At 47.9% G+C, this 116,296-nt stretch overlaps 2 protein-coding genes across 2 annotated transcripts; both read left to right on the top strand.

Annotated features, from left to right (window-relative positions):
• Positions 1 to 12,753: 12,753 nt before the first annotated feature.
• Positions 12,754 to 115,677, top strand: LOC142312846 (uncharacterized). Its single transcript, XM_075351833.1, has 11 exons — positions 12,754 to 12,864; positions 18,191 to 18,370; positions 18,453 to 18,576; positions 18,660 to 18,757; positions 26,606 to 26,696; positions 33,013 to 34,180; positions 37,930 to 38,014; positions 95,712 to 95,781; positions 95,865 to 95,962; positions 102,785 to 102,875; positions 113,535 to 115,677. The coding sequence occupies exons 1-11, from the start codon at positions 12,754 to 12,756 to the stop codon at positions 115,040 to 115,042; spliced, it is 3,624 nt and encodes a 1,207-aa protein (XP_075207948.1). The 3' UTR covers positions 115,043 to 115,677.
• On the top strand, positions 53,526 to 55,327 carry LOC142311950 (oocyte zinc finger protein XlCOF29-like). Its single transcript, XM_075350819.1, has 3 exons — positions 53,526 to 53,970; positions 54,188 to 54,332; positions 55,098 to 55,327. The coding sequence occupies exons 2-3, from the start codon at positions 54,255 to 54,257 to the stop codon at positions 55,320 to 55,322; spliced, it is 303 nt and encodes a 100-aa protein (XP_075206934.1). The 5' UTR covers positions 53,526 to 53,970; positions 54,188 to 54,254; the 3' UTR covers positions 55,323 to 55,327.
• Positions 115,678 to 116,296: the final 619 nt, after the last annotated feature.

The raw sequence follows: 116,296 nt of genomic DNA on the forward strand, positions 1-116,296 counted from the left end.
ACTTCCTGATCCCCTCTTTAAAGGACGGTCTCCCTGTACCTGAGTGGGGGTCTACCTAGGTTGGGACGGGTGGACCTCCGGGGTCCGGTATCAGTGGGACTGGGCAGTGGGGTAGAGGGAACAACCGGTTCCTCCTCCCTGTTATCGTGTAGGGCAGGCGGAGGCATAGGGGAGCTGGGCGCAGGTTCATCCCTGGGCACTGGCGCTGGTTCTGGCTCACGGTTGACCGCTTCCACCACTTCTTCATCCACAGGTTGTGGGAACAGTATCACTGGAAGAATCACCGCGCCGTTCTGTGTAGGCCAGTCTGCTGGGAAGTCACCCATCACAGTGTGGATCACCTCTTCTGCCTTCTCTGCTGGTGGAGGGACTGGTACTTCAGCCATCGCCCTTAATGCTGGTGGGCACCTTTTCAGATGGTCCCGGGAAACTGTGGCCAAAGTGCCCCCCTGGTCACGACTGATTTGGTAGGCTTTCCCATCTTCCCATCCGGTGGGCTGTATGACGTACGGGTTCTGTTCCCATTGATCATCCAGCTTGTGGGTTCTCCTTTTCCGCTTCAGTACGACATCTCCGGGCTGAAAAGGGTCAGCAGAGGCCTTTTGATTAAAGCGCTGCTCCTGCAGTTCCCGACTCCGACCTAAGTTCTTCTCGACATATTCTTGAATCTGCCGGTATTGTGCTCTCCGCTGAGTTTCCCATTCAGCTGTCGAGGGGAGTGCTTCTGGGGCCTCCAACCCCATTTCCAGGTCCACCGGCAGGCGGCCGGGGCGAGCCCTCATCAGATATGCTGGGGTGCACTTTGTGGAGCTGGACGGGATATGGTTGTACATATCGACCAAGTCGGGTAGCTTTTCCGGCCACAGGTTCCGCTCTTCCAGCGGTAACGTCTTGAGGAGTCCCAGGACCAAGTGGTTCATCTTCTCACACATGCCGTTGGTCTGGGCATGGTAAGGGGTGGTCCGGATCTTCTTACAGCCGTACAACTGGCAGAACTCGTGGAACAACTCCGCTTCAAAAGCCGGGCCTTGGTCAGTAAGCACCTTTTCTGGATATCCATGTGGTCGGCAGAAATAAGCCTGGAACGCTCGAGCGGCAGTTCGACCAGTTAGGTCCTTGACGGGGACAACCACCATGAATCTTGAATAGTGGTCTACGATGGTCAACGCGTAGGCGTACCCACTTCGGCTGGGGGTGAGCTTGACATGGTCTAGGGCGACCAGTTCCAGCGGCTGATGTGTGATGATCGGGTGTAGGGGTGCCCTCTGGCTAGCCTCGTCCTTCCTCCTCAGCGTACAAGGACCACACTCTCGGCACCAGGCTTCCACCGACTCCCGCATCCCACTCCAGTAGAACCGCTCTCTCAACAGCATCTCCAGCTTCTTCCACCCGAAGTGTCCGGCACCATCATGGTATGCCCGCAAAACAGTAGCCACTTCGGCTTGGGGAATAATCAACTGGCAGATTTTCTCATGAGTTTTCGGGTTGATCAGCTCACGGTACAGCTTCCCTTGATGTAGATACAGCCGTTTCCGTTCCTTCCACAAGCGCTGGGCTTCAGCCGGGGCGGCAGGGTCCATCCCAACAGCACCTTGTTCCACCAGGGTCTTGACGAGGCGGACAGCCGGTGCCTGGTTTTGAGCTTCCTGCCACTCTTGACTGGGCCGTGGGTCCAGGTCCACCCGTTGTTGATGTACCTGTACCTTCACAGTTGGTGGCTGGTGAAATGCAGGCAACTCGATCTCCTCGAGGTCATCATCCTCGCACCCTTCTTCTGACAAATGGTGCATTCGGGAGAGTGCATCAGCATTAATGTTGACACGACCAGCTCGGTACTTGATGGTGAAGTCATAGTTGGCTAGCCGGGCCACCCACCGCTGCTCTAACGCGCCCAACTTGGCCGTGTCCAGGTGAGTCAACGGATTGTTGTCCGTGAAAGTGGTGAATTTTGCGGCAGCCAAGTAGTGGCGGAACCGCTCTGTGATAGCCCATACCAGTGCCAGGAGCTCGAGCTTGAAGGAGCTGTAGTTCTCAGGGTTCCTTTCAGTTGGCCGAAGCTTCCGGCTAGCATAAGCAATCACTTTCTCCTTCCCATCCTGGACCTGGGACAGGACTGCTCCTAATCCCACATTGCTGGCGTCCGTGTAGAGGATGAACGGGCAGCCATAGTCAGGATACGCTAGGACCTCTTCTCCGGTCAAAGCCGCTTTCAGCTGGCAGAAGGATTCCTCATGCTTTTCTTCCCACACCAGTGGGGCTCCGATGGGTCTACCACCTTTAGTCTATCCCACGAGGAGATCTTGCATGGGGGCAGCCATCTTCGTGTACCCTTCAATAAAGCGCCGGTAGTACCCCACCAAAACCAGAAACTGCCTTACTTCCCTCACTGTGGTTGGTCTCGGCCAGCTCTGGATGGCAGTGATCTTCTCAGGGTCGGGGGTGACACCTTCTGCACTTACCACATGCCCCAGGTACTGCACTCTGGGTTTCAGCAGGTGACACTTGGAGGGCTTCAATTTCATCCCGTATTTGGCAAGGGACGCGAACACCTCGGCCAGGTGCTCCAGATGGGCTTCATACGTCTGGGAGTACACAATCACATCATCCAAGTACAATAGGACGGTCTCGAAGTTTAGGTGTCCCAGACAGCACTCCATCAGCCGTTGGAAGGTTCCTGGGGCATTGCACAGCCCGAACGGCATACTATTGAATTCACAGAGCCCCATCGGGGTGGTGAAGGCAGTTTTCTCCCGGTCCTCCGGGGCCACAGCCACTTGCCAGTACCCACTGGTGAGATCAAGGGTGGAGAAGTAATTTGCAGTTCTCAGGGCGGCCAAAGACTCTTCAATACGGGGCAGTGGATAGGCATCTTTATGGGTTATCTGATTAATCTTCCGGTAGTCCACGCACATCCGCATGGTACCATCCTTCTTCTTGACCAGCACCAACGGAGCGGCCCAGGGACTACAGCTGTCCCGAATAACCCCTGCCTCCTTCATATTCCTCAACATATCTTTGGCACACTGGTAATGTGCAGGGGGAATAGGCCTGTACCTCTCTTTGATAGGGGGGTGTTCCCCAGTGGGGATATGGTGTTGGACCCCCTTGATCTGCCCAAAGTCTAGTGGATGTTTGCTGAAAACCTGTTCATACTCCCGTACCACCCTGTACACCCCTGCTTTGTGATGTGTAGGGGTATCATCAGTGCCCACGTGTAGCTGTTGGTGCCACTCATTTACCTCCTCTTGAGGCGGGGAAGTGCTGGTAGTAGGTGGGGAGACTGAGGGACTGGCTTCGTGAATGGTGTGGGGATCCAGGGTGAGTAACTTGGCAATGGTGGCATACCGGGGAAGCCTGACTTCTTCCTCCCCACAGTTCAGCACCCTCACGGGCACTCTCCCCTTCTTCACATCTACCACCCCTCGGGCGGCCATTACAGTGGGCCAGTGCTCGGAGGATATGGGCTCCATCATGGCAGGGTAGTCACGCCCCTGAGGCCCTACTGCTGCCCTACACCAAATCATCATCTCACTCCTAGGGGGCACAAGCAACAGAGCAACATCCAGTTTACATGCTGGCGGTACATCAAGGCTCGGATCTCACGCTGCACAGCTCTCTGTCAGCTCCCCGCCGCTGTGGCGGCCAGCTGCTGCAGTAGGGCCAACACATCACCCATACAGTGCTCCCCTTCTTCACATCTACCACCCCTCGGGCGGCCATTACAGTGGGCCAGTGCTCGGAGGATATGGGCTCCATCATGGCAGGGTAGTCACGCCCCTGAGGCCCTACTGCTGCCCTACACCAAATCATCATCTCACTCCTAGGGGGCACAAGCAACGGAGCAACATCCAGTTTACATGCTGGCGGTACATCAAGGCTCGGATCTCACGCTGCACAGCTCTCTGTCAGCTCCCCGCCGCTGTGGCGGCCAGCTGCTGCAGTAGGGCCAACACATCACCCATACAGTGCTCCATCACATTGGTTCCTAGCACTATCTTCGGGTTATGATCACTGGGTTCATTCATGATCACAATCATACCCTGGTGTTGCAGTTCAGCTTGCCCTACTGTCATAGCCACCTGTTTATACCCCACTCGGGTCAATGGGAGTCCATTGGCAGCAATTAGCGTTATACTAGTGTCTGGGGGTGCCAGTTCGTCTATCCCCCAATACCGCTGGTACAATGTGTATGGTATGGTGGTTACCTGTGATCCAGTGTCCAAGAGAGCCATCACCGGTATGCCATCCACAGCCACGGGAATGATGGGTCAGGCCCCGATATACCGGTCCCGCCAATCTGGGGGGCCACGGGGTTCTACTCCTGAGGATTGGCCCGGGGCCCCAGGGGTTGCTCGTTTAACGGGCACTGTCGGAAGTAATGCCCAGGCTTACGGCACTTGTAGCAGGTCGGAGGTCTGCTCCGCGGGTTGCCAGCACTTCTCCGCTGCATCCAGGGGACATCCTCAGGGCTGTCGGCAAGCTGTATCTGTGCTGAAGGCTGGGATCTGGTCAAAGGTTGGAGGGCAGCAAGAATCTTGGCGAGGTCTCCGTCCATGCGACGGACCTGTGCTGCCAGTTCCTCCATCGTGCTGCTCGGGGCTGCAGGGGTTGAAGAGGTTGGTAAGGTAGGAGCCACCACAACGGGGGCCGTCTCGATGGGCCACGGGGCTGGCTCCAGGACTTCCGAAGCTGGGGGCTGTAGTGCTTTAATGGCCCGTTCCTTTAATACAGCAAAGTCCACATCAGGGTGTTCTAGGGCCCACAGCCGGAGTTGCTTGCGATCCTCAGGGGATCTCATCCCCTGCACAAATTGCTCTACTAACATCTTGTTGCTGTCTGCCTCATTGATAGGATTCACCCGCTTTAGCGTGCGGAGGGTGGTTTGCAGACGTAAAGCATAGTCCCGAATGCTATCCACAGTCTGTTGCCGGCACTGGTAAAACTGCATACTCAGCTCAGCTTCCGTCCGTGTCTCAAAGGCAGTCTGTAGCTTCTCAAACATGGTGGCTACAGAGAGCCGGTCCCCCTCGGCCCAGGTCTCCGCCTCCTGCTCAGCCGCACCGGTTAACTGGCCCAGCACTACCGCCGCACGTTGCTTATCGGTCAGGGGGTACAGTTCTAGCAACGGGTTAAGCTTTTTCCGGAAGACCTGTAAGGCATCAGGTTTCCTGTCATACTGCGGTAGCCAGGTAGCTCCGGGCGCATAGGGCAAGGAGAACGGCATCACCTGAGCGAGCGCGGGGGCCGCGGCACCTCCCGCTAGTGCGGCCGGGACTTGGGCAGGCCCATTCCCATCCGCGGGTGCCACTGCGGCTGCGACCACCGCTCCTCCAGCGGCTCCGTCGGGCGCAGACATCTTGTTTCCGTCCCCCTTAGCTTCTTTCCGGCCCCTCCTCTATCGGGGCGGGGTTTTGGCCTTCGCGCCTCTGCTACTCGAGAAGACGCTCGAGCGGGAACTTTTTGCGCCAAAGATGGCGACTTCTGAAATTTTTCAGGCGGATACCTCCGGCGGTCACAAGTCGCACCTCTACCCAACGGCAGAGCGGTAAGATCCTGTTCGTGACGCCAAGTTGTCGCGGGCGGAGGAGGGGACGCCGCGCTCTCCCACTGCTCGGGTCCGGCTGGCACTGCGGCCTGCTGCCGCTGCTCGGTGTCTCGAGCGATGGGCCGGATCCCGAGGACTCGAGCGGCGCTCCTCGCCCGTGAGTGAAAGGGGGTTTTTGGGTGTGGGGATTGTTTATTGTCCGTGACGCCACCCACGGTTGTGGTGATTTGTTAACACCACCGCTGCTCTGTATGGGGATCCCGGGAAGGATGGTATGGAGCAGCCAGTTGTTGTGTTGCCCCTCCGTGGGTAGGGGTTGGTGATCCCAGGGCCCAGTGAGGATGTGGGTGATGCAGGGCTTGGTGGGCGCAGGGACGCGGGGGCAGCGCTGTGCCTTGCGGCACTGTGGTACTCACTCAGCCTGAGACGATGACACAGTTCTCGGTAAAACACACGGCTGGTAAGACGGTTCCCACGGACGGCTGCACTTGTTTTCCCCAGTAGGTGACGGTGATGGTCCCTTTTTCCTGCACCTAAAGTGATGATGGTTGCGATGGGTTCCCACCGGTAACCCGCTCCCCGGCTTGGATATGGGCCGGAGGAGCCCTACTTTGCCCGCAGGCGCTGGCCCTGAGAAACTGGTGCCCTGGCGGTGGCGGTGTCTCTCCGTTACGGTTGGACTGTTGCCTTCAATCGGGACTTGGTTGTTAGGAGACAGACGTCCCCTTCACTGACGGATTTGGCAAATTATGGCGACTCCTAGCCTTGCCGGGATCCGAAAGGCCCCTGCCCTGGTGCTGACTGTTCTTCGTATACTGCTCCAGACCGCCGGGCCACTACCCGTCCGCGGTCCTTCCAGCAACCTCCGAGCAGTCCTCCTGCAGACTATCACCGCCGTCTGCTGACCTTGCTGTCACTGTCCGGGGCACACACCCGGACCAACTTCAGGCTTTACTACTCTTTCTTTTCACTTGACTTCAGCTTCACTCTTTAGCTCCTCTACCACTTCACTGTTTACTCCTCCACTACCCTAGCTTAACTCTGTTCCTCACTCAAGCTCTGCCTGAGCTAAACTGCCTGTTCTTCCCGCCTCCAGGGCTGTGAACTCCTCGGTGGGCAGAGCCAACCGCCTGGCCCACCCCCTGGTGTGAACATCAGCCCCTGGAGGAAGGCAACAAGGATTTTGGGTTAGCTTAGATGTTCCTAACTGGGGTGTAGGGTGTGGTGGTGTTGTGACCTGTGACCCCTGGCTTGCCCAGGGCGTCACATTAGCGATGGTCATTATGACCACGCAGTTCAATTTTAGTTTTGGCAGACCACAGGTCATGTCTCTAAAAATTATTAAAGTCTTTGTTTCTGTGTGCATTTGCAAATATTAATCTGGCTTTTTAATGTTTCTGTTGGAGTAATGACTTCTTCCTGGCAGAGTGGCTTTTAAGCCAATGTTGATACAATACTCGTTTCAATGTGGATAATAACACAATCATCCTAGCTTCTACCAGCATCTTCACAAGGTCTTTTGCTTTTGTTCTTGGGTACGCAGAACCTGTCTCCTTCCTGAGCGGTATGCTGGCTGGACATTCCCATCTTGTTTTACTTCCATATAATTGTTTGTACAGATGGACAAGGGACCTTCAGGTATCTGGAAATTGCACCAAAGGATGAACCAGACTTGTGCAAGTCCACAATTCCATAGCTGAGATCTTGGCTGATTCCTTTTGTCTTTTCCCATGATACACAAAGAAACAGTGTGTTTCAGGTGTGCATTAAATTCATCTACAGGTGTGTCTGTAATTAACTCAGATGTTGCCAATAAACCTATCAGAAGCTTCCAAGGACATGACATTTTCATATGGGCTGTCTCATATTGTTTAAAGGCATAGTACTCTTAGGGGTACTTTGTACACTACGACATTGCAGGTGCGATGTCGGTGGGGTCAAATCGAAAGTGACGGAAATCCGGCGTCGCTGTCGACATCGGAGTGTGTAAATCGTTTTTGATACAATTTCGATGCTTTTGCGCTCGTTAATTGTATCATCGGTGTAGCGTCGGTCATTTCCATAATTTCGGAAGGACCGATGTTACGATGTTGTTCCTCGTTCCTGCGGCAGCACACATCGCTGTGTGTGAAGCTGCAGGAGCGAGGAACATCTCCTTACCTGCGTCCCGCGGCTCACGCCGGCTATGCGGAAGGAAGGAGGTGGGCGGGATGTTTACGTCCCACTCATCTCCGCCCCTCCGCTTCTATTGGCCGCCTGCCGTGTGACGTCGCTGTGACGCCGCACGACCCGCACTCTTAGGAAGGAGGCGGTTCGCCGGCCAGAGCGACGTCGCAGGGCAGGTAAGTGCATGTGAAGCTGCCATAGCGATAATGTTTTCTACGGCAGCTATCACAAGATATCGCATGTGCGACGGGGACTATCGCGCTCGGCATCGCAAGCATCGGCTTGCGATGTCATAGTGTGCAAAGTACCTAGTGTATGTAAACTTTTGACTTTGCAGAAAGTAATAAAAATGACTTAAAACGTTCTCTCTCTCATTATTCTGGCATTTGGCAAATACAAATAATTTTGGTTCTGAATTGACCTAAAACGGGAAAGTTTTATTCTGATTTCATGTCAGATAATGAGAAAAACCTGCATATGTGTCTTTTTAGATAGTGTATGTAAACATCTGGTTTCAACTGCATGTATGTAAGAGAATTTAAGAAATAGGCCTCATAGACAGTCTGCAAAAATGATGTAGGAGGGCCTTTTACACACCTTGGAAAAATTGAAGAGCGAAGGTTGCATGATGACCATGTTGATATGGTGCAGGGAAAAGATGAGGAGGACAAAACAAAGAGGAAACCATGAATAGGGATGAGTGAAACCGAACTGTAAAGATTGGCAAACCTTTCAAAGTTCTGTTTGCAAATCTTTCGCCAAACGATCCTCTGAACATTTTGTAACCCCATTGGATCCATTGGGAGGCCAAACCTGAGGGGGTGAAATCTTTAGGGGGTCAAAAAACTTCCAAAACAGCAAAAATATGTTTTACAATGCAGCCCAACTGTTTGGGCACAGCTATTAGTGTCATAGATTATTGAAATAAGAAGTATTGAGGAGGATGAGAGACAGGTGTAGAGCCATGCTCCCACACCCCTGCCAGAACAGAAAAGACACAACTTGGAGACCTATCTAATGCCTGCTTTACACGCTTCAATAAATCTTTCAATCCGTCGTTGGGGTCAAGTTGTAAGTGACGCACATCCGGCATCGTTCGTGACGTATTTGCGTGTGACACCTACGTGCGATCAAGATTGAACGCAAATACGGTGATCGCATACACGTCGTTTATTCCTCATACATTGGACGTTTTGTTGTATGAACCTAGGCAATTGTAACGTGTGACATCCCTCATACGATTTTGATGTCTGTGGCTATGTGCGCAGGTGTGCGCTCTGCACCGCAGCTTAAAAATGGTCCGCTTCAGAGCGCAGCTGAAAAGCTGCGTTCTGAAGCGCATCACAATGTCTGTCATTCACTAATCTCTGTCAGTCGCTCACTATCTCTGTCCCTCTCTCTCTGTCCATGTCAGTCTATCCCTCTTACCCCCCTCTCTCATACTCACCGATCCCCGGCGCGGCGATGCACGGCGTTCACACTGCTCCGGCGGCTTTTACTATTTTGAAAAAGCCGGCCGCCCATTAAACAATCTCGTATTCCCTGCTTACCCCGCCCACCGGCGCCTATGATTGGTTACAGTGAGACACGCCCCCCACGCTGAGTGACAGGTGTCACACTGCACCCAATCACAGCAGCCGGTGGGCGTGTCTATACTGTGCAGTGAAATAAATAATTAAATAATTTTAAAAAATGGCGTGCGGTCCCCCCCAATTTTAAAACCAGCCAGATAAAGCCATACGGCTGAAGGCTGGTATTCTCAGGATGGGGAGCCCCACGTTATGGGGAGCCCCCCAGACTAACAATAACAGCCAGCAGCCGCCCAGAATTGCCGCATACATTAGACGCGACAGTTCTGGGACTGTACCCGGCTCTTCCCGATTTGCCCTGGTGTGTTGGCAAATCGGGGTAATAAGGAGTTAAAGGCAGCCCATAGCTGCCAATAAGTCCTAGATTAATCATGTCAGGCGCCTCCCTGAGATACCTTCCATGATTAATCTGTAAGTGACAGTAAATAAACACACACACCCGGAAAAATCCTTTATTAGAAATAAAAAACACAAACATATACCCTGGTTAACCACTTTAATCAGCCCCAAAAAGCCCTCCATGTCCGGCGGAATCCAGGATGCTCCAGCGTCGCTTCCAGCTCTGCTGCATGAAGGTGACCGGAGCTGCAGCAGACACAGCCGCTCCTGTCACCTCCACACAGCAACTGAAGACAGCCGCGCGATCAGCTGAGCTGTCACTGAGGTTACCCGCTGTCACTGGATCCAGCGGTGGATGCAGCGGTGGCCGCGGGTAACCTCAGTGACAGCTCAGCTGATCGCGCTACTCACCGCCGCTCCGCTCACCTCCACGCAGCAACTGAGGATAAATAAATAAATAAATAAAGGATTTTTCCGGGTGTGTGTGTTTATTTACTGTCACTTACAGATTAATCATGGAAGGTATCTCAGGGAGACGCCTGACATGATTAATCTAGGATTTAGTGGCAGCAATGGGCTGCCATTAACTCCTTATTACCCCGATTTGCCAAAGCACCAGGGCAAATCGGGAAGAGCCGGGTACAGTCCCAGAACTGTCGCATATAATGTATGCGGCAATTCTGGGCGGCTGCTGACTGATATTGTTAGGCTGGGGGGCTCCCCATAACGTGGAGCTCCCCATCCTGAGAATACCAGCCTTCAGCTGTATGGCTTTATCTGGCTGGTTTTAAAATTGGGGGGACCGCACGCCGTTTTTTTTAATTATTTAATTATTTATTTCACTGCACAGTATAGACACGCCCACCGGCTGCTGTGATTGGGTGCAGTGTGACATCTGTCACTCAGCGTGGGGGGCGTGTCTCACTGTAACCAATCATAGGCGCCGGTGGGCAGGGTAAGCAGGGAATACGAGATTGTTTAATGGGCGGCCGGCTTTTTCAAAATAGTAAAAGCCGCCGGAGCAGTGTGAATGCCGTGCAGCGCCGGGGATCGGGGATCAGTGAGTATATGAGAGAGGGCTGCTCAATTCAGTTACTCAGGAGTTCAGCGGTCAATGGTGAGTCCTTCACAGGTGACCGCTAACCAGGGCGCGACACAGACAGAGCCGCAGCATGACAATGAAGTCGGGTGAAGTTCACCCGAGTTCATTCTGACAGTGCGGCTCTGTCTGTGTCTGCTGTCATCTGCCATTCAGCTCTGCTACATGGCTGTCTGTGTCTGCTGTCAGCGGCCATGTAGCAGAGCTGAATGGCAGATGACATAGTAAAAAACGCATCCCTACACATTACACACGCTTTGCAAGTCAATAAATAAAAAAAAAAAAGCCCAATGCATACGTCACAGAACACATGATCTAAAGGATCACACACAAAATTGATCAATTTAACATAGACTACGAACGCACGTGTGACAGCAAATGAACGACCTACGTGCAATCTCATTCAATCGCATATGCGACCTGGGCGTGTCACATCGCATACGAGGTCGCACACCTAATTGTAAGGTGTTAAGCTGGCTTTACAGCTTTGACATTTAAAAACATTTCAGGCAGACAGCAGGACAGTGGCATCAATTGCCTTCCCCCCATTTCTCCATACTGTCTTTGCTCAGCAGTCAGGTATGGTCTATGCAGCACACAGGATGTGGCTTGGCATTTCAATTTTTAAATGTGAGCACACAGCAACTGTGCCTTCTTCAGCAGCCCATCCAGGCCGGGATAGTGGCCTAGAAAATTGCTGTACAACCAGTGTGAAGACATGAGCCATGTAAGACAGGTGTGACGTTGGCCAGGCATAGGGCCGCCACCAGGTTCGCTCCATTATCGCACATGGTCTGTCATGTCTCCACCAGAGTCGACTTCTGCTTCAATCACCAGACCCCACTGTGTCACCACTGTGGGCGGCGCTGGGGACGGGGGAGCAGTCAATGGCTCTGCTGGGCGTAAGCTCTGCTCATCTATTAGGCTGGGTTTCACTGGAACCTGCAGTACCGCTGGTTGACTATGGTGGGGTGTGCCTTCCGGCTGAGTAGTTACCTTTCAGCTGGGGCCAATGGGAAGGCACCAAACCCCTCTTATGCTTTCTCCCTTCTGTTGGCAGGTGCCAGATATAGTTCTGCAATTCCCTGCTAGATTCTGGTTCCTTGCTGTTGTTTGTATTCCCATGTATTGACCTTAGCTGGACTACCTGAGTACTCTTCTGCCTGCCGTAACTGTACTTAGCTGCTAGCTCCGGATTTGACCCTTAGCTTGTTTGCCTGACCACTCTTTTGCCTGCCATTTCTGTACTTCGCTGCTAGTTCTGGTTTTGACCCTTAGCCTGATAACTGACTACTCTCCCGCCTGACGATTTTTGTCCCTGTTCTACCTTCTGGATTTGAGCCAACCTGGTTACTGCTCTTCTCAGGACCACAGTCTTCTGCGGGCAGCGATCAGCTGGGCCCTGTCGTAATTCCAAATCCCTGTATAGGGGTTAAAGAGTTTCGGGGGTCTGGGTTCCTGCTTTGTGGACAGTTGCCTCTATTCACCTGTTTCACCGGTCCTGAGTCTGTGGCTCCAGGCAGGCGTCACATGGTCTTCCCTGGCTCCAGGGTCAGTGGAGACAGTCATTGATCAAACTGGGCGTGGATAACAGTCCAAAACTCTGCAGCTGTTTGACTCCAATGCATATAAATTTCAGTATTTCCTGATTGCGTTCAGCCTTGGCTGTGCTGTACGGAGGTGGGGGGATTCTATCACCACTGTTGAAACATGTTACATTAAGGGAGAGGTTGAGGGTGCAGATGGAGGCTCTAGAGGAGGTGGAAAAAGCGGTGGATCCAGAGGTTTCTTCTGCAAGCCTTGTGGATTTCAAGACTTGGTAAGCAGCCCCTTCCTCTGCCTCCTCAGCCACCAGAGTACCTCAGTACCCAGTCAGCGGGATGTAATTCCCTTGGCCATGCTTGCTCGTTAAGGTGTCAGTGGTGAAATGCACCCTGAGAGATGAGTTTTTCCAGGAAAAGGTAATGTTGTCTGACGCAATGGTGTAGCACAGGCACAGCTTTATTAGAGAAGTAATGGCGACTGGGCAACTGGTACTAGGGACTGTAATGGCCATCAGCTTTTACAAACCCCCTGTAGCCACCAAGCGGAAAAGCAGCATTTACGTGGCCAACAGATTGGATATGGTGAACTTCAAGCTCTTAGCTTAGGCATGTGTGACGCCCTGGCCTATCAGGTCGTCACAGGGTATTGTGCAATCTGCCCTTCTGCACAGTATCCACTCCTCCTTAGTTATGGATCCTGGTCCTTTGGTGTTGCTAACAGCTTAGCCAGTCAAAATCCTAGAAACACTTTACACCGAACCCATCAGACGTACCATTGGGGGGCCTGAAGGGAATAGGGCCGCCCATATGGGGGTTGGTAAGGGGAAAGTGAAAAAGTGAAAGAGAAGTGAAACAGGAGTGGAAGGAGGAGGAGGTGAAAAGTGACTCAATGAAAGAGAGAGGTCACTGGCCTGGAGCAGGGCTCCTGTAGTTACTAAGTGGCAAACGTTGGTCTGGGCCTGGTAGGAGCTGGAACCCCGGTCGCAGGGGATTGTGTCAAGGGGCACGGACTGCCGAGGAGGGCAGCCGGCGGCCTTGAGCTTTCACCGGGCAGGGGCCAGGGCACGACGGGGTACTTGGACCCTAGGCCGGAAAGTAGCTTCACGCGTTCCGGTAATTCACCCGTCGGGGGTGAAGACTTCAATATTCATCCCCAACCCGCTCCAAAATTGGGGTACTAGCGCACCGATGGGATAAGACTTTCCCAATACAGTCCAAAGAAATCCTATGCGTGAACCCTGAGAGCAAGCTCACTCCGTTAGCCATACGGGTGAGCGGGACCTGAAGAGTTTCACACTTGAGGGTCCAAATTAAGACAAAGGTGCCAAGGAAAAGGCCACAGGCTAACAGCAACACCAAGGGCACGGATCCCAGCGTGCTCCCTCTAGGCTGCAGGGGTGCTCAGACTTTTGGTTTACAAGCTGTCGGTGTCCTTATTTCTGGACTGAGTGAGTACAATGAAAGCCCCTTTTCCTCCACCCAACGGCACCCCAATCACCATCTCCCCAATGGGCCCCGGGGCACCAACCCCCTACCCACGGAGAGGTTAAACACCTTGCTGCTATATCACCGCCACCAGGCTCCCCCACCAACAGCAGCGGTGGTACACCATGTTACCACGCACCGTGGGTGGCGTCACGAACTTTCCAAATCCCCCCTGTACATAGCTATCCCCTCCTTTTCTTTTAATTCGAGTGTCCACGCGGCTCCGGATCCGAGCGGCTCGGCCGCTGGCACGGGGCCGGTACACACGTGTAGGAGAAAATAATCTTTTTCCTGACCAGAACTGCAGGACCGAGGGCTGGCTGGCGTGCTAAGAGAGGGTGGAGTAGGTTTTACATGACAAACTGGTGGAATTCGAGGAAGGTGCAGGCAGAGATGTTATGGTGGATTACAAAACATGTGGTGTGTTCAGTCTGTGCTTAAAATCCACAGACATGTCCACTTTCGTAACAACTGATGTGCTTTCACTCACTCCAACTGTAGTTGGTAAACAAGTATAGGATCTGTGGGTGGAGACCTGGGTGAGAACAGTTACGAGGGTGACTGAGGAGAAAGAAGCATCAGATGCAGTTGATGGGGCACATGACCTGTGGTCTGGTCTGTGGATGCGCGCTAGGCCGCATATTAGCGCAGTAAGATACCCAGACTAACATAGATTGGTTGGTCATGTAACGGTTCATGCATGTAGTAGACAAATTATTTGAATTTCTGCCTCTACGGAGTCATTTTTTCACAAAGTTTGCAAAGAACATGAGTTGGGTCATCCACTCTGGTCGCAAAAAGTTACTCAGCTGCATGCCTCTGGGGTCACACAAAGTGGGATCTGCAACTTCAAGGTTATCCACTCTGTTGGCTTAAGGTACCGTCACACTTAGCGACGATCCAGCAATCCCACCAGCGATCTGACCTGGCAGGGATCGCTGCAGAGTCGCTACTTGGTCGCTGGTGAGCTGTCAAACAGGCAGATCTCCACAGCGATCAGAAATCAGCCACCAGCGACCCGTGTAACGACGCTGTGTTTGGTAACCATAGTACACATCGGGTTACTAAGCAAAGCGCTTAGCTTATAGTTACACGATGTGTACCTTGGCTATGTGTGCAGGGAGCCGACTTCTAGAAGCTGCGGACGCTGGTAACCAAGGTAAATATCGGGTAACCAAGCAAAGCCTTTGCTTGGTTACCCGATGTGTACCTTGGTTACCAGCGTCCGCACAAGCCGGCTCCCTGCACATTCAGATCGTTGCTCTCTCGCTGTCAAACACAGCGATGTGTGCTTCACAGCGGGAGAGCAACGACCAAAAATGGTCCAGGACATTCAGCAACGACCGGCGACCTCACAGCAGGGGCCAGGTCGTTGCTGGATGTCACACACAGCGACATCGCTAGCAAGATCGCTGTTGCGTCACAAAAAACGTGACTCAGAAGCAATGTCGCTAGCGATGTCGCTTAGTGAGACGTGGCCTTTACTCCTTGCCCTGACAGTCACCCTCTTCCTGACCTGACATCACAGTACAGTACACATGCACTGCAGGTATCTGAGTCTCATCATCATCACCTCTACCTCTGTGGGTTAACATCTGTTAATGAGGATCTGGATCCTGCTGTCATACTACTTCGTCCAGGCCCGGATCCAACTAAAGATTTTGGGCATTGATGCAGATGCTTTCCTTCTCTTGAGTCTGTGAATCTTTGGAGCAAACCTCTGATGCCCATGGGATAGAAAGTGTGAACAGCTCTGCAGACTGGCGCATGTGTAGTTCCCCACAGTCAGTTGGGCAGTTGGCGATTTGTGATGTGGAAGGAAACAATTGTAATTGGGGTGGCACCACTGAGCAATGAACTGTGTGTGACGATGAGGTGCAGGAAGAGGAGGAGAGGCCAGTTTATGCAGCACTTGCCATCGAATCCAACCCATGATGTTTCTGGCCCTCATTTACAAGTTAAAGCGATATGCGGCTGCCAAAGAAATGGAGTGGAGTAGCCTGTCCAGTAACGGCAGTTATTTTCCGTTCTCTAGATAGATAAGACAAGCCGGTGTTTGCATGCAATCTCCCCCACATACACCTCGAACACCCCACCTATTCTCCCTTCCAAAATGACCTCGTGATTTACCACTCATGTTTGTTGTACCCTTTCCCTTTGAAACAGATGTTTCTCAAGCCTAGGCCCACCCCTGTCAGGCATCTTACACAAAACTAAAATTCAATGTGTTGGCTGAGATGGCAATATTGGCATGTAGCACAGAAGTACCAATAGCTAGTTACATAGTTCATTATAAAAATTTTTAGCAGGCACTAAAAAGTACCAATACCTATTGAGATGGTTCACTGGCAAATTTTTAGCAGGCACTCACAAGTACCTAACCCTATCTTTATCATGAAATGCCGATTTGTTGCACAGACCTTTCCCTCCACTGCATGTCCCTATTCTACACTATCGCTCTCCTACCTATCTCAACTACCTATGATTAAACTCCTAGCTAAGCTAACGGTCTAGTACATGGGTCCCCAATTCCAATCCTCAAGGGCCGCCAACAGTGCATGTTTTCAGGGTTTCCTTAGTATTGCACATGTGATAATTTAATCACCTGCACAGTTGATGATTCCAAGACCCCTGCAATGCTAAGGAAATCCTGAAAACATGCACTGTTGGCGGCCCTTGAGGACTGGAGTTGGGGAACCCTGGTCTAGTAGCAGCACCTTTCCTAATCTTTAACAATCCTCACTAGTCAAATTTTCCAACGATTGTTGCTGCTAATTTGGCGTAGGTCTCCCTCGACTAGTAACAGAAAGATATCAATACTGGACATATGCCTCTGGGAGGGCATCTTAGTATTCTGGTTTCTGAGATCTGTAAAATACCCCATGGCTTATAAAAAAAAAAGGATAAACCCACTTTTATTAATTACTATGTTAAAAAGACTGGACTGACAATGCATATAAATACATAAAGCACAATGTGATCAATACACAGATACTATCCTATCCCTTACAGTGTCCCTAAACAAAAAAGCACCCTACCTGCCAGCGAAGGTTTAACTCCCTAAGATGGTAGTGCACCTGTTCCACAGCGGCTGCCGCTTACTGGCCCTGTATTGCCCTATTACTTCAATTATTAGCGAACAGTATAGAGGGGAACGTTTCTGGGAATAGATGCGGGTTGCCTCGCCGTGTGGAAAAACACATCCAAAATCCAATAACCAGAAAAGTTTGTTATTGTGTAGTTGGGTGTGGACACCTGCAGAAAAGAAAACCTCAGTATTTATGTAACGTGTGAACACGGCCTTACAGACACAAAGCGAGATGTCGTACAGTGAAGCCCCATAAAGAGGAGGAAGTTCTGGCTGCTACAACTATGAAGGAGCAAATATAACCCCGCAGCTCCCAACCGTCCCGGCTCCAGCGGACACAACTGGATTTGGGTCTGTGCCCTGCAGTCTCGGGCGGCGGCTGAATGTCCCTCACTGCCACCGACCCTCTGACAACTCCTCCTGCCCGGAGAAAGGAAAGGGAAATGTGAGCGGAGGGAATAATGCACCGAGCAGAGGTTATCCTCCTTCTATGCTCTGCTGACAGGACCTGTGATGATGCAGAGTCCTGCACACACTGAGGAGCTGATCATGTGACCCCTGACTCCTCCCCTCCATGTGACATCATCACAGGTCCTGGAAGCACAGAGCAGCCATATATCCAGTGTGTGGCTCTGCAGGAGGAGGGATGTGGAGATTCCCCATTACATTAACCCCCTCAGTGCTGCGCTCACACTCCAGGAGACAGAGCGTGTTCCCGTCTGTGCAGCTCTATCAGGATCTGTCTGTATGGGATTAGATTGGGTCACTTCCCTCCTGACGCCGCTCGCTGCTCTGTTACTGTACAGTCTCCATTATGGCCGTCGCCCGCTCCATGTTGTCACTATCAGGAGATATTAATGCTCTATCATTATCTGTTACTGACGGCCCCGGGTCTATGTTCTGTGATAAATCTGTGTGTGACTATAGTTGGATTATGTGTTATATCGGGGGCAGGACGGGGCCAGGACTGGATGTAGTGATCATGTGAAGCCGGTAACAGCTCCGGAGATTTCTTACATGGGATCTTTCTGATGTTACATCGTCATCTTCTCCCCATTCAGGTCCCTACAATATCGGATCCTCTCAGATCTTCTATATAAGAGAATTCTCCTGATTGACCCATCAAGGATGGATAAGGACAGGGACAAGATGGCGGAGAGGATATTACACCTCACCCTAGAGATCCTCTTCCGGCTTACTGGAGAGGTGAGAGATTCTGATGACGTCACATTACACCATTCTTACCTATGGGAATAACAGATGGACAGAACTGGAGAGGTGAGGACTCTGGAAATGTCTGTAGTGAGATTTATTAATGTGTCTCTCCATATCCAGGATTACACAGTAGTGAAGAAGACCCCTAGTGAGCGCTGTCAGGACCCTGTGTCTGAGGGATGGGGAAGACCCCTGAGCCCAATCACGCGGCCTCCACCTCACCCCCTGATACATGAGGACATCAATGACCAGAAGATCCTAGAACTCACCTACAAGATGATTGAGCTGCTGACTGGAGAGGTGACACTGCTGGGAATGCTGGGACATTATACAGTAACGCTATGAAGGGATCGGGGGATGACGGTATCATTGTATGTGTCAGGTTCCTATAAGGTGTCAGGATGTCACCATCTATTTCTCCATGGAGGAGTGGGAGTATTTAGAAGGACACAAAGATCTGTACAAGGACGTCATGATGGAGGATCCCGAGCCCCTCACATCACCAGGTAATAGACAGGACTAAATACACACGGCCTATAATTATCTGTATATAAAGAATGAATCCACTCCCTGTATGTGTTTCCTCCAGTTCTATCCAGTGAGAGGACAACACCAGAGAGATGTCCCCGTCCTCTTCTTCCACAGGACTGTAAACAAGAAACTCCAAAAGTTCCTCAGGATGATCAGGTAGATGGAGAGAAGGAGTCATGAAATGTCCCTATGATGTGTAGATGGCTGCTGTGAAGGTCTTGTGTGCAGTCTTGTTATTTCCACCAGTATTAGAGTATGTACGCACGTTGCGTTCTGCCGTGACAAATATTCCGCAGCGTTTTGTCGCTGCATGTGCATGCTGCATTTTGGATGCATTTTTAATGCAGAATGGATGCATTTTGGACATTGTGTTCCCACTCGGCTCTGCTACATCCCCATAGAGCCAAGTGGGAACGCACTGTCTGTCTAGCTGGCTGCTAGACAGAGCTGCGAGATCAGAATAAACTCGGATGAACTTCACCCGACTTCATTGTCATCGTGCAGCTCCTTCTGTGTGAAGGACTCACAGGTGACCGCAAATCCCCTGAGTGCAATCAGCTGTGCCATCACTCAGCTTACCTGCGGCCAGCTGGAGTCCTCAGCCCGATCACCGCAAATCACCTGAGTGAGGGCACCGCTGATCGCGGGTCTCACATCAGTCACTCGGGCGACTTGCTGTCACAGTTGGAAGACTCCAGCTATGGCTGCCCGCGGGTCACCTGAGTGCCTGAAGTGAGCCGTGCGATCAGCAATGCCGTCACTCAGGTTACCCGCGGCAACAGCTGTAGTCCTCCACCTGGCCGCGAGTAACCCGAGTTGCTGCGTGGAGCTGACAGAGAGCGGTTGTGCTCTATGGCCGCTCCTGTCAGCTTCTGATGTAGCAGAGCTGGATGCGTCGTGGGACCTCTGTGGATTATGTCTGACCTGGTGGGCTGTTTGGGGATTTTAATAAAGTGGTGAAAGAGGGTGATTTTTTTTGTCTTTTATTCCAAATAAAGGATTTTTTTGGTGTATGTGTTTATTTTCTTTAACTTACATGTTAATCATGGGGGGTATCTCGTAGACGCTTGCCATGATTAACCTAGGACTTATTGGCGGCTATGGGCTGCCATTAACTCCTTATTACCCCGACTGGCACCGCACCAGGGCAATTCGGGATGAGCCGGGTAGAGTGCCGGGACTGTCGCATCTAATGAATGCAGCAATTCCGGGCGGCTGCTGGCTGATATTGTTAGGCTGGGGAGCTCCCCATAACGTGGGGCTCCCCATCCTGAGAATACCAGCCTTCAGCCGTGTGGCTTTACCCTGGCTGGTATCAAAATTGGGGGGACCGCACGTCGTTTGGTTTTTTAATTATTTATTTATTTATTTATTTATTTTACTGCACGATATAGACTCGCCCACCAGCGGCTGTGATTGGTTGCTTTGAAACAGCTGTCACTCAGCATGGGGGCTCGTCTGAATACAACCAATCATAGGCGCCGGTGGGCGGGGGAAGCAGGGAATACGAGATGGAATAATGAGCGGCCAGAATTTTCAAAAGCAGGAGAAGCCGCCAGAGCAGTGTGACAGCTGTGCAGTGCCATGTCGGTGATTGGTGAGTATGAAAGAGAGAGGAAGAGACCGACAGAGAGAGAGACCGACAGAGAGAGAGACCGACAGAGAGAGAGATCGACATCGATTTCAATGGGTGGAAAATGCATCCGAAATGCACAAAAAGGACGCATGTGTTTACGCTGCAGTGCAAAGCGCAGCGTAAACGAATGAAAAACGCATCATGCGCACACAGCCTTATACACTGAATGGGCACTAATTAGAGACACTTTCCCTCTCCCATCTGACATTTAGTAGACACATGACCGCAGAGTGCAGCATAAATCGGAGAGATCAGTTTTCAGAATGGGAAGATTGAGCAATCTCCATTACTTCATATACTGTCACTGTCACAGCACGAGTATTTAAAAAATTACCAACATCATGTGGTTCTTACATGTAATGAGGTGAAAGGCCCTGTCACACGCAGAGATAAATCTTTGGCAGATCTGTGGTTGCAGTGAAATCATGGACATATTGTTCCATTTGTACACAGCCACAAACCTGGCACTAATTGTCCACAATTTCACTGCAACCACAGATCTGCCACAGATCTGCCACAGATCTACCACAGATTTATCTCTGTGTGTGACAAACCTGAAGAGTTTACTGAGAAAGGTGCGATCAATGAAAAATATCCAGTTATATTAGATCCCCGAATGTAAGCAGCGTATCATGGTAAATGTCAGCATTAGTTCTGAGGACATGTGGAGCCCAGTTATGTCCTGCAGCTGAATACTGCGCTAGAGATCAACTAATGTGTCCAAATGCAGTCACCATTCCTTACACAGATGGGATATAGCAGCAGAAGACCAGTTCCAGGGTCATTGCTGATTAATGGAAACAGAAAGTATAAAAACGTTATAAGGGAAAAGAGAGCGAAAATGATATCACTGAGCAATGAAAAACTTTAAGGGGTACCTTGCACACTACGACATTGCAAGCCGATGCTTGCGATGCCGAGTGCGATAGTCCCCGCCCCCATCGCAGCTGCGATATCATTGTGATAGCTGCCGTAGCGAACATTATCGCTACGGCAGCTTCACATGCACTCACCTGCCCTGCGACGTCGCTCTGGCCGGCGAACCGCCTCCTTATTAAGGGGCGGGTCGTGCGGCGTCACTGCGACGTCACACGACAGGCGGCAAATAGGGGCGGAGCAGAGCGGGACTTAAACATCCCGCCCACCTCCTTCTTTCAGCATAGTCGGCATGAGCTGCGGTTAGCAGGTAAGGTGATGTTCCTCGCTCCAACGGCTTCATACACAGCGATGTGTGCTGCCGCAGGAGCGAGGAACAACATCGTACCGTCGCAGCAGCGTAATTATGGAATTTCCCGACACTACACCGATGATACGATTACGACGATTTTGCGCTTGTTAATCGTATCATCTAGGATTTACACACTACGATGTCGAGAGCGACGCCGGAAGTGCGTCACTTTCGACATGACCCCACCGACATCGCACTTGCGATGTCGTAGTGTGCAAAGTGCCCCTAAATTTCGACTGATAATGGATGGGCCAGAATTTGTCACAAGCAACATAAATCCATGCGCCTTTTCTGTCTGGGGCTGGAATAAAGGTGTTGAGACTATTTTTTGGCGCCTTCTGGATCTTCTGATACCTGTGGATGGATGTTTGAACACTTAAGCGGGCTTTACACGCTACGAGATCGCTACAGCGATCTCGTTAGGGTCACGGATTTTGTGACGCACATCCGGCCGCTGTAGCGATGCCGTTGCGTGTGACACCTATGAGCGATTTTGCATCGTCGCAAAAATGTGCAAAATCGCTCATCGGCGACATGGGGGTCCATTCTCAAATATTATATATCTCAAAGTTGTTCCTCGTTCCTGCGGCAGCACACATCGCTCCGGGTGACACCGCTGGAACGAGGAAGCTCTCCTTACCTTTGGCTCCCGGCCAGAATGCGGAAGGAAGGAGGTGGGCGGGATGTTCGTCCCGCTCATCTCCGCTCCGTCGCTTCTATTGGGCGGCGGTTCAGTGACGGTGCATTGACGTTGCTGTGACGCTGAACGAACCGCCCCCCTAGAAAGGAGGCGGTTTGCCGGTCACAGCGACGTCGCAGGGAAGGTAAGTATGTGTGACGGGTCCGGGCAATGTTGTGCGTCATGGGCAGACATTTGCAAGTGTCGCACAAACGATGGGGGCGGGTACGCGCGATAGCGTACCCGCCACAATAGCGGCACATACAGATTCCAGCAGTTTTATTTTGTGGATTTGATCTCATCAGACAGAAAGAACCTAACTTTTTGTGAAACTGCAGTCAGTAAGCCACTCCTTATTGGATGGATTAATTGGATTTATATTGTTTCCTATGGAAATAATTGCTTCGGTTTTAGTCGGTTTCGGTTTTCATTGATTGTATTCAGCCGGATAATCAACGAAAACTGAGGTATCACTGCATTTTAATTTTCTTTTCCTAAAGTAGTTTGTGCTGGTCCTCCATTCTCCCTGACTCCTTTTCTATGTATATGAAGTGAAAGCTGCACACCAAATTCAGAGTAATATGAACAAGCATAACTGCTTGATGATACATAAAGAATGAAAAATTCAACAAGCCATATGAAAAATGGAAAAAAAAAATTTTGGTGATATTGCATAACTGCTGAGGATTATTTTGAAAAAAAGAGATATTTACCTAATGTATTGATCAATTCATTACTGCCCCATTACCACTTCACGGTAATCTCTTATTTATGGGGTCCCTAACAAAATGTTACCTCTATATGCGGTTAAGACCTGCTTGTGTGCATGGGTACCTAACCAAATGTTACCTGTATGTGCGTCTGAAACCTGCTGTGTATGGGAAGCAAGGGACCTGGCTATATAGGAAGTTGAATAATCATGGCTAAAGGGCGGGACTGGGTTCTCAGACAGAAAAAAAACTGCATAACAATCAAAATGACTGCTGGAACTCTATTGTAAATGTGAACAGGGTGCTAGCCAAAAAATACATAATCTATATGAAGTGAAACCTTCACACCAAATTCAGAGTAATATGAACAAGCATGTTAGGGACCCCATAAATAAGAGATTACCGTGAAGTGGTTATGGGGCAGTAATGAATTGATCAATACATTATCTAAATATCTCTTTTTTTTTCTAAATAATCCTCAGCAGTTATGCAATATCACAAAAATTTTTTTTTTCCATTTTTTCATATGGCTAGTTGTATTTTTCATTCTTTATGTATCATCAAGCAGTTATGCTTGTTCATATTACTCTGAATTTGGTGTGCAGCTTTCACTTCATATAGATTATGTATTTTTTGGCTAGCACCCTGTTCACATTTGCAATTGAGTTCCAGCAGTCATTCTGATTGTCCTTTTCTATGTAGTCCACTGCTCTATACTATGAGTCAGGGTTATTCTTAGCCGCTGTCCTTGTCCTCTTAGGATCCCCACAAACGCTTGTCTACATTTCTGGACCTCCAGCTCAGATCCACTAGAGTTGTTTTTTCTACTTCCTTACAGGATCTCTGATCTGCTCCTAAGTCCTGCCAGCTGTACTCCCAGTTCCTCAGTCACTTAGTGGTCAGTTTAGAAGCATGCTATCCTCTTCCTTCCTTGTCACACACCCTAGTTCGACCTTCTCTTTGCTTTTTTTTTTTCAGTTCTTCTCTCTACAACTCTCAATCTCAAACTGAACTCTATCAGCACCCAGGGGTCTATTTAGAGTCTAAACCTCTCCACTTTTTCCTGAGTTTTTTTTGCACACTTAATATCATGCCTCAAGTGCAACAATGAACAGTAGATGGTGCCACAACATCACTCTACAGAGCCCTACATAGGAAACATGCACCACAATTACATTCTAATGTATGCAAAGTAAACCACCTAGAAACGTCTCTCAAGACTCCTCCAGCAGGGCTGACCCTCTGTAACTCTCCCCTGCCCAGCTGCAGGGCTGACCCTCTGTAACTCTCCCCTGCCCAGCTGCAGGGCTGACCCTCTGTAACTCTCCCCTGCCCAGCTGCAGGGCTGACCCTCTGTAACTCTCCCCTGCCCAGCTGCAGGGCTGACCCTCTGTAAAGCGGGCTTTACACGCTACGATATTTCTAGCAATTGCTAGCGATATCGTACGCAAAAACACCCGCCCCCGTCGTCCATGCGATATCGTGTGATCGCTGCCGCAGCGAACATTATCGGTATGGCAGCATCACACACACTTACCTGGTCGGCGGCATTGCTGTGACTGCCGAACAATCCCTCCCTCAAGGGGGAGGTGCGTTCGGCGTCACGGCGACGTCACTAAACGGCCGGCCAATCAAAGCGGAGGGGCGCAGATGAGCGGGACGAACATCCCGCCCACCTCCTTCATTCTTCATTGTGGGCGGGACCCAGGTAAGGAGATGTTCATCGTTCCTGCGGTGTCACACACAGCGATGTGTGCTGCCGCAGGAACAAGGAACAACATCTATAAACAACCATTAACAATTTTTGGTTTTAGGACGACCTTTCCATGGTGAACGATTTTCACCACTTTGGAGGACGTTTAAGGTCGCTGGTAAGTGTTACACGCTGCGATACCGTTAATGACGCCGGATGTGCGTCACTAACGACGTGACCCTGACGATAAAACATTAACGATATCGTAGCGTGTAAAGCCCCCTTAACTCTCCTTTTCTCAGCTGCAGTGCTGATCCTCTGTAACTCTTCCCTGCCCAGCTACCGGGCTGACCCACTGTAACTCTCTCCTGTCCATCTGAAGGGCTTACCCTCTGTAACTCCTGCCCGTTGCAGGTCTGACCCTCTGTAACTCCTGCCCCGCTGCAGGGCTGACCCTCTGTAATTCTCCTCTGCCCACCTGCTGGGCTGACGCTCTGAAACTCTCCTCTGCCCAGTAGCAGGGCTGATCCTCTGTAACTCTCCTCTGCCCAGCTGCAGGATTGACCCTCTGTAACTCTTCCCTGCCCAGCTGCAGGGCTGAGCCTCTGTAACTCTCCCCTGCTCAGTTGCAGGACTGAACCTCTGTAACTTTACTTAAACGTGATTACAATATGCCGTAGTATTTACCATACGATAGCAGTACTTTCCATCAGAGTCCTGTAATAAGAGTATATCCTGCAGCATCACAAGTGAAGTTTTATGTCACACAACAATTCACTCCAGTGGGTGCCAGGATTTTCCATTTCTTTACACCAGGAACATGACATTACGTTTTCTTGCTTCCCGTGCCTTCACAGTCCTCATGCCTTAAGGCCCCGTTACACGCATCAATTTATCGTACGATGGCATGTGCGATCGAACCCGCCCCCATCGTTTGTGCGTCACGGGCGATTTGTTGCCCGTGTCGCACAAAGCCGGTCACCCCTGTCACACGTAATTACCTCCCGAATGACCTCGCTGTGGGTATGAACATCCTCTCCTGAAGGGGGAGGGACCCGAAATATAGTAGCGTGTAACGGGGCCTTTAGGGGTACTTTGCACACTACGACATCGCAGCTGCGATGTCGGTGGGGTCAAATCGAAAGTGACGCACATCCAGCATCGCTGTCGACATCGGAGTGTGTAAATCGTTTTTGATACGATTTAAGGAGCGCAAAAGCATCGAAATCATATGATCGGTGTAGCGTCGGTCATTTCCATAATTTTGGAAGGACCGATGTTACGATGTTGTTCCTGCGGTAGCACACATCGCTGTGTGTGAAGCCGCAGGAGCGAGGAACATCGCCTTACCTGCGTCCCGGCTGCAATGATGAAGGAAGGAGGTGGGCGGGATGTTTAGTCCCGCTCATCTCCGCCCCCCCTGCTTCTACTGGCCGCCTGCCGTGTGACGTCGCTGTGACGCCGCACGAACCGCCCCCTTAGGAAGGAGGCGGTTCGCCGGCCAGAGCGACGTCACAGGGCAGGTAAGTGCATGTGAAGCTGCCGTAGCGATAATTTTCGCTACAGCAGTTATCACAAGATATCGCAGCTGTGATCGGCTTGCGATATCATAGTGTGCAAAGTACCCCTTAGTCTTATAAAATATATCTGGGCCAAGATAGATGCGGTTGTTCAAAGAATGTCAGCTCTGCAAAAAATTATCCTGTTGGCAGTGACCAGTATTCCTGGGAAACACTCTCAACGCTTAGTGGAATCTGAGGTGATTAATTTCTGCAGTTCTGAAGACCAATGGAGGCCCAATGTGCTACTAGATGGGTGTCTCTAATACTGTGGCTATTCAGTGTATGATTTATGCTTGGAGGAGATGACAGGATAAAGCTGATCATAGACATTAGATGTTGTCTGGATCTTCTCACAATTTTTTGGTTATGGAGACTGCAAGTGGCAAAAAGGAACCAATTGAACAACCTATTGATATGTTGTTTGTTTTTTGTTGGTTTTAAAAATCATTATCCAAACAGCTCCATCTGTCTGTGACTTTTATAGTCTTTGTTTCAGGGTGAAGATCTGACCCATATTAATACTACAGAGACATATGTGAGGGGTAATGAGCGGTGTAAAGAGAAGATTCCTACAGATAACCACACAGGTGAGTAGGGACTACTAAATGTAGAGAAGTCACAGGTTCTACTCAGTCATGGCTTATAGAATAATTAGAAGTAGATGTTCATTTTTTCTTGGGTTGCGTGCACATGTAGTTTTTTTTCGGCCATGTGCACACGTTGAGTATTTATTGAGGTTTTTTTTACCTCAGTATTTGTAAGGCTAAACCAAGATTGGGTAAAAATACAAAAGAGGTTCCCGTGTTTCTATTATACTTTTCATCTAACTGTTCCACTCCAGTATTTTTCAGAAAAAAAACCCCAGAAGTATAAAACTGACCAAATACTCAGTGTGCACGTGGCCTAATGTGGATTTTCCACTTTAAAATTTAGAGGCTGATTCTTTAATGCTGGCACTGTGATTCTCATTCTTCTTAATGGAGGAGTGTGATAGGGTACGATATGCTGAATTCATTAAAGAGGTTGTCAGACCACAAAATTCACCCAAATTTTTTGAGCTAATCTGTGCTCTATTGTCATCTAAAACACCCCTATATTTTTGTTTTTGTGTTTCTAACTTTGAATTATCACTTTATTCCCTGGAGCCACTTTGTTTTCCTGCGGCTCAACCAAACATGACATCTTCCTGTGCTTGTTTGGCGAACTTTATAGTCAGAGCTGGCCCCTCCTGGCATTAGTGTCTGGCCCCTTCAACTACACACTCATTGCCTGTCAGTAATCTACCTCAGCACTGAACTCAACCACAAAAAGAGGAATTAAATGTTCCCACAAAAAATTCAGAAAAATTCACAGAAACAAAGGGCAACAGTGTTTACCTGCCCAGTGTGATATCCACTGGAGTGACCTGAGATAACCTCAAGAGGTCATCCCTCGTCACCGCAGGGGCTCACACAGCAGTGTATGAGCATCCGCTGGCATGATGAGTGGCACCAATGAACTCAGCTGAATTCAGGACATCACCACTCCTCACTGAGTTCCATGACCGCTTCGTTCTCACGCTAAGTATTGCGGACGTCCAGCAGCTGTGATGTGTGTTGACATCACGGGCTCTGCGCAAATTTCAGACCTCTTGCTGGCAGTGTCTTCTTGCCTCTTATTGGACAGCGGGGTGCCTCGCATTGTGATCGTCAAAGTGTTTCCGACTTCTGGCATCCCACAGCTGTGCACGGGGGGGGGAGACTATGGAATGTGTGGGAGGGGGCGGAGTCTAAACACACTGTACCTGTCCACTAACTTATGGTGCCTGTGCTGAGTTAAGCAGCAGAGCGGCAACATGACGACAGCTGTGATGCCCGTCAACAGGGCGGGGCATAAGCTCCTGCCTTGTTCACGGAACATCACAGGAAGTAGCAAAATCAAATCACATGACCGCTCTGAGCCAGGGGAGAGGTGCTGACAGCAGGTCAGGTAAGTAGTTGGTATCTACCTACATGCCCCTATATAGCCCAATAAACAAGAAAAATAAGCCGGATAACACCTTTAAGACATACTTGAAATTTAGTGAATTTTCACATCTTTTCAATTGTGGGTGCCTCTGTGCACCCTGCCAGAAATAGAACTTAAGTTAGGGAAAGACTGGAGCAACATTTCTGACAGGTGTAAGTTGTTGAACTACAGTGGAATAACTTTTGTTGGATTTACCTTCGTTAATGCTTCACCCACTTTGGTGGACTTGGCTAGGACTGGGGTGAAAATGCCAAAAATTGCTAAATTTTTGTGACACCTCAATGAGCAAAGTATTTGTGACTATTGTTTTGTGGCAGAAATCTGGCCTAAACACTTTGATGAATTGGCCCCTTAGTGCTTAAAAAAGGCTTTTTTCACTATTTGGTATGAAGTTTTCTCCCCTGTATCCACAACACATGTGTGAGCTTCTGCACATGCGATAACTCTTTATTCCCAGTACGGCCCATCGCAGGTTACTGTGCTCAGTGGATGTCTCTAAATATACTTTTGAAGATTGTTCATGTCGGTGACCTCTGATTCAGACAGCAGAAACATTAGTATTCTGTGAATAATCTAGAGATTGAGTTGACAGGTGGAGTGAGACAGAAGAGAGGTGCCACCAACAGAGCCAGAGCCAGTGAGGATTAATATGGGATATAGTGTAGTTGGTCTGGCATCTTTTCATGCTTTATTTGAATTACACAGTTTATTTCTAAATCCTTAATGCATTAGAAAGCAGCAAGCCAACACGATATTTGTCAAGGAAAATAAAATCTGAACTTGGTGTCAGTCAAAAACAATGTGCTTGTCAAAAGCCAATGGCTGTACTGAAGTTTTCTATTTCTTGTGTATTCATTTTTGTGAAAGGGGAACTAATAAAAAATTAAATAAAATTAACCAAAATCCAGATATCTACCTCAATAAGTTGTATTAGTGTCACAATTCTTTTTTTACTAGTCAAACATCACATACACTACGTACAAAAAATACTAAAATATACTCTAACCTTTTCAGGTGAACATAATGTCACAATTTCTATATATACGGTACATATATTATATGCCACACCAATACTAATGTATGGTAGTTACAAAATTGACCTGTACCTACCTAGCATTTGTCTTTTTTCAGAAGGGTAGAGAATTTTAAGAAATGGCAAATAATTTAAAATAAATCCAGATATTTAACTGTGCATGTCTGCTTTTGTCCACCCATATACTAGTTTATTTTGATACACCTCCATGCGACACTAATATAGCAGCATTTCGCAATTGCTGGCTTTTTGGACATTAACCTACCTAGCATGTTATCATATGATATTTTTGAGAAAGGAGAATAATTTAGGTTGAAGAGATGAACTTTTGTCAAATATAGTGTAGTAATAATTCATAGTAAAATAAATAGTGGCCATTGGAATGAACAGGGTAGTTTAAAAGAGAAACAAAAACTTGTTGGAGGAGGCTGAATAGCACCTCAAAGCTTTGGTCATGGTTGTACTGGCGGTGAGTTATTTTGTAATGTGAAGGCTTTGCAGGAGGAATAAAAAAAGTGGCTTTACAGGCAAGAAAATACTAGGAACTACAAAACTTCATAAACACAAAAAGCAATGAAGCAGAGGCAAAAATACCTCCATGGGGCAGAGTTCAATTATGGTACAAGATACGAGGGTGTAGAAATAGGGTAACAGCTTTATTAATGGACAGGATATAAAGATGCAATGCAAGTCTTGCATGGTGACAATAAAGGTGACAAACTCTACAGGTTCTAGCTGGGCCGCACCAACACTGTATTGCCTCAGCTATTACAGGCTCAAATACAGCAGGAAACTTTGATAAACAAGATAAGCTGGAAACTACACTAAGATCACAACTAACTGGCCATGTTCTGACAACCATGTTCTCGCTACCCATGCCTACGTTAAACCTTATTGACAGTGTACATCAGTAAAAGACTCATGGTACTGCTAAGGACGGCCAAGTCCTCTCCAAGTATCTCGGTACTCCGGTGCTCGGGTGGATTGTTGGTGCACACTCTCCTTCCAGGGCAGCGGGGAACTTCTACTCATTCATGGAACCGGAGAACTTGTCTCCTCCGGATGGCGTCTCTTTTCGTCTGTAGGATCGCTGACCTCAGGAGTTTCCCCATCAGTGGACACTAGGGCTCCTTCATGGTCCGGCTCGCAGTCTCTCTCGCAGCCCAGCACCTTGCCTGTCTCCCAACCGCCGTTCTCGGATAGTCTCTCAGGTATGTCTTCTCTCTCTCTGAAGACTCGACTTTTACTAATCCCACCCTAAGTTATTTTCCCTCTCTTTCTCAGCTTCCCACTCTTCTTGGGTAGGGTTAGTCCAACTGCACAGATCAGCTGATTAGTCCACAAAACATGGAAAACAGTGGGAGCACTATCTCTTATAATCATAGTGTGCTTAACCGTTCGTAGGGACATCACCCCTACAGCACCACCACCTACTCATTTCGGAAAAGCAAGCTGACCAGCTGTAAGAGCAAGGCTCAATCTATCCTTCAACATTCTCCTCGCACTTGTATTTTTGGTAGCCGGGATGCATCCACAAGTAGTAAGTGGTTGGTGTCTTCATTTGCATCATCCACAACTACAGTTTTTCACACTCTTACTTCTCTTTTTCTATCTTACCTGTGAGATATCCATCCCTAATTGTGTGACGCGCTGACACTGCAGGTAGTCACACATAGGCCCCCGCATAACACCTTCCATCACCTAGGTTACACACAGCCAACCAGAAAACTCTAGTCACCTCCCCCAGGGAAAGACAGGCACACCAGTGCGCGGGCCCAGATGGAAGGAAACGCCCACCTAGGGGTCTGGAGAGCCCGGGGCAGGAAAGTAGTAGTTGAGAGTAGAGTGTAGAGAGTTGAGAGTGGAGTGAAGTCCAGGCCTCTGCTATAGGCCTGAGGCTGAACTAACAGGTGTCAGGGTCGGAGCCCGGACACATTGGCAAGGTGGCAGACGGGGTGGGCTTGTAGCTAGCAGGAGACGGGAAGACGGCTCGGCAGATCCGAGGTGGACCGGGACAGGGTTGGAGCCCGCCGGTACCGACACCGGAGACCCGACCAAAAACAGTGCACAGAGGGGGTACTCTGACCCTGAAGCCAGGACCGGAACCAACGGCCTAGCTAATTAACCGATTGAGGGCAGGATTATAGGTCCTGTCCCAACCTAAGTCCCGAAAAGAGACAACCACCCACAGAGAGGGATAGGGCATCCGTCAGAGCCTGTAGATCCCACGGGTCAGCGTCAGCGGGCACGGCTCCCAACAGTATTATCGGGAGCGGACTCCCGAGTTCCAGACCGGGAAGTCCACAACACTACAGCACAGTGCAGAGGGAAGAGATACGGACCACCAGCCCGGGTGGGGGACCAGAATACAACCGGCCGCAGCGGCCGGCCACCATCACCTTGGTTAACCAAAGGACTTGTCTGACTTCTTTAAACGTGAGTGAGCTGAGACTCCCTGGTCTGACCAGGCGCACCGGTCCCTGCCATCACCGTCCCCTGCACCAAGTCACCGGGTCCCGGGGCCACCATCCCTACCCACGGAGGGGTTAACAACAAGCTGCCATCCCATCGCCCTGGGTGTCCCACAATAGCAGCGGTGGTGCCACATCTCACCAAACACCGTGGGTGGCGTCACAACAGTTTAATACCATCCCCATACATATACGTCCCCTTTTAGTCGGAGTGTCCGCGCGACCCCGGGTCCGGCAGGATCCCTCGAGTTGCACCGTAGATCCGGATCCGAGCAGCGCCGGCTGCTGGCACGGGAGGGCACAATTGCGTGATAATGAAACAGGCGTACACTTCCAGTCATCCACTTGTGAGTCAAACTCAAATCCAACCTGGTCAAGTTGCTGTTGGTGCTGTCGCTGATGTATCACTTAGTGAACTGTACAGATTTTTGAGAAATAATAGTGTGTTCTCATCCTTGCTGGAAAATGGCATTATTTCTTACAGAAAGTGGTGTCTTCACTGTGCTTACATGTGTAGGACTACGTAGCCACTCTTTCTCTTGGCATTAAGCTTAAATCTGCACGAGACCATAGAACAACTATGGTCATGTAAGCAAAACCAAAGAAATGAACAGAACATAAATGCAATGTCTAGGTACAAATTCCACATCCCATACTTGGAGAGCCAATTCATGAATAAATAGGAGACTATTATTATTAGTATAAGAAGATCTCTCCAGAGAACAAAGTAAACGTCCACCTACCACCCTGGTAGTTTGAAAATAGTCAGCAATGTGCATAAGATAGGACTGAAATAAAAATGTTACATAACTGCCTTGCTAGATAGTACAAATAGAAGTCTCTTTTTATCTACTTATAGTGTGAAAATCTGATGTAGTTTTAGCTCAAATTTATCCAGAAATATGAAAACATTTTAAGGATTTACAAACTTTCAAGTATAAGGGGCTATTATTTTTTCAGAGGAAACTACTGCAAATACGTTTTCAGATTCCCAGTGCTCCTATATTCATATACTCAGCCAATGTGTGTTCGAATATGGAGGACTTGTTCTCCTTTCTTGTATCCGCAACTTAGTTTATATTAAACAAAGATATAAAAATCCCTATTTTTACTCCGAAGACATGGTTTACGTGTACATGACCAGTCTGCTCCAATGTGCTTTGCTATAGTACTTGTACCTGTCAGAGAATGTCTGAGATGAAATCACCTAATAAAACTGATTAAAAACCCCTTACACTATAATCTATCATTCCATCTTTTGTGGTCTATTATACCAATCTGTCAATAATTACATTGTATTACAGTTTGTATGGAAATGCTATAAAGTATATAATAATATAATTCCAATTCAAAGTTACTGAAAAATAATAAAATAATTTTTATTCTTGGCAGATGACTGTACCAGGAGCTCAGAAGGACGTCAGATATTCTATGAATTTTCAGCAGATAATCTAGGTATCACACCAGATACTGGTGAAAAACATGTCATTCTACAAGATACACCTCAAGACCTTCTCGGAAAAAACATGTCATCTGATCCTTTTCAACAGGTCCATTTTTCGGATTCATCAAATACAAATATTAAAACAAACAGTCACAGAAGGGCTGATGAGCATGAAATAGCTAACAAAGAGGAGAAACCATTTTCATGTTCAGAATGTGGAAAATGCTTTAATCTGAAAGCAAGTCTTGTTGCACATCTGAGAATTCACACAGGGGAGAAGCTGTTTCCATGTTCACAATGTGGGAAATGTTATAGCAAGAGATCTAAACTGTTAAATCATCAGAGAATTCACACAGGGGAGATGCAATTTTCATGTTCAGAATGTGGAAAATGTTTTAATCAGAAAAGAAGTCTTGTTACACATCTGAGAACTCACACAGGGGAGAAGCCGTTTTCATGTTTAGAATGCGGGAAATGTTTTACAGCAAAATCATATATGGTTGCGCATCGGAGAACTCACACAGTAGAGAAGCCATATTCATGTTCAGAATGTGGACAGCATTATAGTGAGAAATTGAGACTTATTAAACATCAAAGATATCACACAGGGGAGAAGCCGTTTTCTTGTTCAGAATGTGGAAAATGTTTTAATCAGAAAAAAACTCTTGTTAGACATCTGAGAATTCACACAGGAGAGAAGAGGTTTTCATGTCCAGAATGTGGGAAATGTTATAGTGATAAATTTACACTTGGAACTCATCAGAGAATTCACACAGGGGAGAAACCATTTTTTTGTTTAGATTGTGGGAAATCGTTTACAAAGAAATCAATTCTTGTTAAACATCAAAGATATCACACCGGGGAGAAGCCATTTTCCTGCTCAGAATGTGGGAAATGTTTTGTAGATAAATCACGTCTGGTAGCACATCAGATAAGTCACTCAGGCAACAAGGCGTTTTCATGCCCTGAATGTGGGAAATCTTCTAAACGAAAATCAGATTTAATTGTGCATCAAAGAATTCACACAGGGCAAAAGCCATATTCATGTTCAGAATGTGGGAAATGTTTTAATATGAAAACACATCTTCTTACACACCTGACAACTCACACAGGAAAGTAGCCAATTTTTCTTAATTGTTTTATTGACAAAATGTAAAAGAAAAAATATGTTAAGTTATGGTAAAGTCTCCAAAAGAAAGGGAAAATAATTCAGAGCATTAAATGATTATATGTAACTGTAAACAATTACCAATGGCCATTTTGTTATTGAAAAGTAATTACTATACAAATAATATACATATATATATATATATATATACACTTATATATGAACAATGGGTAAAATTTACATTATAACTGAAGCTTATAAAGTTTGTCTAGTAATGCTTTTTACCATCTTATTTGACATTGTCAATGGAGAGATGCTGCTGTAAATGATCAGGACAGTTGGTAAGGTAATCATAATACCCTGCTTGTCTCATCTAATTAATAGGGTGACTTGATAATTTAATGTGACCAGTAGAGCTCATAGAAATTATGTGGTCTTAAATCCAAAGTCTGAATTGGAAACTCCTTCAAACTACTCATTCTAAAGAAAACAATTACTTAGTTTGGTTATGAAAAAGGATGAGAGAGATGCATTTTACAAAACTAGTGATGCTCCTTAAGGCTGCTTTACACGCTGCGATATCGGTACCGATATCGCTAGCGTGGGTACCCGCCCCCATCTGTTGTGCGACACGGGCAAATCGCTGCCCGTGCCGCACAACATCGCCCAGACCCGTCACACTACTTACCTGCCCGGCGATGCCGCTGTGACCGGCGAACCGCCTCCTTTATAAGGGGGCGGTTCGTTCAGCGTCACAGCGACGTCACAGCTGCGTCACTGAATCGCCGCCTAATAGCAGCGGAGGGGCGGAGATGAGTGAGACGTAACATCCCGCCCACCTCCTTCCTTCCGCTTAGCGGCCGGGAGGCAGGTAAGGTGAGGTTCCTCGTTCCTGCGGTGTCACACGGAGCAATGTGTGCTGCCGCAGGAACGAGGAACAACCTCCGTTACTGCTGCAGTAACGATTTTTGAGAATGGACCCCCATGTCACCGATGAGCCATTTTGCACGTTTTTGCAACGATACAAAATCGCTCATAGGTGTCACACGCAATGGCATCGCTAATGCGGCCGGATGTGCGTCACCAATTCCGTGACCCCAACGAGTTTGCATTAGCGATGTCGTAGCGTGTAAAGCCTCCTTTAGTGTCCAAATGTAAAGCAGGGGCATGGGGCGGTAGTCACGGGTGAGGGATTCCTTGCAGTAGGCGCCCCAGCCCCACTGGAAAAGTGTTGTGGTCATGGCTGGGTGTATGGATAAGTGCGGTTTTTTCATATCTTTCAGGAGGCTGCTTCTCGCCATTGTCTTGGGCAGGCCAGGACCGGATCATGGCGGAGATGGAGACTGATAGTTCTTATTACACATCAGTTCTTTACTAAACAGTCTCTGGAAGGCAACTTTAAAAGAAGTAGCAGGCAGAAATGTCATAGTATGTTTCATTAGTATCAAACACCAACAGACACATTTCCTCTGAGTTAACCTCAGCTGTTATTATTGTGGATGTTCCCAGTCTTTCTGCCACAGTTCGACCTAGCACAACTGAACTGTCTTTGAAAGTCAATCTAGTTCTCGTACAGTTCCACATCCTCTCAGCAATAGGGAGTAGTGATGCTCTCGGATCTGCCACACTAGACTTCATATTCGTCTCGCGTGCAACTCCAGTCGCTACCCACAAGAGGTGCTACAGCCTTCAAACAGTCCTAGATTTTTCTACTGGTTTTCATTTTGGGTTACAACCACTCTCCATGTGTCCATATATTTTTTCACACTACTCTCGTTCAATCTCGACTTTGCAGCCTCTACAGTCACCCAAAGAATGCGACTAAAATGACCTGACGGACCCGTACATCCGCTCTTAACTCTAGTCGTTTTCCAACTGAACTCTAAAATGGAGACTGTCTCTCCATCAGCAGTAGCTCCTCCCCCGCAATGGGCTAATCACAACTACAAACTGTCACTTGCCCTGAAGTCGGTTGCTGGGCAACTTATCTTATCAACATCCTATGTTATAACCTTCTATTACTACCAGCACTGATACATCTATATATTACAATACATCTTATGCATTCCTATACTTTACATTACTTTCTTACATACCTTTATTTTATATCTGATCACGCATATATATTTAAGAACAGATTTGGTGTCTTCAGGGGTAGGAACTCAACCCCCATCTTATACAACCAACTACTAAAGACGTAGGTAACCCATTTTCAAACTTGCTACCAATCATTACTAGACCTAGACATGAGGTTTTAAAACTTATACCCTTGTGTTTTGAACTATATTTCTTTATTATTTACATACTAAAATCTTGGCTTTGAGCCATGGATATGAAACCATATAAGAATATTATATAGAGGGAGCCCTTTGTTAAATGGGTTGTCCACCACTCAGACAACTCCCTATCAATCACTATGTTTCCCCCAAGTAAAATAATAGCAACTATATTCACCTCTGGTGAGCCGTGCTGGTCCTGGCTGTCCTGGGGCTCGTGGTACATTATTATGTTACACAATCCTAATAAGTGGCTGCTTCACTCTTCTCTCTTTCATATGTGACATCCACAAAATGTGAGAGAGCAGCCCGCAACAGAGGGGAGTAGAGCTCTAGCCATTTTACTTGGGGGAAACAGTGCTTGAGAAGGTGTTGTCCAAGTAGTGGACGACCCCTATAACCCCTACAAGACATCCGCTGTACACGTGCAGCTCTAATCAGAAGCAGGTGTATGCAGCAGTGTCACAGGGTGAGTTTGCTCCATACTCTGCAGGTAATGACGGTGTGTTACAGCCAGGACCTGCCTCTAACTTGCTAATTGCCTCTGTAAAACTCTTAGGGGTACTTTGCACACTACGATATCGCAGCTGCGATGTCAGTGGGGTCAAATCGAAAGTGACGCACATCCGGCGTCGTTGTCGACATCGGAGTATGTGAATCCTTTTTACTACGATTAACGAGCGCAAAAGTGTCGAAATTGTATGATCGGTGTAGTGTCATGCATTTCCATAATGTCGCTGCAGCGACAGGTACGATGATGTTCCTCGTTCCTGCGGCAGCACACATCGCTGTGTATGAAGCCACAGGAGCGAGGAACATCTTACCTGCGTCCCGCCTGCAATGAGGAAGGAAGGAGGTGGGCGGGATGTTTACGTACTGCTCATCTCCGCCCTCTGCTTCTATTGGCCGCCTGCCATGTGACACCGCTGTGACGCCGCACGACCCGCCCCCTTAGAAAGGAGGCGGTTCGCCGGCCAGAGTGACGTCACAGGGCAGGTAAGTGCATGTGAAGCTGCCGTAGCGATAATTTTTGCTACGGCAGCTATCACAAGATATAGCATGTGCGACGGGGGCGGGCACTATCGCGCTCGACATCGCTACAAAGTACCCCTTAGTGTGCACCATTTTATGTGCCCATCGTCACGCTTGTGATGTGTTCCCAGGTCGCCACTGGCTTGCTAAGACTGCCAAGGGTTTGCTGAAGATCTCCGTGCTTGGCGTTATAGAGCTTCTTGAAACCCAGTCTGTGGCTAAGCTTCAAAGGAGACTGATTTTTTTACCATGGCATTTGTGTATACAGGAGAAACTATCCAACGATCACAGGTTATAGGTCCGTAAAGAGACTAATAAAACAGTGAAAACTTAAAAAAAAAGGATTTCTTTATCTTTTATTTATTTTGCTCACTTATATAGCGATATTAATTCCTCAGCATTTTACAGATGTGATCATCACTGTCCTCACACTCTAAATTTCCTATCAGTATGATTTTGGAGTGGAATGTTTGGTATCACCATAATCGTGTTGATGAGGAGAATCCTATCGCCAGGTCCCTTTTACCACGTAGTGTACGTCATAAAAATAATTCCCAACAAACAATGTCAGAATTTTATTTTTTTCACGATTTAACCGCACTTGGAAATTTGTTTCCCATTTTCTAGTATACTACGTGTTAAAATGAATGGTGCCATTCTAATGTACAACTTGTCCCACAAAAAACAAACCCTCATACGTCTGTGACCAGAAAAAAAAAAAAGTTATGGCCGTGGAAAGAAGGGTGAGGAGGAAGGAAAAAGCTAAAACTGAAATTGGCTGCGTCACAAAAGCATTGAAGTAATTTCTTCTGTAGATGTTTCACAAAGTCTTAAGGGTGCTTTACACGAGACGATCTATCGTGTGATAAATCGTCGGGGTCACGGTTTTTGTGACGCACATCCGGCATCGCTTGCGACGTCGGGCTGTGTGAAACCTCCGAGCGACGCAGTATCGCTCACAAATCGTGTCGTGTACTCGTCGCTCGGTTTCATAATCTCGTTTAATTAAAATGGCGCCGGTTGCTCATCGTTCCCGGGGTAGCACATGCCGCTCCGTGTGACACCCCGGGAACGATGAACAGCAGCTTACCTCCGTCCCGCAACACCCGCCGGCTATGTTTACATCCTGCTCATCTCCGCCCCTCCGCTTCTATTGGCCGGCCGCTGTGTGACATCGCTGTGACGCCGAACGTCCCTCCCCCTTCAGGAAGAGGATGTTCGCCGCCCACAGTGACGTCGCACAGCAGGTAAGTCCGTGTGACGGGGGTTAACGATTTTGTGCGCCACGGGCAACTAATTGCCCGTGACGCACAAACGACAGGGGCGGGTACGATCGATCGTACCGTGTAAAGCAGGCTTTACACCGAAAGAAATATATGGAGAGGGTGAGTAACGTCAAGAAATATTTAAAGGGAACCAGTCACCAGTTTTCTAGTGTTTGAACCAATGCCACCACCTTTCTGAGCACCTGTACTGCATTACACAAATGTGTCCGTCATCCCTAACTCCCCCTGTATACCACCAAAGATACCTTTTTATTTTCTCTCGCTCTGTATATAAATGCTTTTAGACTGCTCTGATGTGCATTATTTCCTCGGCTGCTATGATGCCTCTTTGTCCCCAAAAGCCATCCTCAGGATTTGATCTTGAGCATTTGCATTCTCAGCTGTTGTCTGCAGAGCATGAAACATAACTGCTTATGTTACAGGTAAAATATATCTTTGTACCGTGTTAGCCAGTAGAGATAAAAAATTATTTAAAAGAACTGAAGTCCTCAGTGGTTGATACCTTTTAATGGCTAACTGAAAAGATGGTAATAATAGCAAGCTTTCGAGCCTCTCAGGTCTCTTCTTCAGGCTTGTTATAGCTTGTTATAGAAGATGATTTTTGGAAAAATGTGGTGCATGGTACTCACACATTGGCCAGAAACCTCCGCTGTCTCCATCTCCTTGGCCAATTTTAAGCTGCTGGCTGCAGCTGGCTTCCATTCTTCAGCTTCTGTAGTCGCACAAAATTCAGCGGACACCAAACACTTCTCTTCAACTAGAACTTTACTCAACATTCCTGTTTCATCATATATCTTCACAGTATATGAGGCATAGCATCTTTGAGCAACTATGTTCATGGCACAGTGTACATTCATATTGTTCCTGCCTACCACCTCGACTATTCCTGCTTGCTGCCTAAGGAATTCCCAGTCCAGTCTCGCTGCAGCATGCACTTTAATATTTACATTGCACATCAGACTTTAAAGTCCGTTTCTTTTCTTTGCAGGCCCTACTAATTCTGGTCCAACTCAGTTGGGACCACAGAAACATAGAGTTCAGTTCTTTTGACATGGCCCTTCGGCCAGAGTCCACACATCTGCCCGTGCACCAGTCCTTGACTCGACGGACACCTCAGATCTTCCATTTCTTTCCTCCCCTTTGTATAGTTCACAGTCCTTTTTTTGCACAACACTGCCCAAGTACAAGTCCTGGGGACAGTGGGCAAGGGGCAGACTCCATGGGCAAAGTCCATTGTTCCTGGGGCAACAGGGCAGTGTCCATGGTGGAGAGGGCAGTGTGGGAAATCCATGGGCAAGGACAGAGCCCATGACGAAGAGCTTACAGCCCTCTCGCAGTCCTATGATCCAGTAGGAAGGTGCTCAACGTGTGCAAGACAACTTGGGAGGGGGGGGGGGGACAAACAAAATATCTTTGGCAGCTTCTGGCCAAGCTGAAAGGGGTGCTGGATCTCCCGACTCGCCCCCCCGCCCCCTAACGGAACGCAGAACAATCCTGCAGGAATAAGTGCAACCATCACAAGAGGGGGGTGTTGTGGCGCTCAGCTCCTCTCACAATCACTTCAACACTTTTGGTCGGCTTCAGACCCAGGTAACTTGGCCACCTTCACATACACAGCTGAGTGGGCACCCTGGGTCACTTTTAGCACAGCTGGCACTTCCTTGGGATTACACACGGTACTCACGGTTGGTGCAGACTTCGACTGCTTGTCCTGGCCATAGTGCCTCAGCTCTCTGGGAGCAGTCACTGCAGTCGCCAGTCCAGGTATTGAGTGCAGGTCTCATTATTATTATTTATTTATAGAGCACCATTGATTCCATGGTGCTGTACATGAGAAGGGGGTTACATACAGAATACATATACAAGTTACAATAGACAGACTAGTATAGAGGGAAATGGGCCCTGCCTGCCCTTGCGGGCTTACGTTCTATAGGATTTTGTGGAGGAGACAGTAGGTGGGGTGTAGGTTGGGCGGCAGCTCCGCACGGTGGTGGGGCGGCAGCTCCGCACGGTGGTGGGTCGGCAGCTCCGCACGATGGAGGGGCGGCAGCTGTGGTGGTGGTGGTGAAGCAGTGAGGTCATTGAAGGTTATAGGCATTTCTGAACAGATGAGTTTTCAAGTTCTGTTTGAAGTTTGCAAGTGTAGTAGATAGTCTGACATGTTGAGGCAGCGAGTTCCAGGAGACTGGGGATGCTCGGGAGAAGTCTTTTAGTCGGTTGTGTGAGGAGCCAATGAGAAAGGAGGAGAGGAGGAGATCTTGGGAGGATCGGAGATTGTGTTTTGGAGAGTAGTGAGAAATTAGTTCAGAGATATACGGAGGAGATAGATTATGGATGGCTTTGCAGGTCAGTGTTAGTAATTTGAATTGGATACGGTGGAAGATTGGGAGCCAATGGAGGGATTTGCAGAGAGGAGAAGCGGGGTAGTATTGAGGAGAGAGGTGGATCATTCGGGCAGCAGAATTAAGGATGGACTGGAGAGGGGCGAGCGTGTAAGCAGGGAGACCACAGAGGAGGATGTTGCAGTAGCCGAGGCGGGACATTATGAGGGCATGCACTAGCATTTTTGTAGATTGGGAATTGAGGAAAGGGCGGATTCTGGAAATATTTTTGAGTTGAAGACGGCAGGAGGTGGTCAGGGATTGGATGTGTGGTATGAAGGACAAGGCAGAGTCAAAGGTCACTCCGAGGCACCGAACTTTGTGTGCTGGGGAGAGCGTGATGTTATTTATTGTAATAGGTAGATCAGGTAGAGAGTGTAGGTGAGATGGAGGAAAGATGATCAGTTCAGTTTTGGCCACATTGAGCTTTAGGAAGCAAGAGGAAAAGAAGGAAGATATAGCTGATAGACACTCTGGGATTCTGGACAGCAGAGAAGTGACATCTGGACCAGAGAGGTAGATCTGAGTGTCATCGGCATATAGGTGGTACTGGAAGCCGTGGGACATTATGAGTTGTCCCAGGCCAAATGTATAGATGGAAAAGAGTAAGGGTCTCAGGACAGAGCCTTGAGGGACGCCAACAGAGAGATGGCGGGATGAAGAGGCTGTGTGGGAGTGGGAAGCACTAAAAGTGCGGTTGGAGAGGTATGAAGAGATCCAAGAGAGGGCGAGGTTTCTGACACCAAGGGAAGAGAGGATCTGTAGTAGCAGGGAGTGGTCGACAGTGTCAAAGGCTGAGGACAGGTCTAGAAGTAGGAGTATAGAGAAGTGGTTGTTAGCTTTGGCAGTAAGTCATTTGTGATTTTAGTCAGGGCAGTTTCAGTGGAATGATGTGGACAGAAGCCGAACTGTAGGTTGTCAAAGAGAGAGTTAGGGGGGCTTTGCACACTACGACATCGCAGGTGCGATGTCGGTGGGGTCAAATCGAAAGTGACGCACATCCGGCGTCGCAGTTGATATCCTAGTGTGCAAATCCTTTTTGATACAATTAACGAGTGCAAAAGCGTCGTTATCGTATCATCGGTGTAGGGTCCGACATTTCCATAAAGCCGGTGCAGCGACAGGTACGATGTTGTTCCTCGTTCCTGCGGCCGCACATATCGCTGTGTATGAAGCCGCAGGAGCGAGGAACATCTCCTACCTGCGTCCCGGCTGCAATGCGGAAGGAAGGAGGTGGGCGGGATGTTTACATCCTGCTCATCTCTGCCCCTCCGCTTTTATTGGCCACCTGCCGTGTGACGTCGCTGTGACGCTGCATGACCCGCCCCCTTAATAAGGAGGCGGTTCGCCGGCCAGAGCGACGTCGCAGGGCAGGTGAGTGCATGTTATCGCTACGGCAGCTATCACAAAATATCGCACCTGCGACGGGGGCGGGTACTATCGTGCTCGACATCGCAGCATCGGCTTGCAATGTCGCAGCATGCAAAGTACCCCTTAGAGGAGAGGTGGGAGGAAAGTTCAGCATGGACATGCTGTTCCAGGAGTTTTTGAGGCGAATGGGAGTAGTGATATGGGGCGATAGCTGGCATCAGAGGTTGGGTCAAGGGAAGGTTTCTTTAGGATGGGTGTGACTGTTGCACGTTTAAAGGCAGAAGGGAAGGTACCAGTTGTTAAAGATAGGTTGAAGAGATGGGTTAAGGCTGGAATAAGCATAGCGGTGAGGTTGGGGAGGAGGTGGGATGGGGTCAAGTGCGCAGGTTGTGAGGTGCGCTTTTGAGAGAAGATGCGCAAGTTCTCCTTCGGTGATGGTGGGGAGGAATTTTATGGGGGAGGGGAAGTGGTCTGTTATATGAGGGGGTTGTGGTGGTTGAGCAGAAAAGACTGGTCTGGTTTGGTCTATCTTGTCTTTGAAATGTGTAGCAAATTCTTCTGCGGAGATGAGGGAGATTGGAGGGGGCAGCGGTGGGCGAAGGAGGGAGGTAAAAAGTATTAAATAGCTGTTTGGGGTTGTGTGTTAAAGAGGATATGAGGTTTCTGAAGTAATCCTGTTTAGCGGAGGTGAGGGCCAAGCGAAATGTGTGAATTGCATTTTTGAATGTGGTGAAGTCTTCCTGGGAGTGCGTTTTCTTCCAGCGCCGCTTTGCAGCCCTAGACACTTGCCATAGTTTTTTAGTGAGGCTGTTGTGCCAGGGCTGTCTATTGATTCGTTTCACTCTGCCGTGTACAAGGGGAGCGACTGAATCAATAGCTGATGTGAGTGTGGCGTTGTAAAAACTGGTAGCACTGTTTGTGTCGTGGAGATATGGAGGACAGAGGTAGGATAGAATCAGAAAGGGTGTGTATGTTGATGTGTGCAAGGTTTCTGCGGGGGTGTGCTAGTTGCTGGACGGGGGGGGCAGGTGAGGAGGACAGAGCTGAAAAGGTCAGTAGATGGTGGTCGGATAAGGGGAAAGGGGAGGTTGTGTGACGCCCTGGACTAGTCAGGTTGTCCCAGGTAGTCACACACAACACCACACCCCCCTCCCGATTAGGTGACACCAGTCAAACTAAAAACCTTGTCACCACCCTCCACGTTTGATGTCCACACCAGGGGGCGGAGCCATGTGGTTGGCTCCTCCCACTGAGGAGTTCACAGGCCTGGAGGTGGGAAAACACACACACAAGTTGAAGTGCAGAGTGGAGAGTAGTCAAGTTCACGGGCAGTCCTGTGTCCAGGCCTGCCAAGAGACTACCAGGTGGCTGGGTCGGAGCCCAGTCACCATTGGCAAGAAGGCAGATGGTGGTGGCCACCTGCAGGAGCTGGGATTACAGCCGGTGGAACCGTAGGGACCGGGGTCAGGCGGTGGCCCGCCGGTACCGAACCAGGGAACCGATTAGAAACCGGAGCACCAGGAGAGGTACTCAGACCCAGTACAAAGCCCTGAACCGACAGGGCCGAGTCAAATCAACTGATTGTGGACTGGACTTTAGGACCTATCCCACACAAGCCCCGTTAGAAGACAACAACCCAACCATACAGGGTAAAGCCACCGCCAAGGCATAGAGACCCAAAGGGCCAGCGTCTGCGGGCAAATGGGCTCCTACGGCATATACAAGTCAGGGAGCGGACTACCGGTGTCTAGGTATAGGAGTCAAACATTTACACACAGAGGTGCAGGAGAAAGGCGGAAACCACCAACCTATTCCGGGAGAAGCTGCAGTCGGCTGCGGGCCCCGTTCATCACCCCGTTTGGTTTACCAGAGACTCGAGTGTATTGTGTCAGCATGAGTACACCAGTGCCATCAGGCACCGCACTGCAACACTCCACCCTGCACCCCGGCCCTCGCCAACCTGGCCCCAGGACCAACATCCCCTACCCACGGAGGGGTCAACACCTAGCTGCACCATTACACCGCTCCCGGGAGCCGCCATACCTTCACCGCAGCGGTGGTGTCTACAATCACCACAACCTGTGGGTGGCGTCATGAACTTACAATCCAAACCAACCAACCGTGGCCCCAGCCGTGGAACTCCTCACCCAAGTCCCTGCATGTAGCGCCAACTCCCTTGCAGAGCGACGTGACCCCTGGGTCCGTGAGAGGCTCGAGCCACCACCCGCAGTGAGCAGGGATCCGAGCGGCTCAGCGGTCGCAGCCGAGCTCGCGGGGCGGTACAGTTGTGACGTTAGATAGAGAGCAGAGACGGTGAAGATAAGGTCTAGTGTGTGTCCATATTTATGGGTGGCAGAGGCGGACCACTGAGTTAGACCAAAAGATGAAGCGAGGGAGAGGAGTTTGGAGGCTGCTGACTGGCGGGTTTCAGTGGGGATGTTGAAGTCACCCATGATGATAGTGGGAATGTCAGCAGAGAGAAAGTGTAGAAGCCAGGCAGAGAACTGGTCGATAAAGGCAGTGGTTGGGCCCGGGGGTCTGTATATCACGGCCACTTGGAGGTTGGAGGGAGAATAGATGCGGACAGAGTGCACTTCAAAGGAAGGCAGGACAAGGAAGGATAGAGGTGGGATTGGGTTGAAGCTGCAGTTGTTAGAAAGAAGGACGCCCACTCCTCCACCCTGTCTATTGCCAGGGTGAGGAGTGTGGGTGAAGTGGAGGCCACCGTAGCACAGCGCAGCAGGGGAGGCAGTGTTGGAGGGTGCCGGCCATGTTTCGGTGAGGCCCAGAAAAGATAGATTGCTAGAGGTAAAGAGATTATGAATGACGTGCAGTTTATTACAGACAGAACGGGCATTCCAGAGTGCTCCAGAGAGAGGGGGCGGCGGAGTGGGTGAGAGGGGAATGGATTTTATATTGGAGAGGTTGCGGTAGTTACTACTAGGTGGGGAGCGATAGGTAGGGTGATAAAGAGGAGTGTCTCATCTGTGGGGGTCCAGGATTGGGAGATATGTCAACAGCAGTGAGGAGAAGTAGAGAAAGGGAGAGCAGGTGGGAGCAGGAGAGTGGACGGCATGGTCTGCGTGTTATTAAGAGAGATCTGAGATTTAGGAGCAGGTCAGTAGATGTGGACAGGTGGGGAGGTAAGAGTGAAGGGGAGATAAATATTTGTTGGGGTTTGGGGATAGCGAAGGAGAGTGAGGAGGAGTGGAGCAAAGACTGTGAGGACATAGGTGAACATAGTGAGAATAAAGTTTACAAATGTGAATAAGGGGAAAAAAAAAAAAAAAAGAGGGAAAAATGCAAGCAAAAGACACAGTGAAAGAGGTATCGCTCACCTTCTGGTCACTTCTGGAATATTTCCGATTGCCCACTTAGAAATCCCACTTAGGGAATCACACAGACCATGGTCATAACAGACCAGTTGGAGGACCTCTGGTTCCAACAGGCCTCCCGACCGAAGCTCCCCCACCAGTGGATAGCGGAGCCACCCAGTCCTGACAGCTGCATCGGCTGCAGCCACCGCGAGAGTGGAGCCCGTCCCGGCGGCTGTCGTGTGCAAGGAATCGCTCCATGCTCTTATCAGGCGCCATTTTCTTCAGCGCTCGCTTCAGAAATAGCGCCAGTCTGCGCTGCTGGGGGCGTCTCTATTTTCCTGGCCACACCCTCTAGGGTGGGGCCTCTTCTGGCTCACAACCATTCAGCACATGTCTCCGCCCATGCTCCTCTGTGACATGCTAACAGGCAGGGCTTTCTCTTCAGCCGCACTCACCTGGGAGAAGCAGCATTCACAGTCCATCCCAGGGGCGGCTAAACTTTTACGCCATTGAGATACTTAGCACACAAAAAGTTTATGCCTTCAGATTGAGCATTCCTGCTTTTCAGCCTCAGGTGATTTTCATACTCCATTTGCAGGTCCCTGTCCACCCATAAATTGTAGGGGTTTTTTTAATCCAAAGAAAGGCATTAGTTTTGATAGTGATCCAACAAAAATGAGGGTGCCTTGCCGCTGGCTGTTGGGCTCACATAAAACTGGCCAATTTTACGTGCTAAGTATCTCAATTTTTACATGTTTTTACACAGCAGTAATGCATGTCTATATCCCCATATTGAATGTTTCACATATCTTAGCACTACAGAGTGCAAATGTCATGTTTCATGTTCAGTTTGCACCTGTTAACATTAGAAAGGTAGGATGTGGCATCAATCTTTTTCTTAGATTACAGGGTTATGCCTTCTGATGAGTACTCCTGCTCTTCAGCCTCAGGCGATTTTAATTCTCCATTTGCCGGTTCCTGTCCGCCCATAAATTGTAGGTTTTTTTAACCTAAAGAGAGGCATTAGTTTGATAGGGACGCAGGTTCGCCTTGCTGATTGCTGTTGGGCTCACATAAAACTGGCCATTTTTGTTTCCTAAGTATCTACATTTTTGTGTTTTTTTCATAGCAATAATACATGTCTATATTCCCATATATACAGTGCTGGCCAAAAGTATTGGCACCCCTGCAATTCTGTCAGATAATACTCAGTTTCTTCTTGAAAATTATTGCAATCACAAATTCTTTGGTATTATTATCTTCATTTATTTTGCTTGCAATGAAAAAACACAAAAGAGAATGAAACAAAAATCAAATCATTGATCATTGCACACAAAACTCAAAAAATGGGCCAGACAAAAGTATCGACACCCTTAGCCAAATACTTGGTTGCACGACCTTTAGCCAAAATAACTGCGAACAACCGCTTCCGGTAACCATCAATGAGTCTCTTACAATGCTCTGCTGGAATTTTAGACCATTCTTCTTTGGCAAACTGCTCCAGGTCCCTGAAATTTGAAGGGTGCCTTCTCCAAACTGCCATTTTGAGATCTCTCCACAGGTGTTCTATGGGATTCAGGTCTGGAGTCATTGCTGGCCACTTTAGTAGTCTCCAGTGCTTTCTTTCAAACCATTTTCTAGTGCTTTTTGAAGTGTGTTTTGGGTCATTGTCCTGCTGGAAGACCCATGACCTCTGAGGGAGATCCAGCTTTCTCACACTGGGCCCTACATTCTGCTGCAAAATTTCTTGGTAGTCTTCAGACTTCATAATGACATGTACACGGTCAAGCAGTCCAGTGCCAGAGGCAGCAAAGCAACCCCAAAATATCAGGGAACCTCCACCATGTTTGACTGTAGGGACCGTGTTATTTTCTTTGAATGCCTCTTTTTTTTTCCTCTAAACTCTATGTTCATGGCTTTTCCCAAAAAGCTCTACTTTTGTCTCATCTGACCAGAGAACATTCTTCCAAAACGTTTTAGGCAAACTCCAGCCTGGCTTTTTTATGTCTCGGGGTAAGAAGGGGGGTCTTCCTGGGTATCCTACCATACAGTCCCTTTTCATTCAGACGCCGACAGATAGTATGGGTTGACACTGTTGTACCCTCAGACTGCAGGGCAGCTTGAACTTGTTTGGATGTTAGTCGAGGTTCTTTATCCACCATCCGCACAATCTTGCGTTGAAATCTCTTGTCAATTTTTCTTTTCCTTCCACATCTAGGGAGGTTAGCCACAGTGCCATGGGCTTTACACTTCTTGATGACACTGAGCACCGTAGACACAGGAACTTTCAGGTCTTTGGAGATGGACTTGTAGCCTTGAGATTGCTCATGCTTCCTCACAATTTGGATTCTCAAGTCCTCAGACAGTTCTTTGCTCTTCTTTCTTTTCTTCATGCTCAATATGGTACACACAAGGACATAGGACAGAGGTTGAGTCAACTTTAATCCATGTCTACTGGCTGCAAGTGTGATTTAGTTATTGCCAACACCTATTAGGTGCCACAGGTAAGTTACAGGTGCTGTTAATTACATAAATTAGAGAAGCATCACATGATTTTTCAAACAGTGCCAATACTTTTGTTTACCCCCTTTTTTCTGTTTGGTGTGGAATTATATCCAATTTGGCTTTATGACAAATCTTTTTCTTTTTTTTCATTGAAGACAAATTAAATGAAGATAATAATACCAAAGAATTTGTGATTGCAATCATTTTCAGGAAGAAACTGAGTATTATCTGACAAAATTGCAGGGGTGCCAATACTTTTGGCCAGCACTGCATAGTTCCACATATCTTAGCACTAGAGTTCAACTGTCTGCTTTTTATTACTAGGTTTGCTGAGTGACAGGACTTTGACAGGAACCATGAGTTTGAGTTAAAACTTCCGGTGCAAAACCTTGGAACTCTGTACAATAGAGGTTGAAAGAACCTCATAATTAGCAAAACCTAGTGCTTTTGCAGGCATGATGGCACATTTAAGGGTATAAAAGCCATCAAAAACATCTTTGGACAAATTAAAGGGCAACTTAATTGAGGCATAAAAAGGCTGCATGTGTGTAACACTGCGTCCCTGCAATCCTTGCCCTCCCCTCCTGCAAGGATGCACTGTCACTCACTGCCGCCAGCTGTGCAGCTTCCCTGCTCCCCTCCAAGTAGGTTCCTCCTCCTCCCTCCTCCTGGGGCCTGTGCACATGGCACAGGGCCTCCGGAAGTGTTCCTAGGGTGTGCGCATGTGCCGTTGCCCTTCTCTTAAAGGGCCAGCGTGTCACTCCTAGGAAGTGTCTCTCAGCCTATCTCTGAGAGGCACTAGGGCAGGTGCCTGTTCAACGCCCTAAGTTTAGCCAGTTTTCTGTCTAATTAGTCGTCAGGTTACCTGCCATCCTGTCCCGCTTGTACCTGCCTGTCCTGTCCCGTCCTGCCCTACCTGGCTACCAACCCATCCTGTCCTTTTGTCATCTGGTTCCAGTCCTGTTCTGCCTGTACCTGGCTACCATCCTGTCCTGCCCTGTTGGCACCTGGTTTCAGTCCTGTCCTGCCCATACCTGGCTACTACCCCATCCTGCCCTGTTGGCACCTGGTTCCAGTCCTGTTCCTGCCTGTATCTGGTCCCAGCCCTTCCTTCCCTGTTGGCACCTGGTTTCAGTCCTGTCCAGCCTGTACCTGGTCCTAGTCTGAAATGCCCTGTTGGCATCTGGTTGCAGTCCTGTCCCTGCCCCTATCTGCACCAGTCTATCCTGCCTTGTTGGTAAGAGTGACTAAGTCAGTCCTGGCTGTGCCATCTGCCTTGTTAGTGACTCTGCCTGTCCGTCCTGGCCGTGCCATCTGCCTTGCTAGTGACTCTGCCTGTTCATCCTACCCTGTTGGTGTTAGAGACTCTGCCTGTCCGTCCTGGCCGTGCCATCTGCCTTGATAGTGACTCTGCCTGTCTGTCCTGCCTCTGCTACTCTGGTGGTCCTGGTCTATACTTGAGACTCTGTCCTGTCTGCTCCTGTGTCTGCCCCTGCTGTGGGAGTCATCTGCCACAATCCCTGACTTTACCCCACGAAAGGGTATGTTCGGGGTCTCCCTGTGGTCCAGTGGGTCCACTATTGGTCTCCACAGCACCTTCCCCGGTTGCGAGCGTGAGGATGGTGCTGTGTAATGCGAGCGTCACACGGGACGATCTATCGTGCGATCGCATGAGCGATCGTACCCGCCCCCGTCGTTTCTGCGTCACAGGCAATTAGTTGCCCGTGGCGCACAAAGTCGTTAAACCCTCGTCACACATACTTACCTGCAGAGCGACGTCCCTGTGGGCGGCGAACATCCACTTCCTGAAGGGGGTGGGACGTTCGGTGTCACAGCGACGTCACACAGCGGCCGGCCAATAGAAGCGGAGGGGCGGAGATGAGTGGGCCGTAAACATCCCGCCCACCGCCTTCCTTCCGCATAGCCATCGGGAGCCGTGGGACGCAGGTAAGCTGCGTTCATCGTTCCCGGGGTGTCACACGGAGCGATGTGTGCTGCCTCGGGAACGATGAACAACGGGAGCACAGAAGAAGAAACGACTTTTTGAAAATGAGCGACGTGTCAACAAGCAACGATAAGGTGAGTATTTTTGCTCGTTCACCGTCGCTCTTAGCTGTCACACGCTACGATATATCAAACGATGCCAGATGCGCGTCACTTACGACGTGACCACGCCGACATATCGCACAATATATCGTACTGTGTGACGCCCGCATCAGGCAGTATTAGGAATCCATTCCCTACAATAGGAGATTACGCCCAGGAAAGTATTGAGCTGACTGAGGTAATGGAAACAAAAATGGATTGTATGGCCTAAATGTGGTCAAGAGTGAGGTGTCTGGTAGGTCCATATAGATTATGGCCTAGGAAAACAACCTTTAGATTACAATACTGACATTTATCATTGGAGGCCTTACATCCATTTTGTGCTAGAAACTGCAGGAGACTTGTGGAAGCAGTCCTACACATCTCAGCATCTGGTGCACAGATCAACAAATCATCCACATACTGTAACAGCACAACTGAAGGTTGTGTGTGGATCCAGGTCTGAAGGACTGACTCTGTAGTGCTGTTGAGCAGTGTGTCGGTGAATTCTGGGCACCTTGTGGTAATGCTGACCAAACATATTGTTTTCCCTGAAAGGTGAAATGAAAAAGGTATTGACAACCTGGATGCAGTGGTAAAGAGAAAAAAGCATTTGCCAAATCAATAACAGGCTACGCTCGCGTATCTGGTGGGATTTGTGCTAAAAGCGTGTATATGGTTTGGTACGATGGGAATAATTGATTAACTGATTATGTTGCTTTATTCACTTCCCTCATCATAATCGCGTGCTCAGTGGTAGGAAGAACATGTTGAATATAGAAGAAACCAAGGCTCTCCAAATTCTGATGAAAATGACAAAGGAGAATTTACCCACCGTCTACTCACACTTGTTACAATGCCAAGTTTTTGCCACGTAAAAAATCATATCAAGTAGAATCATTTCAGAAGTATTTTCACCTTAAGGCTATGTTCACACACTGCTTTTTTACCTGCGTTTTTGGTCCGTTTTTGCTGCAGAAATTTCTTGAGAAATTCTTGTAACCTTTCTGCAGACATTCCCCAGCAAAACCTATGGCAAAAAAAATTAGCTGTGTGCACACTGCGTTTTTTTCTTAAGAAAATTCTTTCAGTAGATTTTCTTAAGAAAAAGAATGAGCATGTCACTTCTTTTCTGCAGCTAACTGCGTTATTTGCCATAGATAATTGGCACAATAACGCAGGGAGCAACCAGCGGTAAAAACGCACCAAAAACGCACCGAAAACGCGGCAAAAACGCAGGTGCGTTTTTGGTGCATTTTTTAACGCAGGTGCACTAATCCTTCACTCTTGAGAAATTTCTTAAGAAAAATAATTTTTCTAGTGTGAACATAGCCTTAAAGAGTGGTGCTTTTAATCTAAGGTTCCTGCCTTAGATTAAGGTTACAATTAAAAGAGATAGATAAGATATAAACATTTATGGAAATGGTGCAGTATTTTTTAAATAAAAATTCTAGTACACACCTACTAGTGTTCTACGCTTGCTCAGGACAAAGAATAATTCTTGACAAATTCCTCAATGAATTGTTCACATCCACAAGACCCCTTTCACTGGATGTTTTTCTTCAATTACCATAAAATCTTGGAATACTGATCTAAGGTATCACCAATTGTCATGATGTGACTGCAAGTGTCATACCAGATGCGAGAGAACTACCAGCGAGTGGTGCAACACAGGAAAAACCATGAAAGCAATACAACTAAAGACCCTGGCAATAGGGAGAGGGGAGCGGTGTCACCTCTTAACAATCAGCTGAGCATGATCCCTGAACTCCCTGACGTCCCTACATGGGTCCTCAGTCCTCCTGTCCCCATGCACCATCAAGTGCCTAGGTCGTTTCTGGCCATGAAGTCACTCTGCCTAAAGGAAAAGCCAGCACCAGGAAGGTAAAACAAACAGGTGGGGAGAGAAATTTAACTCCATAGCTTCTCCAGCAGAAAAGTTCTCAGCTGCAACAGAAACAAACACCTAAGCTGTTCCAGAGACAGGCTTCTTCAGTGTGGGCAATATAGTACGAACAACAAAAGGGAGTAGATATTTATAGCAGAAGGGAATGGCTGCAGCGGAGATTATTATCATAGCGCCATTTATTCCATGGCGCTTTACATGTGAAAAAGGGGCATACATAAACAAGTACATTAATCATGAACAATACAAGGCACAGACTGGTATACGAGGTGAGAGGTCCCTGTTCACGAGGGCTCACAGTCTACTGGGAAGGGGTGAGGATACAGTGGGTGAGGACAGAGCTGGTAGTGCAGCGTTTTAGTGGACTGAGGGTTACTGAAGTGAAGGTTGTAGGCTTGTCAGAAGAGGTGGGTCTTCAGGTTCCTTTTGAAGGTTTCCACGGTAGGAAAGAATCTGATATGTTGGTGCAGTGCGTTCCAAAGAATGGGGGAGGTACAGGAGAAATATCGTATGCAATTGTGGGAAGAGGAGATAAGAAGGGAGTAGAGAAGGAGATAGGTAAGTACCGATTATAATTTGCACCTGTTAAATCACAGCAGGATAGAAAGAAACCCTAACCCCTTCAGGACCAGATGGAATAAGCTCTAACTCAGGGTAAATGATAAGTAGGCACTAACGAGGAGCTGCCATAACTATACACTGTGACCTTCTGATCACAGATTCCCCCGAAATCACATCTGGCCATGATACACTCGTGACGAGGGGCGTCCAGACCTTCAGGACCATGTTTGTCCGGATGAGACTCATGGAATGAATGCACCAACCTAATAGCATTACCTTCCGATGATGGCACCCACATCCACACTGTAAACCCCTCCTGACCCCACACATAAACTTCCCCTCATCCAGCACAGCAGAGTCCTGCACACACTGAGGAGCTGATCATGTGACCCCTGACTCCTCCCCTCCATGTGACATCATCACAGGTCCTGTAAGCACAGGGCACCATTAGGCTGCTTTCACACATCCGGTTTTTGCTCTGCGGCACAATACGGCGCTCTGCAGAAAAACCGCAACCGTTTTTTTTTGCCGCCGGTTGCGGTTTTTTTTTTGCATAGACTTACATTAGTGCCGTATTGTGCCGCATGGGCTTGCGTTTGGTCCGGTTTTTGCCGCATGCGGCAGATTTAGCCGATGCCGCGGCCGGATGGAACGTTCCCTGGCACGTTTTTTGCTCCGGCAAAAAAAAATCGCATTGCGCCGCATCCGGCCGCTGCGGCACATTTTTCAATGCATGCCTATGGACGCCGGATGCGGTGCGATGCGGAAAAAACGCATTCGGCCGCCGCATGCGGTTTCTTCCACTGCGTATGCTCAGTAGCATGCCGCAACCGGAAAAAAACGGACGGGCCGCATGTAAAAACTTATGCAAAGGATGCGGTGTTTTCGCCGCATCCGTTGCATAGGTTTCACAGCCGGATTGAGCCGCACTGCTCAAATCGGATGTGTGAAAGTAGCCTTACAGTGGATGGGAGAAAACATCACCACGCCCACCAACCAAGCCGGCCACTCCCACTAATCAGGAAGATTCTTCTAGCCACTGGGACTTAGCCTCTACCATATATCTCTGCAGGAGGAGGTATGTGGAGATTCCCATTACTGGGCGCAGGGGGCATTAACCCATCAGAGCTGAGCCCATGATAAATCTCTGTGTGACTATAGTTGGATTGTGTGTTATACCGGGGCCAGGACGGGGCCAGGACTGGATGTAGTGATCATGTGAAGCCGGTAACAGCTCCAGAGATTCCTTACATGGGATCTTTCTGATGTTACATCGTCATCTTCTCCCCATTCAGGTCCCTACAATATCGGATCCTCTCAGATCTTCTATATAAGAGAATTTTCCTGATTGACCCATCAAGGATGGATAAGGACAGGGACAAGATGGCGGAGAGGATATTACACCTCACCCTAGAGATCCTCTTCCGGCTTACTGGAGAGGTGAGAGATTCTGATGACGTCACATTACATCATTCTTATCTATGGGAATAACAGATGGACAGAACTGGAGAGGTGAGGACTCTGGAAATGTCTTAAGGAGAAAAAAAAGGAGAAAGAGCTTTTATAGTGCAAAATTATATAAATGTTTTATTTAGACAAAAGTGACAATTCATTTTTTGTTAAAAATTGTTATTAACAGAGACCAAATCTGATTCAACCAAATAACTCCATATAACTCCAGTACTCAAAGAGTGTAAAATATATCAATGTTTAAATCAAAGATGACAACCTATTATCAATACATATTGCGTGTTGCCATGCATAAATGTACAACATTAGAGTCCAAAAAAGAAGATAAATACAACCATTGTTGGAATTAAATAACATATGGAAAAATACCATTAGTGCATATTGCATATTGCCCTGTAAAGATGTACATAATTAGAGTCCCTAGGAAGGTGGATAAATATCCAACATTAATTGGAGTGTTTCCAGAGCAGATTTACCGCTAAAGGAGGTAAAGGCGGTCAGTATCAAAAATGAAGTCCTCAAACCAGCCCAACGTACGTTTCAATAAAGATTTTCTTCTTTCTTCTTCAGTGGTGATGTTTTTTTTCCTTATAACATGTTTATGAGCTTGTGTTGCGGGTGGGTTCCTCACACCAATCAGACCCTCCGCATATTTTGTTTGGCATTACGGAGTTTCTCTCTAATCTCTGGAAATGTCTGTAGTGAGATTTATTAATTATGTCTCTCCATATCCAGGATTACACAGTAGTGAAGAAGACCTCTAGTGAGCGCTGTCAGCCCCCTGTGTCTGAGGGATGGGGAAGACCCCTGAGCCCAATCACAGGGCCTCCACCTCACCCCCTGATGCATGAGGACATCAATGACCAGAAGATCCTAGAACTCACCTACAAAATGATTGAGCTGCTGACTGGAGAGGTGATACTGCTGGGAATGCTGGGACATTATACAGCAACAGTATGAAGGGATCGGGGGATGACTGTATCATTGTATGTGTCAGGTTCCTATAAGGTGTCAGGATGTCACCGTCTATTTCTCCATGGAGGAGTGGGAGTATTTAGAAGGACACAAAGATCTGTACAAGGACGTCATGATGGAGGATCCCCAGCTCCTCACATCAACAGGTAATAGACAGGACTAAATACACACGGCCTATAATTATCTGTATGTAAAGAATGAATTCAGTCCCTGTATGTGTTTCCTCCAGTTCTATCCAGTGAGAGGACAACACCAGAAAGATGTCCCCGTCCTCTTCTTCCACAGAACTGTAAACAAGAAAATCCTGATGTCCCTCAGGATGATCAGGTAGATGGAGAGAAGGTGCCATGACATCTCCTTATGATGTGTAGGCGGCTGTGAAGGTCTTGTGTTCAGTCTTGTTATTTCATCAAGTATTATACACTGAATGGCCAACTAATTAGAGACACTTTCACTCTCCCATCTGACATTTATTAGACACATGCCCGCAGAGTGCAGCATAAATTGGAGTGATCAGTTTTCAGAATGGGAAGATTGAACAATCTCCATTGCTTCATATACTGTCACTGTCACAGCTCGAGTATTTAAAAAATTACCAACCTCATGTGGATTACATATAATTAGGTGAAGAGTATACTGAGAATGGTGCGATCAAGGAAAAATATCCGGTGATATTAGATCCCCTGAATGTAAGCAGCGTATCAAGGAAAATGTCAGCATTAGTTCTGAGAACATGTGGAGCCCAGTTATGTCCTGCAGCTGAATACTGCGCTAGAGCTCAACTAATGTGTCCGAATGCAGTCACCATTCCTTACACAGATGGGCTATAGCAGCAGACGACCAGTTCCAGGGCCATTGCTGATTAATGGAAACAGAAAGTAAAAACTTTATTTGTAACAAGAGAGTAAAAATGATATCACAGAGCAATGAAAAACATTGAATCTAGACTGATAATGGGAGGGTCAGAATTTGGCACAAGTAGCAAAAAAATCCATGCGCCTTTTCTGTCTGGAGGTGGAGTAAAGGTGTGGTGAATATTTTTTGGCACCTTCTGGATCCTCTGCTACCTGTGGATGGATGTTTGGACACCCAATTTAAGTCCATGTTATGAAGAGAAACTGAATTTTACAGAATGCGATATATATAATGTGTATAGAGAGCGAGAAAGGAGAATAACAAATACATGATTTGTAAATATAATTTTCTGTTTCCAACAGAGGCACATACCGTAACTTATACAGTTTCCAGCAGTTTCTTTCAGTAGTTTTCACTGACCCTCCATTCTTCCTGACTCCTTTTCCATGCAGTCCACTCCTCTGTACAGTCAGTCAGGGTTATACTTAGCCGCTGTCCTTCTCATCTCAAACTTCCTACAAACACTTTGCTACCTATCTGGACTCCACTAGAGTTGCTTTTTTCTACTTCCTTACTGGATCTCTGATCTGGTCCCAAGTCCTGCCAGCCGTACTCTAGTTTGTCAGTCACTTAGCAGTCAGTTTAGAAGATGCTATCCTCAACCTTATCCTCAAATTTGCAAATCGGGCACATCCTGTATAGTTAAAAAATATCTTCTTTATTCAAAATATAGACAAAATTTTAAAACATGGTGCCAAAGCACACACACCATGTGACCCTGACCCCGCGTTTTGCAGTTATTTGCCAAAAAACCTGCTTATATTAAAGTCAATGGAGCTGGGAACTACAGGTCATTTTATAAGAGCTCTGATTGGTTGCTATAGGCAACGAAAGACATCCTTAGTATAAGACAATGTATGTGTCAGTTAATATGATTTCAGTGGAGAGACGCATAGAGAGACATATATATATATATATATCTATGAGAGGGAGAGGCAGACAGAGAAAGAGACAGACAGAGACAGACGTGAAAGGGAAGCAGTCAGGGAGAGAGGCAGACAGACAGAAAGAGACAGAGAGAGAGAGAGGCAGACAGGGCGAGAGACAGAGAGAAACAGACAGAGAGAGAACCAGACAGGGAGATAGAGAGATGGATAGAGAGGGAGGCAGACAGAAAAACAGACAGAGAGAGACAGAAAGAGACGAACACAGAAAGAGAGACAAACAGAGAGACGGACAGAGAGGGAGACAGACAGAGAGAGTGACAGTGATTCATACAAACAGAAAGACAGACAGAGAGGAAAACAGACAGAGGGGGAGAGGGAGAGAGAGACAGTTACTATCCTGGGCAACGCCGAGTACTACAGCGAGTAGGAAATATGTGCTACAATTACAGGCTATTGAATATAAATTGAACCAAATAGAAACATCTCCCAAAACTCCCAGCTGAAGGGCTGACCCTCTAAAACTCTCCCTACCTCTTCCCTGTCCAGCTGCAGGGCTGACCCTCTGTAATTCTCCCCTGTCCAGCTGCAGGGCTGACCCTCTGTAACTCTCCCCTGTCCAGCTGCAGGGCTGACCCTCTGTAACTCTCCCCTGCCCAGCTGCAGGGCTGACCCTCTGTAACTCTCCACTGTCCAGCTGCAGGGCTGACCCTCTATAAATCTCCCCTGCTTAGCTGTATGGCTGACCCTCTGTAACTTTTCTGCCCAGGTGCAGGGCTAACCCTCAGTAACTCCTCCCTGCCCAGCTGCAGGGCTGACCCTCTGTTACTCTCCCCTGCCCAGCTGAAGGGCTGACTCTCTGTAACTCTACCCTGCCTAGTTATAGGGCTGACCCTCTGTAACTTTTCTGCCAGGTGCAGGGCTCACGCTCTGTAACTCTCTCCGGCCCAGCTGCAGGACTGACCCTGTGAAACTCTCCTCTGCCCAACTGCCTATTCTCATATAACTTGTACATAAACATGATTAAAATATACTGTAGTATTAACCATATTATGACAGTACTTAGCTTAAAAGTTATGCTATACCAGTATATACTGCAGCGCCACAAGTACATCTTTATGTCACAAAGCACTTCTCTCCAGTGGGTGCCAGAATATTCCATATCTTTACATCAGGAACATGACATTACTTCTTCTTCCTTCCCCGGTCTTCACAATCCTCAGATATAAATCATATAAAGAATCTCTGGACTGAAGTAGTTGATATTCTTCAGATAATGTCAGCTCCTCCATCTAATTTGCAGCAGTTGCAAACAAAATGATCCTGTTGGCAGTGACCAGTATTCATGGGGAACAATCTCAACACCTAGAGGAATCTGAGGTGATTACTGTAATTCCTGCAGTTCTGAAGACTAATGGAGGCCCAGAGCGCTACTAGATAGGTGTCTGTAATAATGTGGCCATTCAATGTATATTTTATACTTGGTGGAGATGACAGGATAAAGCTGATCATAGACATTAGATGTTGTCTGGATCTCACAATTTTCTGGTTATTGGTTAAATTTTGTTTCATCTTTCATTTTGTCCACACCTCCCTGTTCTCCAGTGTCCTGTCCTGGGTTACCCAGTCCTCCCCTATTCTTACTTGCTCTCCTGGTATCTGATCTCGGCTCTGTTCTTTGACTTTGGCTTGTTTGCTCCTTGGTACTTACATAAAATCCCGGCTTAGACCCTGACTGATCGACTATCCCTGCTCTTGTTAGGGACCTCTAGTGAGCTTCTCTCTAACTACAGTCAGGAGTTCTTTTCCTACCTAAGTCGCTGCGCCCCTAGTGGTAGCTTGATCGCAGGGGTCTCAGAGGGAAAATCCTACTACTGTGACTTATCCACCTCTTCATTTGAAAGCTGTAAATTCTGGGCCAAACCATATCTGGTGCATGGCCCATGCCTCACTGCTGCACCAAAACACTTTGGGTACGGTCACCTTCATTATTATGGCCTCATGTTTGATGTACCCTTCATTTCAGCACAATAAAATTACCAGACTAATATTGATTGTGGGTTGCCTATAGTAGAAGGGTTGCAGATTGGCAATCATGTAGATACCTTTCACTCATCCACCTCACTTACTATCCTTAAATGTATCTAGCAATAACAGTTTATGAAGCTAATATTGCAGCCACCTGGCTGGGTCTGAGCAGAAAAGCAGTTTTAGGCTAGTTTCACACTTGCGTTGAACGGTATCCATTGCATTGCGTTGTGTGACGGATGCAACGGATGTGTTGCATATAGTGGCACAACGGATGCAACGGATGCTGCAAAACAACGCAATTCGTTTTGTTTTGTTTTTTTACAGTTTTACCGTCGGCAGACTACTGTGAACGATCAGCTGATCGCTAACAGTAGTCGGCCGCCGGGTGATCAGCTGATCACTCACAGTAGCCGGCCGCCGGGTGATCAGCCGATCATTCACAGTAGCCGGCCGCCGGGTGATCAGCCGATCACTCACAGTAGCCGGCCGCCGGGTGATCAGCTGATCGTTCGGTCGCCGACAATGTGTGCGAGGAGCGGGGGTGGAGTGCGAAGTGGGTGGCGCTGAGTGGGGCCATGGCTGAGGACGTCAGTGCTGCGGGGACTGCATCGCTGGGGGACAGGTGAGAGTGTGTGTGTGTGTGTGTGTTTTGTATGTGTTGTGTGTGAGTGAGGGAGGGAGCGGAGCCGAGCGGGGAAGTGTCGGGCTCCCGGCACATGTAACCAGGGTTCCTTGGTTATCCGATGTGTACCCTGGTTACGGGTGGAGGGAGCCAGAGAGAGCATGCGCAGTGAAATCCAAAGGATTCCGCTGCTCAAAAAAACATTACATGCTGCGTTCCTTCCGCCCGACGCAGCGTCAAAATAATGACGCTGCGTCGTCCGGCAGATGCAACGCTGACACTTGCGTTACAGTGCGTCATCCATACAAGTCTATGGAGAATAGCGCAGTGCGTTAACGGACTGCGCTATTCTCCATAGTGACGGACTCCGCTGAACGCAAGTGTGAAACTAGCCTTAGCTGTTGCATGAGGTATGAGGGTTCCCAGCACAGCAGACCTAAACTGGTCACTCACGCACCCACCTCGTAATGTTAACTTAATTTGAAAGCTGTAAATTGTGCGTCAGACGGTGACCCTGTCTGGTGCACAGCCCATGCCTGACTGCTGTGCAAAGACACTATGGGTACTTTGGGCAATTGATAAAACTGTCCTGGTCTCTGCTTCTAATTTTTGGAAATGTTGGGTCTCCAAGTTGTGTATTGTCTGTAGTGGAAGGGGTCTCAGAAGAACAACCTACTCCTGTCACTCATCCACCTCTTCATTTGAAAGCTGTAAATTATGGGTCAAACCATGTCTGGTGCATGGCCCATTCCTCACTGCTGCACCAAAAGACTTTGACACTTTGGGTATTGTGGAGCAATTGATGCCACTGTCCTGGTGTCTTCCTTAATTTTTGGAAATGTGTAGACTGCAAAGTTGGGTCTCAAAGTTGTGTCTTTTCTGTAATGGCAGAGGTCTCAGAGCAAAAGGCTTACAGTTGCCACTCATCCACATCTTAATTTGAAAGATCTAAATTTTTGGTCAGACCATGTCTGGTGCATGGCCAATGCTTCACTGCTGTGCAAAGACACTATGGGTACTCTGGGGCAATTGATGAAAAATAGTTTGAGCTGTTCCATGAGGTATGAGGGCTCCCAGCCCACCAGGACTATATCGGTCTCTCATCCACCTCAATATTTATTATTTTAATAGTTTAGGAAGCTAATGGTTGTGCTACAACAGTGGGGCTATACTGTAAAATGGTTTGAGCTGTTTTTGCAGCTTTTGGGCCCCCTAAACATGTCTACGCCTTTGTTTTTGCCTCCCATTCAGTTCAATGGGGTTCGGATATGTTCGTTTTGCTGTTCACAGAAACAGGTGAAGTCGACAAACACGAACCGAATCAAACCTTAGGAGGTTCATTCATCTCTACTCTTTATATTTCTTCTTTTTATCTGATGCAAATACTTTCCTCTTGTTGCTATACAATGTAGCTCTCCATGACTGAACAGTCATCTAGTCAATATGCCCTGACAAGTCGAGGGGTTTTATTAACAGGCAGTGACTTTGCCGTGTTTTTTTAACGAATAGTGAATATTAAGCTTTCATAAGCTCTCTGCGCATTCCCTTCATTCATATTTTGCTGTGAGCTCTGGGCAGAGACTTAGGACACATAAGCAGGGGCAATTATAAGCCCCTTAGAAGCAGATTTTAGTAGGACAGCAGTCTTTTAGAAGCTTAGTCTTCCCCTTCAGGTGAGAGTGATGGCAGATGTTGGTCACAAGCTTCTTAGGAGATTTCTTGTTTGTCATAGGGCTCCTGGAGCCCAAATTTCGTAGAGGATAGTTTCAGAAAGTCCAATAATTCAAAATAGAATAGTTTGATATTTTCTATGAATTTTAGTAGTTTTTTCAAATCTCCTGCAGGAGCTCAGTAAGTGTATTTCCTACATGCAGTGATTCCAGGCAACACCCCTCCATACTCTAGTTTTTGATAGATTGAGTTGATTAATTAAACTGCCTCTATGTTGCTGTTTTCGAACGCTACACAAAGCTGCGGGATGCAGCGCTGTATTTGATTTTGAATTACATGCACCTTTTAGGGTGCGTGCCCACGATCAGTATTTGCAACGGTTTGGGCGCAGCATACGTCAGCTGCGTCCAAACTGCTGCGGTATACAGTACAAGCATAGTGGACGGGATTTCTAGAAATCCTGTTCCCACTGTTCTTGTTTTTTCCGCAGCAAACACAGACCTGTGGAGCGACTTTTCAGACCGCACCATGTCAGTTGTTTGATGCGGAATTGCCTGCGTCCGCCGTAGGGAGAACACAAACAGGAGACCACAGCGCACTGAACCCTGATCGTGGGTACTGACAGCTGCGGTCTCCTGTGTTCTCCTGCAAAGGAGACGCACAGCCCCCCCGGTTAGGACTCGCTGTATTCTGAACACAGCGAGTCCTGATCGTGGGCACATACCCTTACTGTCCCTACAATGTATTTGGTTTTTAATAACTGCAGCTATCACTGTTCCTTACTCCAACAGCGTACTCGCCACTAGTTTAGTCCAGGCAAAATGGTGGAGCGGCCCATGATCCGGCCTTTATACGGGCAGAGTCACGGGGTACACCGGCCAATCACAGCCAGGCCAATAATTGGCATGGCTGCGTTGGCTCCAGAAGTGCCATTTTCAATGGCTAAACATTATAGTGGCTGTGATTGACTGAGCGGCGTTCGTCAGCCAATCACAGCCTCCGTAGGTTCGGGGAGGAGGCACCACCCCTCCTGATGTCAGGCACAGGTCCTCTCCTTCCCGAATCTGCGGTCTGTGTGAACCGATCGCAGTCACCGGGGCTCCGGTGACTGTGTTATCTGCATGTGTGAACAGCGCTCTATGCAAGCCACTAGTGTGCAGTTTTATCATCTAGCAGTCGCCCCCCTCCATTCCATGGAGGTGTGTGTGTGAATCGCTCCTCCTGCACCCGTGATGCTTCCACTTTAGTGGGGGTTTAGCTGTATCCTGCTAGAGTACTAGTTTTTGGCCAGGGCGATGTACACACTGCAGCCCATCTTGCTTTAAGTAATGGGTATTGCGTTCCAGAAAATGTTCGTGAGGTCTTGTAGACTGTAGTGGGAGGTTAGGATTATTTTGATGTCAGTCTTGGGTCATTAGTATAATGTAGTGCATGGGTAGGACAGAGATGGGGGAGGAGATGTAGGGCGTTACAGATCTGTGGAGACCACGAGTGGGTGATAAGATATGTAGCGCCCCTGAAGCCATCAGGAGCTACAGGGAACTGCATCTTTGCCAAAGATGCAGGTCCTATCCCAGGGACCTAAAAACTAGTGCCGGTAACATCAAAACATTCAATTTAATCCCTCTTTTACCCCCAAGAGTTGGTGACTGGCTAGGGTTGGACCCAATGGATGGCCACTTAGAGGTGAAACCGATCCAGTCCAGTAGACTATGACCAGGGAGGAGGGGCCAGGGCAGTCAGTAAGTGGACGTGAAAGAGGACGGACGCAGAGTACTGAAGGGGAGTGTAGCGGTGACCTGAGGGCTGAGGCGTGTGGTTGCCGGTGGAGTACTCCCGGAACCATAGCAATGATGGAGAGCCCTAGGTCTGGAAAACGCTCCAGGCAGACCTGATAAAATCTGCACGGTGAGTAGACCATCAAGGACCTCACCAACCGTAAATTTCGGGACACAGTAGCAACGGGAGAACCGGGGAACAGGACCAGAGGAACCGACCCCACAGGGTTCAAGCTACCTGTCATATGGACGAAGACTGAATGACAGTCAGGAGGGGACCCCCAGACGCTCCAAGCCACAGGGACCCACCAACCAGAGACAGGTGTAGGGGAAGTAAGCCATCAGGTCACCATACGGCTCTGGGAACTAAGGGGACTAGTGGTGAGGACCAGCCGCCATCTGGTTGCCAGCAACACAGTGTGAGTAAAACACCAATTACACTGCAGCCCCTCTGTGTGGTCTACCTTCTTTCTGCACCCCGGCGTCACTGGCAGACAAGTACTTTCCATTATTTATCCCCTGAGACCAAGACATACTTGCGGGGGACAGCAACATCCTGGCTGCCATTAACCTCAGCCACAGTGAGAGACTGTGCAGCGGCGGCTCCCTCTATGGCCGCAACCTGCAAGTGGCGTCACGACAAACTATTATTCTTACTCCCTGTACATACCCATTTTTAAAAGCGACCCCCCCCCCCTGGGTACCGGCTACTAGACCCGTGACACCTCCCCAGTTAAACCAGGACCGAGTACCCCATAGCCCTGGGGCGTGACAGACTGATGAGGATGAGATGTAGGGTGGTGCAGCACTGTGGGGAGGGCGGTAGGTGATAGACAGAGATTGGGAGGGAATGTAGGATGGTGCAGATCTGTGGAGTGGATAGAAAGCCATGGACCCCATAGGGGGGAGGGGCGACATGACCAGAGGGAAGGGAGGGAGTGAGGGGTTAATAAAGTGAATTAAAGGGCATTATGGGCCCTTATAGGGGATTGGTGGAATAGGGTCACTGTAGGGTGGGGAGGGGGCTAGTATATAAACTATAGGGGAGGGGTCTTACCTTCCTTGTGACTCCGGACAGTAAAGGATTCAGACCTGTCCAACGGCATGGCGGACCTCCAGGAACGGGACAGGACGATCCGATCAGCGATGGCGGTGCACGGGGCCCAGGCAGTGCAGTCCCACTTCAGGGCTGCCTGGGTTTCCCCGTCGGCACCTGCCCCTTGTCTCCCCCTCGGCCGCGGGCGGCGTTCCAGGCCCCCCCCCCCCATCATCAGGTATTCTCCGGCCGCAGGGGGGGCAAGGAGGCCCAGTGAGAGCCCCCCCCTCGGGACCCTCCGCGGCGGGGCGGGCAGCGGCTGCTTCCAGCGTCTGCCCCGGCCGCAGGGAGGAATCTCCGGCGAGGCCGCGGCGGCCGCAAAGGGGGCGTGGCCAGCCCGGGGCCTTCTCCTGATGTCGGGCCTCGGGCTGGAGTGAGGAGCCCAGCGGCGTCTCCCGGCCGGGAGCGAGCCCGGCGACGATCTGAGGCCAGCGGCGGCCTGGACGGAGGCGGGCCCGGCCTGGGGCCTACTTCCGGTCCCAGGCCTCGGGCTCAATTACCAGGCCAGCGGCAGCCCGGGACCGGGGGGCGTGCCCAGCGGTGATCGGAGGTTTGAGAGGGGGCGTGCCCAGCCTGGGGGGCCTGCTCCTGGTGACAGGCACCCTGCGGAGGGACACGGCCCTGCGGCAGCTTCCAAATGGGAGCGGGCCCTGCAATTGAATGAGGCCAGCAGTACCCCCCGTGGGTGGCGGGGGGGGCTGGGCGCAGGCAGCCAGCGGGGGGACCGGTGTGTGCAGGCGGCACCCGGATACCCGTGAGGCTGCGGGGAGCAGGGGGGACGGCAGGAGCCCTGCGGTTCCTGCCAGGTCCCTCAGGTCATCAGTACTGCGCCCGGCAGCAGCGGTCTCCCCCTCCCGGGGAGGACCCGGCGGGATGCCACGGTTGGGGCCCCTGGAGGGCTGGAGGCGACGGTGGGGAGCCCCCTGAGCTCAGGGAGAGGCTCCTCCAAGAAGAGGATTCGGTCAGCGGCGGCCCGGGGGACAGGACGGTCTCGCGGGCTGTCGCCGCACAGGAAGAGACGGATGCCCACCGCCAGTGCCCACGCGGCGGCCCAGGAGGGCGTCCGTGGTGGAGGGGAGGCATCGGCTGCGTCCCCTGGAGCTGGAATGGTGGAGGACGACTACAGCGAGGAAGAAGAGGGAGCCCTCAGGTCGGGGGGACGAATCTGACGAGCAGATGGCGGAGGACGTCGCGGTTCCAATTTCCATTTCTGCGCCACGGTCGGGTGAGCTAGCCGTGGATTCGGCATTGCTTGCGGCGCGGGGTGCTAGTTTTGGGGAGGTGGCTGCGGGCACGGCAGCGCCAAGGGGGGTCAGCATTGCTTAGTCAGTTGCTGGGCTTGTTGCAGGGTTAACGCGCGCGCCGGCGGCAGCAGCGGCCTGGACGGGTCGACGGTGGAGGGCGCAGTGTCGGTCAGCAGCGAGGCGGCGCCGGTTGGGACGGGTGCGGTTGGTGGAGTAGTGGAGCCCGCGGGTTAAACAGCGGTAGACCAGGAAAATGGGGATGAGGTGGTGCGTTTGGCGGATAGGGTTCAGTTTACGTGTGCTTTGAGGGACCGTTAGGGGCTCACCTCCAGAGGGAGGTGAGGGACAAGATTGGGAAGGGGGAGTATGTGAAGGGGAAAAGGAGCCGGAGCATTGCTCGGCTCTGTTTGACTATCGGGACGCAATGGGGGAGGCGTATCGCACGGACAGGGGCTTGCCATGGCTGCGGTATGATGTGCAGTTTAGGCGGCGGAAGGCGTTGCGGCCCGGCATTCGGTGGGACCGTAAGGACATTTCCTTAGGGATGCGTTGAATGGTGGCCCCGAGCCTACCCCTCCCCCCCCCCCCCCTTTTCATGGCGGCGCCGGGGGGAACGGGAGCCAGGCCCTCGGGTACCCAGAAAAAGGGATTGTGCTGGCAAGTTGGCGACGGCCGGTGCAAATTTGGGGCAGCATGCAGGTTCGAGCATGAGTGCTCCGGCTGAGGGGGGACGGGTTTTGGTAAAAGGGAGGACGCCAGTGAAAATAGGGGGCAATGGCGCCATCTTTTAAATAGGTATCCGGGCGGGGCAGCGGCGTCAATTTTGCGGTTTGGTTTTATACGGTTTTCTGATTTCGTCGGCGGTCGAGGCATGGCCTCCGGTTTGTCGTACTTTACGGTCGGCAAGGGACCACCCTATGGTTGTGGGTGGGAAGTTGGGGACAGAGGTTGAGTTGGGCAGGATGGGGGGGTCCATTTGAGAGCCCGCCGTGCAGTAATCTGGTGGTGTCCCGGTTGGGGGTGGTGCCAAAGAAGGAGCCGGATAAATTTCGGCTCATCCAGCATCTTTCATTTCCGGGGGGGTCGTCAGGGAATGATGGCATCGCGCTAGAATTGTCGGCAGTGTACTACGTCTCGTTTGACAAAGCGCTGGACTTGGTGCGGGCGGCGGGATGCGGTGCATTGATGGCAAAGGTGGATGTAGAATCGGCGTTTCGTTTGCTGCCGGTGCATCCGGAGAGCCAGCACCTTCTGGGTTGCTGGTGGGGTGATGAGTTTATGTTGATCATTGTTGCCTATGGGCTGTTTCAATTTCTGGTTTGTATTTTGAGGCGTTTAGTTCCTTTGCTGAGTGGGTGGTGCGGGACGTGTCTGGGTGTCCTCCATTATCCTCTATCTAGATGATTTTCTTGGTGTCGGTCTGGCGGGATCCATGGTTTGCGCTGGCTCGTTGTTCGCCTTACAGAGAGTGGCGGATAGCTTTGGGTTCCCTTTAGCACAGGATAAGTCGGAGGGGCCGGCGACGGTTATGCGGTAATTTTTTGTTTTCTTTGGGGACTGAGATTGACTCTTTGGCTATGGAATGCAGGCTGCCGGAGGGGAAGATGGTGGCCTTGTGGTGTGTGGTAGCAGCAATGCTGGCAGCACGGAAAGGGCGGCTGAGGGTGGTGCAGTCTTTGCTCGGGAAGTTTGAACTTTGCGTGCAGGATTATGCCAATGGGGCGGGTGTTCGCCAAGATTTTGGCGGCAGATAGGGTAGGCGTACGGTCCCCGGTGCATTTTGTGCGGGTCACGCGGGAGATCAAGGAGGATTTTCTGGTTTGGGATGTTTTTCTTGCAATGTTTTAACGGCCGAGCCTTGTGGTTGAAGAAGGTGGTGCCCAATGGTGTGCTAGAACTGTACAGGGACGCGGCCGGGTCGGCAGGTTTCGTCACCACTTTTTCAGGGACATTGGTACGTTGGGAGGTGGCCTGAGGAATGGCGGCAGGTTGGTCTGGTTAGGAATCTGGCCTTGCTGTGGTTATTTTCGATCGTGGTGACGGTGGAATTGTGGGGGGTCGCAATTTTCGGGATGTAAGTGTGCGATCACTGCGATAATCAGGCGGTGGTGCATGCGATGAACAGCTTGTCAGCAGAGTCCGGACCGGTAGTGGCTTATCTGCGGCATTTGGTGCTCAAGTGTTTACTGTGGAACGTTCATGTGGTTGCGAAACACGTGGTGGGGGTTGATAACGGGGTGGCGGACGCTTTATCTCATTTTCAGTCCACAGGTTGTGGGAGTTCATGCCGGGGGGCAGACGAGATCGGAGCAGTGTCCAGCGGACTTGTGGAGCCTGGTGAGGCATTGATTGCGGGTTCATTAGGAATTCGGTGAGTGGCAGGAGATGCTGGGAGTTATGTTTGGTGACGGGCGAGCAAATTACTTGTTGGCGCTACTGGCACTAGTGAGCGAGGATTTCAGGGCTGGGAAGTCAGCATCAGCAGTGATACTTAGGGTGGCGGCTGTGGCCTTTTTTGGTTGAAGGTCAGGGGTGAGTGGGGCGTGTCGCGGAATTTTGGGGCGGCAGGCCTTGAAGGGTTTTTTCGGAAAAAGGGCGAAGGAGCGGGACACTAGGTGGCCCATTTCTTTGGTTTTGTTACGGCAATTGGTGGACGGTTTGCGGGAAATTTGTGTCTCAGTTTATGAGAGGGTGCTTTTGAAACGGCTTTTGTGTTAGCCTTTTTTTTTGGGGCGTTGGTAAGCCCTTCCAGGTTCAGGGGGGGTGGTCTGATGTCCGAGGTTGTGGCATTGGTGGGACGGAGAGTAGAGTGTCAGCTTAGGCGGTCCAAAAACAGACCTGATGGGTCGAGGCAGGTTGGTTGTGATGGATGCGTGGTGCCCGGGGCAGTTGGTGAGGAAGTTTTGCGGCTTGGGGGCGGTCCCCCGGGCCTGCTGTTATGGCACGTGGATGGGTCTTGGTTTGTCTCGTTACCAGTTTGTGGCCGTACTGAGGAGTTGTTTGCGCTGGGCGGGGGAATGCTCGGGAGATTATGGGCCTCATTCCTTCAGGATCGGGGCGGCTGCGGAGGCTTCGCGTTGTGGCCTGGGTGATGACATGGTGGGACGAATCGGTTGGTGGGAGTCTTATCGTTTTTCGGGGTTATGTGCGCCCACAGTTGTTGTCCCAGTGAGGGCTTTATGGAGTAGTTGGTTGTGACTTTGTCGGGGTTTCATGCTAAAAAATTGGTGTTGGTGGGGTTTGTTTTGGTAAAAGTTTTGGTGGTTGTAGGAATCTGCCTGATATGGATTCTGGGGCTCTCCTTCGTGTTCTGGGGGGCCCGTCGGGCCGATGCTCGCCTGAATGGTCGGCAGTTGGGTGGACAGATCGCTTGCGTTGGTCAAGTGGTTCGGTGTGCGGGGCTTGGAATGGAGCGGGGCGTGACAGAGTTTGAATACTATTGCAGGGTGGATAGACCTCCGAACGTGTTGGTTTTTGCACGTGGGGGGGGGAAGTGACTTGGGAGTGCGGGCATCACGTGATTTGATCTGGGACATCAAGATGGATCTATTGCGTTTATGGACCAGGTATCCGGGTTTGATAGTGGTATGGTCGGATTGTGGCCACATTGGTGTGGAGGGGGGCACGGTCAGTTGAGAAGCTGAATCGCGCCCGGGATCATGTGAACAGGGTGGTTGCGCGTTTCGTGCGGAGAAACGGCGGTAGTGTAGTGTGACGTGCGGATCTGGAGTCGCCAAAGTGGCAGTTTCGAAGGGGTGATGGGGTTCACCTTACTGAGATTGGTTCTGATCTATGGGCCTTGGGTTTGCGTGATGGTGGAGCAAGCCTTGGGTGTGTGGCGGGTCCAGGCCACGTAAGGTGTCACGTGTCCTGTCCTGTGGCGGGGGTAGGTCTGGTCCAGAGGCGGTTGTAAGGGATTGGTGGCTGGACTGAGAGGCACTGTCTTGGTATGGTGTCTCCGGGTTCCGGTAAATTGCAGGCACGGGGTTCTGCAAGGTTTGGGGGGTATTAATCCACGGGGTGATTAATACCTCATCTCTGGGTCGGAGTGTTGCGGCCAGGGATATTGGTGGAGGAAGTGGTTTCTGGACCGGGCCTACATGGGGTTACATGTACAGTTATTATTTATGTGTTACCTATTATTTGTTTGGGGTCGCCCGTTGGACGGCGCCCCCTTGTGTTAGTATGTTAATAATAGGTAATAAAGGCTGCTGTGGCCAATTTGTTTAACCAAGTCACATGCAGTCGGTGTGTTATTTATTAGGTTAAGTGGGTATACTAACCATCACGACCGGAGAATCCTTCCTCAGTGGTCAAGAAAGCCATGGACCCCATAGGGGGGAGGGGCGACATGACCAGAGGGAAGGGAGGGAGTGAGGGGTTAATAAAGTGAATTAAAGGGCATTATGGGCCCTTATAGGGGATTGGTGGAATAGGGTCACTGTAGGGTGGGGAGGGGGCTAGTATATAAACTATAGGGGAGGGGTCTTACCTTCCTTGTGACTCCGGACAGTAAAGGATTCCCGCCCACCCGCCTTTGTGTTTTGCGAGTTCGTTTTGGCTATGTTTGTTTAAAAAAAAAAAAAAAAAAGAAGAAAACAAAATGAGAAAATGGAATGATGCGGTTTTAAAACAAAAAAAAAAAAAAACAAAAAAAGGGGAATACAGGTTAAGAGTCGTATGTTCTGTCGCAGCAGCGGGGGTAGGTCTGGTCCAGAGGCGGTTGTAAGGGATTGGTGGCTGGACTGAGAGGCACTGTCTTGGTATGGTGTTTCCGGGTTCCGGTAAATTGCAGGCACGGGGTTCTGCAAGGTTTGTGGGGTATTAATCCACGGGGTGATTAATACCTCATCTCTGGGTCGGAGTGTTGCGGCCAGGGATATTGGTGGAGGAAGTGGTTTCTGGACCGGGCCTACATGGGGTTACATGTACAGTTATTATTTATGTGTTACCTATTATTTGTTTGGGGTCGCCCGTTGGACGGCGCCCCCTTGTGTTAGTATGTTAATAATAGGTAATAAAGGCTGCTGTGGCCAATTTGTTTAACCAAGTCACATGCAGTCGGTGTGTTATTTATTAGGTTAAGTGGGTATACTAACCATCACGACCGGAGAATCCTTCCTCAGTGGTCAAGTAGATGATGTAGGTTGGTGCAGATCTGTGGAGAGGATGGGTAGGTGGACAGAGATGGGTAGGAGGATATGGGTGGTGCAGATCTGTGGAGAGGATGGGTAGGTGATGGACAGAGATGGGGAGGGGATGTAGGTGGTGCAGATCTGTGGAGAGGATGGGTAGGTGATGGACAGAGATGGGGAGGGGGATGTAGGGTGGTGCAGATCTGTGGAGAGGACGGGTAGGTGATGGACAGATGGGGAGGGGATGTAGATGGTGCAGATCTGTGGGGAGGACGGGTAGGTGATGGACAGATGGTGAGGGGATGTAGATGGTGCAGATCTGTGGGGAGGACGGGTAGGTGATGGACAGATGGGGAGGGGGGATGTAGGGCGGTGCAGGACTGTGGAGAGGATGGGTAGGTGATGGACAGAGATAGGGAGGGGATGTAGGTGGTGCAGATCTGTGGATTGCTTTGTGGTTGAGAGAGAACTTTAGATTGTACTCTGTAGCGGATGGGCAACAGCTGGCACAGGGTAGAGGCATCGCTTTAGCGTTTTGAGTGCGCTATGATGCTGACTGCTGCATTCAAGAGACTTCAGAGGTTTATTGGGGGGTCAAATTCAATTTTGGGTTATAAGTTGCTTCATAATACAACTTTTGTTTTCCTTTCTTGCTCCCCTGCAGTCACCAGAACCCCATAATTACACTTAAAAAAAATTAGAAGTGCATTTAATTATTTTTTTTTCCAGGTTTTGACACAGATCTGCTGCAGAATTGATGATGGAAACTTCATGTCATGGTCTTATGGCTTGTGTCTTTCAATCCATAGATTTTCTTTTAATTATAACTGTTACCACCAAATAAGTTGTTGTTGTTTTTTTTTTTTTTTCTCCATTAAAAGGATTTTATGGTCACAAGGATAGGTCCTAGATATCAGATGAATGAGAATCTAAAGCCCAGCCCCTCCACATATTCTCCAGGGGTGAACACATGGATGCAGAGGCAATGCAAAGCTGTAGCCACTGTAAAAAAAAAATATGTATTTTTGTACAAAAGTTTAATTTGTGATAAATATAATAAAGTTGTATTTGTACAATATTTAGTCCTGTTATTTGTATTTAAATCTGTTCATTTTATTTAAATATTTGTGAAAATGTGTTTATGCCAATTTATTTTTCACAGTAAAATTACTAAATTTCGATGAGTAATGGGAATGTTTTGGTTGTTTTGGTTTTGTTTTGTTTTTTCCCTTTTAACACATCTTTAGTATGTAGTTATAACATTGGTCAGTTTCCATATTGAAATTTACATTTTAGTTACATGCATATGCAGGAAAAGTTTATGATGCATCTGTGTAAAGCATAAGGTCCTAATACGAACATGACTTGGACAAGAAAAATACTTTTGTAACAATGATGTTCACTTGCACAAGCTGCATGGATGAAAATATCCTTAAAGGGGTGGTTCACCCATATTTTTTATTGTCTAGATCGATATTATATTGAGAAACAATGTTTCTCTCAAATACCTTGTGTTGTCAATAGTGCCTGTGAGAGGCGCTATTGCAGACCGCTGCTCCCCGTCCAGTGACGTACCCGTCCAATGCTGCCTCGTCACATCCGTGCAGCCGGCTACAGTCTTCCAGACTCTGAGCTGTGAGCGGTGTTTCACTGCTGTCACAGCCCATTTGCTCCCCCCTCCTCCTCCCTCCTCCCTCCTAGCACAGCACGGCGCGTCTCCTGCTCCCCCCTCCCTCCTCGCAGAACGCTGCAAGCAAGAGACGTGCTGTGAGGGAGGAGGGAGGAGGAGCAGGGAGCAGATGGGCTCAGAATGTAGCCGGCTGCACGGATGTGACGAGGCAGCATTGGACGGGTATGTCACTGGACGGGGAGCAGTGGTCTGCAATAGCGCCTCTCACAGGCACTATTGACAACACAAGGTATTTGAGGGAAACATTGTTTCTCAATATAATATCGATCTAGACAATAAAAAATATGGGTGAACCACCCCTTTAAGGCCGGTGTCATGTTTGCGATTGCCTCGCGTGTATCTCGAACGAGTCTTGCGGTTCATTACCCTTCACGGACTCACACTTTCCTCACAGGAGTGTCTTAGCTGCATAGAGATGCATGCAACCGACCCGCTCCTGTGAGGAAAGTGAGAGTCCGTGACGGGTGATGCACCGCAAGATACACGCAAGGCAATTGCAAGTGTGACACAGACCTAAGGACTATTTCACGCGTCAGTGAAAAACAGACGTTTTTCACCGACGTGTAAAACACGCATATGTCCCTCTGTTATACATGATTGCACATGGACACAAACTCACCTCTCCCGTTCCTGCTGTCTGTGGTGCTGAAGAGTCCCGCGATGCAGCATCCGGCCGCTGTGTCTCTCACCTTTGCAGCTACTTTCAAAGCGTATTAAAAATTTTGTTCTTTACGGTTTTTTTTAAAAACAGATTATATAGTACATTTTATAATTTCTGACCACCCCACCCGAAAAAAAAAATGAAAAATGTTCTCAGTCTAGAATACGGGAACATGGAAATCCTTTTCTATGTCCAATGTATTTCTATGTACCAGTATAACGTGCCTGTAGCGTCAGCCTGTACTGCAGCTTGAAGGCTAAAATATTCTCCCAGTGACATCTTTAGAACATGTAGATCATAGGTTTAGGTGCATTCTGCAATTGTAAAGGTGGTTTAAAGTCCCTGGGACAGTCACAAATAAGGAGAAACTAAATTTCTCTATCGCTTTCATTGGGGGACACAGGACCATGGGTGTATGCTGCTGTGACTAGGAGGCTGACACCTAAGTGAACATAAAAAGAGTTAGCTCCTCCCTGGCAGTGTACACCCCGAGACGGAGGCGGATCTATGCCAGTTTTTTGCTTAGTGTCGTAGGAGGCTGAAGTGGGCCCATATCTCTGTGGGCCAACCTCAGCCTAGGCTATTGCGTTTTTTTCCGTTTTTTTGGGGCTATACGGAGCCGCTCAGCATTCTCATCGTTCTACATTTTTTGTCTCTTCTGCAGGGTTAAAGACCCTGCTTCAGAGAGAACTCTCGCCCCAGGGTTGCCTGAGGGCTCGAGACGCCAGGCCCTATCCCCCTCCGGCCCCATGGTACCACCCCAGGGGCTGATTGGGGACCGAGATTATTATTTGTTTTAAGGGCACACACTCCCCGTCGACCCCCATGGTACCGTCCCAGGGGGTGTTTCTGGTGGAGGTGAAGAGGAATCCCTGAGGATGTCAGACTGTGACAGCGCAGGAGCCCTCACATCAAGGGGTCCTCTGTCACCAGGCCTCCCCCAGCGTTCACCTGATACCCTGGGCCCAGGCTGAGGTTCTGGCACTGCAGCGCAGGAGCGCTGCGCAGTCTCCATCACGGCCCCCCGGAATCCTCAACACTTACCAGGGGCCGCAGCAATCATGGAGGGGACATATGGATCCGAGCGACGCGCGTGGACGCAGGTGAGAGCTGTACCGCGCCCAGGGCGGCCGCGGCTCATTAATTTAGTCCCCGGCTTCGGGCCTAACTCGGGCCGGAGCGCTCCGCCCCCCGTTTGCGCGCGCCCCCTCTGGCCCGCCCTTTGCATATTCTGCCCAGAGACAGCCACCTCATCGGCCACACGCCCCCTCCAGCAGTAAAAAAAAAAAAAAAAAAAGAGGCAAAAGCCCGCGTTTTATTCTTACCAACGGCTCACCTCAGCACATGCAGGCCTGTGAGCAACAGCATCTTTTCTCTGCGGCTACCCCAGCTACTCTGAGGCCCCTGCTGACCCGGGAAGGACACAGGCAAGGGTGAGTGCTGCTCCTCATTAGGACCAGCGACACTTTGTACTTTTTTGTTTTTTTCTTCCAATTTTCTCCTGTCTCCTCCCTAGTAGGAGCCCTGAGCAGCCATGCCTAACTCTAAGTCGTCCCGATCCAAACAGGCCCCCTTCATAATGCATTTTGCGTGCTCGTCCTGCAACGAAAAATTCTCCCAAGGCCAGGCTACCTCCCTCTGCGCAGCTTGCACTCCCTATCCGCAGCCCACGCAGATTGCCCCAGACGCTGCTAGCCCCCCCGTCCACGCCGCTACTGTAGCAGTACAGGACGCATCGGGCCCCAATGCGCTCCCTCCCCCGGAGTGGCTGACTTCTCTCTCCCAGTCAGTGGATTCTCGGTCAAGAGCGTCCCTGACCATCGCGCAAACTTTGCAGTCGCTCCCTACGCTCAGCCATGCCACACAGGTCCAGCCGCCACAGGACGACAGTTGTGCTGACCCTGACCTGGCTGCTGGAGCGCGGAAGCGAACCCGCATGGTCTCGTCTTCCAATTCCTCCCAGAGGTCTCTCTCCTCTCCAAGGCCCGAGCGCCACTCGTCTCCGGGACCATCCGATCTCTCCGGAGAAGAGTCGGATGCAGCCTAACTGCTGGACTCGGACCAGGCAGCTGATGTCAGGCGTATGGTGGACAGCCTGGTCAACGCAGTGAATAAGACGCTGAAGCTCCAGCCGGGCTCTGCCACCTCCCAGAGCTCACAGGTATCTTTCAAACGTGTTAAGCGTGTCCACAGGTCTTTCTGCGATCATCCGGAATTCGCTGAGATCCTACGCAAGCACAGACAGCAACCGGACAAGACGTTCAACAACGGTAAGTCGATTGACTTACACTATCCCTTCCCCGAGGATCTTAGGAAAGAATGGGCAGGCTCACCGGTGGTCGACCCCCCAGTCTCCCGCTTGTCCTCGCATACGGTTCTATCTCTGCCACAGGGGACATCGCTCCGTGACGCCACGGACCGAAACATTGAGAGGTTCGCCCGTTCGGCTTTCGAGGCAGCAGGCGCTGTCCTGTCGCCGTCTTTCGCCGCCGTCTGGGTAGCGAAGGCCATGGTGACATGGGCCGACACCCTCCGCAGAGGCCTTCGCTCACAGGATGGCGATCCCGAGCTCGTCAACATGGCGGTGTAGATTGTCCTAGCGGGTGAGTATATCATTAACGCATCTCTGGCGTCTGCCAACTGCGCAGCACAGGCGGCCAGCAACACGGTGGCAATCCGCCAGGCGGTCTGGCTCAGAGCCTGGAATGCAGACGCAGCTTCAAAGAAATCTCTTACGGCCCTCCCATTTGCAGGAGGCCGACTGTTTGGGGACAGGCTCGATCAGATCATCGCCGAGGCTACGGGAGGAAAGAGCACTTCCCTTCCCCAGCTGAGGCCAAGACGTATTCCGCGCCGCCAGCCGACCTCAGGTTTTCGTCCTTTTCGCAGCTTCAGTTCCACTACACAGCCTAGGAGGAACATATCCCCACAGAGAAACAGGAAGAACCCGTCCTTCAAAACAAATCCGTCCTGGCATCCTAGATCACGCCAGCCAGCCAAACCAGCATCTAGATCTCAGCGATACTCCTCCAAATGACTCGTGGTCTTCGCGCGTCAGCGCGGACCAGGTGGGGGGGCGCCTGTCTCTTTTCCAACACGTCTGGCTGCCCTTGATCACAGACGCTTGGGTCAGAGAAATTCTAGTCTCAGGATACAAGATAGAGTTCTCGTCAATGCCCCCAAGTCGGTTTTTCCTTTCCCATCCTCCCGAATCAGACGCACGAGCTCGCCCTTTTCTTCACGCCATCGAAACTCTTCACCGCTCAGGGGTCGTGGTGCCGGTCCCAGACTCGGAACGGTTCAGGGGAGTCTACTCAAACCTCTTCGTTGTCCCCAAAAAGGACGGCACTGTGCGTCCCATTCTCGACCTCAAGGTCCTCAACAGGTACGTCAGACCCAGAAAATTTCGCATGGAGTCCCTCCGATCGGTCATTGCCTCCATGGAGGTCGGCAAATTCCTCGCCTCTCTGGACATACAGGATGCATATCTGCACATCCCGATTGCACATCAACACCAGAAATTCCTGTGCTTTGCCGTGACAGACGATCATTATCAGTTTACTGCCCTATCTTTCGGTCTTGCGTCTGCGCCCCGAGTATTCACGAAAGTCATGGTTGCTGCCATGTCGATCCTGCACTCCAGAGGAGTTCTGGTAATTCCATACCTGGACGACTTGCTGATCAAGGGGTCCTCTTTCAACGACTGCCGTCTAAGTGTCCAGATTACCATCGATACTCTGTCCCGGCTCGGTTGGATCATCAATCGGAAGAAGTCCTCTTTGACCCCGGCCCGCCGGATAACATTCCTCGGCATGGAGTTCGATACCATCCAAGGACGTGTGTCCCTTCCACAGGAAAAGATTGCCTCCCTCCAGAGGGATGTCCAGACCCTCCACCGCTCCAGAGCGGTGTCCATACGATTCGGTATGAGGGCCCTAGGTCGGATGGTGGCGGCAATAGAGGCGGTCCCGTTCGCCCGCTTTCATCTTCGCCCCCTTCAGCTATCTCTGCTGCACAATTGGGACAAGTCGCTATTCACCCTGGATCGCAAGATAAATTTGTCCCCGGAAGTCCGCCGCTCTCTGCTCTGGTGGACCAACAGCCTAAATCTCTCCAAAGGAATGTCATTCGTACCGGTATACTGGCAGACAGTCACCACCAATGCCAGCCTTCTGGGCTGGGGAGCTGTGTTCCATCATCACACGGCTCACGGACAGTGGTCCTCCCGGGAAAGCCGACTCCCGATCAACGTTTTGGAGATCAGAGCGGTCCTTCGAGCCCTGCAAGCTTTTCAGCGCCTTATACAGGGGTCTCCAATCAGAATACAGTCGGACAACGCCACGGCGGTGGCATACATCAATCACCAGGGCGGCACGAGGAGCATCATGGCAATGAGAGAGGTGAAGAAGATCATACAGTGGACAGAGTCGCGCAACTCCAGGATCTCCGCGGTACATATCCCCGGCGTGGAAAATTGGGCGGCCGACTATCTCAGCAGACAGGGTCTGGCGTCGGGCGAATGGTCTCTCAACAGAGACGTTTTCGGACAGATCTGCCACAGATGGGGGACTCCGGATGTGGACCTGATGGCCTCGCGGTTCAATAATCAAGTCCCACAGTTCATATCTCGCTCCCACGACAAGCAGGAGCTAGGAGTCGACGCCCTCATTCTTCCGTGGAATCACTTCAGACTACCGTTCATCTTTCCGCCGCTGCCACTGATGACAAGAGTCCTCAAGAAAATCAAGGCAGAGGGCATTCCGGTGATTCTCATCGCCCTAGAATGGCCCAGGCGAGCATGGTTCGCAGAACTCGCGCAGCGCGTCACAGACACCCCATGGCGGCTTCCGGATCGGCCGGACCTGCTGTCTCAAGGTCCGCTCTTCCATCAGAATTCAGGGGTTCTCAATTTGACGGCATAGCTCTTGAATCCTGGCTGTTAGCCCAGTCAGAATTTGCTCCAGGAGTGATTCAGACTATGATTAGGGCTCGAAACCCTTCATCTTCGAAGATCTACTACCGCACCTGGAAGGCCTTTTTTCAGTGGTGCGAGGTCAACGGAAATCTCTCCCCGCTAGTTCTGTCACTACCGATGCTTCTAGCGTTCCTTCAGGCAGGGTTGCAAGCGGGTCTCTCGCTGGCAACCATCAAGGGGCAGGTTTCGGCTTTGTCTGTTCTTTTCCAAAGAAATCTAGCATCACGTCCGCAGGTCAAGACGTCCATCCAAGGTGTCGCTCATCTGAATCCGCCCTATCGGGCTCCGCTAGAACCATGGGATCTCAATCTGGTTTTAGGATCCCTCCAACTGGCTCCATTTGAACCACTCAAAGAATCTTCAGTCTCACACTTATCCTGGAAAGTGATCTTTTTGGTGGCGGTCACTTCAATCAGGAGAACGTCTGAACTGGCAGCTCTTTCGTGCCGTTCACCTTTTCTTGTGTTTCACCAGGACAAGGTTGTCCTGTGTCCGTCTCCGGAGTTCCTGCCGAAGGTGGTGTCTCCTTTTCACCTGAATGAGGATATCGTGCTTCCATCTTTTTGTCCGGCACCCACTCGCTCCTTGGAAAGGTCACTGCACACTCTGGACTTAGTACGAGCGCTCAGGATTTACGTCTCGAGAACTGCGCCTTTCCGCAAATCAGACAACCTGTTCGTCCTGCCTTCTGGTCCCAAGAAGGGCATTCCGGCATCCAAGGCTACCATTGCCAGATGGATCAGGTCAGCCATTTCGGAGTCCTACCGAATCAGGGACAAGTCCCCTCCGAGAGGAGTAAGAGCCCATTCCACCCGGGCACTTGGGGCGTCTTGGGCAATCAGACACCAGGCTTCAGCCGAGCAAGTCTGCAAAGCCGCAACGTGGTCCAGTCTTCATACCTTCACCAGGTTTTACAAGGTCCACACTCAGGCATCAGCACATGCCTGCCTTGGGAGAAAGGTGTTGCAGACGGCCGTCGCACACCTCTAAAAAGGTAGTAAACGTGTACAGAGCGTTCCTACAGAATTTGTGCTTCATTTTGGATCTGTAGGATGGCTTATGTACCCACCCAGGGACTGCTTTTGGACGTCCCATGGTCCTGTGTCCCCCAATGAAAGCGATAGAGAAAGAAGGATTTTTGTGTACTCACCGTAAAATCTCTTTCTCTGAGTCTTCATTGGGGGACACAGCACCCACCCTGTTTGGATTGTGAGGTCTTCATTTACCGGATGTTTCCCGATGTTGTTTGCGGGTCACCTTTGTTTCCATCCGGCTATTATATATATACGTGCCATAAGGCACGGTGTTTTTTTCATCACACATTTTTCTCGTGTATTACATTCTTTAGTTATGGTTGTTCAGGTCTCTCCTACTACTGCTTTTGCACAAAACTGGCATAGATCCGCCTCCGGCTCGGGGTGTACACTGCCAGGGAGGAGCTAACTCTTTTTATGTTCACTTAGTGTCAGCCTCCTAGTCACAGCAGCATACACCCATGGTCCTGTGTCCCCCAATGAAGACTCAGAGAAAGAGATTTTACAGTGAGTACACAAAAATCCTTCTTTTTAGAAATTTGAAAATCTTCACAAGCTACATCCATGGTCAAAATTGTCGGTCCCCCTCGATTAACCCCTTAACGACTGCGGGCAGTAAAATTACATCCTAGCGGTCAATACTGCCCGCGGTCTGCCGGCAGCATCATGCTGCGATCGGCACACATCTCAGCTGATTTTCACAGCTGAGATGTGTGCCTGCTAGGCACGAGCAGAATCGTTATCTGCTCGTGCCGTTTAACCCCTTATATGGCGCTGTCAATATGTGACAGCGCCATTATAAGCGTGATCGCGGTAAAAATGTACTTACCGCCCGATACCGGAAGTCACGTGACGCGATCACGTGACTCCCGATAGTTGTCATGGTAGCACAGGGTCATGTGATGACTCCTGTACTACACCTGACTTGCTTTCACTTTCGCTGTGCCAGTGGCACAGCAAAAGAGAGAGAGCATATCTGCTGTTTACAGCCTTGTAGCTGTGATCAGCAGATACTGCAGAGCGATCGGATTGCTGATCGCAATAGCCCCCTAGGGAGACTAGTAAAATAAAAAAAAAAAAGTTAAAAAAAGTTTTAAAAAATTTTAAAAAAACCCTAAAAGTTCAAATCACCCCCCATTCGCCCCATTGAAAATTAAAGGGTTAAAAAAAAAAAATAATATATACACACATTTGGTATCGCCGCGTTCATAAACGCCCGATCTATCAAAATATAAAATCAATTAATCTGATCAGTATACGGCGTAGCGAAAAAAAAATTCCAAACGCCAAAACAACGTTTTTTTGTCGTCACAACTTTTGCGCAAAATGCAATAAGAGACGATCAAAACGTAGCATCTGCGCAAAAATGGTACCATTAAAAACGTCAGCTCGAGACGCAAAAAATAAGCCGTCACTGAGCCATAGATCCCGAAAAATGAGAACGCTACGGGTCACAGAATATGGCGTAAAACGTGCGCCACTTTTTTCGGACAAACGTCCGATTTTTTTTAACCCCTTATATAAAAGTAAACCTATACATGTTTGGTGTCTACGAACTCGCACTGACCTGAGGCATCACACCCACATATCAGTTTTACCATATAGTGACCACAGTGAATAAAATATCTCAAAAACCATAGTGCTATTGCACTTTTTTTGCAATTTTTCTGAATTTGGAAATTTTTTGCCGCTTTCCAGTACACTATATGATAAAACTGAGGGTTTCATTTAAAAGTACAGCTCGTTCCGCAAAAAATGAGCCCTCACATGACCATATTGACTGAAAAATAAAAAAAGTTACGTCTCTCAGAAAAAGAATGACGAAAAAAAAAACGGAAAGCGAAAAATCGGGGTTAATTAAAGAAAAACCCACAATGGTCACAGAAATAACTTGAACCTGACAAAAGTAATAATATAAAAATCTATGAAAATGAACAAATGAAAGTCGGACATTGCTGCTTTTCTGCTTCCACAGAATTATTTTAAATAATGAAACTAGTGATACATGCCTGGACAGAAATGATGATCCCTTAACCTAATATTTTGTTGCACAACCTTTCAAGGCAAACAAACGATTCCTGTAATTGTTAATGAGACTTCTGCGCCTCTCGACGGGTATTTTGGCCGCTCCTCAAGAGACCTCTTGACAACCACCAGGTTACCAGCCTATGGAAATCCTCTGTCCAAGAGCATGGATTGAGAGGCTTGTCATTGAAGAATTCACAGATATAATGTATTTCAAAGCAGAAGCTTATGGAAAATGATTTAACCCCTTCAGTGAACACAACAAAAAAATTACCGTATTTTTCGCTTTATAAGACGCACTTTTGTTCCCCCAAATTTTTAGGGAACGTAGTGGGTTCATTTATAATCGGATTATATGGCTGCAGGGCCCAGGGGAGGTGGGGGCAGCTCTGGAGCGGTGATGGAGGCTGAGGCAGGCTGGTGAAGGCTGCAGGAGGCAGATGTGTTGGATATGGCCCCCATGCTGCTGCCCATAATAAAATAAAAAAACTACTTGCCTCCAGCGTGTCTCCCCGGTTTCCCTGCTGCCGCTGTGATCAGGCACACAGATGATGTCACTCTGCTGTGCCGATCACATGACCGGCACAGAGAACCAGGAAATGCAGGAGCTCAGCAGCACAGAGGGAGACACGAGGGAGGACAGCACTGGAGAAAATAGAGAATTTATTTTACTATGGGCAGCAGCATGGGGGGCCATATCAAACACAGGGGAACGTGTGCCAGCCATAGGGGACCATGGGCAGCACAGGGAGATGTGTGCCACCCATAAGGGGCCATGGGCAGCACAGGGAGACGTGTGCCATCCATAGGGGCCATGGGCAGCACAGGGGGCACGTGCCATCCATAGGGGGCCATGGACAGCACAGGGGGACGCGTGCCATCCATGGGGGGCCATAATCTGGATATGGCCCCCTTATATTGAATAAGGGGGCTAATTTTAGGATGGGGGCTATGAGGGACATATACCCTATATCAGAGGTTCCCAACTCCAGTCCTCAAGGCACACCAACAGTGCATGTTTTCAGGATTTCCTTAGTATTGCACAGGTGATAATTTAATCACCTGCAAAGGTGCTGAATCCAACACCCATGCAATGCTAAAGAAATCCTGAAAACATGCACTGTTGGTGTGCCTTGAGGACTGGAGTTGGGAACCTCTGCCCTATATGATTTGTTAGACGGACACTGGCATAAGGACCCCATTTAACTTTAATATATAAAAAAAAAATCTTTTTTCCTTCACCAAACTTGGGTGTGTGTCTTATAAAGCGAAAAACACGGTGTATTATACTTTTTACTCAAAGCGTCAAACAAAAATTGGACTAAAACATGATCGAAAAGACGAGTGGAAATAAAAAGGTATCACTAGAAATTGAATTGTCCTGCAAAAATAAAGATACCAAACAACTCTCTCATGAGAAAAATACTAAATATACATCTCCTAGAATGACAATAACAAAATAATTACCGTATTTTTCAGACTATAAGGCGCACTTTTTTTCCCCCCAAATGTTGGGGGAAAGTGGGGGTTGCGTCTTATAGTCTGAATGTGGCTGCGGGGAATGAGGGTGGAGCGAGTCATCGGGGGCATGAGCAGGTTGCAGCAGCACCTGCCGTGACCACGTGGACCCGCTCATTACGTATGCACGCCCATCCTCCCGCCCATCTCTCAGCACCGAAGCCGACGTTGACAGGTGGGCGGGGGATGCGCGCTTACTAAACAGCTGGCAGCATGATCACCCCTGGAAACTACAGCCTGGAGTGATTATGTGCAGCTGAATTCACTATCCCCCCCCCTCCCCCGAGCATCATCGTCAGCGCGGGGCGCAGTGAATAAGTATACTCACCCGTCACCGTTCCCCTGCAGCACCGCAATCTCCTGTCTGCCGGCCGCGGCTGTGTCATCGCTGTGGACACGTGTCCCCACAGCCGCGCCGGCACAGACAGGAGGACATCGTGATGCTGCAGGGATCGTGGCCGGCTCCACACAGAGCGGCCGGCACAGACAGGAGGACGAGCGATGCTGCGTGGTGCGAGGAAATTTTCTTTCTCTAAAAGCCAGGGTGCGTCTTATGGTCCGGTGCATCTTATAGTCCGAAAAATACGGTATTTTTATATTAGATATTTTTTATTGTGCAAAATCACCAAAAACAATACAAATCCGGTATCACTGTAATCGTACTGACCCAAAGAATAAAGCCATCTCACTTGTAACACACGCGGAACGGTGTGAAAGTCCTGAATTAATGTTTTTTTTGTTCATCCTGCCTACTAAAAATATTACTATAAAGCAATTAAAAAATGGTATGTGCACGTAAATGTTAACAATAAAAACGTAAACTAGTGCTGCAGAAAACACCATCTTAGATGACTGTTAAAACAAAGAAAAATGAAAGCTCTCAAAATAGTTTGATGTAAAAAGGTTTTTTTTGTTTAAGAAACGGTGTTCTCTGTGTGTGATGGCACCCAAACCTAAAAAGACACACAATATAAATCTGAAACTGGTGTAATTGCAACGTCTAATCATGTATACCGCACAGTGACCTGTGTAAAAACTAAATAAAAGAAATTATTGACCTACTGTGGATTTGTTCATTGTTCCTCCCGAAAATTGCAGAAGGGCTCTGCACACATTTATCCTGAACTCAGAGCTGAGCTCTTACACAGGATAATCCATGAAAATCTCTGAAACACGGGCTTCAGACAGAACCCCTGACTGAAAATTCACTATAATGAGGCAGATGGAGACACTGGCTTATGATCCAGTAGTGTCCCTTTTTTTTAGGCATGCACAATAGCACAATCGGACACAGGTTAGTACACCCCAGAGTAACTCTGCTGACTCATTAGTAAATGGATCTGTCGTGATTTTTATCTCAACCACGCATTTCAGATTTTTAGATGGAAACCCCGATGTAATTACTCAGTGTAGAGCACAAGATACTTGTAAATTGATACAAAATGTTTGTACCCAAAAATGCCACCAATCACACCTTCAACTCAACCCACCCCCAAAAACGTCACCACTCAGGTATGTAATCTTGTCAAAGAAATATAAGAGGTGTCCACATTACTGGTATCACAAAGGTTCAGGAATAGCAACATGGGTCTCACCCAAAGAACTCTATTTAAATATGTGCTACTAAACGCAAATGTCCCCATCTCTTCTGACCCACAGAAATGTGACTGAACCACAGTTAGAAATGAAGGCGTGAAGGAACAGCGTCTTCCAAGGAGCAATGAGTATAATACAAAAATCTTTATTCAAAGCATTTTCAGAACAATAAAAAAACTGCAGCATGTGTTAACATCTGATGCGTTTCTGGATCACAAAAAGATGTCCTTTGTCATAGGAATGACTTTTCTTATGACTAAGGACGTCTTTGTGTACCAGAAACGCGTTGGTGTTAACATGCTGCAGTTTTTTTTAGTGTTTTTAAAATGCTTTGAATAAAGATTTTGGGATTTTACGCATCGCTCCTTGGAAGATGCCTCTCCTTCACTCCTCCATTTCTATTATTCTGGTTGATGCCGTGCTAGAGGATCTGGCACCAATTTCCCATTTCACATGCACAAAGCCTGAAAAGTAGTTTGTAACCACACAGAAATTGTGTAAGAAATTATATGGTCCATTTCTCATAATAGCCCTTTTGCAACTTACAAACTTGAAACTAAACCAACATTTTATTGCAAAAAAAAAAATCTCGACTGCCCAATGTTACACAATTCTGTGAATCATCTGTGGGTTTAAAGTGCTCACTAAACCCCTTAGACGAATTACTCAAGCGCATTTGCGGAACAGAATTGGACATATTCCATAGTAATGGAATGGACATACGGACACCGATGTGTATTTTTATCGAACTGATGGCACAGTGCTTCTATATGGCATTCGATCCTACACAAAACACATTGAAAAGATGGTCTTGTCAGTAGGTCCGCAAAAAAAGGAACTGAGCAGGACAAACGGAATGGTCGTCTGAATGAGCCCATGAGCCAATAGAACACTTGTGGGGTAACATCAAAAATGGTGTTTCTGAGGCAAAGCCAACAAATGGAAATAAATTATGGGATGTAGTCAAAGCTTTTGTGACGCCCTGGACTAGCCAGGTAGTCACAGACATAACAACATACACACCCCCACCCTAGGCAGTTACAACAGTCAGACAAAAACCCTTGTTGCCTCCCTCCAGGGTCTGATGTCCACACCGGGTGGGGCGGAGCCAGGCAGTTGGCCCCACCCACCGGGGAGTTCACAGGCCTGGAGGCGGGAAAAGAGACAGATTAGTTTTGGAGGTGAAAGTGAGAGGAGTAAAACGTCTGCGTGTGCCTGTGTAGGAGCCCAGGCACTGACAGCAAGGTTGTCAGACGGTGATGGCCGTCTGCAGGAGTTGGTAGAACTCTGCAAAGCCGTAAGGACCGGGGTCGGGCGTTGGCCCGCCGGTATCGAACCGGGGAGCAGAGTGAGGGTAAGCACACAGGCAGGGCCGTCGGACCCCGACCAGGCTTGGAGCCGCTGTCAATAGTCAAATCCGAGTGTGACAGGGGCTCCCCAACAACCAAGTCCCGACAGAAGGCAACAGTCCACACCTTGAGGATATACAGCCACCGCCACAGGCTAGAGATCCAAGGGCCAGCGCCTGCGGACAAAACGGGCTCCTACAGCACCTATACGCCGGGGAGCAGACTACCGGTGGGCAACCACAGGAGTCAGAACATTCTAACAGGTGCAGGGAAAGACAGCCACCATCAGCCGTCCGGGGAGAGCACAACAACACTGCAGCCGGCTGCGGGACCCGTCCATCCGGCCGTTTTGGTTTACCAGAGACTCTGTCAGTGATTGTCTGAGTGAGTACACCAGTGCTGTCCGGCACCGCGCCTCGCTGTCCCTGCAACCCTGCACCCCGGCCATCCAGCCTCCCCGTTACACCACCGGGCCCCGGGATCACCAACCCCCCTACCCACGGAGGGGACAACATCCTAGCTGCTCCCTACCATCTCTCCCGGGATCCCCGTCACCAGCAGCGGTGGTGCCATCATCACCATGTCCCGTGTGTGTCGTCACGAACAATCTCCCCAACCAAACCATCCCTTTTCACTCACGGGTGAGGAGCGCTGCTCGAGTCCCCGGGTCCGGCCCACCTCTCGAGTCACTGAGCAGCAGAAGCCCCGGACCCGAGCATGGCGAGCGCGTCCCCTTCGCCCGCGACACTTTCTGGCTGGAAAAAGAGTTGACAGTTGCCAGTGACGCACCCGTGGGGTCGGGTGCTTACTCGTCACCAGGCGACGGTTCTTCTCCTGGGATGCCTCGCCCGGCTCCGTGACCCCGGCATTGTCAATAAAGCTTTGGGATGGGGATGATGGGAGTAGTAGTTTGTGAAGCCACCTGTGGTGTGCGGCCAGTTATTAGCCGCCGCTGCGGGATTGCTTCTCTCTTCTGGGGCGGATGACTACGCAGCTCAGATGGTACAGCTCTCTACAGGCAAAGCTATGCCCCAGGGAGGATGATGGTGGAAGTAGTCTCTGTCGATGCAGTAGCGCGATGCTGGAAATTCCGCCAGAAAATGGACGACACAGACGATGCAGTTCAAGGTCTTTACTCTGTAGTAGCACACCGCTTTTGGAGCACCAGGCTACGCTGTGATAGGCTTCAGCCGATCCCGGATACTTCGGAGGATGAGGCCGGTGTTTCCTTCTGTGCGTCACCTGTCAATGCTTTCTCTCCACCCCAGCTCCTGGGCCGTGGAACGGTTCACGGGTGCCTTCCGCCCTCCCCGCGTACCCTGAGATTCCCCTTCTTTCCTAAGAACCCAGGTCGAGCCTCCAGCTCCAGACCACGGGCCCATGTCTGTTCGTGTCTCTGCTTCCTGGGGGTGTCTGCTCCTAAGTGTGACCTCACACGGACAGTGTCTGGTGCTGACTGCCTATTGTGTGTTGGATGGCTCCTCACTTCCCCAGTGGTTGCCTCGACTCCCGGGTCCCTGAACTAGCGGGCATGAGGTCCCATACCTCGTTATGGCCACCCCAGCACCTACCCTAGTCCGGTCCCAGTGGCAGGACTCACGTGTATATGTGTTGGTTGAGTGTGATGGTGGTTGTTACTGGTGACGAACTTCTCCGTATCCATGATGAATACTGGAACTTAAGTGAAGTGCAGTACACTGTGGTGCCTGAAGCCGCAGGGGCGCCACATCAGAATTTGGTGACTATGCAACATAGATGTGAAGCAGTTCTAAAAAAATGGTTATGTAGCTAAATATTACGTTAGTGATTCACAGTAAATGCCCGGGTTAATAACTGCTGTTAACAAAATAGAATGTATTAACATTCCCGGGATAGAATGTATAAATAGAATATATTAACGCCCGGGATAGTAACTGTCTCTCTGTTTCTCACCCATTCTCTGTCTGTCTCCCCCTCTGATATCTATCTCTGTCTCTCTCTCTATCTCTTTGTCTGTCTGTCTCTTTCCCTGTCTGATTCTGTCTCTTTCTCCGTCTGTCTCAATCTCTGTCCCTGTCTGTCTGTCTATCTATCTCTTTCCTTGTCTGTCTATCTATCTCTGTCACTTTCCCTGTCTGTCTCTTTCCCTGTCTGTCTCTTTCCCTCTCTTTCCCTGTCTGTCTCTTTCCCTGTCAGTCTGTCTCTTTGTCTGTGTCTGTCTCTTTGTGTCTGTCGTTAACCCTGTCTATGTCTGTTTCTTACCCTGTCTGTGTCTGCCTCTTTCCCTGTCTGTGTCTGTCTCTTTCCCTGGCTGCATTGTGACACGCCAACATTCCATATAAAGGCGTGGCTGCGCATTCGTCTGAAGTTCTGGCTGCACTGTGGCTCCCGGCTCCATTCGCTTTAATGGAGGCAGGTTTTTTGGTGAATAACTGTAAAGAGCGGGGTTAAAATTTCCCCTCAAAACATAGCCTATGACGCTCTCGGGGTCCAGAAGTGTGAGTGTGGAAAATTTTGTGGTTGTAGCTGCGACGGTGCGGATGCCAATCCCGGACATACATACATACATACACACACACATACACACATTCAGCTTTATATATTAGATATAGGCTCTTTGGAAGCTGCTAGTGAGTGACCTCATGCACTCAGTAGAATAACCCTATATGGTTTGGACAGCTGCATATATAACATGACACATGGGAGGAGGGGGAGGGGGGGTCACTCTTGCACATATCGAAGCTGAGCCAGAATCTATCCAGCCCATGCAAGATGAAGTAACACATGCTGTCAGGCCTACAGTATCTAAGGCTTGCCTAACCATTCAGGAACCAAGGAAAGATGAATGAAGATTTCTATTGATTTTGTAAGAATTGGACTATTATTGAACTCTTTACGTAAGCTAAGAAAGAATACTATTTTTTTTCCTTTCTGTAACTGAACTGTAACTTTATTTTTTGGCAAACCTTTTACTAAATATAAAATACATCTATTTATTTTTACATTTTTTTAAGTTCGTCTTTCATGCGCCTTATCATGTATTTGAAGAAAAATATATTTAAGGGATATATTTTAACACACTGGTATTTTTTTTTAACAGCCAATGTTCATTTTTTTATATTTTCTGTAAAGTAGTTAAACAATCTATTTTGATACAAAAATGGAGGATACCAGAATGTACCGCATCTTTAAACAATCTATAAATTTTTCGGCATGTTTTCATTTAGAAAACAGTGTGTAACATTCCCAATGCATGGAAATAAAAACTATTATAACAATTTTGGCCATAACTCATGTTTTTAAACACATTATTATTTTGAGCACAACTGTACCTGGAAGGAGCACATACATTCTAGTGTCTTCAATAGTGAATTAGCTAGAATGTACAGGCTGCAGTCAGGACTTGGAAGGAGCCCGTATATCTGAAATCCTCAGTAATTAGACTGTGAGACCTCGCAGGCAGGGTCCTCTCTCCTCCTGTACCTGTCTGTGTCTGGTACTGTTCATGATTATTGTACTTGGTTTTTATGTATACCCCTTTCACATGTAAATCGCCATGGAAAAAATGGTGCTATAATAATAAATAATAATAATATACACCTGGAAGGAGCCTGAGTTTTTTCATTAAAGAGTGTATTGCAATGTACGGGCTGCAGTAAGGTCAGAGAAGGAGCCTGTATATCTGAAATCCTCAGTAATATACACCTGGAAGGAGCCTGTACATTCTAGCGTCTTCAGTAGTGAAACAGCTAGAATGTACAGGCTGCAGTCAGGCCCAGGAAGGAGTCCGTGCATTCTAGCTTCTTCAGTAGTGAGTCAGCTAGAATGTACGGGCTGCAGTCAGGACCTGGAAGGAGCCCATATATCTGAAATTCTCAGTAATTAGACTGTGAACCCTCGCAGGCATGGTGCTCTCTCCTCCTGTACCAGTCTGTGTCTTGTAATGTTCATGATTATAGTGCTTGTTTTTATGTATACCCTTTCCACGTGTAAATGGCCATGGAATAAATGGTGCTATAATAATAAATAATAATAATATACACCTGGAAGGAGCCTGTACACTTTAGTTTTTTCAGTAAACAGTGTATTGCAATGTACGGGCTGCAGTAAGGTCATGGAAGGAGCCTGTATATCTGAAATCCTCAGTAATATACACCTGGAAGGAGCCTGTACATTCTAGTGTCTTCAGTAGTGAAACAGCTAGAATGTACAGGCTGCAGTCAGGCCCAGGAAGGAGTCCGTACATTCTAGCTTCTTCAGTAGTGAGTCAGCTAGAATGTACGGGCTGCAGTCAGGACCTGGAAGGAGCCTGTATATCTGAAATTCTCAGTAATTAGACTGTGAGCCCTCGCAGGCAGGGTCCTCTCTCCTCCTGTACCAGTCTGTGTCTTGTAATGTTCATGATTATAGTGCTTGTTTTTATGTATACCCTTTCCACATGTAAATAAATGGCAATGGAATAAATGGTGCTATAATAATAAATAATAATAATATACACCTGGACGGAGCCTGTACATTTTAGTTTCTTCAGTAAAGATCGTATTATAATGTACGGGCTGCAGTAAGGTCCGGGAAGGAGCCTGTATATCTGAAATCCTCAGTAATATACACCTGGAAGGAGTCTGTACATTCTAGCGTCTTCAGTAGTGAAACAGCTAGAATGTACGGGCTGCAGTCAGGACCTGGAAGGAGTCCGTACATTCTAGCTTCTTCAGTAGTGAGTCAGCTAGAATGTACGGGCTGCAGTCAGGCCCTGGAAGGAGCCCATATATCTGAAATTCTCAGTAATTAGACTGTGTACCCTCGCAGGCAGGGTGCTCTCTCCTCCTGTACCAGTCTGTGTCTTGTAATGTTCATGATTATAGTGCTTGTGTTTATGTATACCCTTTCCACGTGTAAATGGCCATGGAATAACTGGTGCTATAATAATAAATAATAATAATATACACCTGGAAGGAGCCTGTACATTCTAGCATCTTCAGTAGTGAAACAGCTAGAATGTACAGGCTGCAGTCAGGCCCAGGAAGGAGTCCGTACATTCTAGCTTCTTCAGTAGTGTTAAAAATATACTCTTAAATATATTTTTCTTCAAAAACGTAAAAGCACATGAAAGAAAGGACTTCAAAAATGTAAAAAATAAATGTATTTTATCTATTTAAAAATGGTTGCCAGGGTTCAGTTACAGAAAGGAAAAATAATATACTTCGTTAGCTTACGTAAAAGAGTTCATTTAGTCCATACTGATCAATGGGAAATCTTCATCCATCTCTCCTTGGATTCTGAATGGCAAGTCAGCATGTGTTCATCTTGCAGCCTCTAATCATTCTGGCAGCAGGCGACGTGCAGGAGCAGCCAGTAGCCCCCTCCATCGTGTGTTATATGACAACTGTCCAGTCCATATATGGTGTTTCAGTTGAACATAGTTCCATATGACATAATCTTCTAGAAGCTTCCAGAAGAATATATTTCTATCCTTCCATGTCAGCACTTATGTATATTCAATATGGATATTTTAATATTTATTCCTTATAAGAACTTTATTAATAAACTATGCCCTCCAACATAAACAGAACTGTGAACATATATGTCCTACTATAAAATGTTTGATAACTAGATGTATTAATTTTAATGTTTTTACAAGTAGTGAGTCAGCTAGAATGTACGGGCTGCAGTCAGGACCTGGAAGGAGCCCACATATCTGAAATTCTCAGTAATTAGACTGTGAGCCCTCGCAGGCAGGGTGCTCTCTCCTCCTGTACCAGTCTGTGTCTTGTAATGTTCATGATTATAGTGCTTGTTTTTATGTATACCCTTTCCACATGTAAATAAATGGCAATGGAATAAATGGTGCTATAATAATAAATAATAATAATATACACCTGGACGGAGCCTGTACATTTTAGTTTCTTCAGTAAAGATCGTATTATAATGTACGGGCTGCAGTAAGGTCCGGGAAGGAGCCTGTATATCTGAAATCCTCAGTAATATACACCTGGAAGGAGTCTGTACATTCTAGCGTCTTCAGTAGTGAAACAGCTAGAATGTACGGGCTGCAGTCAGGACCTGGAAGGAGTCCGTACATTCTAGCTTCTTCAGTAGTGAGTCAGCTAGAATGTACGGGCTGCAGTCAGGCCCTGGAAGGAGCCCATATATCTGAAATTCTCAGTAATTAGACTGTGTACCCTCGCAGGCAGGGTGCTCTCTCCTCCTGTACCAGTCTGTGTCTTGTAATGTTCATGATTATAGTGCTTGTGTTTATGTATACCCTTTCCACGTGTAAATGGCCATGGAATAACTGGTGCTATAATAATAAATAATAATAATATACACCTGGAAGGAGCCTGTACATTCTAGCATCTTCAGTAGTGAAACAGCTAGAATGTACAGGCTGCAGTCAGGCCCAGGAAGGAGTCCGTACATTCTAGCTTCTTCAGTAGTGTTAAAAATATACTCTTAAATATATTTTTCTTCAAAAACGTAAAAGCACATGAAAGAAAGGACTTCAAAAATGTAAAAAATAAATGTATTTTATCTATTTAAAAATGGTTGCCAGGGTTCAGTTACAGAAAGGAAAAATAATATACTTCGTTAGCTTACGTAAAAGAGTTCATTTAGTCCATACTGATCAATGGGAAATCTTCATCCATCTCTCCTTGGATTCTGAATGGCAAGTCAGCATGTGTTCATCTTGCAGCCTCTAATCATTCTGGCAGCAGGCGACGTGCAGGAGCAGCCAGTAGCCCCCTCCATCGTGTGTTATATGACAACTGTCCAGTCCATATATGGTGTTTCAGTTGAACATAGTTCCATATGACATAATCTTCTAGAAGCTTCCAGAAGAATATATTTCTATCCTTCCATGTCAGCACTTATGTATATTCAATATGGATATTTTAATATTTATTCCTTATAAGAACTTTATTAATAAACTATGCCCTCCAACATAAACAGAACTGTGAACATATATGTCCTACTATAAAATGTTTGATAACTAGATGTATTAATTTTAATGTTTTTACAAGTAGTGAGTCAGCTAGAATGTACGGGCTGCAGTCAGGCCCAGGAAGGAGTCTGTACATTCTAGCTTCTTCAGTAGTGAGTCAGCTAGAATGTACGGGCTGCAGTCAGGACCTGGAAGGAGCCCACATATCTGAAATTCTCAGTAATTAGACTGTGAGCCCTCGCAGGCAGGGTGCTCTCTCCTCCTGTACCAGTCTGTGTCTTGTAATGTTCATGATTATAGTGCTTGTTTTTATGTATACCCTTTCCACATGTAAATAAATGGCAATGGAATAAATGGTGCTATAATAATAAATAATAATAATATACACCTGGACGGAGCCTGTACATTTTAGTTTCTTCAGTAAAGATCGTATTATAATGTACGGGCTGCAGTAAGGTCCGGGAAGGAGCCTGTATATCTGAAATCCTCAGTAATATACACCTGGAAGGAGTCTGTACATTCTAGCGTCTTCAGTAGTGAAACAGCTAGAATGTACGGGCTGCAGTCAGGACCTGGAAGGAGTCCGTACATTCTAGCTTCTTCAGTAGTGAGTCAGCTAGACTGTACGGGCTGCAGTCAGGCCCTGGAAGGAGCCCATATATCTGAAATTCTCAGTAATTAGACTGTGAGCCCTCGCAGGCAGGGTGCTCTCTCCTCCTGTACCAGTCTGTGTCTTGTAATGTTCATGATTATAGTGCTTGTTTTTATGTATACCCTTTCCACGTGTAAATGGCCATGGAATAACTGGTGCTATAATAATAAATAATAATAATATACACCTGGAAGGAGCCTGTACAGTTTAGTTTTTTCAGTAAAGAGTGTATTGCAATGTACGGGCTGCAGTAAGGTCAGGGAGGGAGCCTGTATATCTGAAATCCTCAGTAATATACACCTGGAAGGAGCCTGTACATTCTAGCGTCTTCAGTAGTGAAACAGCTAGAATGTACAGGCTGCAGTCAGGCCCAGGAAGGAGTCCGTACATTCTAGCTTCTTCAGTAGTGAGTCAGCTAGAATGTACGGGCTGCAGTCAGGACCTGGAAGGAGCCCACATATCTGAAATTCTCAGTAATTAGACTGTGAGCCCTCGCAGGCAGGGTGCTCTCTCCTCCTGTACCAGTCTGTGTCTTGTAATGTTCATGAATATTGTGCTTGTTTTAGGTATACCCTTTCCACATGTAAATGGCCATGGAATAAATGGTGCTATAATAATAAATAATAATAATATACACCTGGAAGGAGCCTGTACATTCTAGATTCTTCAGTAAAGAGTGTATTACAATGTACGGGATGCAGTAAGGTCCGGGAAGGAGCCTGTATATCTGAAATCCTCAGTAATATACACCTGGAAGGAGCCCATATATTCTAGTTTCTTCAGTAAAGAGTGTATTACAATGTACGGGTTGCAGTCAGGTCCGGGAAGGAGCCTGTATATCTGAAATCCTCAGTAATATACACCTGGAAGGAGCCCGTACGTTCTAGTGTCTTCAGTAGTGAAACAGCTAGAATGTACAGGCTGCAGTCAGGCCCAGGAAGGAGTCCGTACATTCTAGCTTCTTCAGTAGTGAGTCAGCTAGAATGTACGGGCTGCAGTCATGACCTGGAAGGAGCCCATATATCTGAAATCCTCAGTAATTAGACTGTGAACCCTCGCAGGCAGGGTCCTCTCTCCTCCTGTACCAGTCTGTGTCTTGTAATGTTCATGATTATTGTGCTTGTTTTAGGTATACCCTTTCCACATGTAAATGGCCTTGGAATAAATGGTGCTATAATAATAAATAATAATAATATACACCTGGAAGGAGCCTGTACATTCTAGTTTCTTCAGTAGTGTATTACAATGTACGGGATGCAGTCAGGTCCGGGAAAGAGCCTGTATATCTGAAATCCTCAGTAATATACACCTGGAAGGAGCCTGTACGTTCTAGTGTCTTCAGTAGTGAAACAGCTAGAATATACAGGCTACAGTCAGGCCCAGGAAGGAGCCCGTACATTCTAGCTTCTTCAGTAGTGAGCCAGCTAGAATGTACGGGCTCCTTCCAGATCATGACTGCAGCCTGTACATTCTAGCTGCTTCACTACTGAAGAAGCTAGAATGTACAAGCTCCTTCCTGGGCATGACTACAGCCTGTACATTCTAGGCTCAACCCGCCGAGCAAAGGTTATCCTCCATCTATGCTCTGCTGACAGGACCTGTGATGATGTCACAGTCATGTGATCAGTCACATGGGAGGAGGAGTCAGAGATCACCTGCTACACATCATTTCTTGAAAACACTAGAATGGCTCCTCCTCAATGTGACATCATCACAGGTCCTGTAAGCACAGAGCAGCCATATGCGTGTGGCTCTGCATGAGGAGGTATGTGGAGATTCCCCATTACTGGGCGCAGGGGGCATTAACTCTTTTAGTGCTGAACCCATGATAAATCTGTGTGTGTGACTATAGTTGGATTATGTGTTATACCGGGGGCAGGACGGGGCCAGGACTGGATGTAGTGATCATGTGAAGCCGGTAACAGCTCCGGAGATTTCTTACATGGGATCTTTCTGATGTTACATCGTCATCTTCTCCCCATTCAGGTCCCTACAATATTGGATCCTCTCAGATCTTCTATAGAAGAGAATTTTCCTGATTAACCCATCAAGGATGGATAGGGACAGGGACAAGATGGCGGAGAGGATATTACACCTCACCCTAGAGATCCTCTTCCGGCTTACTGGAGAGGTGAGAGATTCTGATGACGTCACATTACATCATTCTTATCTATGGGAATAACAGATGGACAGAACTGGAGAGGTGAGGACTCTGGAAATGTCTGTAGTGAGATTTATTAATGTGTCTCTCCATAACCAGGATTACACAGTAGTGAAGAAGACCTCTAGTGAGCGCTGTCAGGCCCCTGTGTCTGAGGGATGGGGAAGACCCCTGAGCCCAATCACGGGGCCTCCACCTCACCCCCTGATACATGAGGACATCAATGACCAGAAGATCCTAGAACTCACCTACAAGATGATTGAGCTGCTGACTGGAGAGGTGACACTGCTGGGAATGCTGGGACATTATACAGTAACGCTATGAAGGGATCGGGGGATGACTGTATCATTGTATGTGTCAGGTTCCTATAAGGTGTCAGGATGTCGCCGTCTATTTCTCCATGGAGGAATGGGAGTATTTAGAAGGACACAAAGATCTGTACAAGGACGTCATGATGGAGGTTCCCCAGCCCCTCACATCACCAGGTAATAGACAGGACTAAATACACACGTCCTATAATTATTTGTATGTAAAGAATGAATTCAGTCCCTGTATGTGTCTCCTCTAGTTCTATCCAGTGAGCGGACAACACCAGAGAGATGTCCCCGTCCTCTTCTTCCACAGGACTGTAAACAAGAAGATCTCGATGTTCCTCAGGATGATCAGGTAGATGGAGAGAAGGTGTCATGAAATCTCCCTATGATGTGTAGACGGCTGTGAAGGTCTTGTGTTTAGCCACATTGTAGGACTTCTGAGCATGGATCACTATTTTAAGGTCATGCCCCACAGCATCTCAGTGAGATTAAGGTCAGGACTTTGACTAGGCCACTCCAAAGTCTTAATTTTCTTTTTCTTAACCTCTGCACGACACATAACGTACTGGGTACGTCATGGATCGTGTGAGGTTAATCCCCGCGGGTTGCCGTTGGCAGTCTGTGGAAATCTGCGCACATCTCAACTGATTTCAACAGCTGATATGTGTGCCTGCCAGGCGCGAGTGGAATCGCATTCCACCTGCGCCTATTTACCCCTTACATCTCGCTGCCAAAATCTGACAGTGAGATGTAACTTACCCACTCCCATTAGAAGTCACGTGGCGTGATCACATGACTTCTGGTGTTTGCCTTGGCAGCACAGGGTCATGGGATGACTCTTGTAGCTATCATGAGTCACTTTCTCTCACTGCCGGCAGAGGGCCGTGTGTGAGAGTAAAGGAGCTTTTCTCCAGATCTCAGCTGTGTTGCTGTCATCTGGAGAAATGGAAGAGCGATCAGACAGCTGATCGTTATAGTCCCCTCGGGGACCTAGTACAATGAAAAGTTTTAAAAAATTTAAAAAAAACCTTAAAAGTTCAAATCACCCCCCCATTCGGTCCTTTGAAAATTAAAGGGTTAAAAAGATAATAAATATACACATATTTGGTATCACTGCATTTAGAAACGCCCGATCTATCAAAATAAAAAATCAATTAATCTGATCGGTAAACGGTGTTGCGGCAATAAAATTCCAAACTTCAAAATTACGTTTTTTGGTCGTTGCAAAATGCAATACCAGGTGATCAAAACGTAGCATCTGCGCAAAAATGGTACCATTAAAAACGTCAGCTCGAGACGAAAAAAATAAGCAGTCACTGAGCCATAGACCCCGAAAAATGAGAATGCTACAGGTTTCGGAAAATGGCGCTAAAAGTGTGCCACTTTTTTTGGACAAATTTGTGAATTTTTTTAACCCTTTAAATAAAAGTGAACCTATACATGTTTACGGTATACAAACTCGCACCGACATCAGGCATCACAATGACACATCAGTTTTACCATATAGTGAACATAGTGAATAAAATATCCCAAAAACTATTGTGCGATCACACTTTTTTTGCAGATTTTCCGCACTTCAATTTTTTTTGGCTGTTTTCCAGTACACTATATGGTAAAACTCATGGTTTCATTTAAAAGTACAACTCGTCCCGCAAAAAACAAGCCCTTATATGGCAAGATTGACAGAGAACTAAAAAAGTTACGGCTCTCGGAAAAAGGGGAGCAAAAAAAAACAAAACGGAAAAACGTAAAATCGCCCAGGGGTGTAGGAGTTAAGCCATTCAAAGGTGGACTTGCTGGTGTGTTTTGGATTACTGTTCTGCTGCATAACCCAAGTGCGCTTCAGCTTGAGGTCACAAACAGATGGCTGGACATTCTCCTTCGGGATTTTTTGGTAGACAGCAGAATTCATGGTTTCGTTTACAAGTCTTCCAGGTCCTGCAGCAGCAAAACTGCTCCAGACCATTACACTGCCACTACTATATTTTACTGTTGGTATGATGTTCCTTTTCTGAAATGCTGTTACTTGTACGCCAGATGTAATGGGACATACACCTTCCAAAAAGCTCAACTTTTGCCTTGTCAGTCCACAGAATATTCTCCCAAAATTCTTGGGGATCATGTTTTCTGGCAAAATTGAGATAAGCCTTTATGTTCTTATTGTTCAGCAGTGGTTTTCGTCTTGGAACTCTGCCATGCAGGCCATTTTTGCCCAGTCTTTTTCCTATGGTGGAGTCATGAACGTTGACCTTAACTAAGGCAAGTGAGGCCTGCCGTTCTTTGCATATTGTTGTGGGGGTTTTTTGTGACTTCTTGTGAGTCGTTGCTGTGCTCTTGGGCTAATTTTGTTTAGCTGTCCACTCCTGGGAAGGTTCACCACTGTTCCATGTTTACGCCATTTGTGGATAATGGCTCTCACTGTGGTTCGCTGGAGTGCCAAAGCTTTAGAAATGGCTTTATATCCTTTTCCAGACTGCTAAATCTCAATTACTTTGTTTTTCATTTGTTCCTGAGTTTCTTTGGATCATGGCATGATGTATAGTTTTTAATGATCTTTTGGTCTACTTCACTTTGTCAGTCAGGTCCTATTTAAGTGATTTCTTGATTGAGAACAGGTATGGAAGTAATCAGGCCTGGGTGTGGCTAGGGAATAATTTAGTTAATTTATGTTTTAAGGGGGTAAAAACTTTTTTTTACACAGGGCCCTGTAGGTTTGGACTTCTTTTTCCCTTTTATAATAAAGACCTTCATTTATAAACTTCATTCTCTTATTACTTGTGTTATCTTTGTCTAATATTTACATTAGTTTGGTGATCTGAAACATTTAAGTGTGACAAACATGCAAAAGAAATAAGAAATCAGGAAGGGGCAAACACTTTTTCACTCTACTTTATATAATATATGTGTCTGTATAGAGAGGGAGAGAGACAAGGAGAATTGAAAATACATGACTTGTAAATATAATATTCTGTTTCCAACAGAGGCATATAACTTATACAGTTTCCAGCAGTTACATTCAGTAGTTTTCGCTGGCCCTTCATTTTTCCTGATACTACTTTCCTTGACTCCTTTTCCATGCAGTCCACCTTCTCTATTCGATCTCTGTGCTCTGGCTTAGCTTTCTAGATTTTTGTAAACTCCAGGTTTATACTTAGCTTCTGTCTTTGCCATCTCAGGGCCACAATAAACAGTTGGTTACCTTTCTAGACCTCCTACTTAGATCCTCTGTAGTTGCTCTTTCTACCTGTTTACTGGATCTCTGATCTGGTCACAAGTTCTGCCAGCTCTGCTTTTCTGTTTCTTGGCCACTTATCAATAGTCTGTTTAGAAGCACACTATCCTCATCCTTTCTTGTCACACACCCTGGTCTGGTTTTCTTGCTTCTTAGGGCGGCTTTGCACGTTGCGACATTGCACGTGCGATTTCGATGGGGTCAAATCGAAAGTGACGCACATCCGGCGTCGCAGTCGATATCGCAATGTGTAAAACCTTTTTATTTCAAATCTGTTTTATTATTAAGTTTATAAATCAAGCATACATCTTGAACATTTATAAAGATTATAAAACATAAACAGTGATCTCTCAGTTTCGGAATGACAAAAATAACATCACATTGTAGATTTCATTGGAACTCTATAAGCTATCCTTATGCTAACACTCCATGACAAACCATACACTAGAAATCAGAGTTCCAGCTAAACATGTCTTCCTGATAATTGACAAGATCACTCTCAGCATAAAACAATCCCCTTTTAAGTTATTGAATAAACATTTAAGAAAAAGTAGAAAACTAGAAAAAAAAAAAAAAAAACAGATATAAGCTTAGAAAAGAAGGAATCAAATGGAGTGAAGAAAGTAGGGTAAAGAGGGGGTGGGGGAAAAAAGTGTGTGGGGAGAGGGGAAGACAAGGTATGTCACCATTTCTCATCCCAAATAACCTGCCAGACTCACCGTGAACTCAGGAGACTCCATGAACGTAATCCACGGTCCCCACACTGTGATAAATTTTTCCGTGAGCCCATTTAGTTCAGCTGTGAGTTCCTCCATTCTCTGGAGGTTTGCCATCTCCTCTACCCAGTCAGCTAACGTGGGGCATCTAGTCTGTTTCCAGTATCTGGGAATAATTATACGGGCTGCCGCTAAACAAAATCGCAGCAGGTCCCTCTTTTGTGACTTGAATGAACCTGGGAGGATAGAGAGGAGGGCCACCTGGGGAGATCTCTCCACCTCACCCCCACTCATCTTTTTATACAGAGAAAACACTGAGTCCCAGAATGGTTGCAATTTAGCACAGCTCCACCATATATGTAACATAGACCCTTTTTCTGTACCACATCTCCAGCACATGTCGGACACTGAGGGAAAGATAGCATGCAATTTGGTCGGGTATTGGTACCACCTTGTGAGAATTTTATAGTTTTTCTCTTGGGCGGCACAAGCCAGAGAAAGTTTGTGGGTCCACAGAAACGCCCTGCTCCATCTGTCCTCCGAAATGTCCTCTCCCAGTTCCTCTCCCCATCTATAGACAAATTTGGGTTTGTCCGACATGTCTCTCTGGTTCAGCATTTTATAAATAAGAGAGATGACATGCCCAGGTGACGAACCCTGCAAGAACAATTTCTCAAATGGAGTAGGGGGGGTCCTCAACTTCCTCTCCCTGTCCTGGTTGGATAGAAACGATTTCAGCTGCATATATTCTATCCAGGAAACCTCTCTCCCTGTGGCCCGTAGAGATGCATAAGGGGGCAGGGTATTTCCCTGGAGCACATGAAAAAAACGAGTTTCCTCCACCCGAGCATATCCCAGAAATTTATTGGAATGAAGCCCCGGAGGGAACTCCTGGTTGCCAAAGAGGGGGGTAAGTGGACCCCTCCCCTGTGAGAGAGAACCCCTCTTAACCTCACCGTCCCACGTCCCCATCACTGTCCAAATAAACTCCATTCCCTTCTCTATCTGTGACCTACTCTCCTTTCCCATCCATGAGAGGAAGTGCAAAGGGACTCCCAATCCGTCCTGTTCGATCGCGACCCATTGTTTCGAGTTCCTATGGAAGTGCCAATCCATTATCCTCGTTAGAATAGTTGCCCTGTAGTATAACTGGAAATTTGGGAGCCCTGCCCCTCCATTATTTTTGTGTCTGGTAAGAGTTTTTATGCTTGTCCGAGGTCTCCTATTCCCCCAAACGAACCTTGACAAAGCCGTCCGAATTTTGGAAAAGTAACTCCCTGGCAGCTGAATAGGTACCGTTTGGAACAAGAAAAGAAACCTAGGAAGAACATCCATTTTAATAGCGTTGATACGCCCAAACCACGATAGTCTTTTTTTGTCGTACTTCTTTAAATCCCTAATTGTCCTCTCTAACAGGGGGTGTAAAACCTTTTTGATACGATGAACGAGCGCAAAAGCGTCGTCATCGTATCATCGCTGCAGCCTCCGACATTTCCATAATGTCGATGGTACGACAGGTACGATGTAGTTCCTCATTCCTGCGGCAGCACACATCGCTGTGTATGAAGCCGCAGGAGCGAGGAACTTCACCTTACCTGACTCCCGGCTGCAATGAGAAGGACGGAGGTGGGCGGGATGTTTACATCCTGTTCATCTCCGCCCCTCCGCCGCTATTGGACGCCTGCCGTGTGACGTCGCTATGATGCCGCACGACCCGCCCCCTAAGGAAGGAGGCGGGTCGCCGGCCAGAGGGACGTCGCACGGCAGGTATGTGCGTGTGAAGCTGCCGTAGCGATAATAATCGCTACGGCAGCTTTCACTAGATATCGCACGTGCGACGGGGGCGGGACTCTTGCTGCAGCATCGGTAACACATTGTTACTGATGTTGCAACGTGCAAAGCCCGCCTAAGTCTTTTACTTCTTCTGTGTTCAACTTTCAATCTGCAAGTAAACGCTAACAGCACCCAAGGGGTCTCTTTATAGACTTAATTGTCTTTGCATCTTCCAGATTTTTCTGCATACCTAGTGTTATGTCTCAAGTGCTAACAATGAACAGCAGATGTTGCCCCAACCTCACTCTACAGAGCCCCACATAGGAAATGTGCACTACAACCACAGTCTATTGTATATACAGTGAACCACCTAGAAACCTTTCCCAAGACGCCACAAAATGCAGAGCTGAACCTCTGAAACTTTCTCCTGACGAACTGCCTAATTAAAATAAGCCATAACATTAACCATATAATGACAATCACGAGTAAGGGTATGTGCGCACGTTGCTTTTTACCTGCTTTTTTGCTGCTTTTTCTTCTGCGCTGTTTAATGCCAAAATGGATGTGTTCTTCTATTCAAGCAAAGTCTATGGGAATTTGGGTTTCTTGTTCACACTATGTTGTTCAAAATGCTGCCTTTTTGTGGCCGAACTTTGGTCAAAAACTCAGCTTTTCAAAGAAGCAACATGTCAATTGTTTTTGCCATTTGGGTTTTGCACTGCAAAGCTGAGTTTTTGACCAAAGTTCGGCCACAAAAAGGCAGCATTTTGAACAACATAGTGTGAACAAGAAACCCAAATTCCCATAGACTTTGCTTGAATAGAAGAACACATCCATTTTGGCATTAAACAGCGCAGAAGAAAAAGCAGGTAAAAAGCAGGTAAAAAGCAACGTGCGCACATACCCTAAAGCTTTGTCACACAGCAATTCTCTCCAGGGGGTGCCAGAATCTGCCATATCTTTACACCAGGAACATGACATTACTTCTTCTTGCTTCCCCGTCCTTCACAGTCCTCAGATCTTAATCATATAAAGCATCTCTGGGCCGAGATAGATGAGGTGGTTCAGAGAATATCAGCTCCTCCATCTAATTTACAACTGCAAGAAATTATCATCTTTGCAATGACCAGTATTCCTGGGGAACAATCAAAACACCTAGAGAGATCTGATGTGATCAATTCCTGCAGTTCTGAAGACCTATGGAGGCCCAATGTGCTCCTAGATGGTGTCTGTAATAATGTGGCCATTCAGTGTATGGTTTATACTTGGTGGAGATGACAGGATAAAGCTGATCATAGACATTAGATGTTGTCTGGATCTTCTCACAATTTTCTGGTTATGGAGACTGCTGATTGGAAATGAACCAATAGATTGGATGTTGATCTTTGTTGTTTTTCAAAATCATTTTAACAAACGTCTCCGTCTGTCAATGACTTTACAATATTTATTTCAGGGTGAAGATCTGACCGATATTAATATTATAGAAACATTTGTGATAGGTGATGAGTGGTGTAAAGAGGAGATTCCTACAGATAACCGCACAGGTGAGTAGTGACCACTAAATGCAGAGAAGTCACAGGTTCTACTCCATCACTGGCTTATAGAATTATTATAACTAGATGTTACATTTTTTCTATTGGGGTCTGTTGACAATTTATTCTTTTATATAAATGTTTTAACTTTTAAGTTTTAGAGGCCGATTTATTAAGGCTGGTACCGTGGAAACCGGTTTTAATGAAGCGGTGCGATGGAGTAAGATATACTGAATAATTCATTAAAGCCTGCTTTACACCTTACAATTAGGTGTGCGATCTCGTATGCGATGTGACACGCCCAGGTTGCATACGGGATCTTATGAGATTGCACGTAGGTCGTTCATTTGCTGTCACACGTGCGTTAGTAATCTATGTTAAATTGATCAATTTTGTGTGCGATCCTTTAGATCATGTGTTCTGTGACGTATGCATTGGGCACCCTTTTTTTTTTTTTTATTTATTGACTTGCCAAGCGTGTGTAATGTGTAGGGATGCGTTTTTACTATGTCATCTGCCATTCAGCTCTGCTACATGGCCGCTAACAGCAGACACAGATAGCCATGTAGCAGAGCTGAATGGCAGATGACAGCAGACACAGACAGAGCCGCACTGTCAGAATGAACTCGGGTGAACCTCACCCGACTTCATTGTCATGCTGCGGCTCTGTCTCTGTCGCATCCTGATTAGCGGTCACCTGTGAAGGACTCACCGGTGACCGCTAAACTCCTGAGTAAGTGAATTGAGCAGCCCTCTCTCATATACTCACCGATCCCCGGCGCTGCACGGCATTCACACTGCTCCGGCGGCTTTTACTGTTTTGAAAAAGCTGGCCGCCCATTAAACAATCTCGTATTCCCTGCTTTCCCCCCCCACCGGCGCCTATGATTGGTTACAGTGAGACACGCCCCCACGCTGAGTGACAGGTGTCACACTGCACCCAATCACAGCAGCCGGTGGGCGTGTCTATACTGTGCAGTGAAATAAATAATTAAATAATTAAAACAAACGGCGTGCGGTCCCCCCCAATTTTAAAACCAGCCAGATAAAGCCATACGGCTGAAGGCTGGTATTCTCAGGATGGGAAGCTCCACGTTATGGGGAGCCCCCCAGCCTAACAATATCAGTCAGCAGCCGCCCAGAATTGCCGCATACATTAGATGCGACAGTTCTGGGACTGTACCCGGCTCTTCCCGATTTGCCCTGGTGCGTTGGCAAATCGGGGTAATAAGGAGTTATTGGCAGCCCATAGCTGCCAATAAGTCCTAGATTAATCATGTCAGGCGTCTATGAGACATCTTCCATGATTAATCTGTAAATTACAGTAAATAAACACACACACCCGAAAAATCCTTTATTATAAATAAAAAACACAAACATATACCCTGGTTAACCACTTTAATCAGCCCCAAAAAGCCCTCCATGTCCAGCGTAATCCAGGATGATCCACCGTCGCTTCCAGCGCTGCTGCATGGAGGTGACCGGAGCTGCAGCAGACACCGCCGCTCCTGTCACCTCCACACAGCTAATGAAGGGAATAGCGAGATTAGCTGAGCTGTCACTGCGTTTACCCGCTGTCACTGGATACAGCGTGGATGCAGCGGTGGCCGCGGGTAACATCAGTGATAGCTCAGCTGATCGCGCTACTCACCGCTGCTTCTCTCACCTTCACGCAGCAACTGAGGTGAGTAGCGCGATCAGCTGAGCTGTCACTGAGGTTACCCGCGGCCACCGCTACATCCACCGCTGGATCCAGTGACAGCGGGTAACCTCAGTGACAGCTCAGCTGATCGCGCGGCACTCTTCATTTGCTGTGTGGAGGTGACCGGAGCGGCTGTGTCTGCTGCAGCTCCGGTCACCTCCATGCAGCAGCGCTGGATGCGACGCTGGACCATCCTGGAGTACGCCGGACATGGAGGGCTTTTTGGGGCTGATTAAAGTGGTTAACCAGGGTATATGTTTGTGTTTTTTATTTATAATAAAGGATTTTTCGGGTGTGTGTGTTTATTTACTGTAATTTACAGATTAATCATGGAAGGTTTCTCGGGGAGATGCCTGACATGATTAATCTAGGACTTATTGGCAGCTATGGGCTGCCAATAACTCCTTATTACCCCGATTTGCCAACGCACCAGGGCAAATCGGGAAGAGCCGGGTACAGTCCCAGAACTGTCGCATCTAATGTATGCGGCAATTCTGGGCGGCTGTTGGCTGATATTGTTAGGCTGGGGGGCTCCCCCTAACGTGGAGCTCCCCATCCTGAGAATACCAGCCTTCAGCCGTATGGCTTTATCTGGCTGGTTTTAAAATTGGGGGGGACCGCACGCCGTTTGTTTTAATTATTTAATTATTTATTTCACTGCACAGTATAGACACGCCCACCGGCTGCTGTGATTGGGTGCAGTGTGACACCTGTCACTCAGCGTGGGGGCGTGTCTCACTGTAACCAATCATAGGCGCCGGTGGGCGGGGAAAGCAGGGAATACGAGATTGTTTAATGGGCGGCCGGCTTTTTCAAAACAGTAAAAGCCGCCGGAGCAGTGTGAATGCCGTGCAGAGCCGGGCCGGGGATCGGAGATCGGTGAGTATGAGAGAGGGGGTAAGAGGGATAGACTGACATGGACAGAGAGAGAGGGACAGAGATAGTGACGGACTGACAGAGATTAGTGCATGACAGACATTGTGAGGCGCTTCAGAACGCAGCTTTTCAGCTGCGCTCTGAAGCGGACCTTTTTTAAGCTGCGGTGCAGAGCGCACACCTGCGCACATAGCCTCAGACATCAAAATCGTATGAGGGATGTCACACGTTTCAATTGACTAGGTTCATGCAACAAAACGTCCAATGTATGAGGAATAAACGACGTGTATGCAATCACCGTATTTGCGTTCAATCTTGATTGCACGTAGGTGTCACACGCAAACACGTCACGAACGATGCAGGATGTGCGTCACTTATAACTTGACCCCGACGACGGATTGAAAGATTTATTGAAGCGTGTAAAGCAGGCATAAGACGTGAGTGCCTTGCCAGAAATTATACTAAAGTTAGGGACGAACTGGAGCAATATTTTCTGATGGGCGTGAGTTATGTGACTACACTTGATGAAATTGTAGGGCACCACCAAGACTTGTCAATACTCAACCCACTTTGGTGGAGCTGGCTGAGACTGACGGTGAAAATGCCAAAAATCAGGACATGGTTATGCTCAGGTGCTAAGCAGAGGTGCTGAAGGGGAGTTCCTACTGTCCTGACTGCCAACCTGCTGGTTTTTATCTCTTTAGCTTTCCTCTCTACCAGGAGATCGCCTGGGAGGAAAGAGGCTTCAGCTGGGCTATGAAGCGGCTGCCAGTACTGAACTACTGTGCACCGTGTAGCTTTGTCTGTACACAAGTGAGGGAGTGGCGGTGGCAATCTTGGAGCTTCATCATGGGGCTGGGGAGTAAGGAGCAGAGCTTGGAAGCAGGTACCTCCGACATTGCTCTCCCAAGCTGCTGTCACCCTGTCAGCCCTGCTGCTGTGCCCCAGAGCTCACCTGTTATTTTCACTGATAATGATCTGCTGGGCAGGGGTTAAATATACCTTTCACCAGGCCGGTGATGTTGGGTCCGGGATGTCATGGGTGGCCCTACCCAGCTTTGTGGCCCCGAGGTGTACAATAAAAGGGATGAAGGATGGGAAAGGTGGTGAGGGTGATGATGGTGGAGGTTTGTATTAGTTGTCTCGTGACGCTACCTATGTTACGTGGCCAAGGATTAGCCGCCACTGTTGTCGCTGTCCTCCGGGGCTGATGGTGTCACTGCAGGGATGGTTTTGCTCCCCAGGTGGAGCAGGCCTGGGGAGGATGATGAGAATTCTAATGGCTGTTGGCTCTGAAGCGCGGGGCGACGGCAATGGCAATAAGAGGCTGAGTCAGCTGCTGTGGTCCCAGGTCTTTTTACTAACAGTTCATGTGCAGCCCTCAGAGTACCGTTCTCTGCTGTCGTGGGCCCCAGCCAATCCCGGATCCTTGGAGGTCACAACCTTCTTGCGCCTTTAAAGAGGGATTCCCATAGCTTTAAGCTGTTTGGGGACCCCGGTTCCTGTAGTGTTAGTTCATGTCCCTTGTTCAGGTGACGCGAGTCCGTGGTGGGGCCTGACTGTGATCACGACTCCGGACCCTATGTGCCGCTGTGCTCCAGGATCTTGTTTGGCCAGTGGGACATACAATGCCCCTGTCCTGCAGATTCTGGTGATACAATGTGAAGTCTGTTCCACCGAAAGGCTCTGCACCCTGCTGGAGAACTCTAACTGCTGTGTCCGCTCCTAACTCCCACTGGTGGCCACTCCTCCCCCGATTTCACTAGTAGGTGGCAGCCCCCCCCATGTTTGGTGACTACCTTAAGACCCAACGCTAGCCCGGTTCCCAATGGGGAGGGCACCCTGATTGTGTGTATGAGTTTGTGTGTTGTGGAACACTTCCTCTGGATCCGACTTCCTCTGGATCCAGGATGAGTCTTGCACCTTAAGTGAGGTGCAGTACCTTGTGGTGACTGAAGCCTCAGGGGCGCCACACCAGAGTCACTCTGCTGCAGACTCCATCTGTGCAACTCCTGCAATATAACTTTCCTGAATAGATTCCAGCCAGGGAAGGGAGGCAAAGTAATCTGGGCATAAATTTAACGTCCCCATTCACCATTTTCTCAGGGGCAGTGAGACTGGCCTGCTGCCATACCCTGCATCTGTGCCGCCCCCGTGCCAGCAGGCGGTGCTGCTCGGATCCGGATCTACGGTACGGCTCGAGGGGTTCTCCGGACCCGGGGGTCGCGCGGACACTCTGAATGAAAAGGGGACGTATTTGTACGGGATCGTTCGTGGAATGTCTGTGACGCCACCCACGGTGTGTGGTGGTGTCTGCTGCCGTTGCGGGGCTCCCGGGGACGTTGGTCTGGCAGCTTGATGGTAGCCCCTCCGTGGGTAGGGGTGGATGTCCCGGGGCCCAATGTCTTTGTGCTGAGGATGATGAGTGCAGGGGCCGGCACACCCGGCCAGACCGGGGAAGTTACAGAAGAATAAACAGACGACTCCTGTGGTAAACCAAGGGGATGGTGGCCTGCTGCCGCAGACGGGTGTATCTGGTCCCACACCCGGGTTGATAATCAAAGCCTCTCTCCTCTGCACTCTGTATTTTGTAGATGGGACTTCCCGGTATGAAACACGGAAGTCCACTCCCAGTCCTTTGGTTGGGAACCGTGCCCATCTGACGCTGACCCTTGGGATCTACGGGCCCTGGCGGTTGCCCTATCCCTCACGGTGGGTGGTTGTCTACTTTTCGGGACTTAGGTTGGGACAGGACCTAAAATCCTGCCCTCAATTGGTTAATTAGCTAGGCCGTCGGTGCCGGTCCTGGCTTCAGGGTCCAAGTAACCCCTCTGTGCACACGGTTTCCAGAACGGTTCTCCGGTGTCTGTACCGGCGGACTCCAACCTTGTCCCGGTCCACCTGGGATCCCCGGCTCCATCTTCCCGTCTCCTGCAGGCTCTGACTACCGTCTGACACCTAACCAAGGTGTCAGGGCTCCGACCCTGGCACCTGTCAGCTCGAGCTACAGGCCTTGACTGCCTGAGCTCACTTAGACTTCAACTCCAAACTAATCACTCTAAGCTTATCTGACTGTTTTCCCGCCCCGGGCTTTCTAGACCCCTAGGTGGGCATTCCCTAACCGCCTGGTCCCGCCCACTGGTGTGTCTGTCCTTCCCTGAGGGGGGGGGTGACTAGGGTTTCAGGTCGGCTGATTTAACCCTTCGTGGCACTGGTGTTATGCGGGGGTCTACATGTTCAACCAACCAGTTTTCCAGGGCGCTACACACACAATATGCAATTCTCCTTACGTGCCTGCTATATAAAAGGCTCTAACATCCACCAGCTCTGTAACGTCATCATGGAGGATGAAATGATTCCAGTGGCTCCTGTGAAGCTCTAGTGACCTCCATGCCCACGAGAATTAAGGCAGTGATTGAAAATAATGGTAGCCACACAAAATAGTGACACTTTGGGCACAATTGGACAATTTTCACTAAAAGGTGTGCTCACTTTTGTTGCCAGTGGTGTTGCCATTAATGGCTGTTTTGAGTTATTTAGAGGGCACACCAAATTTACACTGTTATACAAGCTGTACACTGACTACTTTACATTGTATCAAAGTGTCATAGCTGTATACTATTAGTACATTTAACGCATCTGCTCCCTACTCGCACCTGAGACATTGTAACATCTGGAAAGTAAAATGGCTAATTAGGCACAATTTGGCTATTTTTACTAAGGGGTATAATCAATTTTGTTGTCAGTACATTAGACATTAATGGCTGTGTTTCAAATTATTTAGAGAATTAGAAACAAGGCACTCTCAAATGGTGATACAAACGAAGAATTTATTCCATAAGTCTTAGGGGTACTTTGCACGCTGCGACATCGCTACTGCGATATCGTCGGGGTCAAATCGAAAGTGACGCACATCCGGCGCTGGTAACGACGTCGCAACGTGTAAAGCCTAGATGCGCCGATAAACGATCGCAAAAGTGTCGTAAATCGGTGATCTGTGTAGCGTCGGTCATTTTCATAATGTCGCACCAATAGGAGATACGATGTTGTTCCTCGTTCCTGCGGAAGCACACCTCGCTGTGTGTGAAGCCGCAGGAGCGAGGAACATCTCCTTACCTGCCTCCACCGCTATTGCGGAAAGAAGGAGGTGGGTGGGATGTTTATGCCCCGCTCATCTCCGCCCCTCCGCTTCTATTGGCCGTGTGACATCGCTTTGACGCCGCACGACCCACCCCCTTAGGAAGGAGGCGGGTCGCCGTCCAGAGCGACGTCGTAGGGCTGGTAAGTGTGTGTGTGAAGCTGCCGTAGCGATAATGTTTGCTACGGCAGCTATCACAAGATATCGCATGTGCGATGGGGTCGGGTACTATCACACTCGGCATCGCTAGCATCGGCTAGCGATGTTGCAGCGTGCAAAGTACCCCTTAAAGCAACATATGACGTTTCGGCCAGGTGGCCTTCATCAGACTTGTTATTAAGACTGTCAGGGTAGTGGTAAATGCAGTGGTATCCACCACTATGCTGCATGATATTACTGCCTTTACCACTACCATGACCAAAGCCTTCTGATATTGTTGGAAGAGGAACAAGAGCACCTGAAGGCTTTGGTCATGGTTGTACTGGTGGTGAGTTGTTTTGCAATGTGAAGACTTTGGAGGAGGAATAAAAAGAGATATACAGGCAAGAAAAGACTAGGAAATACAGCACTTCATAAACACATGAAGCAACAACACCTACTTATTTGTGGAAAAGTAAGCTAGCCAGCTATATGAGCAAGGCTCCATCTATCATCCTACACATTCTCTTCTCCTTTGTATTTTTGGTAGCCAGGCTGCATCCCCAAGTAGTAACTGGTTGGTGTCCTCATTTGCATCCTCTGCACCTACTGTTTTTTATACTCCTCCTCTATTTCTATCTCACTGTCATCCATCCCTGATTGTGTGACAGTGAACTAGGCATCATCGCTTGTGAGCCAAACTCAACTCCAACCTGGTCAAGTTTCTGTTGGTGCCATCACTGATATACCAATTAGTGAACTCCTTAGAATTTTGAGAAATTATGGTATATAGTGTTCTCAGCCTTGCTTTAAGATGCCATTATTTCTTACAGAAAGTGGTGTCTTCTTTATTCTCACATGTGCAGGGTTACATGGCCACTCTTTTTCTTGGCTTGAATGTCCTCTGCACCATAGAACAGCAACTATGGTCATGTACAATATGTCCTTCATGGCTCACTGGGCAATGGTTTTGAACACCAGCGATGCACCCTTGCAACCAGAACCTAGGATAAAAGCAAAATTATCAAATACCTTGCAGGAAATGAATAGCAATACTACATGTAAAGAACATAGGGTAATGTAATGGCAAGCCAGCCACTAATCAGGACCCTGAGGGACCCCGAAACCTTTTACCTTGGGTTAGGTTCACTGCCTATGGTAGGCTGCAGTCCAGAGATGGGGATAGTCGACAGGCCAAGGTCAAACCGAGATGTCAGGCGAGGTACAACACAGTAGGCAGGAGGGACGTCAATAAACAAAGCCAAGTTCATACAAGACAACAAACAAGGTGCACAGGACTAGGAAGGATGTGGCTCATAGTAACACAAGACTATATCTGGCAAAGGTCCAAGAACACTGAAGGATATAAAAAGGGTGTGGTCCCTTGCCATAGGCTGAAGTAGAATCTGATACTAGCTGGAAGGCACACACCCCTATAATCAGTCACCAGTACTGCAAGTTCCAGCCAGGCCAAGCTTGATAAATGTGCGGCGACTCCGCCCACCAGAGCCACGGGAATGGACTTCTCCCTCATCACCAGCACTGCCTGCAGTGTGAGCAGATCGGTGCCTGGTGACCAAGGCAGACGTCACCGGAGCAGGCCCTTGTGGAGACATGACAGTAGAGCGTCGCCTGGTGACTGGGGCAGACGTCACTGGAGCAGGCCCTGGTGGAGAAGTGACAGTAGAGCGGCGCCTGGTGACCAGGGAAGACGTCACCAGAGCAGGCCCTGGAGACATGACAGGTACTTAGTTGACACTAATTTGATCAAAAGAGCCTAAAATCCATCCCACCGTGACAAGGTTTACCTGATCAGGTTGGTCCCTAACGCTTGTAGTTGACCTCTCCATGTGCCAGCAGGCCTCAAAATAGACAGGGGCAGAGCAGGACCCAGACCTGACTGTGTTTAACCCCTTTAAAACGAAGGAATTAACTGTACATCCTTGGTCACCTATCTCCCATTACTGCGGACTCCGGCTGTGAGCCCGCTGTAATCCCCACACATGTCTGCCCATCTGTTCAGCAGACATATGGGGCTAACAGAAGCAGATGGATCGGAGATCTGGCCGCACCTGTTAACCCTTTAGATCGCGCTGTCAAACACTAACAATGCAATTTAAATGGCTGTGGCAAGGATTGCGCTGTTGCCTGCCTCCATCGGCGGCCGTGTGATGCGATCACGGGATGCCAATGTTGCCATGGTAGAGCGAAATCAGCTGATGACCGCTGATGCTGCCATGACTAACTTTCTGTGAGAGCTGATAGAGCGCTGGCACTCACAGATGAGCATTTCTGCTGATCAGAGCGATGCTGCTCTGATCAGCAGAAATGAACAAGCAATCAGATACTGCAGTGATAAAGTCCCCTAGGGGTACTAGTAAAATAAAAAAAAGGTAAAAAAAAAAAAAAATTAAATATAAAAAACTGTAAAATTTCAAATCACCCCCCATTGAAAATAAAACAGTTAAAAAAAATAAAATGAATAACATAAAACATACACATTCAGAAATGACTGATCTATCAAAATATTAAGTCAAATTGATCTGACACAGTATGGTGAGAAAAAAATTCCAAACGCCAAAATTACGTTTTTTTGGTTGCCACAATTTTTTTTTTTTTTTTAAATACAATAACAGGCAATCAAAATGTAGCATCTACACAAAAATAGTATAGTTAAAAACGTAAGCTCATTGAACCCCAGATCCCGAAAAATGAGAACGCTACTGGTCTCGGAAAGAGGCGACAATAGCGCTACTCTTTTTTTTTGGGACAAACATGATTTTTTTTCACCCCATAGATAAAAGTAAAAGTATAGATGTTTAATATCTACAAATTCGTACCTACATGAGGCATCATATGGATACGTAGGTTTTACCATATAGTGAACACGGTAAATAAGATCCCTATGTGGTAAAAATAATAGTTTTATTCAGAAGTACATTTCATCCAGCAAAAAATAAGTTCTCACATGGCAAGATTGACAGAAAAATAAAAAAGTTATGGCCCTCGGAAGTAGGGAAGGCAAAAGCAAAAATGAAAAACTTAAAATCTCCCAGGGGTGAAGGTATTAAAAACCAGGCCATAGACAGCTATACGGACAAAATGCAGTGTCCAAAAAGGGAGAGCTAGCCCCCTATGTGTACAAAGTACAAAATCTAATGGAAAAACAAAGATTTGAGCCAAAACATAAGTGCAATCTGTAGGTGCTTATTCCACATCCCATACCTGGAGAGACAATTTATGGATAAGTAGGAGATTATTATTGGTATAAGAGGATCTTTTAAATAACTCCGAAATAAAAAGCCACCTGCCAAGCTGGTAATTAGAAAATAGTCAGCCATCGGCAGAGGGGAGGACTGAAATCATAATGTGACATAACTGACCTTCTAGATAGAGACTTCTATTTGTACTGTTTTTAGTGTGAAAATCTGATGTAGTTTTAGATAAAATGTATGCAGAAATATAAAAAATTTTTAAAGATTCACAAACTTTCAAGCATCAACGTAAGGCTGCAAAAGAACCGGAGATGGGCAACTATGTTTACAGAGGACACTGCTGTGGCTTATGTGTACACAACCAATCTGCTCTAATGTGCTTTGCTTCGTGTTATAGTGCTTGTACCTGTCAGAGATGGAATCACCTAATAAAACGGATTAAGGTCCCCAAACACTATAATCTATCATTCACTCTTTTGTGATCTATTATCCTGGTCTGTCAATATTTGAATTGTATTGCAGTTTGAATAAAAATGCTATAAAGTATATAATTCAAGGAATGTTACTGAAAAATAGTAAAACATTTTTTTTTATTTTGGCAGATGACTGTACCAGGAGCTCAGCGAGACATTTGATTTTCTCTGATTTTTTAGCAGATAATCTTCATATCACACCAATTGCTTGTGAACAACATGTCATTATACCAGATATACCTCAAGACCTTCTCAGGAAAAATCTGGGATCTGAGCCTTTTCAACAAGTCCCTTTTTCGGCTTCATCAAAGCCAAATATACAAAACAAAAGTCACAGAAGGGCTGTTGAACAGAAAATAGCTTACAAAGGGGAAAAACCATTTTCATGTACAGAATGTGGGAAATGTTTTACAGCCAAATCAAGTCTTGTTACACATCAGATAATACACACAGGGGAGAAACCATATTCATGTTCAGAATGTGAGAAATGTTTTACACAAAAATCATATCTTGTTACTCATCAGAGAACCCACACAGGTGAGAAGCCATATTCATGTTCAGAATGTGGAAAACATTATAGTGAGAAATCCAATCTTGTTAAACATCTGAGAATTCACACAGGGGAGAATCCATTTTCTTGTTCAGAATGTGGAAAATGTTTTACACAAAAATCAAATCTTGTTAAACATCAGAGAACTCACACAGGAGAGAAGCCATTTTCATGTTCAGAATGTGGGAAATGCTATTGTAAGAAATTTGATCTTGCTACACATCAGAGAAGTCACACAGGGGAGAAGCCATTTTCTTGCTCAGAATGTGGGACATGTTTTAGCCACAAAGCCCATCTTGTTAAACATCAGAGAATTCACACAGGGGAGAGGCCATTTTCTTGCTCAGAATGTGGCAAATGTTTTACAAATAAATCAGGTCTGGTAACACATCAGATAAGTCACTCCAGCAACAAGTCGTTTTCATGCTCTGAATGTGGGAAATCCTTTAAGCGAAAATCAGTTTTAAAAGTGCATCAAATATTTCACACAGGGCAAAAGCCATATTCATGTTCAGAATGTGGGAAATGCTTTACAGTAAAACATCACCTTGTTAAACATCAAAGAATTCACACAGGGAAGAAGCCTTTTTCATGTTTCACATGTGGAAAATGTTTTCCAGAGAAATATAATCTTGTTAGGCATCATTTAACTCACACAGGGCAGAAACTATTTTCATGTTCAGAATGTGGGAAATATTGCAGTACTAAATCAAGACTTGTTATACATCAGAGAAGTCACTCAGGGGAGAAGCCATATTCCTGTTCAGAATGTGGGAAATGTTTTGCAGAGAAATCAATTCTTATTATACATCAGAAATGTCACACAGGGGAGAAGCCATTCTCATGTTCAGAATGTGGAAATAGTTTTAAATTGAAATCAGATCTTGTCAGACATCAGAAAATTCACACAGGGGAGAAGCTATTTTCATGTTCAAATTGTGGAAAGTGTTTTTCCGATAATTCAATTCTTATTAGACATAGGAAAACTCACACAGAGGAGAAGCCATTTTCATGTTCAAATTGTGGGAAATGTTTTAATAGGAAAACAAATCTTCTTACACATCTGAAAACGCACACAGGAAAGTAGTCATTTTCTTTTCTTTATTGTTTTATTGAGAAAATGTTAAAGAAAAAATACAAGTTATGGGAAAGTCTCAAAAAGAAGGAAAACAATTTAGAGCATTATAAGAAATCTGTTTGGTGATTTTCTAGTACAATACTAATGCTATCTTAAAATAGGGCTTGGTCAGTCCTTTCAGGATGCAGTGGGAAAATAAGTATTTGATACACTGCTGATTTTGCAAGCTTTCCCACTTACAAAGAATGGTGAGTTTGTATCTTATGTCTGTATGTATTTTATGCAGAGACTTCTAAAGTAAATCGGGGATCATCGCCGCGCTAGTCACCATTCAATCCAAAGAATTATTATTCCAAGTCATTTATTGGGAACATTAACAAAGTCTACGTGTTTCAGGGGTCTCTGCCCCCTTCCTCAGGACAATGTAAAAATAATGACACAGGAGATATTACAGGCAAACACATGCATGGAGATAAATACCTTTAGGTTGTACACGTCATAGGACAGCCCACCAATTTGAAAAAAATCGTCGGGAACAACATAAAAGCAACGTCATAAAATGTATAATACACAAATTCTAATCAACTCATTACCTATATATGGGTGATAATCCATTATGGAAGAAATTGTAAACAAATATCACTTTCTATGTATATTTTTATAAATAAAAAATATATATAATTGTGTAAAAGTGATTTTTTTTTTTTGTATATAAGATTGATTGTCATTCCACCCTATATGTACTCAATATGCGATTCCATTTGGATTCGAACCCGTTGTAACATTGGGACCAGTGGATTTTAGGATGAAGGATTTATCCACGTGTCCAATTGTGTTACACAGAGTTCACAGCTGCAGGCGGGAGAATATGTAGGAGCTGAAAAAAGAGTGATTCATGTTTATAGCATCCTGCAGCAATCTGCAGGGAAACAAAGGGATATATATAATCACGGTTCAGCTGCCGTGGGAGAAAAGCCTGATTTGTATATACGCTGGGCTCCTCCAGCGCAAGAATCCCAGAATTTGGCGAGATGTCATCTTATCCAGAACAGAGCTGGAGACCAAAGGAGGACACAAAAAAAAGAAAAAGAATGGGTAATTTGCTACAAAACAAATTTTGTTTGTGTAAAGGAAAGGTAAAAATTATATGTACCGTATATACCTGTATTAGTTGATATATAGGATATAAATAGTAAATGATTAATAAAAGTATAAATACATTGCCCAGAAATAAAAATGGTATCATATATCAATAAAAAATTA

This window comes from Anomaloglossus baeobatrachus, chromosome 5 (genome assembly GCF_048569485.1).
Source record: "Anomaloglossus baeobatrachus isolate aAnoBae1 chromosome 5, aAnoBae1.hap1, whole genome shotgun sequence".
Classification (NCBI taxonomy): Eukaryota; Metazoa; Chordata; class Amphibia; order Anura; family Aromobatidae; genus Anomaloglossus; species Anomaloglossus baeobatrachus.

Excerpts from the sequence above, each read along its gene's own strand:
- LOC142312846 (XM_075351833.1), top strand. The coding sequence starts at position 12,754 with ATGGCGACTGGGCAACTGGTACTAGGGACTGTAATGGCCATCAGCTTT. Across the intron at positions 34,181-37,929 it reads CTGACAACTCACACAGGAAA|TATGATTTTGGAGTGGAATG; the intron begins GTAGCCAATTTT and ends ATTTCCTATCAG. Across the intron at positions 38,015-95,711 it reads GGTCCCTTTTACCACGTAGT|TATTTAGAAGGACACAAAGA; the intron begins GTACGTCATAAA and ends GAGGAATGGGAG.
- LOC142311950 (XM_075350819.1), top strand. The coding sequence starts at position 54,255 with ATGGATAAGGACAGGGACAAGATGGCGGAGAGGATATTACACCTCACC. Across the intron at positions 54,333-55,097 it reads TCTTCCGGCTTACTGGAGAG|GATTACACAGTAGTGAAGAA; the intron begins GTGAGAGATTCT and ends CTCCATATCCAG.